Source organism: Pristiophorus japonicus, chromosome 17 (genome assembly GCF_044704955.1).
Source record: "Pristiophorus japonicus isolate sPriJap1 chromosome 17, sPriJap1.hap1, whole genome shotgun sequence".
Classification (NCBI taxonomy): Eukaryota; Metazoa; Chordata; class Chondrichthyes; family Pristiophoridae; genus Pristiophorus; species Pristiophorus japonicus.
Window position 1 is genome coordinate 23,112,899 of NC_091993.1, and position 137,539 is coordinate 23,250,437.

Genomic DNA, 137,539 nt, shown 5'->3' on the forward strand with positions numbered 1-137,539 from the left:
GTGAACGTGGTTGCGGATGCAGGGATTTCCCCTATCAGATCCGCAACCGCCGCTACTGTGGGGGCACAAGCTGGGATGTTTTTATTGAGCACCCTATAATCCACTGTAGCCCTCCAAGAATTGTCCGGTTTCCTAACCGGCCAAAGCGGGGAGTTGACATGGGTGGCTATGGGTCTCAAAACACCCTGCTCGACAAGCGAGCTTAAAGCTGTCTCCAAATCTGCTTCTGCCTCTCGGGGAAAGCCATACTGCTTTTGCGGGCGGGACATGGGATCCCCATCTATTCTAACCTCCACTCCTGTGACTCTCCCACAGTCGTGTTTATGGGTGGCAAATGCTGCAAGATTTGCTTGCACATAGGCCCGGTACTCGGCCGGGGTGTTACCGACCAGAACCTCCAGGTCGTAACCCCCTTTTGGCTTCATTGTACACAGAGTCCCTTTTCCCTGTTTCTTATCAATAACCATGACTTCTCCCTCTGCTCCCGTGCCCACTGTGCCCCATAGACAGTGATTCCTCAAGTCTACTAGGATCTGGCGAGCGATGATAAAATCAGCCCCCAAAATCCCTTTTCCCACCTGCTCCCAGTTCATTAGGACGCACTTCCATTGTGTTTGGAGTGCTCCTAAACGAACCGCAAGCGGGACTGAGAAAAACCCAGCCTTCTCATTACCTGTGAACCCAACTAGTTGATACGGCACCCCGTTTGATAGAGGTGAGGTTGTGGGGTCCTCCGAATGGACTATTGTGCTGGAAGCACCAGTGTCCCAATACACCCTCAACCTCCATCTTGACCCAGGGTCGTCCCCAGGGGTCATATTCTAGTGGGCACAGGTATGCAGGCTGGGTCTGGGCTAGTCATGGCCTCTGTACTGGCAAGGTTGCTGATGTTTCCCTGCCTGTTGCTGTGGCTACCTTCCCAGTCCCCTCCAGCGCTGTCCTCACTGCAGCTACTATCTGGTCAAGGGATGGTGAGGAGCTCGCTCCACTTCCCCCACTCTGGGCAGCTCCTGAAGGACTTCTCCCCCCATATCTCTTTACTGGGCTCCTGCAATCCCTTTTAAAATGCCCAGCTTTCCCGCACCCGTAGCACACTCCCTCCTTATCAGGCGAGCGGCCACCCTCCTGGTGCCATTCCCTTTTGGGAATCGGGTTGGGTTTTACTTAATTTACCCGACCTTTGGAGGTTTTATCCTCCTCCCCTCCTTCATTCCGTTGGACCAGTGCCAGTTGCCTGACCACTGCTTCCTCGGTGAGGTTGGGGTCCCGGGAATCGAACCACAGTTCTGCCCTGGCCTTGAGCCGGGGCAAGCAGTTTGCCACCAGCATCCTCAGCCAGCGGCCAGTCTGTACCGCGGAAAGATTCGCCCGGTCGAGGAGCTCCCCACAGGCTGCGTGGTATACCACCCACAGCCTGTCCGCAGGGTTTCCCCTGCGAGCTGCCTTGTCCTTTCAACCCGTTCGAAAGGACTGCCGTCATCGAAGCCCATAGCCTCAAGGATGGCCCTCTGGACCTCAGTAAATGTATGCTGTCCCCTCCGGCATTCTGCCGGTAGAGCTTGGTACAATTTGCTGTCCAGAGAGAAGAGCAGCAGCTTGGCTGTCTCTTCCTCGTCACACCCATTAATTTCCCCTGCCTGCATCACCTCCATGAAGTGGATAGACGGGTCCCCACTGCGAGTGAGTTTGGCCAAATGGGCCACCATGGCCCTGAGTGATTGAACTCCATGGGGAATAATAAAGTCGCTCTCCAGCGCTCCCCGACCTTGGCCACCTCCCTGTGGAGGACCGTACTTGCGCTGCCTGACCGGGCACATCCGCCCTGGTTCAGGATCTTTCTGCGCTGGTCCCTCTACCTCCAGCTGTCCCACCATACCCGGTGCAGCAGACAGTGCCTGGTCACCTGATCCAGCCCTTAACTGACCCTCGGCTGGAGCCTCACATCCCTGCTGCCAAATGGGACACATTGGTCCTGCCCCCAGCCCTGGGTATGCTACTACCTGCGTGCCCCGCCCCTCCTGGTACCCCACCGGACAAACCACCGGTGCCTCAGGAGGTGGTTGGGCATCTCTTGCCTTTGGATTCTCCTCTACCCCCCAATACTCTCCTTTGTCCCCTGTGGACCCTCCGGGTCCTATCAGGGCGACCATCCCCTTTGCCTGGGATAGAGCGTGGGTGAGAGTTTTAATCCTCTCCTGGCAGGGACCATGATCTGCAAACTCACTGCGACTGGCCACTTTATAGGCTGTCTGTACGTCTTTTAATTTATTCTCCAGTTCCCAAATTTTCTGGGTGTACCGAGAGTTCTGTTCCCGGAGGGACCCCTCACTACCCTTGGCCTCAGTGACCTGACACTGAAGATAGTCCCGGCTATTTCGGAAGGTCTCCTCCAACTGCCGGTTCCTTTGCTGCTCCCCAGCTAATTCGGCCAGCAGGTTGTCCCCAACCACAGCCTGGATAGCAGAGAGCTCCTCTGATTTCTGAAGACTCTGTTCCAAGTCCTTCACCCGCTGGTCGAGCTTTCGGACTTGGCGGGTGAAGCAGATAAGCCAGATGGCCTTTTCCACCCTGCGGTTGTGGTCCTTCCCTGCTGTCCACTGAGCAGCAGCATCCACTGGGCGCTCTGTCCGAGTGAGGGCTTGCACCCAAGGTTTGGTGAGGTTCACCTTGCCAAAAATGTATGAGGAAATTCTCTCCTCCATTTTAGTTTCCTCTCTTATCACCTCATCTGTTATATTAACATCTCCTGTTTGCTTAAGTCCCTTCGTGGTCGCCATGTTCTGTAAGGGGTTTTCACAGGGTTGTTGTTGTGCCTTGGGTGTCTCTCTCTGGGCTTCTACCCTCATAGCTTATGCCTGGCCTGTGAGGTACACTGAGTGCTGCAAGAGCACCCCTGGAGAGACTGTGTCCACAGCTTATGAAGGGGGTTTTGAGACTCGTGCGTCCCCACAGCTTATGCCTAGCCTGTGAGGCACCTGTGAGTGTCAAACACTCCTAACCCCTTCTTCCCTAGTTGAGCGTTTTCGAGGCGCTCCTAGCTTCCCTTACACGGTTCTGACATAAGACTCACGATCAGGAGATGTAATACAATAGAACTGAGACAAGGTGATTCCAAGAGGAACTTTAGGCTTCCAATTTATTTGACAAGGTGTAACTCAACAAACAGCAATACACCAACAAAACAATCCCCCTAAATCCCACTAAAACGGACCCAATGAAAATCTTTACACCAGTTTAGCAGTACAATGCCCAACCTCCCACCTTTCCTGGCTAACTGAGTTGGGAGTTCTGGTGACCGGAGGTTATACTCACTACTGTGCCTTCCGCAGTCTGGTGGTTTGTTTCTTCTATCTTCGGTATCTTCGGACACTGGTTTTCCTTCAGTGTCGAGAGGCTTGTGGTTGTGGTTGTTGAATCACGAGGGCAGGGAAAATCATTTCTTCTTTTTTTCACTACGTCAGAAACCCCTTTTTTATAGCCAGATTATCCAGTCCACCTCTCCTGCTGAAGTCGATTCTTCTCATTGGTGGACTTTTGATTTTGAAAAATGCAGCAGTTTGAGGTTTTTAGGTTTTTTTCCCACTGATCTTAACCTACTCAAGGTTTGAGTGGGTGTTGATTGCATTGGCCTCCTGTAGCCATTGTGCTAGTCTGGCCTGAGCCAGATATTTCTATGCCTGATGAAAAAGGTGTTGGAATATGTATGTAGCATTGTTTAAATGCTAATGTTTTCAAGGGGCAAGTTTCGAGGATATACAGTTCCCAGACAATTTGATTAGTTCCAATGTCCAAACTGGCCCTTTTGATATTGACTCCACCCCTTTTCTTGCAGATCTTTTAAAAAAATCCCAAATTCGATTAAAGTTCGTAGTTTCTTCCATGTGCACTTTAGGATTTCAAACTTTCTGGTAGATAGTTCCAAATTAAATTCCCTTTCCTATGTGTCCAAACACTGGGGGGGGGGTCTCCATTTGTGTCCCAAAGTTTTCCTTCCATCGGTTTCAATTCACAGCACAGACTGATCCCACAGCCCTTTTCCTTCTGGGTAAAATGAGGGGGTTTTCATCCTCCCCTACACTGGCCCGTGCTGCCCCTGGGCCCTCGGCTCTTCTGGGCCCCATACCCTCATTCACTGCACCTCCGCCACGATTTCTCGCCATTCAATAGGATCATGGCTGATCTTCTATCTCAACTCCATCTTCCCACACTATCCTCACATACCTTGCTTCACTTAGTATCCAAAAATCTATCAATCTCTATCTTGAATATTCTTAACGACTGAGCATCGAACGACTGAGCATCTATAGCCCTCTGGGGTACAGAATTCCAAAGATTCCCAAGCAGGACAAGTAGTAATGGAGTGAACACTTTGATAGACATTGAACAGTTCTATGGTTCATCTTTCTAGGTCATAGTATCACAAGGAGGGCAGGGGGAATGAAACAGTTGTCTCTGAGCCATCTCTTGCACAGCCCCTATTGGGCGCTTTCAGAGCCAATGGGCATGGAGCAGCAACAGGTCATGTGTTTGCTGACCTCTGTGCATGGCTGGTGGTGGGGAGCACACATGTACTTTCCCGTGACAGAAAACATACTGCCTGTCACGGGCAGGGGAGAGTCACCCCGCAGGGTCCTTCACACTGTATCCTCTTTTTCCCTTATTACTTCCACCTCATCCTACACACTCTGCATGACAAATTGCAGTTATAGAATAGAATAGAATCATACGGCACAGAAGGAGGCCATTCGGCCCAATGTGCCTGTGCCAGCTCTGTGAAAGAGCGATCCAATTAGTCCCACTCCGCTGTTTTTTCCCCATAGCCCTGCAAATGTATCTCCTTCAAGGATTTATCCAATTCTCTTTTGAAAGAATCTGCTTCCACCATCTTTTCCGGCAGTGCATTCCAGATCATAACAACCTACTGCGTAAAAAAAATCTCATCTTCCCTCTGGTTGGGGTTAATATAGTAGCAAGGATGAAGGATTGGTTAATGGACAGAAAATAGGTCTTTTTCAGGTTGGCAGGTTGTAACTGCTGGGGTGCCACAAGGATCGGTGCTGGGACCTCAGCTATTTACAATCTACATTAATGACCGAGATAAAGCGACCGACTGCAATGTATCCAAGTTTGCTGACGATACAAAGCTAGGTGGGACGGTAAGTTGTGAGAACATGTCACCAAAGGGATATAGATAGACAAAGTGAGTGGCTGTAAGTTGGCAGAATGTAGAGAAACGTGAGGTTATTCACTTTGGTAGGAAGAATAGAAAAACAGAATATCTTTTAAATGGAAGAAACTTTTAAATGTTGGTGTTCAGTGAGATTTGGATGCCCTCGTGCTGTTAGAGCCGCTACACGTGCTCCTATGCAAAGGTCATGATTGGGTCTGGGGGGACAGCCAGGAAAGGGCTTTTGATAGAGCACGCAATTTGTTATGCTTCAACAAACTGTTAACGTTATATGACCCGTGTAAGAAACTAGTTTTAACATGCGATGCGTCGTCCTATGGGGTCGGGTGTGTGTTGCAGCATGTGAATGCCAATGGTCAGTTACAGCCGGTAGCTTATGCCTCCAGAAGTCTGTCCCAGGCAGAAAGGGGTTACGGGAGGTAGAAAAGGAAGCGCTAGCATGTGTATATGCAGTAAAAAAAATGCATCAGTACCTGTTTGGCAAGAAATTTGAGCTGGAGACAGATCACAAACCCCTAATGTCCCTTTTGGCCGACAACAAGGCCATAATTACGAATGCATCGGCCCGCATACAGAGGTGGGCACTCACGTTAGCCGCCTAGGACTACACAATTCGGCACAGACGGGCACTGAAAACTGTGCCGATGCACTCAGCAGGCTCCCACTAGCCACCACTGAGGGGGCAACTGAGCATGATGCTGAGATGGTCATGGCTGTTGAAGCTTTCGAAAGCGAAGGCTCACCTGTGACAGCCCGTCAGATTAAAGTCTGGACAAATAAAGACCCACTACTGTCGTTAGTTAAAAATGTGTCCTGAATGGGGACTGGGCAGCCACGTACAGGGCATGCCCTGAGGAGTTTAAACTGTTTCATAGGCGCAAGGATGAACTTCGATTCAGGCCGATTGCCTCCTGTGGGAAACCGAGTAGTCATGCCCCAGAAGGGCAGAGAGGTGTTTATCAGAGAACTTCACAATGAGCACCCGGGCATTGTCATGATGAAGGCAATTGCCAGGTCACACGTTTGGTGGCCAGGGATAGATGCAGACCTGGAACTTTGTGTTCGCAGGTGCAACATGTGTGCTCAGCTGGGCAACGCACCCAGGGAAGCTCCCCTTAGCCCCTGGTCCTGGCCCACCAAGCCATGGTCACGCATCCATGTGGACTGCGCAGGTCCTTTTATGGGAAAAATGTTTTTGGTTGTAGTAGACGCCTACTCCAAATGGATTTGTGCGTGCCATTTTAAATTCAAGCACATCCTCTGCCACGGTAGAAAGTTTACGGGCAATGTTCGCCGCCCATGGTCTACCGGACGTCTTGGTCAGCGAGAATGGCCCGTGCTTCACAAGCACTGAATTCCAGGACTTCATGGCAGGCAATGGAATCAACCATGTCAGAACGGCACCGCTCAAGCCGGCCTCAAACGGCCAGGCGGAACGAGCAGTGCAGATAATCAAACAGGGGATGCTCAGAATCCAAGGGGGTTCCCTACAAAGCCACTTATCACGCCTCCTGTTGGCCAATAGATCCCGACCACACTCGCTCACAGGGGTTCCACCCGCAGAGCTGCTAATGAAAAGGACGCTCAAAACCAGGTTATCCCTTATACACCCTACTATGAAAGAAATTGTTGAGAACAGGCGTCAGTCACAATGTGACTACCATGACAGGAATGCAAGGGCGCGATGTATTGATGTCAATTACCCTGTTTTTGTCCTTAATTACGCTGCAGGACCCAAATGGCTTGCTGGCACTGTGATTGCCAAAGAGGGGAACAGGGTTTTGGTAGTTAAACTTACCAGTGGACAAATCTGCCGCAAACACGTGGATCAAACTAAAAGGAGCTTCAGCAACTCCATAGAAGAAGCAGAGGAAGAATACTACGTAGAGTTTATTCCACCACAGGTGACCGAACACCGGAACCAAGTGGAGAAAAGCCCAGTCACTGTGGGCACTCCGGACAGGCCTGAGGCAACGCAAACAGCAGACACGCAGGCCAGCGCCCAACAACTGGAGCCCCAACTCAGGCGCTCTGCAAGGGAGCGTGAACCACCAGAGAGACTTAACCTGTGATCCCAATAAGACTTTGGGGGGGGGGAGGTGATGTCATGTATTCAACTATCATTGTAACCCATGTATAAGCTGACCTAAGTTGTACACCTTGAGAACATTGACCACAAGGGGCGAACTTGTGGGAGACACTCCTAACCTGGACTTTCCGGTATAAAAGGGGAAGCTCCACCCACCTTCAGTCTCTTGAAGTCTTGGTAATAAAGGTAACTGGTCACAGAGTGACCTTCTCTCAAGTATGGGCCTTGTGTGCATTTATACTGTATAGTAAGGATATATCACAGACATTGAGTAAGGACTAACAAGGGAGAAGTTTATACAAGGAAAATACTGAGGAACAGAGCAGTAAATAATGAGGGCCTTGGGAGAAGAAGCAGAAGAATGGCAAAGAATGAGGAAATCACATGTGGAGAAAGTGCGGGCAAAGTACAGGAGAGTCCAAGGTTCAATCTCCAATTGTGCTGGGTTAGCTAATCTCAATGGTACAGGTATTACAATTGGTCAAGGTGAAAGTTCAGCCACTGCTTCAGCTCATCACTATGCAAAAACAGCTGCTGGAAAGGACATGTGTGCTGACATTTGATCGAGAACAGGAGCAGGCTTAACTTTGGTGCTTCCTAATCAGATGGTGCCCCTTTTAAACTCGCACATAAAGAATGGATGTTGGGGTGAGCTATGCCAAAGATTCAGAAGCTAGATAACCACATGAAGGGGGAAAGGAATAGGAAGTTTTGCTGATAGGGTTAGATGAAGAGGGGTGGGAGGAGGCTCGTGTGGAGCATAAACACCAGCATGGACCAGTAGGGCCGAATTGCCTGTTTCTGTGCTATACATTCTATGGGCTAAATTTTAATGGGGAAGACGGGTTAGGCGTGGGGGTGGCTCAGAGGCGGTCAGGAAACCTGGGCGATCGAGTTTCCCACAAGGCCCTGTCGAATTTAACAACAGCGCTGATCTGCAAGGGTAGCCTCTGTTTCCCACCCTCAGCCAGCCAGAGTGAGAGGTTGGCTGGCTCCAGGCAGGTAGGCCTGCGGCACTAGGCCGCACAGAGGAGGGAGGGAGGGAGGGAGGGATCGCATGGGGGCCGGGAGCGGCCGGAGGAGCATGCTGAGGGGCATGGGGAGGGGCGGGGGAACAACAATAGCGCAGGCCGGGGGCGGTGGGGAGAGTAAAGGCACTTACCTCCTGGATCCAGCAGTCCTCGCCGTGCATTAGCTGACGGGTTTCACAAGGCGTGCAAAGCCTGACCCGCTAAAATTCAATACAAAATGCAGGTTGAAGCAAAGGCTTCCATCCCCATTATAATATTTAAATAGAAGACCCGCCTCCTGGCAGCGGATTGGCTGCCCACTCCCCGTCCGGCCTCCATTAAAACCGGAAGTGGGTGGGCAGGAGGCCGGTTCAGCTCTTAATTCAGAATTTTAACACTTTAACTACCCCCACACCCCCAAACCACCTGTTTTTTAAAGTAAACATTTCCCCCTATGTAATTCTACCTAAATCAGGAGGGCGGGAGAAAATTGGAGGAGTGAGGGATTTGCGGCGGGGGGGCGGGGGGGGGGGGTGGAGCGGGTAGGGTGGGGAGAGTCAAAAATGGAAATGGCACACGGTTTTCTTCCCCAATGTACAAAGTAACCATTAGCAATATAGTTTTTCTATTAGCTGATTATCTACTATTTCTATTCGAAAGTGTGTCTGGTCAAAGTTTAGCCTGATAATCAACAAATTTAAATGTGTGGAGGGGGTCAATGAAAGTGCCTTTTTCAAATTAAAGCTATTTTTGAATTGAAGAACCATTGAGTCGGTGATGCAAGGAATCAACCTGAATTGAAACCCAGCATGAAACCGCACTGACGCAACAATGGGCCTCTAGTATTCTGCCTTTTTGCCATTCCCAGAAGCAAGTCCCCCAGACCACAATTGCGGAGCTGGGTACATCAGCCCAACCTGACCCTCTATCATCCACATACAAGCATTTTCCAGCAAGCTTCACTGGATAATGATCCAAAGTGGAAGCCTGGATGAATTTTACTCATCCCAGACCAAGGGACATACTGAAGACTATTACAACTGAGATCAGCGAGCTCATAGGAGCTTGCAAGGACAGGAAAAAGACCATTTAGTCCACTAAGCCTGCTCCTTTTGATTGGCCTTAACCCATCTCCCCACTATCTCTGGAGAAACACACATCACTCTTCAGATTGGAGACATTCCCAACAGTAATCTTTTTCATCTCTGCTGATGAGCCAGCGGATAAACGCACCAGCTGGTGTACTGAGCCACTGAGTCGGGAAATCCTCAGCTTTAAGACCCCAGTCCCAGCTTGTACTGAGTAAACTGAGTTTAGCCAGAGCAGCAGCTGCAGGCCTCAAGTGTTTCTAAGTCAGGGAGGAGAATGTCAGCCAGGGTTCTCGGTTGTGATTGTGACACAGTGGACCCTTGTGGCAGTGTTTGCATGTGCAGACATATCCGGAGATTAACTGATTAATGCTGTGATGATTCCTGTAGTCAAACAGCCAGCTAACATCCACTCTTTTGGCTAAGGAAACGTGGGCAAAGGAAACGTTTCAAGGACACCCTCAAAGCCTCCTTGATAAAATGCAACATCCCCTCCGACACCCCTGGGAGTCCCTGGCCAAAGACTGCCCTAAGTGGAGGAAGAGCATCTGGGAGGGCGCTGAGCACCTCGAGTCTCGTCGCCGCGAGCATGCAGAAAGCAAGCGCAGGCAGCGGAAGGAGCGTGCAGCAAACCAGACTTCCAACGACTGTCTGTCCCACCTGTGACGGAGACTGTAATTCCCAAATTGGACTGTTCAGTCACCTAAGAACTCACTTTTAGAGTGGAAGCAAATCGATTTCGAGGGACTGCCTATGATGATGATTTTGGCTAAGAGGTGAAAAATAGCCACCTGGAGAGTGGGGATTTTGGTGCTTGTGGACTGTACCCCAGCATGAATCAGCTTCAGGAAGGGAGGGAAGGAAAAGGGAGCTAATCAGGGTAAAAATATTAGTGCTTCAGCAGGAAAATATGCTCTCCCCTCCAAATTATTGTTCTCATTTGTCTGGGCACAAGACGACTCACACTAGCAGCGCCAGTAAAATTAAAGTTAATGGGAATCATGGGGAAAACTCTCCACTAGTAGGAATCATTACGTAGCTGCAATGTGTACCATCTACAAGATGCACTGCAGCAACTCGCCAAGGCTTCTTCGGTAGCACCTCCCAAACCCGCGACTTCTACCACCGAGAAGGACAAGGCCAGCAGGTGCAAGGGAGTACCATCACCTTCAAGTTATACACCATCCAGACTTGGAAATATATCGCCGTTCCTTCATCGTCGCTGGGTCAAAATCCTGGAACTCCCTCCCTAACAGCACTGTGGGAGGACCTTCGCCACACGGACTGCACCGGTTCTCGAGGGTAATTAGAGATGGGCAATAAATGCTGGCCTTGCCGGCGACGCTCACATCCGTGAACAAATTTTTAAAAATGCCACTAAGACGATGCCAACTATTGCATTCCGAACACAGATGAGGCTGCACACAGGGAGGTTAAAGTAACAGTGACCTCAGTCTTTATTAAGACACTCCCGAGTGAGGAACAGGCCTTAGGGGCCGGCTTATATACAGTGCTTCCAAGGAATGCTGGGATCCCTTGGTACTTCAGGGGATGCGCTCCCTGGTGGCGGAACATGGGAGTGCATGCTTTACAGATACACAACATCACTCCGCCGCCCCCCCCTCCAAAGTCAAAGTGAAAACTATTTACAAGGTGAGGCGGTCGGGAGCCTTTCTTTCCCTGGTGGACCGCCTCAGTACAAATGTCTGTTCTGGTGTGTTGGTTGTGCCCTCGCTGGGCTGGCGTGTTGTTGGCCCTGCAGGGCTGCTAGGTGAGTCTGGCCTTGCTGGGCTGTTGGGCGTGATGGGTTCGATTTCCTGGTCCGGGGTGGTGTCGTTGATCCTTTGGGTGTGTATTGTGGGCTCAAAAAAGGTGGTGTCTGCTGTGGGTTGTTCAGGGCAGTCTATGAACCACAGCCTCGTTTGGTCCAGGTGCTTTCTGCAAATTTGTCCATTGTCTAGTTTGACTACAAACACCCTACTCCCTTCTTTAGCTATCACCGTGCCCGCGATCCATAGCTTAGCACATACACAGGGTCATTCAAATCAATTTCCCGTGACACAGTGGCGCAAACATTGTTTACATTTTGTTGCTGCCGCCTGCTCTCTACCTGATCATGCAGCTTGGGGTGAACCAGCGAGAGTCTGGTTTTAAGTGTCCTTTTCATGAGTAGCTCAGCCGGGGGCACCCCTGTGAGTGAGTGGGGTCTCGTGCGGTAGCTGAGCAGTACTTGGGACAGGCGGGTTTGGAGCGAGCCTTCTGTGACTCGTTTTAGGCTCTATTCGATGGTTTGTACTGCCCGCTCTGCCTGCCCATTGGAGGCTGGTTTAAACGGGGCCGAGGTGACATATTTGATCCCATTGTGGGTCATGAATTCTTTAAATTCGGCACTGGTGAAACATGGCCCGTTGTCACTGACCACTGATAGCGCGAGTGCCCACCTTTGTATGCGGGCTGAGACATTAGTACTTATCCCCTTGTTTTCAGTGAACAGGGATGTGAGGGGCTTGTGATCGGTTTCCAGCTCAAATTTGAGGCCAAACAGGTACTGATGCATTTTCTTTACCCCGAAAACGCACGCCAATGCCTCTTTCTCAATCATGGTGTCGGCCCTCTCGGCCTTAGACAAGCTCCTGAAGGCATAGGCGACAGGTTGCAATTTCCCCGCAACGTTAGCGTGTTGTAATACACACCCGACTCCGTACGATGACGCGTCACATGCTAGCACAAGTCTTTTACACGGGTTATACAATGCAAGCAGCTTGTTGGAGCATAAAATGTTTCTGGCTTTCTCAAAAGCAATTACTTATTTTTTTCCCCATACCCAGTTCTCATCTTTACGCAATAACACACATAAGGGCTCTAAGAGGGTGCTTAACCCCGGTAGGAAGTTACCAAAATAGTTGAGGAGTCCCAGGAACGACCACAACTCCGTGACGTTCTGTGGCCTGAGTGTGTTCCTGATAGCCTCTGTCTTGGCATCTGTGGGTCGAATGCTGTCCGCCGTGATCTTTCTCTCCAAAAACTCCACTTCTGTTGCCATGAAGACGCATTTCGACCTCTTCAGCTGCAGCCCTACGCGATCCAGTCGCTGGAGGACCTCCTCTGGGTTTTGTAGGTGCTCAGCGGTGTTCCAACCCGTGACCAATATATCGTCCTGAAAAACCATCGTGTGTGGTACCGACTTAAGTCGGCTCTCCATGTTTCTCTGGAAGATCACTGCAGCCAACCGAATTTCAAACGGGCATCTGTTGTAGATGAACAATCCCTTGTGCGTGTTGATGCAGGTGAGGTCCTTCGAAGACTCCTCCAGCTCCTGCGTCATGTAGGCCGAAGTCAGGTCGAGCCTGGTGAACGTCTTGCCTCCTGCCAGCGTCGCAAATAGGTCGTCTGCTTTAGGTAGCGGATATTGGTCCTGTAGCGAAAAATGATTAATAGTTACTTTATAATCGCCGCAAATCCTGACCGTGCCATCACTTTTGAGTACTGGAACAATCGGGCTGGTCCACTCACTGAATTCCGTTGGGAAGATGATGCCCTCATGTTGCAGCCTGTCCAGCTCGATTTCCACTCTCTCCCTCATCATGTGAGTTACCGCTTGTGCCATGTGGTGAATAGGTCGTGCCTCTGGGACCAAGTGGATCCGCACCTTCGCCCCGGAAAAGTTTCCAATGCCTGGCTCAAAAAGGGAAGGAAATTTCGTTGTGTATCTGTAAAGCATGCACTCCCATGTTCCGCCACCAGGGAGCTCATCCCCTGAAGTACAAAGAGATAAAGAGATCCCAGCATCCCTTGGGAGCACTGTATATAAGCCGGCTCCTAAGGCCTGTTCCTCACTCTGGAGTGTCTTATTAAAGACTGAGGTCACTGTTACTTTAACCTCCCTGTGTGCAGCCTCATCTGTGTTAGGAAAACAATAAATTTGTTAAGAACCTGGATACATGAGGCCTCATCGACATGTGATAGCGCTCGGATGTCATCCCAGTTCCAGCGGATTTTGCCCAGTCAGCTCCTTCCAAGCAGTGTGGGGCCATCGCCCGGGACAATCCAGAGTGGCAGTTCATGCATCGTGCTCTCGTAGGTGACCTTGACCATGGCGCTGCCCAGGACAGTGATGAGCTCTTTCGTGTACGTTCTCAGTTTCGTGTGGATGGGGCTCAGGGCTGGTCTGAGTGCCTTGTTGCACCACAGTCTCTCAAACATCGTTTTACTCATGATGAATTGGCTAGCGCCAGTATCCAGTTCCATGTCTATGGGTAAGCCATTCAATTTTACATTTAGCATTATAGGTGGACATTTCGTCGAAAATGTGTGCACCCAGTGTACTTCAGCATCTGCCTCCTCTCTCTGAGGCTCAAAATTGCTTTGAGCCACCATGGACCGATCTTCCTCTGCCACGTGGTGGTTAGCATGTTTTGCAGAGCTTGCAGGTCATCTGCAAGCTCGTTGGAGGTGCTCCATTGTTCCACAGCTCTTGCAAACATACCCTTTGAAGCGGCATGAATAGGCTGAATGGAAGCCTCCACAACGACAACAAGGTGTGAATTGCCTTGCATTCATCCTTTGTTGTGGACTCTGAGTCACCTGAGGCCTGCTGGCAGTTGCAGACTCATGGTTTCTGCCCTGTACATTTCTGCTTGCAAACATAGTTCCAGTTAATTTATGAACATTGCTAGCACTTGTGTGCTGAGAGATTTGTTTGGTGTTATCATTGGTGGACATAAACGCCTGTGCTATTGCAATGGCCTTACCGAGGGTCGGTGTCTCTAAGTCAAAAGTTTTTGTAGGATGCTCTCGTGGCCAATGCCCGGTACAAAAAAGTTTCTGAGCATTTGCTCCAGGTAGCCATCAAACTCACATTGTCCTGCAAGTCGCCTTAGCTCGGCAATGTAGCACGCCACTTCCTTACCTTCAGATTGCTGGCAAGTGTGGAACTGATACCTCGCCATCAGCACGCTCTCTTTCAGGTTAAGGTGCTCCAGAACCAGTGTACACAGCTGCTCATACGACTTATCTGTGGGATTCACCAGAGCCAGAAGATTCTTCATTAGGTCGGTGCCCCGCAGACCGTGAGGAGGACCACTCTCCTTTTTGCAGCGCTTCCTTCTCCATCCAGCTTGTTGGCTACAAAGTACTGGTCTAGCCGTTTGACATAGGCTTCCCAGTTCTCACCCTCCAAGAACTTCTCCAGGATGCCCACAGTTTGCTGCATCTTTGCGTTGGATTCGTATACTCGTCGCCAGTTATTGTGTTCCTAACACAGATGAGACTGCACACAGGGAAGTTAAAGTAACAGTGACCTCAATCTTTATTAAGACACTCCAAAGTGAGGAACAGGCCTTGGGGGCCGGCTTATATACAGTGCTCCCAAGGGATGCTGGGATCCCTTGGGACTTCAGGGGATGCACTCCCTGGTGGCAGTACATGGGAGTGCATGCTTTACAGATACACAACACCAACAATGAGCTACAGTTGCTCTATTTACGTGGTGCTCCTCTTTACTGGAGGTTGGAGCTGAATGCTCCTTAACAATGCTCCCTCTTCGATCAATCACCAGCAGTAAATAGGGCAAAACATGACACACTGCTCTTGCAGTTGTTGCTGTGGCGATACACATTCAGCTGCACCTGTGGTCACAAATCCAACCTTTTCACTTCTACTGTTAATTAGCATGATTCTGAGAATCGGTATACAATACGTGCTGCCTTTCAATCTTCAGTCAAAAGGAAGTGTTTTTGTCCTCCTACCTAACAAGGTTAGAGTCCACCTGATAGACAAGTGCACAGCTTTAGAGTGTAATTTACATATACAAGGTCAAACTATTCAAAACCCCATGCCACCAGAGGGCTTCACATATAGCAAGTGACTTATCAGGGACTTAAGCTGAGGAGATGTAGCACTGACATTGGGCAACCTTCCAACCTCAGGGTTATTAATATTTTGGAGGCTGGCTCACCATGGAGTGACAGCACAGTTTATATGCTGAGATCCTGGGTCTGAACCCACAATCTCCTGATTTAGAGGCAAGAATATTACCAACTGAGCCAAGCTGACACTATGCTTACAAAAACTTGTAAAATTGCTGCTCATCACTAAATCTATCAGGTAACCATTTTTTATACTGGGCATTTTCTTCATTAACATTACATAGAAACATAGAAAATAGCAGTAGTAGGCCATTCGGCCCTTCGAGTCTGCACCGCCATTCAACATGATCATGGCTGATCCTCTATCTCAACACCATATTCCCGCTTTTTCCCCATACCCCTTGATGTCTTTTGTTTCTAAAAATCTATCTATCTCCCTCTTAAATATATTAAGTGCCTCTTAAATATTAATTCCCTCTTAAATATATTAAGCCTCCACAGCCTTCTGTGGTAAAGAATTCCACAGGTTCACCACCCTCTGAGTGAAACATTTCTCCTCATCAAAGGAACATGCAAAAACCTACCGGAAAGCATATAAACAAGCCTCAGACATATTTTAGCTGAAATTTTCTTCCTTTCCCATCTCCTCTGCTGAAGGCATTGACTCATTTCTGGGGTCCAGTTTCATGTGGACCGATTCTCCTCTTAGTAGCCAATGATTAAGTGTGATCCGTTCAGTATCTACATATGGACACTTTACAGCCGGGATCAGGAGTGAGAAAACTGGCCAAATCCAGGGTAACTGAAGCTAATCGTGGCATTGCCTTGGCTGTGATCAGCTGACTCACCAGCACAGGGATCCCATGTTTTTGGTTTGTATTGTTCAACGACCCGCTGGATAAACTTCCTCAGTTGCTATTAATTGTTTTTAAAGAGGAAAACAGGCACATTTACCTTGGCCATATCCTTTCCCACTGTTGCAAATTTCTAAATGGAGACTTATCCAAATGCAAAGGGGGTCAAAATTGCCCGTTCCCTTAATGCCTGTGGCCACACTGCGGAGTGCAATGGCCGCCGATTTTTAGTGTAATGGCCGCCATCTTGAAAATTCCGCTCCTGCGGTAACCCGGCGATGACCCGCTCCCCCCACTACCGCTCCGCTGCTGCCAATCTGTCCTAAGTGCATCATCAGAGCGCGCACCGCCTATGTTCCCCCCCACCCCCCCCTACACCCCCGATGACGAAATTTGGCGAACAAATCTTGCTCACGCCGTGCGGTGCCAAAAGCTGCTTTTTTCTGCCGGTGCAGCGAGGTTGTAGTCCTTCTAAAATGGCGGTGTGGCTCCCATTAAACTGCCGTAGCTGCCATGTTTTTTTCTTTGTCGGCTGACTGCTATGTCGGTCCGACAATTATGGCCCTAGATTCAGCTGTGCTGCCAACATGCACCCCCTCTTGGGTGCCAGGCTGCTGGCCCAGCCAAACCCCTTTTGCTGGCCCAGTGGACCTAACAAAGAATAGTGCAGGCTCTCCCCTTTAAGTGAAGGGGAGAGCTGTGGTGACCCGGCACTATGATGACATCATCAGCGCTACACTGATGAGTGACAGCGGCGGACACTCCGCCCAACCCCAACTTCCGCCTCTCTAGTGTGCGAACTTCCGCTTACCGCCCCATATCCACCCCCATTATGACCGACTTCCGGTCCGCTGGGAAAAAAGCCAAAGAGCGGAATTTCACTCAAGAGGCCACCGCGCCAGTAAAATCAACAGAAACAGGGTAGGTGCACCCCGTTTCCAGCGGCGGGCAATTTTGGCCCCAAGCTCTGCCAGTGACTTGCAATCACCTCTGGCAAAGCCAATTGCCAGGCAAACCTTTGATAAAAGCAGCAATATTCATACCCGTGCATTAGAAACTGCCCAGATTTGTATTACTATTAATGAATGCACTCGGACACGTTAGAATCAATTTATGGCACACTGGAGGTTTTAAAACAACTTTATTCAGTTTTAAAATGAGAGCTCCCCTGACAGACGACTAGGTAAAAGCATTAACTACAGGAGCATTGCGATAATGGTGGATTGTACTCCAGGCATGAGTCAATGCCAGGGGAGGAAAGTGTAACAGAATTTGGGCACTGAGGATCACAATTCATTAATCGGGGGGGGAGGAGTGCAAAGCTCAGCTGCCAATGCAGAACATCATTAGACAAGTGCACAGGTTAGAGATCGAGTTTGAGAATTTCCGACCCTCATTCGCTGCTAGCGGGGCTCAGTGTCAGCAGTGGAGCCTTTTTTAAACAAGTTTCCCTGTAGTGCAGTGGGTGGAGTGTTTTGAAGCAACAAGGGGGGCAGCACAGGATGAGCCACTCTGCAACCCCCTGCCCTCTCTGCAGCCTGCTTAGTTTCCAGTTTCAGTTGCCTTGGCTTAACGTTCCATCTGAATGAGAAAGAAGCTTAACGCTTTAGAGATGATGCAGGAAATCCTTCACCGTCATTCTCCGATCGGGTGATATATTTATAAGAGCTTCTTTTTAACGAAAAGACATGCCGTCTTTTTCTTATGCTCTCTCTCTTTATTGACTAAGATGGCATGGTGCTGAAGCTGATTCCAGCGCGCTGTCATTTCTTCATTTCTGCTCATCACTGACTTCAATCTTAAACGACAAAATGAAAAAACGCAGACAAGAGTAAATTCAGATGGCCGAAAGAACTTTGATAGGAAGTGTTTCCGAATTCCTCAAAATCTTGGTAAGTAAATGGGCTGGCCCGTATGGCACTAAACCTAACGGACTAGGATAGTCCCACATTCCATCCCTGGTCAGTGCGGAGTTAGCCAATCTCAATTAGGCCAGCAGGGGCATGCTAATTGGCTTCAGCGCCCATATGCTAGCTAAGGGAGGGAAAAAAAATGTCAGCCAGAGTTTGTTTGTCACCTAATCGCCATCCAGTAAGCCCTGCTTGAAACCGCATGCATGTAGATATTAAGCAGGGGCAGGGCTGGGCTTGTCTGTGAGGCCCTCTCCTCCCATTATCCCCATTCCCCCATAGTTGAATGACCTTCCAATACAAGGTTCAATCTCACACAAAAATAATGAGCATGTGGAACTATACCTGTAACGTATTTGCTTCATGCGTTCTTCGCTTAAGAATTCATAGCAACACATTTAGCAATAGGTTTACCAATCATACTACACATTAGCAGTTAATCCACCAGGCGCACAACCACCTGCCTCATCGTGGTTCCCCATAACCCAGCTGGCTGGGGTTTTATTGAGTCTTGTAAGCATCACATGACTGGCTAAGCTACTCACAACTCAACAATTATTTTAAGTTGAAACATTAATACAAGTGCCCCCTCATTAAAGGGGCACTAAAACCGACAAACTTAAACAAATTTAAACTTTAGACATTAAGGATCAAATTAAAATTTGATTGCCGGTGGTGATGATTCACTCCAGTCTCTCTGGCGCCCACCTCTCACAGAAGGCAGCGAGCGTTCCGGTGGACACCGCGTGCTCCATCTCCAGGGACACTCTGGCTCGGATGTAACTGCAGAAGAGAGGTAGGCAGTCGGGCTGAACGACCCCCTCGATCACCCGCTGCCCGGATCAGTTGATTGCCACCTTGGCCATGCCCAGGAGCAGTCCTAGGAGGAGACCTTCCGACCTGCCCGCTCCCCTCCGCACAGAGTGCCCAAAAATCAGGAGCGTGGGACTGAAGTGCAACCAGAATTTCAAATAATGGAAGAGGGGCTGCAACATCACACACTTAACATACACATAGAATACGGACTCTTCCAGACCGCAGAAATTACAGGCGGTTTGGGAGTCCGTGAACCGGCGTAAAAATCGATTGCACGGGACTGCTCCGTGCAACACCCTCCAGGCCAAGTCCACAATAAATAAAGGGAGGATCCCCGCGTAGAGAGCACTCCATTGGGGATTCCCGCCTCCCCCGGATGGCAAGATGGTGTGCGTGTCCGGATGGCAGACGAGGATGGCAATGTGGAGAGTGTGCAAGAGCAGCCCATACAGGAATTCTCTCCGCACAGAACTGAAAGGCACGGAGGGGATTTCCTGGAGGAGCCTCAAGTTGTGAGGCGCCGGCTCCCGAGGAAGGTTTTGGGGCTTGGCGCCGATGAGGAATTCCGTTCGAACGGGGGTCAGTTCGGACGGGATCACCCCACGTGCTTGAGCATCCTCGACACACCTAACGGAGTCAGGGCCCAGTGCTGGTTTTAGCGACTCGATGGCATTGGCCGCGTGCCAGACGTCGGCCCAGGATAGGCGCCGTGCCAGCTCCTCAGGCGCCATCCAGCCTGCTCCTCCGCCATCGACGCTGGTCACCTTACCAAACATCTGCCTGCCACCTAAAACCGCGCTCGTGGAGGTAAGGGTTCGTGAGCAGCGGCTCCCAAAGGACAGCCGCCACTCCAGACGGTGGAGAGCTGCGTTTGGTGGCGACTTTGTTCCAGACCCTGATGAGTTCCTGGTAAAAGACAGGCAGCCCCCGCATGGCGGTCCACACGCCTCCCAGGTTCACAAACAGGAGCTGCGTGTCATAATTGAGGCAGTGCTGCTGGCGGAAGAAATATGTCGCCAGCGTACACCATCTAGGAGGGTGCTTGATGTACAGGTATCTCTGCATGGTCTGAAGACGGAAAGTTCAACAGCTCAACAAGTCTGTGAGCATCCTCACAGGTGCATATATTACAATGCCCGAGCATGACCTTCAAACGAGGAGACAAGTGATTTAAATTTAATAAAATATACATGCTGACCTATTTCCTGAAGAGTTTTTCTTACTCCAAAAAAGGTACTGCAAAATTTACTCTTCAAAGAAACAGACTACATTCCTTTGGTCTATCTTTAGGAGCGGCCTTGTACTTAAAGTAATGAGCTCACCTTTCCTGCAAAAAACGTTCACATCTCTTTTCCCAAATATTCTGCGTGGGAGGCCGTGGGAGCTCTTTCTTCTTTGTACAAATGTCCAGTGGAAAGAGAAAGAGCAGGGAGAAGGCAAATAATGAGCTGCTGCTTTCCTTTCTGTCGAGGGCTTCTTCGCTCATCTTTTTATCTCCTGAAGGCAATAACAAAGCCCAGGGTGAAGACTGGTGGAGGAATTATAAACACCTATCAACTGGTAGGGGTGGAAATCAGGTTGACTGTGCACTTTGGAGCAGCTTTAGTTCTGCAGTCTCGTGTGTGCTGGGGCTGAGTTGAAACTGGTCCAGCTCAGTTCATTAGTGATTCTATAAGTAAAAGGTGAGGCTATAAGCACAGGATTCTACTCTTGGTGTGTCGACTTAAAAGGCCCTTATTGCCACAACTTGGTGTTTAATCCTCGGTCTCTGTCCAATCAATGGACTTTCCTTTGCAATCCACACGATAAATATAGTTCAACCAAAAAGGAACTATTTGCTCTCCCAAAAACAAAATCATACAGAAAGAAAGACTTGCATTTTATATAGCACCTTTAATGACCACCGGACGTCTCAAAGCGCTTTACAGCCAATTAAGTACTTTTGGAATACAGTCACTGTTGTAATGTGGGAAACACGGCAGCTAACTTGTGCACAGCAAGCTCCCACAATCAGCAATGTCGTGATGACCAGATAATCTGGTTTTTTAAAATATTCTGTTGATTGAGGGATAAATATTGGCCAGGACACCAGGGATAACTCCCCTGCTCTTCTTCGAAATAGTGCCATGGGATCTTTTACATCTACCTGAGAGAGCAGACAGCACCGCAACAGTGCAGCACTCCCTCAGCATTGCACTGGAGTGTCAGCCTAGATTTTTTTTTGTGCTCAAGTCCCTGGAATGGGACTTGAACCCACAACCTTCTGACTTTGAGACAAGAGTGCTACCCCCCACTGAGCCACCGTTGATACTGGTACAGATTAGGAAAATTCCAGGTTCAATTCCTAATCTGTGCTGGGTTAGCTAGTCTGAGCTGGGGCAGTGATAGGGGCATTATAACTAGCCTCAGTGCCTATGGTTTAAGGAAGACATGATTATTGCAGAATCCTTACTGGAAAGGTGTAATGTGCGTGGATATTGGATAAGGACGGGATCAGGCTCAGCTATGATATTCAATGAGGTCAAATAGCCTACTGACACTGTTTGGGCTCACACATGAAGTATTACCGGAAGGCCATCAGCACTTCTGCACCTGCAGGGAAGGAGGGATGAAGGAAGGAAAGAAGTACTACGGAAAGTAGTGACATATTGTTAGTACCATTTCAGACCTATTCATCAACTAGTCATGAGTATTATCAGAAAAGTTAATTAAATTCTGGCCTTTTGGGCTTCAGTCCTCTCCACTATTGCCTTCACCCTGCTCCCTGGAACTCACCCTGAAACCATCCTCCCTCTACTTTCCTATACACCTTTAAAAACCTTCTTCAAACCGGCGGTCAGAATCTCCTAACTCTCCTACTGTGGCTCAACTTCATTTCCCTTGTATTAAATTATTTTTCCCTCTGTAAAGTGCCTTGGGATGGTTTCCTATTTTAAAAGTGCTTAATGCATGCAAGTTGTTGAAACAGGAAAATACTTTTTATTACCAAAAAAGTGAATTTAAAAACAAATCTGGGTTTTATCTTAATGAGGTAAAACTCTGATGCATGTTCTGCTTGTACACTTGAGTGAAATAGTAATTAATAGATGTTGACAGTCAAGATATGTACTGAGGTAGAGATTAGTTTGGATACAGTAAGGTGCTGTAACACGTTGAAAAATTGTTACTTGAAACTGGAGGAGAAAAATAAGGAAAAATTAATTCAGTTTGTCTTAAGAAAAAACGTCGAATGAAATGTTATTAAAATGACACATGTAGATAGCAGTAAGCTTATAAAAGATTAAACCACACTCACCCTGACTCTTTGATGGGTGCCTTAATAGATGTGTAAACCACATCAAACACATGCTGTATCTTTAATTTAGTCCTGCATTTCTGTGCTAGGAAGTAACTGATTGCATACAGAATATCAGAAGATAAATACAGGTGTCACAGGCTCGAAGGGCTAAATGGCCTACTCCTGCGCCTATTTTCTATGCTTCTATCTTAGTTCATCTGCGAGGAAAGAGAAATCTACCGTCTCCCATCACTGCATCCATCTGGCTCTTGAACCATGTAAGGTTTTGTCTTCGCTATTCTATCCAGAAGTTTGTTCCAAAAGTGCAAAGAAATTTTAGTGACATCTGTCCTAGATTCACATCTCACCAGTTTCAACCTAGGTTGGTGAGACTACAGCTGGAGTACTGTGTACAGTTTTGGTTTCCTTATTTAAGAAGGAATATACCCTGTACTTACAGTGGAGACAGTTCAGAGATTGATTCCAGAGACTAAGAGGTTGTCTTATGAAGAACGTTGAGCAGGTTGTGCCTGTACTCATTGGAGTTTAGAAGAATGAGAGGTGATCTTATTGAAACATCTAAGATTCTGAGGGGGCTTGACAGGGTAGATGCAGAGAAGATGTTTCTCCTCATGGGGGAATCTAGAACTAGGGGCATAGTTTCAGAATAAGGGGCCGCCCATTTAAGATTGAGATGAGGAGGAATTTCTTCTCTCAGAGGGTTATGAATCTTTGGAATTCTCTACCCCAGAAAGCTGTGGAGGCTGGGTCATTGAATTTATTTAAGGTGGAGTTAGACAGATTTTTGAACTATAGGGGAGTCAAGGGATATGGGGAGCGGGCAGGGAAGTGGAGTTGAGGCCAAGATCAGATCAACCATGATCTTATTGAATGACGGAGCAGGCTCGAGGGGCCAAATGGCCGACTCCTGCTCCTATTTCTTACGTTCTTATGTCCCCTTGTGCTATGGTGGTTCACTTTTGTAGCAGTGCTCTGGAGTTACTTTCTCTATACCATTTAATATCTTAGATACTTCTATAAGGTCTTCTCACAGTTGCTTTCTTTCAAACGTAGGAGCCCCAGTTTTTCCCATATAAATCAGTTCTCTGATATTATCGATCAGCCTCAACGTAACCCCTTTTCACTTTACCAATTTGGCAATATATATTAAACTTGTTCTGCTCAAGCTGGAAGCTCTAAACCACAAAGGCACATGCTTAGTTTGGCTACGCAATACAATTCTGATTCTCAATAGCTCAACATTTACATGAGAGGAACCCAAAAAATAAAAATAATTGTGCATTTTTTTCTACCTTTGATAAAGAGGAAACTGCCATCTCTGTCAAAAGCAAAGACCGGCTCCCATGGTGACGCTATCACATGTGGGAAAGGGAAAATACAATGGCACAAAGTATCACCACGTGCTTTGTCCAACAAAGCTGTCGTGCCATTTGTAAAGATGAGCAGAAACTAGGTGGGAAGAAAAAGAAAATAAATGTAAAATTTCAGTCTGCTCAGCTCAAAATACAATTTCAATTTGTGTGTTTTTTTTCTGGGTTATGAGTCAGTGGCAGCCCCACTGCCATTGCCCCCACTGCCATTGCGCCCACTGCCATTGCGCCCACTGCCATTGCCAACAGCACCAGACAAAGGATGCAAACTCTGCACCTCAGATGGTGTCTCGGAGCTGAAGGTGTGTGAGCATAAAAATGGTCATTGTAGGCTGTGCAAAAAACAGCCTCTGTTAGTACTGGTGCTGCCCAGTAGGGACCGATGGAACAAGCAAAGGAAACACACTGGGTGCATCACTTTATTTGAAGTGTCATTCTTCCGGCATCCTAACCTACAATACAAACGGCTGCAGGACTTTTGCTCCTTAATGTGGCTTTGGAATTATTATTCCACTTATAAGGGTCTTGAAATTACACAGTGTGCTTGTCACATTTATATGAAATTCCCCAGAGCACTATTTTAACAGGACCATTAAACTGTTGAAATTGAATTGGGCTCAGCTATGAAGATCCCCTTGGCCAATCAGCCTTTCACCATCTACTTTTTAGATTCATTCATAAGGAATGACTGCTGGGCTGATATATTGGAGGGAAGCTGGCACCTGTGGAAATGTTATCCAGCAAGAATCAAGAGGAGAATTGGAGGGGGAGGGATAAACGATATAATGACACCCTGGTTCACTTTTCCACTTGCTCTACTTTCCCAGCGCCTTCCCATGCAAGCTCAGGAGATGCAACACCTGCTTACACACCACTATTCCGGACCCTAAACACTGTCAGCTGTGGCTCAGTGGGTAGCACTGAGTCTGAAGGTTGTGTGTTCATGTCCCACTTCAGAGACTTGAGCACAAAAAAATCTAGGCTGACAGCAATGTGATAATGACCAGATAATCTGTTTTTGTTATGTTGATTGAGGGATAAATATTGGCCAGGACACCGGAGATAACTCCCCTACTCTTCTTCAAAATAGTGCCATGTGATCCTTTACATCCCTTTTATGAGAGGGCAGACAGGACCTCAGTTTAACGTCTCATTTGAACAACGGCACCTCCAACAGTGCAGCACTCCCTCAGCACTGCACTGGAGTGTCTGCCTAGATTCATGTGCTCAAGTCCCTGGAATGGGACTTGAACCCACAATCTTCTGACTCAGAGGCGAGTGTGCTACCCACTGAGCCACAGCTGACACTACCAACAATCTAGGCCCTAATCCATGCAGGATCTTATCCGGTCATGTAAACCTGGTATATTTTGCGCTGGGGCCATTGACGGCAAAGTGGCAGGATTTCTAGCAGGTTATATTATGTCACCAGTCCCACCTCTTCTTTTGACATCAGCATTGACAGAAGTATCTGCCCCCAGAATTTTTCTATGTTAAAATAAAGGGATTGGGTTTCAACAGAACCGGGTCCCTCCCCAAATTCAAGCCTGTTTGCCCAGTGTCTTCTCAGTCCCATAAATTTAGGGACCGTAATGTATGTACCTGTGAGTATGCTCACAGATTTGTAGAGCTGTTGAGTTGTGAGTGGCTTAGCCAGTCATGTGATGTTCATAAGACTCAATAAAACCCCAGCCAGTTGGGTTCGGGGGATCCATGATGAGGCAGGTGCTTGTGAGCCTGGTGGGAGAACTGGTAATGTGTAATGCGATTGTTAAATCTTTGTTAATAAACCAACTAGTTCTTAATAGCAATGTGTGCTATGAATTCTTAAGCAAAGAACCCATGAAGCAAATACATTACAATTGGGAAAGTGAAGTTGAGATAGAAGATCAACCAAGATCTTATTCAATGGCGGAGCAGGCTCGATGGGCCGAATGACCTACTCCTGCTCTATTTTTTATGTTCTTGAGTTCCCAGTTCTCAGATCTCCGAAGAAATCGGCAAGCTGAGCCTGATCTTGCCCCACAGGGAGAGAGAAAAAATTCTGGATCTTTAGTCCTCCTCTCTCATACATTCTAGTCACTAGGCTCAGGTCAGAATTCGGAGCAGCTCACTCAAGAACGACCATCTCAGCTGCGGTATTGTACCTAAGATGGCAGCCAACAGAGCAAATTAAAAATAAAATGCATTGTCAAAAACATGGATATGCTTATTTGTACTGCAAAAATGGCCACCATGCTTCACCCTTTACATAGAAACATAGAAAATAGGTGCAGGAATAGGCCATTCGGCCCTTCGAGCCTGCACCACCATTCAATAAGATCATGGCTGATCATTCACCTCAGTACCCCTTTCCTGCTTTCCATCCATACCCCTTGATCCCTTTAGCCGTAAGGGCCATACCTAACTCCCTCTTGAATATATCCAATGAACTAGCATCAATAACTCTCTGCGGTAGGGAATTTCACAGATTAACAACTCTCTGAGTGAAGAAGTTTCTCCTCAGTCCTAAATCCTTATCCTTAGACTATGTCCCCTGGTTCTGGACTTCCCCAACATTGGGAACATTCTTCCTGCATCTAACCTGTCCAGTCCCATCAGAATTTTATATGTTTCTATGAGATCCCCTCTCATCCTTCAAAACTCCAGTGAATAAAGGCCCAGTTGATCCAGTCTTTCCTCATATGTCAGTCCTGCCATCACGGGAATTAGTCTGGTGAACCTTCGCTGCACACCCTCAACAGCAAGAGCGTCCTTCCTCAGATCAGGAGATCAAAACTGAACACACTATTCTATGTGAAGCCTCAGTAAGGCCCTGTATAATTGCAGTAAAATCTCCCTGCTCCTATATTCAAATCCCCTAGCTATGAAGACCAACATACCATTTGCCTTCTTCACTGCCTGCTGTACCTGCCTGCCAACTTTCAATGACTGATGTACCATTGCACCCAGGTCTCGTTGCACCTCCCCTTTTCCTAATCTGCCGCCATTCAGATAATATTCTGCCTTCGTGTTTTGCCATCAAAGTGGATAATCTCACATTTATCTACATTATACTGCATCTGCCACGCGTTTGCCCACTCACCTAACCTGTCCAAGTCACCCTGCAGCCTTTTAGCGACCCCCTCACAGCTCACACCGCCACCCAGCTTAGTATCATCTGCAAACTTGGAGATATTACACTCAATTCCCTCATCCAAATCAATAATGTATATTGTAAATAGCTGGGGTCCCAGCAATGAGCCCTGCGGCACCTCATTAGTCACTGCCTGCCATTCTGAAAAGGACCCGTTTATCCCGACTCTCTGCTTCCTATCTGCCAACCAGTTCTCTATCCACATCAGTACATTACCCCCAATACCATGTGCTTTAATTTTGCACACCAATCTCTTGTGTGGGACCTTGTCAAAAGCCTTTTGAAAGTCCAAATACACCACATCCACTGGTTCTCCCTTGTCCACTCTACCAGTTACATCCTCAAAAAATTCTAGAAGATTTGTTAAGCAGGATTGCCCTTTCATAAATCCATGCTGACTTTGACCAATCCCATCGCTGCTTTCCAAATGTGCTGCTATTTCATCTTTAATAATTGATTCCAACATTTTCCCCACTACTGGTGTCAGGCTAACCGGTCTATAATTACCCGTTTTCTCTCTCCCTCCTTTCTTAAAAAGTTGTGTTACATTAACTACCCTCCAGTCCATAGGAACCGATCCAGTCGATAGACTGTTGGAAAATGATCACCAATGCATCCACTATTTCTAGGGCCACTTCCTTAAGTACTCTGGGATGCAGACTATCAGGCCCCGGGGATTTATTGGCCTTCAATCCCATCAATTTCCCGAACACAATTTCCCGCCTAATAAGGATTTCCTTCAGTTCCTCCTTCTCACTAGACCCTCGGTCCCCTAGTATTTCCAGAAGGTTATTCGTGTCTTCCTTCGTGAAGACAGAAACAAAGTATTTGTTTAAGTGGTCCACCATTTCTTTGTTCCCCATTATAAATTCACCTGAATCTGACTGCAAAGGACCTACGTTTGTTTTCACTAATCTTCTTCTCTTCACATATGTATAGAAGCTTTTGCAGTCAGTTTTTATGTTGCCAGCAAGCTTCCTCTAATACTCTATTTTCCCCCTCCTAATTGAACGCTTTGTCCTCCTCTGCTGTATTACAAAATTCTCCCAGTCCTCAGGTTTGCTGCTTTTTCTGGCCAATTTATATGCCTCTTCCTTAGATTTAACACGATCCTTAATTTCCCTTGTTAGCCACAGTTGAGCCACCTTCCCCGTTTTATTTTTACTCCAGATAGTGATGTACAATTGTTGAAGTTCATCCATGTGATTTTTAAATGTTTGCCATTGCCTATCCACCGTCAACCCTTTAAGTATAATTCGCCAGTCTATTCTAGCCAATTCACGCCTCATACCGTCGAAGTTAGCTTTCCTTAAGTTCAGGACCCTAGTCTCTGAATTAACTGTGTCACTCTCCATCTTAATAAAGAATTCTACCATATTATGGTCACTCTTCCCCAAGGGGCCTCGCACAACAAGATTGTTAATTAGTCCTTTCTCATTACACATCACCCAGTCTAGGATGGCCAACCTTCTAGTTGGTTCCTCGACATATTGGTCGAGAAAACCATCCCTAATACACTCCAGGAAATCCTCCTCCACCGCAATACTACCAGTTTGGTTAGCCCAATCAATATGTAGATTAAAGTCACCCATGATAACCGCTTTATTGCACGCATCCCTAATTTCTTGTTTGATGCTGTCCCCAACCTCACTATTACTGTTTGGTGGTCTGTACACAACTCCCACTAGCGTTTTCTGCCCTTTGGTATTCCGTAGCTCCACCCATACTGATTCCACATCATCCAGGCTAATGTCCTTCCTTACTGTCGCATTAATTTCCTCTTTAACCAGCTATGCTACCCCACCTCCTTTTCCTTTCTGTCTGTCCTTCCTAAATGTTGAATATCCCTGTATGTTGAGTTGCCAGCCTTGGTCACCCTGGAGCCATGTCTCCGTGATGCCAATTACATCATATTCGTTAACTGCTATCCGTGTAGTTAATTCGTCCAACTTATTCCGAATACTCCTCACATTGAGGCACAGAACCGTCAGGCTTGTCTTATTAACATCCTTTGCCCCTTTAGAATTTTGCTGTAATGTGGCCCTTTGTCTATGATTGGTTCCCTTGGAGGATAAGCCACACCCTGAAGTTTCACAAGAATGTTTAACTGGAACCGCCCAGCACAAGGTCTCACTGACTTTGTAGCTCGATCCACTTTGACTTCCTAAAGTGACAGAGGACAGAGCTCCCCAGAAAACAACAAGGGTTAGCCAAAGTGCTTTACCCCAGTCCAAGTACATCCCTCCCCCAGCCAAAGTGCCTTACCCCAATCCAAGTACATCCCTCCCCCCAGCCAAAGTGCCTTACCCCAGCTATCCCCCCCCAACACACACACACAAAAATCGGGCAGGCATTGTGTAGATTGTTTATTTGGGTATGAAGTGAATAAGTGACAGTGTCGTGACTTCTGGATATCATCCACTCCAACGATGTCCCTTGTAGGGGGTTGGAAGAACGTGATCTATCTTCCCTGAGTTCGCTCTCTCCCCTCCCACCCGTGTCGCTCTCTCTCTCCCCCAGCCTCTATCGCTCTCTCTCTCCCCCAGCCTGTCTGTCTCCCCTCTAGCCTCTCTCTCTCTTTCTCTCCACCCCCCAGCCTCTCTCTCTTGCTCCCAAGCCTCTCTCTCTCTCTCTCTCCCCCAATCTCTCTTTCCCCCTCGGCCCCCTGCCACTCTCGGCCCCAGACCCGCTGCTCTCGGCCCCGGAGGGGGAGAGAGTTGGGTGGGGGTGTGGGGAGAGTCTCGGGGCCGGGGCCTGAGCCGGCGAAATGAGTCGAGGTCTCAGGTCCTGCTCTCGGCACCATGTGGAGGGAATGATTCGGAGCTGGGAGGGGGGAGACGGGGCTTGACAGCGTCGGGGCTTGATAGATGTCTGTTAAAAAAAGTTGAGTACAAATAGTTACACTGCAAAAAGATATATATTTTTAACGTTTCCATTTCTTTTGAAAATTGTTTGCTTAAAGCCTGCTTTTAATGTTGTTAAAATTGTAACTTTTGATAAAACTCTGGTAGTGCAGCCAGATGCATGACAGCACGTTTGAAGCCGGACAGAAATAATGCACCAGGGAGTCAAGTGAACATCAAAAGTTGTATTCTTATGATGAATCATCCATGCGGAAAAAACAAAAAAAACTGATCGTCACTACATGGATTGTGTTGAAGGTGAGCGAGAGAGAATTGTTGGAAATTTTCCAGAACAAAAGAATGAGACATTTGGGACAAGATTTTCCACTTCTGTGCTCGCCAGTTCGTGCTTTTTCTGCCATTAAAATGAATGGGCAGAAAAGCACAGTCTGAGAAGCACTGAATTCTAAAAAACCCAACCCAGTCATCTAGTAATGGAACTATTATTTAAGGTGATTTATACAGTCAAACTGCACTTTCATTGCGAGATTCCAGGGGGATGAAATTGCCCTTTGCCCCAAACGGGGTAGATAATTCGAATCAAATGAATATTCTCTGCCCAAATCCATGTGGCGGAGAATAGAGGGAAATTGGCCTCTTTAACTTTTTTAATTTGTTGGGGCAATGTTTGGGGCGGCTGAGGGGGTGGAAATGCTTTGGGAGCAGGGTGGAAGGCTTCAGTTAAAGAGGACGGCCTCTGTGAGCTCTGCAGCCACTTTAGTGGTACCCATTGGGCCACTAGGGAGGGCTACAGCCAAGAGGGGGTGCCGAACCTGTGGCCGCCATTGTCGGGCCGACTTCATAGTCGGGTGGTAAGGGGTCGGCGCGAACCCGATGGGGCGGGGACATGGGGCGCGGCGGAAACCGGTTTCTGCCGCTCCCGGCTCAGGGGCAATTTCGGATGGGTCGGCCCATCCGCCTGCTCCCGGTCCTGCTCCTCTTAGAGACGGTAATGGACCTTAAAGAGGGGGGCAATTTCGGCCCCCAGGACTTTTATTGGTGCCTTTGGTGTATTGGTGTCACATTCCACGATTCTGTCCATTGTCTCTTGAAAAGTATAACCCAGTGGCCTTGCTAATACATATTGCTAGACTGTTGAGATGTTGTTAAAACATAACATCTACCTGCCTTTGAAAGTTGTGGTACAAGCGCTACTGCACTAATGATATCTCCTGGCTCTTCACTCCTGCACAAAAGAAAATAGTGCTTGGTTAGGCTTTACTTCAACAAAGATCTCGGAGGTAAAACATTTCATTCAACAACTCATTGAGCAATGTGCTCACCTGAGAATCAACTTATTTGCCAAGCTCCTCTTAGGTTGGAACTAACAAGGGGCCACTTGCAGGCAACCTCTCCCTCACTCGCGGCCCTCTGCAAATGAATGTGTTGGAGCAGGAGCACACTGCGTAATGGAACGGTGGGGTGCAGGATTGCGGCTGTGAATTTTGGTAAGCTCACTTTCTGAGCTCAGTCGGCCTACTCTGGGGAAATGCTGAGCAGGTAATCCCTGCCAAATTCTCACTCTGTGGAAACACCCCAAATAGATATAAAGCCAGTGAATCGGCAGGGGGGGGGGGGGGGTGAAAAGAAGAAACAAATGGATGGAGAGTTTTCCTTGCTGCTAAAGCACCTCCTAGTAACAGGCATGGCTTTCCATGTGGCTTTTTTTTGGCAAAAAGAGCAGCACCCACTAACATAATTGTAACACAGAGGAATTTTCCCCTCAAGTATGTAAGAGATAAACTGGGTGAAACATTTTAGAATGCATTTTAATTGATGCAGATTTAATTAACCCCCTTTCTGACAGTAAACATTGAACAAGTCAATGGAAAGTGACACCACTGGAGCTGCGGGTGGAACACTCTGGAGCATGCATGATGCTGAGAATGACGTGAATAGCACGTTTAGCGAGTTGGTCTCACCGCCGGTAAAGGGTACACAGCTAGATAGTAAATGGGTGACCAACAGGAAGAGCAGTGCAAGGTAGCGCAGGGGTTCCCTGCGGCCATCCCCCTGCAAAATAGATACACCGCTTTGGGTACTGTTGAGGGGTCTGACTCATCAGGGGAGGGCAGCAGCAGCCAAGTTCATGGCACCATGGGTGGCTCTGCTGTACAGGAGGGCAGGAAAAAGAGCGGGAGAGCTGTAGTGATAGGAGATTCGATTGTAAGGGGAATAGATAGGCGTTTCTGCGGCAGCAACCGAGACTCCAGGATGGTATGTTGCCTCCCTGGTGCAAGGATCAAGGATGTCTCGGAGCGGGTGCAGGACATTCTGAAAAGGGAGGGTGAACAGCCAGTTGTCGTGGTGCACATAGGTACCAACGATATAGGTAAAAAAAATGGAATCAGGTTCTACGAGACGAATTTAGGGAGCGAGGAGCTACATTAAAAAGTAGGACCTAAAAAGTAGCAATCTCAGGATTGCTACCAGTGCCACTTGCTAGTCAGAGTAGGAATCGCAGGATAGCTCAGATGCATACATGGCTTGAGGAGTGGTGCAAAAGAGAGGGATTCAAATTCCTGGGACATTGGAACCGGTTCTGGGGGAAGTGGGACCAATACAAACCAGACGGTCTGCACCTGGGCAGGACCGGAACCAATGTCCTAGGGGAAGTGTTTGCTAGTGATGTTGGGGAGGAGTTAAACTAACATGGCAGGGAGATGGAAACATATGCAGGGAGACAGAGGGAAATAAAATGGAGGCAGAAGCAAAAGATAGAAAGGAGAATAGTAAAAGTAGAGGGCAGAGAAACCCAAGGCAAAAAACAAAAATGGCCACATTACAGCAAAATTCTAAAGAGGCAAAGTGTGTTCAAAAGACAAGCCTGAAGGCTCTCTGCCTCAGTGCGAGGAGTATTCGGAATAAGGTAGACGAATTAACTGCGCAGACAGCAGTTAACGGATATGATGCAATTGGCATCACGGAGACATGGCTCCAGGGTGACCAAGGCTGGGAACTCAACATCCAGGGGTATTCAACATTTAGGAAGGATAGGCAGAGAGGAAAAGGAGGCAGGGTAGCATTGCTGGTTAAAGAGGAAATTAATGCAATAGTAAGGAGGGACATTAGCCTGGATGATGTGGAATTGGTATGGGTGGAGCTGCGGAATACCAAAGGGCAGAAAACGCTAGTGGGAGTTGTGTACAGACCACCAAACAGTAGTAGTGAGGTTAGGGACAGCATCAAACAAGAAATAAGGGATGTGTGCAATAAAGGTACAGCAGTTATCATGGGCGACTTTAATCTACATATTGATTGGGCTAACCAAACTGGTAGTAATGCGGTGGAGGAGGATTTCCTGGAGTGTATTAGGGATGGTTTTCTCGACCAATATGTCGAGGAACCAACTAGAGAGCTGGCCATCCTCGACTGAGTGATGTGTAATGAGAAAGGACTAATTAACAATCTTGTTGTGCGAGGCCCCTTGGGGAAGAGTGACCATAATATTGTAGAATTCTTTATTAAGATGAAGAGTGATACAGTTAATTCAGAAACTAAGGTCCTGAACTTAAGGAAAGGTAACTTCGACGGTATGAGGCGTGAATTGGCTAGAATAGACTGGCAAAGGGTTGACGGTGGATAAGCAATGGCAAACATTTAAAGATAACATGGATGAACTTCATCAATTGTACATCACTGTCTGGAGTAAAAATAAAACGGGGAAGGTGGCTCAACCGTGGCTAACAAGAGAAATTAAGGATAGTGTTAAAACCAAGGAAGAGGCATATAAATTGGCTAGAAAAACTAACAAACCTGAGGACTGGGAGAAATTTAGAATTCAATAGAGGAGGACTAAGGGTTTAATTAAGAGGGGGAAAATAGAGTACGAGTGGAAGCTTGCAGGGAACATAAACACTGACTGCAAAAGTTTCTATAAATATGTGAAGAGAAAAAGATTAGTGAAGACAAATGTAGGTCCCTTGCTGTCGGATTCAGGTGAATTTATAATGGGGAACAAAGAAATGGCAGACCAATTGAACAAATACTTTGGTTCTGTCTTCACGAAGGAAGACACGAATAACCTTCCGAATGTACTAGGGGACAGTGGGTCTAGTGAGAAGAAGGAACTGAAGGATATCCTTATTAGGCGGGAAATTGTGTTTGGGAAATTGATGGGATTGAAGGCTGATAAATTCCCGGGGCCTGATAGTCTGCATCCCAGAGTACTTAAGGAAGTGGCCCTAGAAATAGTGGATGCATTGGTGATCATTTTCCAACAGTCTATCAACTTTGGATCAGTTCCTATGGATTGGAGGGTAGCTAATGTAACACCACTTTTTAAAAAAAGGAGGGAGAGAGAAAACTGGTAATTATAGCCTGGGTAGCCTGACATCAGTAGTGGGGAAAATGTTGGAATCAATCATTAAGGATGAAATAGCAGTGCATTTGAAAAGCAGTGACAAGATCGGTCCAAGTCAGCATGGATTTATGAAAGGGAAATCATGCTTGATGAATCTTCTGGAATTTTTTGAGGATGTAACTAGCAGAGTGGACAAGGGAGAACCAGTGGATGTGGTGCATTTGGACTTTCAAAAGGCTTTTGACAAGATCCCGCACAAGAGATTGGTGTGCAAAGTCAAAGCGCATGGTATTGGGGGTAATGTACTGACGTGGATAGAGAACTGGTTGGCAGACAGGAAGCAGAGAGTCGGGATAAATGGGTCCTTTTCAGAATGGCAGGCAGTGACTAGTGGAGTGCCGCAGGGCTCAGTGCTGGGACCCCAGCTCTTTACAATATACATTATTGATTTAGATGAAGGAATTGAGTGTAATATCTCCAAGTTTGCAGATGACACTAAACTGGGTGGCGGTGTGAGCTGTGAGGGGGACGCTAAGAGGCTGCAGGGTGACTTGGACAGGTTAGGTGAGTGGGCAAATGCATGGCAGATGCAGTATAATGTGGATAAATGTGAGGTTATCTATTTTGGGGGCAAAAACATTTTGGGAGGCAGAATATTATCTGAATGGCGGCAGATTAGGAAAAGGGGAGGTCCAACGAGACCTGGGTGTCATGGTTCATTAGTCATTGAAGGTTGGCATGCAGATACAACAGGCGGTGAAGAAGGCAAATGGTATGTTGGCCTTCATAGCTAGGGGATTTGAGTATAGGAGCAGGGAGGTCTTACTGTACAGGGCCTTAGTGAGGCCTCACCTGGAATATTGTGTTCAGTTTTGGTCTCCTAATCTGAGGAAGGATGTTCTTTCTATTGAGGGAGTGCAGCGAAGGTTCCCCAGACTGATTCCAGGGATGGCTGGACAGTCATATGAGGAGAGACTGGATCATCTAGGCCTTTATTCACTGGAGTTTAGACGGATGAGAGGGGATCTCAAAGAAACGTATAAGATTCTGACGGGACTGGACAGGTTAGATGCGGGATGAATGTTCCCGATGTTGGGGAAGTCCCGAACCAGGGGACATAGTCTTAGGATAAGGGGTAGGCCATTTAGAACTGAGATGAGGAGAAACTTCTTCACTCAGAGAGTTGTTAACCTGTGGAATTCCCTGCCGCAGAGAGTTGTTGATGCCAGTTCATTGGATATATTCAAGAGGGAGTTAGATATGGCCCTTACGGCTAAAGGGAATCAAGGGGTATGGAGAGAAAGCAGGAAAGGGGTACTGAGGGAATGATCAGCCATGATCTTATTGAATGGCGGTGCAGGCTCGAAGGGCCGAATGGCCTACTCCTACACCTATTTTCTATGTTTCATCTTCATCATATCAAAATAGGATTTTCTGCATTGGGGCTTTAACCACTGCTAGCATCACACCCCAGCTCACCTCTCTCTCAATGTGGAAATGCTGCTTGTGTGTTCAGTGGCTGTCGCCAGGTAAACTGCACCATTTTTGCAGGTTACCAACACCTGGGCTTTTGTATCTCCATCAGATGATCCAAAGGGAACACAAAAGCTGGATTCCAGAAAATGCAGACCCATGATGTGACTGTCCTCTGAAATGGATAAGACTGATACTGGGATGCCTGAAAAAAAAACATGAATTTGGATCTTAACGATTCAAAACTACTTTAATGAATTTGGAGAGACAATAATTAGACAACCTTAACCCACTTAAAAACTAAAATTAGTAAACAGTTAATGGCAGTTGAAAATTCATGCTCATAACCATTCAAATGCCCAAATAAAGAGGCAAATACCTACCTAAGTACAAGTCCCAGATTGCTATTGTCCCATCTGCAAAGGCAATCACCAGGAGAGATGCACAAATTTTCACAGCAGAACAGGTGATTGAGGAAGCATTGGGCCAGACAATATCAGCTTTTGGTTCCAGTTCTGGAGAGCAAAAGAACAGCAGAAATATCTTAATTATTCCAGTTTTTTTACATTTTAAAACGTAATCTTTTAAAAAAACAACTCAGAAGTTATATTCCCAATGGCATGCTATAAAGACAGTTATATATTTCTCACTGAGAGATCGAAAGGAAATGCAAGGCCCATTTAACGGGACACCTACAAGGTTGAAAGAGGGAGGACAGAAAACAAAATAAATCAAGAAGCTATGAGTTGGGTTTTAATGGCTTGTATTTTCTCGAAGGGAGAATCAAAGAAGGCAAATAGTCCTACAAAAACAATAATCAGAATGGGAGATGGTATGATCAGCCTGGATTGTAACAGTGTGGGCTGGATATTCGGGGCGGTAATGGCGGCGGGGCGGTAAAGTTAGCGCCTGGGAACAGTTTGCGCCTCAGTCAGCAAAATTCATCAGCTGGGCCCAGAGTGGGGGTGGAGCACTAAGGGAGGCGTTACACACCTTTTTTAGGGCGCTAGGCCGGCTGAGTAAGTGAAAATCTCGAGCTAAACAGCCGGCCTTGGAGCGCTCAGAGGCCTGAGGGGAAAAACAAAAATCTGAAAGAAACATAGAAACATAGAAAATAGGTGCAGGAGTAGGCCATTCGGCCTTTCGAGCCTGCAACGCCATTCAATAAGATCATGGCTGAACATTCCCTCAGTACCCCTTTCCTGCTTTCTCTCCATACCCCTTGATCCCCTTAGCCTAAGGGCCATATCTAACTCCCTCTTGAATATATCCAATGAACTGGCATCAACAACTCTCTGCGGCAGGGAATTCCATAGGTTAACAATTCTCTGAGTGAAGAAGTTTCTCCTCATCTCAGTCCTAAATGGCCTACCCCTTATCCTAAGGCTATGTCCACTGGTTCTGGACTTCCCCAACATCGGGAATATTCTTCCCGCATCTAACCTGTCCAGTCCCGTCAGAATCTTATACGTTTCTTTGAGATCCCCTCTCATCCTTCTAAACTCCAGTGAATAAAGTCCCAGTTGATCCAGTCTCTCCTTATATGACAATCCAGCCATCCCTGGAATCAGTCTGGTGAACCTTCGCTGCACTCCCTCAATAGCAAGAACGTCCTTCCTCAGATTAGGAGACCAAAACTGAACACAATATTCCAGGTGAGGCCTCACTGAGGCCCTGTAAAACACCAAAAACATTCCCAATAAATAATTCACCCCACCACAACATAAATCGCAAAAAAAAACCCACCTGAGGTCGACATTAATTACCTCACTGCGGCTGCTATAGCTCGGGCTGCCCGCTTCCACAGGCGGTCCCACCAGAGCGCTCTGTGGAGCACTACGGGTCGGGCGGCAGCCAAAAATCGAGTCGGCGTTGCAACCAGGGGCGTTGCACACTGGCCCGCATCTTCCGGGCAGTACTGCTCTGCGCCCCATCGAAACCAGCACCGAATTTCCCGGCAGGGTGCTGGAAACTGGCCCCCCGACCCGGAAGTGCTTACAGCCGCCATTACCGCCCCTCTGGTGGTAGAAGACCGAAAATCCAGCCCAGAATCTATTATGTTGGCTCAGTTGGTGGCATTTTCAACTCTCAATTTTTAAAATTGGTGAGTTCAAGCCGCAATCTAGGACGTCAGCATATAATCTCGGTTGATGTTTTAGTGCAGTACTGGGGGGAATGCTGCATCAGCAGAGATGCTGTGCTTTGGATGAGATACTAAATCAAGAAGCAATCTGCCTATTCGGGTGGATATTAAACATCCACAGCACCATTTCAAAGAAGATTCCAGAGTTCTCTGGTTGTCCTGGACAACAGTTCTCTCTCAGCAAACACCAAAGGCAGATTAATTAGCCATTCATCCTATTGCTATTGGTGGGATTTTGCTGTGAACCTAAAATAGCTGCTGCATCTGCTCACACAGCAACATTCACTATATTTCAAAGTAATTCATTGTACGTGAAGCTCTGAGAGCATGATAGGGGCTATTTAAATACAAGCCTTTTCTTTTACTCTGAACATTTAGCATTTCTGATGTTCACAGTCACAAAATGGAGGAAGAATTCCTTTGAACAGCATGTAAACTTATCACCTGACCTGATGTAACTTTTGAAGGGATGTATAGTCTGAGAAGATAACCTTATGGAGAGGAGAAAGAAGGGTAAGGCTAATTTTGATAAAGATGGTACACCTTTAAATCAGCGTAGAAGCTCCCAAGATGCAAACTTGACAGATTCTATCATTTTATCAGCATTTGGTTCGATCAATCTCAGGCAGAGAAGTAATTGTACTAATATTGGTTGATTGCATTGGTCTGAACTCCACCCAACGACTCTGTCCATTGCAAGTGAAGTTTTTCTACGCACACAGGGATTCCCGTTTGATCTGGGAATCCTATCAAGGATTAATTCACTCCTTCAGAGCCCACTGCCATTGTATAGAATGGTACTTATACCTATCTTTTCTTTCCCTGTTGAGATTTTCAGTACATATTGGAGGAGAACATGGCTGCCGCTCCACCACAAGCATAAGGCATTGGGAAGACCTAGAAGGGGAATCAGAAGATTCATTCATCAAGTCCACAGCAACATGCCCTACTTGCACAGTTTCTGTAATATGGACATCAATTTCCTTGCATTCCCAAGGCCATTATACAAACTTAAAATAACTTTACTTCTGAATAAATATTCTTTAAAAAAAACTCTTCTCTTGCTCTATACGGTTTTCCCATCGTCCTGTCTGTCAGCTTTTAAAACCAAAGCTCGATGTCACGTAACCGCTACTTTCTAATTAACTTCCCTTTTGCCCCGCATGGTGGTCTCCTTCACTACAGAACTTGCCCATTCACCTCAAAAACCAGATTTGCAGTCCTTAAAGGGACACTTGCTTCATGGAAAAATGCTTGGCAAACTTTATTTTCACGGAGGACAGTCTGACGAGCAATGCACATTGAGATAACATGTGCAATGTCATTATTTGACGCAATTTACTTGATTGCATCATGCATTTGCGGTAAAGGGGACTGGATGTCACAGTGGATAGACATTGACATAGATTCTTGAGACCTGGGTTCACAAATGCAGCCAGACGGATCAACTGCCTGCTAACTGTAAGGATTCTCTGTGAAATAAGTTTGGGAGATGCAATCCGGTTTCTGGTGGGCATGGATCCACAGCACAAAGCTTCCCCAAATTCACCAGTAACTGATAGTGAATTGGTGATCACATTCAGAAAAGCAGAGGATAGCAACTGTGGGAATAGGAATAACCTTTGGTGCAGTAGGGGAGTCCTTTCAATGCTGGGGCTGGGTGCATTACCGGGGATTGTAGAGGGAGGTTTACTCTGCATTTTCTGACCCCTGAGAGTGCTTGGTGCTGACACGTTTGAAATGCTGTTTTATACCGAGTACCAATATCCCTCACCTCGATGAGCACAACATTCAGACAAAAAGAATCCTACAAAAAGACTTTTCTCCTCTGTATGTTACTTAAAATGTTAAAAAGTTGCATTTAGTTATAAAATAATCGAGAGAGGACCAGCATGTGATAGAACACCGGTTGAATCTCCTGGCCATGGAGCTCCCAATCTCAGGTACATTGCCACTGGGAAGCTCTAGGCAGATGCCAGGCTGATGCAATCTGTTATGTATGCAACAAAAGGTTCAAACTGAGTACTGTTTAACTAAGCAAGGTACAACTTTGCTTGTGCTTTATTTAGTCCCAAAGTGACTCACTCACACCATGTGCGTGCTGCTCAGTGGTCTCCAACAATGACGCCATCTGGTGGCTACAAACAGCATGTACATACATGACACAATCTTAAGTGCATTTCGAGAGGGACATGCAAGATGAAGGATGGGTCACTGAGTATCCAACCTCAGTTGTATTGTTATGGTAAGGGGCCAGGTGGAGGTCAGGTACTTCTGTACTGTCAGATTTGAATTAAAAACTATTCCAGGCTATAGTCACACACCTTCCTGTGGATGGTTGAAAGCAACATTGCTGAAGGTATGGGAACGGGTCATCAGCCTTGCTTTGGATGGACTCTGGATGTCAAGGGTGATTGCAGAAAAGGGAGACACATAGAAGGGAATCTTACACTTCGGTAAAAGAGAAATATTTAAACAGAAATTATGGGCCCAAGTTTCCACATGATTTGCGCCTGATTTTTAGGAGCAACTGGTAGAGAACGGACTATCTTAGAAATCGCAATTCTCCACATTTTTTTTTCTGCAGTTCGAGTCAGGTAGAACAGTTCTACTTTGGAACAGAATTTTTTCTTCAAAAGGGGGCGTGTCCGGCCCGCCTGATTTCAAAGTTTCCACAGTGAAAACGTACTCCAAACTAAAGTAGAATGGAGCAAGTGAAGATTTTTGTAGAACTGAAAAAACCTGTTCTACACATTAAAAAATCAGGCGCAGGTTACAAATTAGGCGCCCAGAACGAGGTGGGGGGGGAAGGGAACTCATTAAATTCTACAATAAATCCTTATTTATACTTCTACAAATATTATACAAATAAATCCAACCTGAATAAACATTTATAAGCAAAGAAAAGATTAAATAAACCATCTTCCTACCTGTGTGAAAGTGCTTCAGGCACGGAGAATTCTGCAGTCAGCCTGAGGCGCCCGTTCTTCCCGCGAAGGGGGGGGGGGGGGGAGGGCGCCCATTCCGCCCACGCGGGGGGGGGAGGGGAGAGGAGACGCCCGTTCTTTCCCGCGGGGGAGGGGGGAGGCGCCCGTTCTGCCCGCGGGGAGGGGGGGGAGGGGAGAGGAGGCGCCTGTTCTTTCCCGCGGGGGGGGGGGGAGGCGCCCGTTCTGCCCACGGGGGGGGGGGAGGGGAGAGGAGGCGCCCGTTCTTTCTCGCGGAGGGGAGGGATGGGAAGGAGACAGCGGTTTGTTGCCGCGGAGGGGAGGGAGGGGAAGGAAACAGCGGTTTGCCGCCGCGGAGGGGAGGGAGGGGAAGGAGACAGAGATTTGTTGCTGCGGTGGGGAGGGAGGGGAAGGAAACAGCGGTTTGTTGCCGCGGAGGGGAGGGAGGGGAAGGAAACAGTGGTTTGCCGCCGCGAAGGGGAGGGAGGGGAAGGAGACAGCGGTTTGTTGCCGCGGAGAGGAGGAAGGGGAAGGAAACAGCGGTTTGTTGCCGTGGAGGGTCGGGAGGGGAAGGAGACAGCAGTTTGTTGCCGTGGAGGGTGGGGAGGGGAAGGAGACAGTGAGAAGGCTGCAAGTGCTGATGGCAATGTGCTTTTATTAAAAAAATGTTCAAAAATTAAACAGCTACAAAGAACTACAAAAATGGCCGAGTGCCAATGTTTTTTTCACACTGAGCACGCGCGAACGCTCCAACGCGCATGCGCAGTGTTGCCGGCAGGAAAAAAACTAATTTAAATAGTACCCGCCCCCTCCCACTTACAAAATCGGCGCGAGTGTAGGCTCCACTCCCCTGGGCGCAGCGCCAAACAGACAAGGAGCTGCAAAGCGCTCGAGAATAGCGTGTTTTTTTTCTGCCGCCGTTTTAGGCGCGAAAAACGGCCGCCCAGCTTGGGGGGGACGCCCGTTTTTTATCCTGTGGAAACTTGGGCCCATAATGTTAAAGTTTTTTTTTAAATTATGAAACAAAAAGAGAGTGTCTTACCAACTTGAGTTTTATTTTCCAGACCCACAGGAAGAAGTCGTCCGAGTGTATAAAAATGAAATGTTGCTTGACTGAAACAATTTTAAAAAGTTTATTTTGATATAGTTTCTTTTATAATGAAATGATTAATGCAAAAATGTGTATATATTTTGGTACAAAAAGCACTAATTGCTCAAATGAGCAAAAATGTGTTCATAGAATTTATCCATCTATCTATATAATGCATTAAAGGTTTAGTTTAGCAGACACTTCCTATTCTAGTCGTTCTCTATAGTATTACATTATTACTTTGGACCAGTGTGCATGATGCAAAGTTTATATGTTGCCTAGGTCTCAAGCTCTGGAATTCCCTGCCTTAGCCTCTCCGCCTCTCTTTCCTCCATCAAGACGCTCCTTAAAACCTACTTCTTTGACCAAGCTTTTGGTCACCTGCATTAATTTCTACTTGTGCGGCTCGGTGTCAAATTTTGTTATCTTATAATACTCCTGTGAAGCACCTTGGGACGTTTCACTAGGTTAAAGGCGCTATATAAATACACGTTGTTGGTATGGTTTTTGTAAAATTGCATAATCACAGAGTGTCTACTAGTCCCAGCTCATCAGCTGAATGGTGAAGCAGAGATTCACTTTTACTTTCACAATGTGTACGATGCAAAGTTTTACATGAAATTGAACTCCTTCAAAGTCCTTTGTTGACCACTGCTCATATAGCTGTAGCGCAAGAAACAAACTCTACTAATTATTTGCTAGGAGCTGCAGATGGAGGGAGTCCTGCATCAGACGATATATCTATTCCATCTGGACTGGTTGCTAGCACCTACGCAGTAACCAATTTAAAAAGTGGCACAAGCTTCCATACTAAAGAAATATAAAAAATAGAGACTTGACTTTCCCTTCGAATTACTGCCTGTTTTGGGGTGGATTTAGTGCGGTAAACTGAGTATAATGGGGCCGAAATTCAGGTGCACCAGAAAGCTGGCTTGTTGCTGTGAGTAGATCCATTTTCAGCAGGTCAAATTTTTTTCAAAGTCCTGCAGGAAATGGATCATAACGGGGCGGGCCTTAGAATGAAAGCCAAGCTGACTGGCTGAAAATGGATCGTTTGGACCGTCCGCTGTTGTCAATCAACGTGGTGACGTCATAGCGCGTGTGCGTCAACACGCTCTCTCTGTTAAAGGGAAGAGATTCCATCATTTTCTAAACTTTGGCCACTGGGCCACTAGGGAGGGTTTCGGCCGGGCCAGCGGCCTGGCACCCAAGAGGGGGTGCCAGGCTGCATGTTGGCAGCCCGGCCAAACCCGGGGGCAGTATTTTGCCAGCTGATCGGCAACCCGGCCGGCAAAAATTTTTCCATTGCGGCCGTGGCAGTGGGCCCTCCCCTTTAAAGGCTGTCGCGCTGCCAGGCCACACAGTCTTCAGACGGTGCACCAGCAGAAAATCCTGCCGGGGGCACCGCACAGCGGGGGATCACCGGATTAAGCTGAAAACGGATAGGTAAGTATTTATTTGATTTTAATTGGGTGGTGCATCTACCTGGGTGGGATGGGGTCCAGGCCAAAAAATCCTTGACCTGAATTTTGATTGGGACGGCCTGTTGACCCCAAAGCGGCAGCCATTCAATTTTTAGGAATGGCTGCTGCAAACGGGCATTAACGGATCTCTTTGAGACCCTGAATTCCTAGAGTTCCCCAACGAGTTCCTAGAGACTGCTGGCTCAAATCCACAGCAAAAGATCCGCACCTTAATTGCATTCTCAAAAAGCGCCAGTCACCTGGGTGTAATTTTATGTAATCATCCTTGACATCCAGGGTCCATCCATCATCATCACCATAGGTAGTCCCTCGAATCGAGGATGGCTTGCTTCCACGTCAAAAAGGTCACAGGTATTTCAATGAAGGACCTAAAATTCCAAGTCCGAACTAAATCTTGAAGGCTGGAAGCTGCCTGTGCGTGGAGTTTTTTAACATGTGGTGACCGTTGCACACCAGCTACCACGTGGGCTTGACAGAGCTAGGTCTTGGTCCAGTAGCGAGGATTAACCAGGACGAATCGCAGTGTGGGCTGGTGGCCCGTGCTGCCCTGGGCCCTCACCTCTGCTGGGCCTCGATCACGTCCCTCTACAATCTCTCGCCGCTCCTTCGCTCCGACCTTGCTGCTCCTGCTGTAACTGCCCACACTCCAATCACCGACCTGGTTCTTGGTGACATCCCTTTTCACTGCCGTTGCTCTCCTGCTCAGTCCGTGCTGCTCCCTGGAGTGGTATGCCGCCACACTGCTCCTTTCGCTCCCCGGCCTGCTCCGATGGTGCTCGCAGGCCGGGGGCCGCGCAGACTGCTGGGCTAAGCCGCCACGCTGCTCCTTCCACTCCCCGGCCTGCGAGCACCAACGAAGCAGGCACGAGCCCCTGGCCTGCAAGCATCATAGGAGCAGGCCGGGGAGCGGAAGGAGCAGTGTGGCAGCCTAGCCCAGCAGGGTCCATCCAAAGTGTAGCTGAATGTTTTGGGTGTGTGGCCCCTTTAAGGGACTGCGCAGCCCATTCACGGTTTTGCACATGCGTGAAGTTTAATGCTGTAAAAGCCGGACTCGGGCTGCATGGGACTGGCAGAGAGCTGCGCAGCCACGCTCAGAGGGAACGTTGACTGGGCGCCGGATCTACCTCTCATCTGCCATTAGTTAGATTTGCCCCTGCATCCTTCAGCTCAAAACATTTTTTGCCCACTAAGTTGCTGAAAATGTGAGCTGGTAATGGCGCAGCGAGGGAAACAGGGCTTCTGTGACCTGAGTGAATAGGGCAGCCAACAATGTATCTCCTTAACCAATCAGATTGAAGGATTGAGAAATAAACAACAAAAGGACGGAGAAGGAATTTTAAATTGGAGCAGGTTAATTCAATGTAAAATCAGGTACAGAAAGACAAATAAGAGAGGGAAAGAAAAATTTGATTAAGAGAGAGAAAAAAAGAGGCAGAAAGGAAAAGTAAAAAATATTTTTATTAATTTTAAATTTGACATTTTTAAAAGTCTCCAACAATTAATACCTGAAGGAATTATTCTCCACATTTGTAATAGTTAATTTTTAGTGTCAGAAGTTGATTGGCAGTAATTAACAATTATCATGTCGTTAAAAGGGTACTTACAATTGAAATGACAAGACTTAACTTTCTGTGGCGAGTTTAGTTTGTATCTACCATGTAAACACAGCAACTTCACTATATTCAATGCATTTCAATGGTGAGGCAAGCAGCAAAATGCCGTTTCCGCAGACAGCAACTTTTGGATATTGGTGTTTAACCGCACATCTGCTCCTCGCCTGATGTTGCGGTATTATTTATGCATAAATAACAGCAAGCGCCATAAGAACATAAGAAATAGGAGCAGGAGTAGGCCATTTGGCCCCTCGAGCCTGCTCCGTCATTCAATAAGATCATGGCTGATCTGATCTTGGTCTCAACTCCACTTCTCCGCCCGCTCCCTATAACCCTTGACTCCCTTACCATTCAAAAATCTGTCTATCTCCACCTTAAATATATTCAATGACTCAGCCTCCACAGCTCTCTGGGGTAGAGAATTCCATTAACCTCACTGTTATTTTGACAGCAAAATCTGGCTCATCATTTCCAAAGGAATCAGAAAAAGTGAGAGTTATGCAGTTCTACAGACTGGCAGGATCCTCACTGGGGCAAAGAGCAATTAACCCAAAGCATGTGGTACTTAAAGCCCCATTTAACAACTCCCTCAATTTAATGATTGGGAATGATTTTTATTCTATTAATGTCCAACTGGTGTATGATGCCAATGATCTTATCCTGCACATCAATGCCAGATACCCAGGAAGCTGCCATAATGCTTTCATCATGCGACAATCCACCATGCCAGCCCTCATGACTCAAAGCCATGTAACCAGATGGCTCGTTGGTCATCAGGTCTAACCCCTGCAGTTGTGGCTGATGACTCCAGTAAGACCTCGACAGACAGAGGAGGACAATAGAACTGCAAGGAGTGTCATAGAGAAGACTATAGGAATTCTCAAGTTCCATTATTAATGCCTGGACAAATCTAGAAGAGCACTGCGATACAGCCCAGCGAGAGCATCAAAAATCAATGCAGCCTCTGCACCACCTTCTTATGGTGCTTCCTGCCCTCAGTGCCCAATAATCTCATGCCTTTTGCTACAAGGAGCTCCAGAGATGTGACAAGAATCTGAGAGCCCTTCCAGCTGCTGATAACCTTGAGGTTGCTGAGGCTGCATTTTGTTGCAGTTACTGCATCGATAAATTATCAGTGGCGCATCTTGAAGAATTAGCAACATTTGTCAGAGTTTTGTTAAGTTTTTGTCTGGAAACAAATCTGATTGTTGGATAAAAATGATCTTACCCAGGGAGAAAAGATCTGCATTTAGCAAAATCAGGTATACAGACGGATTCTTAGTCATGTCAGGTATACAAGCCAATTCGCAGAGCCCTGTGAGGTGTCCAGGTTGATTCGCTAAGCTATGTGATGCATACAGGTTAATTCTTGTAACAACGTCAGAGACTCACAATCACGGTTATCCTGTGCCAAATCTGGCCTTACACTGTTCAATTCTGTGACGTGAGCACATTAAAGTGAAAATATTAATGATAAAATAAACCTTTGCTTTTCTTCAAATTCTTCTGTGGTGCCTTTAGAAAGATAGGTCTTGTACATTTCTTCAAATATTTTCTTTTCTTCAATCCATTGCTGAGCAATAATAACATGATTTTGGCCTGTACCAATAATGTTGGCATCATCAAGCTTCTGAAGGGCGTCAAATGGATTTTTCCAAAGGCAATCTATATTAAAAGCAAAACAAATTATGTCAAGTCAATGTAGATTTACTAATATTTTAATCAATTGAAATGCAAGAGGATAGAGATGCATTTAATTGCTCACATCCTCAGGGAAGAACATTATAAATACATCACTAATTGTCTAACCTTACCTCTGCAATTTTCTCAAGCTCTATATCCCAGCTTGTACACTCTACTCTTCTGATGCTGGTCTACTGCGAGTCCTCCCATCCCTCTACTCTACTGTCAGCAGCACAGCCTCGAGCCATAGTGCTCTTGCTCTGAAATTCCCTTCCCAACGCCTCTGCCTTGCTACATCTTTCCCCACCTTCAAAAACCTCCTCAGAGATCTACATCTTCAACCACATTGTGTGTCACCTTCCTGAATATTTCTCGTACTCCTTATGATTGAACAGCCTGGCAATGCTCACTATCTGGGACCAATCAGTGTGAGGCATTGGAGGCTCAGCAAGACTTTTCATCTTTAGGAGAGGAGGAACCAAAATAATCTCCTGCCCTGGAAAGCTTATTTTCAGTACACTGTATATTCAAAATGAAACATCAATGCTCAGTGCTAAATAAGGCAAGACTTCTCTCTGGCTGAAAAATTGTGACAAAAAAACAATAATGCAAGTGTTAAATTTATCAATTTTTTAAAAAAAGTCAGTGCACATGGATGGCACATTTTTGACTTCCTGTGTCAATCAATAATACCAAGCATTCCCAGGTCAGGTGTAGCATAGAATATAAACAGAAAGTGAAGGAAACATGGCAGATCAGGCAGCATCTGTTGAAAGGGGAAGGCAGGGTTAACGTTTTGGTCTCCGTATTTAAGGAAGGATATACTTGCATTGGAGGCTATTCAAAGAAGGTTCACTAGGTTGATTCCGGAGATGAGGGGGTTGACTTATGAAGATAGGTTGAGTAGGTTGGGCTACTCATTGGAGTTCAGAAGAATGAGAGGTGATCTTATCGAAACAGATTAGATAATGAGCGGCTCGACATGGTGGAAGCAGAAAGGATATTTCCACTCATAGGGGAAACTAAAACTAGGGGACATAGTCTCAGAATAAGGGGCCGCCCATTTAAAACTGAGATGAGGAGGAATTTCTTCTCTCAGAGGGTTGTAAATCGATGGAATTCTCTGCCCCAGAGAGCTGTGGAGGCTGGATCATTGAATATATTTAAGGTGGAGATAGACAGATTTTTCAGCGATAAGGGAGTAAAGGGTTATGGGGAGCGGGCAGAGAAGTGGAGCTGAGTTGATGATCAGATCAGCCATGATCTTATTGAATGGCAGAGCAGGCTCGATGGGCAAAATGGCCTACTCCTGCTCCTATTTCTTATGTTCTTATGTTTCAGGTTGATGACTGATCATCAGAAGTGAGAGATGTTACAGATTTATAGGGCTCAAGTTTCAGGCCGCGCCTAGAACGGCGCAGCCCCGACCTGAATGCCCGTTTTTCGCGCCACAAAGTGCGCCTAAAAAAAACTTACAGATTCTCCGGCTCCCTGCTGGTTCTCTGGAGCCGGATGCGGCGCAGCACGAGCTGTGGGGGGCGGAGCTAGATCCCTGCGCTGAAAACAGTGCCGGGACCTCTGCACATGCGTGCTACAGTGGGCGCGCATGTGCAGTAGCTCCAGGCGCCCAAAACTGTGTGGGAGGGGCCCAAAGGACGCAGCCCCTAGCCCTGGCCGAATGGCCTGACTGGGGCTGCGTGCATAAGGCTGCCTCCCACGCCCAGCTCCTGCTTCCTCCTGACCCGACTCGACTCCCGCTCCCCCCCCCCCACCCCCCCGGACCGGACCCGACCCCACTCCCGCTTCCCCCCACCCCCCACCCCCGCCCCCAGACCGGACCCGACCCGCGCTCCCCAACCCCCCCACCCCCACCCGACCTGACCTCCCTCTCCCTCCTTCCCCCCCCCCCCACCCGATCTGACCGCCCTCTCCCTCCCCCAACCCCCACCGGACCTGACCTCCCTCTCCCTCCCTCCCTCCCTTCCCCCCCCCGCGACCCGAACCGAACCGACCTACCTACTACCACCCCCCCGACCCGATCCGCGCTCCCGACCCCCACCCCCACCCGGACCGGACCCGACCCAACCTGACCACCTTCCCCCCACCCCCACCCCCGACCCCGGACCCGACCCGACCCAACGCCACCTACCTGTAAATCTGGTGCTGGGGACGGGCCCTGCCCGAAGTCTTCAGCCTGGCCAAGCCCGGCCCGTTCAGCCTCCCCCCCCCCCCACTTCTTCTTTCCCCCCCCCTTCTCCTTTCCCCCCTTCTCCTTTCCCCCTTCTCCTTCCCCCCCCTCTCCTTCCCCCCCTCTCCTTCCCCTTCACCCCTCCTTCTCTTTCCCCTGCTCCTCCCCCCTTCTCCTTTCCCCCCCTTCTCCTTCCCCTTCACCTCTCTTTCCCCTTCTCTTCTCCCCACCACTTTCCCCTTCTCCTCCCCCCCTTTCCCCTTCTCCTCCACCCCTTCCCCTTCTCCCCCATCCATCCCCCTACCCTCCCTCCTCCTCTGCCTCCCTCCCTCCCCTCCCCCTGCTGCCCCCCTCTCTCCCTCTACCCCCCTCCTCCCCCTCCCCTCGCTGTCAGAAACACAGACATGGACAGTCAGAGAGTGAGAGACAAACACAGACAGACAGACAGACAGAGAGATAGAGACACTGACAGAGACACACTGGGGGGGGGGCATCCCAGCATGCTGTTGGAGGGCTCCCGGTGCTGCAGTCGGTAAGTAGAAAATGTTTTATGTATTGATTTTTTTTTAAAATATTATTTCTTATTCATTTTTTTGGATTGATTTATTAGTTGATTTATTGATGTTCTTATCATTTATTATTGATGATGGATCTTTATTTGTAAAACTGAAGTGTTTAATGTTTGTAAACTTCCCTTTAAACCCCCCCCCCCCCATTCCCTACGCCTGATTTGTAACCTACGCCTGATTTTCTAAAGTGTAGACAAGGTTTTTTCGAGCGTACAAAAATCTTCACTTACTCCATTCTAAGTTAGTTTGGAGTAAGTTTTCACTGCCGAAACTTTGAAAACAGGCGTAAGTGGCCGGACACACCCCCTTTTGAAAAAAAAAATTCTGTTCCAAAGTGAAACTGTTCTAACTGACTAGAACTGGAGAAAACTAAATGCCGAGAATTTGAATTTCTAAGATACTCCGTTCTACACCAGTTGCTCCAAAAAATCAGGAGCAACTGAGGCCGAAACTTGGGCCCATAAGGAGAAACAGAGTCAGGAAAATAGGAGGTGGCAAGGAGGGAAACAAATAGTCTGTGATTAAGTGGAGGACAGAAGATGATTAAATGACAGAAGTAATAATGGTGTGACAAAAGGAGGCAATAAAGAGAGAAATTAAAGATGCTTCCAAAACTGAGAGGATGGGAAGAGAGAGAGGGAGGGAAGCAGGGGAAATCTGGAAAGGCGGTGAAGGTACCAGTGACCATGGAGTATGGTGGCACCAGGGTTGCAGACCACTCCATCGGCTATGTACCAATGGACGACCTCATCCCAAGAACTAGCCCGCAACCTCCCCCCATTCCTGGAAACATGGTGCACCCATCTTGCATTACCACCAGCTGCTGCCTGAAAGAAACTGGGAGCTGTGGTTAAGGCATCATGTTGTTAAAGTCAATGTTAAGGCCAGAGGACTGTGAAGTAGGAGATGCTGTTTATTGATTTTCCATGGTTCCTTCTCCCTCTGCTGTAACCACTTACACATCCTCCGAGTCTGAGATACCTCTTTTATTTCTCTAAATATCAGAAGTGATACTAGTGTGACAAAAGGAGGCAATAATGAGAGAAATTAATCATCTGCCCTCTACCTAATCACAGGCCATTTATTTTCTTCCTGCCTCCTTTTATAAGCTGTTCATCAGTAACGTTTCCCTGTTCTGACTGAAGATCATCGCCCTAAAACATTAACCCTATCTACCTCTCTCAACAGATGCTGCCTGACCAGCTGAGTGTTTTCAGCATTTTCTGTTTTTATTTCAGATTTCCAGCATCAACAGTATTTTGCTTCAGGTATAGCATCAGTTAGATGAAGGGTAAAACCTCACTACAGGGACACAGCAACATGACTTACAGGGTACCCTGCGGACTCAATGGCATCGAACACCCACATTTTCATGAGTCTTGTGGGCTGCCACGGTCAGATTTTAGCACCAAGTACACACTGGAGACCAGTGCATGTTGGTTACAGGTTTCAATTTGTGGATTGCTGTCCCATAAATACATCGTAACAGAAACTTTACATCTCGCTGGGATAGGAAACTTTTGTTTGAGTAGTATGGCATGGATTTAACAATCGTAAATTCATTCATGTCTCAATTACACTTCTTGCAATTATGTCAACGGTGGGGGGAAAGGATGATGTTTTAAGGATTTCTTGTATTGTTGGAGTTTGCAATAAATGAATGTTGGAAAGCGAAAAAAGTTAACCTCATAAAATAATTATTTTAGAAATGTCAATTCTAATTTACTGCAAGGACCATTGATTCACACAGTAACCCCAAACACAGTGACATAGCTTTTTGTTTGCACCACCTAATGGTCCAGTCAAAAAGTGCGGAATTTGCTCAGTGAAAGTAAATGTTCTTCGCTGTCAACCGAGTGGGATATTCAATGCAATGGTAAAATGATCAGTCTATATTTTGTGCATATTTTAAATGCATTCAACAGTGCAGTCATACACGCATGCATTCAACATATGCATGGAGCAGCGAGGTTGGGGTGAAGGAGCGGCGAGAGATTGCAGAGCGATGTGATCGGAGCCCAGGAGAGGCGTGAGTTCGGGGCCCAGAAGAGGCGAGGGCCCTAGGGCAGCATGGACCAGCCCACACTGCGATATGTGCACGCACTGGGTCCGTGCAGCAGAGCTGGTCCCCAGTCGTCTTGGTTAATCCTTGCCACTGGACCGAGACCAAGCTCTGTCAAGCCCGTGTGGTGGCTGGTGTGCAACGGCCACCACACATTAAAAAAATCCACGCACAGGCATCTTCCACCCAATGTGTAGTTCGGGATCTGGAACATCAAGTCCTTCATTGAAACAGCTGTGAGCTCATCCCTCTTTGGTGGAAGCAAGTCTTCCTCAATACGAGGAATCGTCTAAGATGAAGACATACACGCACAATGTAATCCCTTACAAGAATTGTTTTTTTGTCAATTGTCATCCTTGCTGAAGGTGGCGGCTCTTGCTGGGTTTCACAGGCACCCAGCTGCTATCTCACCCAACTTAGCATTTGGCATAAGCAAACCAGGAAACCGAGTGCCAGCAAGCCATTTTACAGTCTGCCCTTGCCTTACATTTACATGCATGCATTGTTCTGCAGGAGTGCGAACCCCAGCAGATATTCCCACTCCCTAGCCCACAGTACTACTCTTGCTGAGACCAGCTAACTCAGCACGGACTGAAAACCAATCCCTGTGCCATCTGGCTAAACTGTACGTGACTTTTACCAAAGGCACCATCAGGCAAGCTTTTTGTGACTGCAGTGCGCTGTCTTACATAAGCAGTCATTATAGGTGGTCCCTCGTATCGAGGATGACTTCCACACCAAAAAGTGATGAGTTCAGAGGTGTTTCAATGAAGGACCAAACATGCAGGTCCTGAACTACATCCTGAAGGTGGAAGACGCCTGTGCGTGGATTTTTTTTAATGTGTGGTGGCCGTTGCACACCAGCCACCACACGGGCTTGACAGAGCTTGGTCTCGGTCCAGTGGCAAGGATTAACCAAGATGACTGGAGACCAGCTCTGCTGCACGGACCTAGCGCGTACGACAATCGCAGTGTGGGCTGGCCCGTGCTGCCCCTGGGCCCACGTCTCTTTTGGCCCCGAACTCACAGTTCTCCGGGGCCCCGATCACGTTGCTCCATGATCTCTCGCTGCTCCTTTGCAATAAAGGCATTTCGATGATAAACTCTTAAGGGAAACAGCTGGAAGTACAGGCTCATGGACTCAACATCGAGTTCAACAATTTTAGACCATAACCTCTGCCCACATTTTGTTCCCTTTTTTTTACAAAAACTCTCCCTTGCCCTTTTTTATTTTAATTTTGTTTCTGTTTCCCTTGGCAGCTGGTAATTATTCTGCCATTCACACCCTATCTAGACTCATCTTTTGTTTCCTAACTTGTGCTATTGCCATCTCAATACGGCCCATCATCACTTTTGTCTCTCAAATCTCTTCGCCTTCCATCTTATCACAGACCTACCCTTTTGTTCTTTCCACCCTCCCCCACACCCCCCGCCCCACCCGCCTCCTTTCAGAGTCCCAGCATTTCCTTACAGATGCTGCCTGACCCGCTGAGATTTCCAGCATTTTCTGTTTTCATCTCATGGAAGTAATTCTAGCACATACCTGTGATCTGCTTGGGTCTTAGTTTCAATACTAGAACTGGAGGTGTCAGTTTAATATCTTGTAAACTTGGTGGATTTGTGTGCTAAAAAGGAAATATACACATCATGATTTCATTTTTTAAAACATTCTCCGCTTTAATAATAGATTAGACCGAGCAGATTACATTAATCTATCTATTTATATGACAGTGCCCCTATTTTGAGAGTGCCCATTATATTCCAGATGTTACAGCTTGTATAAAATGCCAACAAATCACAACTGACGAGTATAAAAAGAAGTATACAAAAAGAAAAAGAAACCCAGCTATTCTCTGCTGCTTTTCTGGCCAACCTGGAGAGGCTGTTGAGATAATAAAGAAAGGAGCCAAGTAGTTGGCAAGCTGGAGAGACTTGAAAACAACAATTGGCCTCAAATTGACTTCAGGAACACTTCCCCCAACAGTGTGACTGCGGAATGGCATAAAAGGATTACATAGAACATATGGCACAAAAAAACATGATCTAGTCATTATCACATTGCTGTTTGTGGAAGCTTGCTGTGTGCAAATTGGCTGACGAGTTTCCTACATTACAACACTAACTATATTTTAAAAGGTACTTCATTGGCTGTAAAGAGCTTTGGGATGTTTGGTGGTCGTGAAAGGTGCTTTATAAATGCAAGCAATGTTCCTGCTAAGCTGCACAACCCAGGACCCGCTTTTACATTGTGAAATTTTGCGCATAATCTTAACTTTGAAAGTTAAAGGGACCGTGCACCCAAATTTAAAATTAGGGGGAGCACTGAATGCAAGTCTTTATTTTTTTCCCTATGTTATGTGTCAGTTTGACTCCGTTGGAAGCAATCTTGATTCAGGGCTGTGAGACTGTGACTGAGCATCAATCCACAGCCCTCTGGGGTAGAGAATTCCAAGATTCACCACCCTCTGAATGAAGAAATCTCTCCTCATCTCAATCCTAAATGGCCGACCCCTTATTCTGATACTGTGACCACTGATTTTAGACTCCCCAGCCAGGAGAAACACCCTCCCAGCATCTACCCTGTCAAGCCCTGTAAGAATTTTGTATGTTTCAATGAGATCATCTCTCATTCTTCTAAACGCTAGACAATATAAAGCTAGTCTATTCAATCTCTCCTCATAGGACAATCCTCCCATCCCAGGAATCAAGTCTGGTGAGCCTTCTATTTTTCCTACCAAAGTGGATAACTTCACATTTCTCCACATTATATTCCATTTGCCGTGTTCTTGCCCACTCACTTAGCCTGTCTATATCCCCTTGAAGTCTCTTTGCATCCTCCTCACAACTTACATTCTCACTTAGCTTTGCATCATCAGCAAACTTTGATATATTACATTTGGTCCGCTCATTCAAATCATTGATAAGATTGTGAATAGCTGAGGCCCAAGCGCTGATCCCTGCAGTTCCCCATTCGCCACAGTCTGCCAACCCGAAAATGACGTGTTTATTCCTACTCTCTGTTTTCTGCCTGTTAACCAATCCTCAATCCATGCTAGTATATTACCCCCAATCCCATGAGCCCTAATTTTGTTTAATAACCTTTTGTGTGGCACCTTATCAAATACCTTCCAAAAATCCAAATATACCACATCCACTGGTTCCTCCTTATCTATTCTGCTAGTTACAATCTCAAACATGATTTCCGTTTCATAAATCCATGTTGACTCTGCTCAATCCTATTATTATTTTCTAAGTGCCCTGTTACCACATCCTTAATAATAGATTCTAATATTTTTCCTACTACTGACGTCAGGCTAACTGGTCTGTAGTTCCCCTTTTTCTCTCTCCTTCCTTTCTTTAATAGCAGGGTTATATTTGCTCCCTTCAAATCTGTGGGAACCTTTCTAGAATCTATGGAATTTTGGAAGAATGACAACCAATACATCCACTATCTCTGCAGTTCAAAACCGTAGGATGTAGGCCATCAGATCCAGGGGCTTTATCAGCTTTCAATCCCATTAATTTCTCCAGTACTATCTTTTTACTAATATTCATTTCTTTCAGTTCCTCATTCTCGCTAGACCTTTGATTTTCCACTATTTCCGGGAGGTTTTTTGCGTCTTCTTCTGTGAAGACAGATACAAAGTATTTGTTTAATTTCTCTGCCACTTCTTATACCCACATTTACTTTCGCTGATCTGTTCCTTTTTACATACCTATAGAAGCTTTTACAGTCTGTTTTTATGTATCTCGCTAGTTTACTCTCATATTCTATTTTCCCTTTATTAATTTCTTGGTCTTCCTTTGCTGAATTCTAAAATCCTCCCAATCCACAGACATACTGCTCTTTTTAATACTATCTTTAATTTCTCTTGGACCACTTTTCCAGTTAGGTTTTTGTGCCTTACAGGAATATATATTTGTTGTAAATTATGTATTAATTCTTTAAATGCTAGATTAAGAAAATTTCCTACCACATCAGAAATAAACTGAGGTATAGCGGGGAACAAAATCTAAAAGGGATTTTAATTTGGGGCTGATTATGTGGATCAAATCTAATCTACAATGCTGTGAACTACACACACTTTAAACTGGAAGGCGCAAAATAAACAAATCTGGGGTGCTTACACAGTGTATTTTAATGTGGAGTAGTTGTTAGCTAGGTACAAACCTAAATTATATAGACACAAAATCAAATTAACAGCTGCAGTGTGTGATGAGCTGACAAAACAGCCTCTCCAGCTAACATGGAATCAGCACCATTTGCAGCAACAAATAGAAGCACACGGTAATGAAAAAGGTTTAACCCCCCTCCTCCATCCTCACTCCAATAAGATCAAACATCTTAAAGCCCATTTCTGTTATGGAACTGCTTTCAATGTAAACAATTTGTAATTTTGTACGGCAGAATATTGCTTTAAGGAAGTGTTACATACTGTCCACTTGTTGCATCTGTAATCGACATGCTGGTTACACTGACATTTAAATTAAGGTCCCACTATTCTGGGGAGGGTAGCTTTCCTGCGCCTGGTCTGGTAAGTAAAAATGTTGGGGAGAGGGTGGCGGTGGGGGGGGTGGGGGGGGGGAGCGTGGAAGAGGAGGCAGGAACGCAAAGCAAATCCCTCCTCGCCATCATTAAGCCCCTTACCCCCACTGATTCCGCCAGAAGGGGAATAAAATCATCCCTTAAGTGTCACCAGCAATGAATGTTTGCCTTGGACTGGAGTCAGCAACACCCAGTGGTCAAAGCCACCCAGAAAACCTGCCTCCCCTATGATGTTTTGGTGCCACAAACAGAACTGTAATTTGGTTGTTTACTCTGATGGAATGACCCTGTAAATTAAATGGGTGTAATATCCCAACCCTCCAGAATGCTAAATTATACCTATTACAGAAATCAAGCGCAGGCAGTGGAAGGAGCGTGCGGCAAACCAGACTCCCCACCCACCCTTTCCTTCAACCACTGTCCCACCTGTGACAGAGACTGTAATTCCCGTATTGGACTGTACAGTCACCTGAGAACTCACTTTTAGCATGGAAGCAAGTCTTCCTCGATTTCGAGGGACTGCCCTATGATGATGTTAAACATATGCACACTAGTATACCGTGGTGTAATTTCAAGGTCTTTGAACTAAATTCTGTTTGATAGGAAGAAATTATGTTTAATAAGGCTATATATGCAACTGATAATTACCAAAAATATTTGTCCTTCCCCTCATTGTGAAATTCTCAGAATTGCAGCGCCAACGACTGTGAATAATGGCTGTGAATAATTGCTTGGCTATGAACTCTCATTATTCCTGTGTCACAGTGAATTTAGCTGATAGGCAGCCACCATTGTTCAACATTAATTGACATAGTGGGAGCCAAAGTGATAATAATAAGAAAGATACAGCTCTACATTGGTATTGGGTGTTGGTAAGACCCTTACATCGGGAGCACATAATCTTAACATGCACACAGCCTTGTACAATAATTAACTGTGCACTTCACAAACTCATTAAAATCATAATGATAAAACTCCCACTATCAGAATTCAGTTCCTATGAAAGGTCTCATCTGAAACATTGACTTGTCCTTCTCTTTCAGAAATGTTGATTGACATATATTTCCAGCATTATTGTTTTATTTCCAATCGGCAACATTTGTGATTTATCTTTGTACTAAGTATTTTCTGCATTTAATTCACATCATGCAAAATTATTCACTGCAAGGCGAAATAAGTAATTTTTTTTGAGGAATATAAAATCGATCTATTTTCCTACATTAGACTTATCTCTACAGACATACCTGTAGCTAAAAGCGTTCTATTTTCCTACATTACGCTTATCCCTACAGACTCACCTACAACCAGAGTTGGCATGGTCCGATGTCTAATTTCTCCGTAATCATGGTGTCTTGGTCAACCCTGAACTGGTTTTTCCCCCCACATCCATTGATACACCATGTCTGCATTTTTGTACCTCCAAGCAGTGCCCATTTGATCTACCACTGCTGCCAAAGTTCACCAACTCACCAGCTGATTCCTTGCCTGTCTCACATTCCCCATCCTTAGTTAATCCAGAACTCTGCAGTCAGTGTCCTCTCTTGCACATAGCCCTATTACAGCCATATGGCATAGGCTCCCTATTCTCTACACACAAACATCAAGATGCTAGTCTTCATTTAAAAATCTTTCCAGTCTTGTTCCACCTTATCTGCGTGATCGTTCCAGCCTTATGTCCCAACCACACCCTCCAGTCTCAAAACTCTGGATTACTACTTGTTGCCCACTCTACTCCATCACTACGGGCCCAATTCTGGCCATGACTTGCATCAATTTTTTTGGAGTAAGTTGTTTTCTCTGGCGTAAGTTTAAAAAATGTCATTTTTCCCCAAAAAATTTACTCCAGAGTAAGTCAGTTAGGTACAATTTTTTATAGGTCAGTTTTTTTTTTCCAAAAGGGGGCATTCCCAGACACTTACGCCAGTTTTGGCCATTTATGCCACTTTGGCCAGCAAAAACTTACTCCAAATTGACTTAGGTCAGCGTATGTGGCCAGCTCTGAAAAACCTTGCGGGCAGTGAAGAAAAAGCAGTGCACATTCGGCAGACATTAAGGCAGGGATAGGGGATGGAAGGGAACTGGAGAGGACCTCAACAACTAAGCACCAAACATTGCAAGGAAAAGCTCAGACAATTAAAATACTAATAAAAATGAAGTAAATCCTACCGGAGAAATGCGAGCTGCTGGCCGCGATGTCACGGGGGACGGAGGGGGAGTCGGTAGTCAGAGAGAGAGAAATGCTGGTATACAAAACACTCTTTTTCTCTCCCTCCCCCCCTCCCCCGCCCTAAAACACTCTTTCTCCCCCCCACCCCCCCAAAACTCTCCTCCGTCCCCCCATACACTCTTTCTCTCCCCTCCCTCAAAACTCTCCTCCTCCCCCCTCCAAAACTCTCCTCTTCCCTCCCCCACCCCCAGCCCGGCAAAACTCTCCTCCTCCCCCCACCACCCCCACCCCTCTCCCCCCCCCCCCCCCGCCAATCAAAAGTCTCAAGCACCGCCACTGTATAAAAAATAAAAGCAAAGTCCTACCTGCCCGAGAACTCAGCGGGCCGGCCGGCCGGTGCGGGAGGCCACTCGGCTGGGGATTGGGTGCGACAAGATCGGGCATCCCTTCGGCCTGGGATAGGGGCCGTGAGCATCAGGTCTACTCACAGCCCACATGACGCGCTGGGAGGGCAGGAGCATGCGCGCAGCCCTCACTGAGCATGCGCGCAGGTGCCGGCAGTGCTTTCTGCGCTGGCCTGTTGTTCCACGCCCCCCTTCAGTCTCCACGCCACGCCACGACTCTGGGGACTCCGAAGAGCGGCCAGGATGGGGCCCCTTTTTTCTGGCGCCCTTTCCAGTGCGTAAAGTCGGCGCGCTTCAGGTCAGTGCGCCGAAAAAACGGCTTGGGCAATGTTGGGCCCTACAGCCCGGCTCTTTGGAACTCTATCCCCAAATCACTCCATTTTGTTTCCACTCTTCACCACCCCCCCCACCCCACCACATTCAAAAGCCTTTTAAATGCCTATCTTTCCATCGGTTCTTTCAGGGTCCCAGTAAAATCACTAATCATCCCTCCATCTCCTATTTGGCATCCTCTTATCCCTCTTGCAAATCCTCTAAGCTGTTTTTATCTACACAAGGGATCCTATGCAAATGCAATTTGTGCAGTTGGTCAGCTGGAAAGTGCACAACAACAGTTCTTCCCTTTAACTTTCCCTCCCCTAATGGAGACAGGTGTGTTGGACTCTGAACATTCCCACACCAATATGGCTGAGAATGTGAATTTAGCAACATGTACAATCAAGCATGTGGCTTCCAGTGCCATGCGCCAACGTACTGGTACTTCTATCTGCACAACTTTAATAACGGATATATTCCATCTTGGAAACAATTTGTTCTAAATCTAATTTAATATAGAATCATAGAATGATACAGCACAGGAGGCCATTCAGCCCATTGTGCCTGTGCTGGCTATTTGGTAGAGCTATCCAATTAATTCCACTCCCCTGTTCTTTCCTCATAGCCTTGTAAATTTAGCCCATTCTCTTTTGAATGTTACCATTGAATCTGCTTCCTCCACCCTTTCAGGCAATGCATTCCACAACAACTCTATGTAAAAAAATATATTTCTTCATCTCGCCTCTGGTTCTTTTGCCAACCACCTTAAATCTATGTCCTCTGATTACTGACCCTTCTGCCACAGGAAACAGTTTCTCCTTATTTACTTTATCAAAACCGTTCATGATTTTGAACACCTCTATCAAATCTCCTCTCAACATTCTCTGCTCCAAGAAGATCAACCACAGCTTCTCCACAGAAGTCCTTCATCCCTGCTACCATTTTAGTAAATCTCTTCTGCACCCTCTCCAAGGCCTTGACATCATTCCTAAAGTGTGGTGCCCAGAATTGAACACAATACTCCAGCTTATGTGCTCAACTCCTTGAGTGGGACTTGAATGGTATCAGTTGTGGCTCAGTGGGAGCACACTTTCCTGAGTCAGAAGGTTGTGGGTACAAGTCCCACTCCAGAGACTTGAGCATAAAATCTAGGCTGAAATTTCAGCACAGTACTGAAGGAGCACTGTACCATCGAATGTGCCGTCTTTCAGATGTGGTGTTAAACCAACGCCCCGTATATCCTCTTAGGTGGATGTATAAGATCCTATGGCACTATTTTGAAGAAGAGCAGGGGTCCTCCCGGTGCTCTGGCTTGTATTTATCCCTTAACCAACATCACTAAAACAGATTATCTGGTCATTGTCAAATTGCTGTTTGTGGGACCTTGCTGTGCACAAATTGACAGCTGATTTTCCTACATTACAACAGTGACTGCATTTCAAAAAGTACATCATTGGCTGTAAAACATTTTGGGAGTCCTGAAGTCATGAAAGGTGCTACATAGTCTTTTTTTCTGACTCAAAGGTGATAGTGCTACCACTGAGTCATGGTTGGTACTTGCACTAAGTCACATGGACTAGAAGTTTATAGACTGAAATCTGTTAGCTGATTTCAACTAGGACAACAATGGAGACACTGGGGCCGAAATTCAGGGTCTCGGTAAGACCCGTTACTGCCCGTTTGCTATGGCCATGTGGCAGAATCCCGTGGCCGCCGCTTTGCGGTCAACTGGCCGCCCCGACCCAAATTCAGTTCGGGGATTTTTCGGCCCGTCGCCACTTCTGCCCCACTGCTGCTGACCGCTGCAAGCGCGTCATAAAAGTGCACACCATCGCTATCCCTCACCTCCATTTTATTCCGACCGAAATTCAGCTAAAAAAATCTACAAGCTGGACGGTGCCCCCCCCCGACAGCTTGTTCTGTTGGTGCACCTTGTCTCTCTCTCTCTCAGCCTTGATGTTGCGGCAGACATTAAAGGGGAGGGCTGAATGCCGCAGCCGCCATATAATTTTTTTTGCCGGTCGACTTCCATGTTGGTCGAACTATTGTGCCCCCGGGTTCAACCAGGCCGCCAACAGGCAGCCTGGCACCCTCTCTTGGGTGCCAGGCTGCTGGCCCGGCCAAAACCCTCCCTGGTGGCCCAATGGTCAAAGTTAAAAAAATTGCCCAATTCTCTCCCCTTTACCGGAGAGGAGAGAGCGTGGTGACACACACACACACACACACAGTGACGTCACCACCACTCCACACAAACTTCCGCCCCTCAGCCTGACTTATCGCTGTACTTCCGCCTTCTTTATGACCAACTTCCGGTCAAATGTAAAAAAATCTTCAAAGACCTGAAAATGGATTGGACTGCCGCCTCTACACTCCCGGCGGTAAAACCAGGTAGGCGCTCCTTAATTTTGGCCCCACTTGAAAGTAAATATACCCGAATGACTAAGAATCTTAGAGTAGAAAAGCATAGAGACTGCAGAATGCATGTACATAGGGCTGGAAATTGCCCTGTGTCCCGATTGGGGGCAGTAACCTTCTGGGGCTGAGACTTCCTGCCCCCGATGCGGAATTGGACCATGCACCCCTCAAAGAAAGCGGAGAGCTGTCTCCAGCACTCCACTTCCTTTGAGGGGCGCTCCGGGGAGACAGCGCGGCGCCCCTCCCTTTCACTTAAAGGGGAGGGATGCTGCACACTTTGCAAGCCCTTTGGTGGTCGCTACTGGGTGACCTGGGAGGCGATCAATCGGGCCAGCAGCCTGGCTCCCAAAGCAGAATGCCGCCATTGTCGGGTAAACGCATGAGTCGGCCGACAAATAGAAATGGTGGCCCAGGGTGCTAAAGGCCCCCCCACTTAAGGGGCGGCCGGCAGCGGATGTCCACCAGCCTCGCGGTCCGCGGGGCAATTTCCCCTGCGGGGCAAAAATGGGTCGGCGCGCACACCGATGACGTCATTGCCGGCTGCGCGCCGACCCGGGGTGCTAATCGCTGGGCGCGGCGCTGCTTGAACAGTGCCCCCCAAACCTCCAGGATAATTTCTCCGGAGGTGCTAGCCCCTTCCCCGGGAGAAAATGCCATTGTGCCCCATTTGCGCCCCCTGGAGGTGCTAATGGGGCTATAGAAAGGGGCAATTTTTCCCTCCCTAGATCTTTAAAGGTGGATGTGCAGGTAGATAATGCCATGAAAATGGCAAATTGGATGTTGAGTTTTATACTGGGGCATGACACATGAAGAACGCCCACTTGAGTGAGGTACTGGAAGGATCCTAGCTCCCGTGGAACTGTACGCCAGCAGTACTTTCAGGAGAGAGGAGGGGAAAGGACCACAAAATCCTGATATTGCTCAGATGTGAAAAGAGAACAAATATGTTAACTTTGAGTTCATCAGATGAAGAATCTGAACCTGAAATGTTAACCTTTCTTTTCTTTTCAGACGTTGATCAACATGCCATGTATTTCCAGCATTTATTTGTGGGCTAAATTAGATTTTCATTGGTGAGCAGCCTAAAAAGTAAACAATGGCATGTCTTTGCCATTTTATCACATACCCCAGATTGCTCATGAAGTGCCATTTGCTTTACAAACTGGTCCAGCTCGTGTGCCCAATTGTCTTTCACCAGTCGATACACCTCCAGCCAGGACTCGCCTTTACCTAAATGAAAAAACACAAATTTAAACTGAGAAATAAACCAGAAGGTAATAAGGTAAAACCAGCAAAGTAATTAAGTAAAACCACCCATGATAGTACAAAGGGACTGCTGCATTGTCAGAGGTGCAGTTTTTCCAGATAAGATGTTAAACCCAGATCCTGTTCAAGTGGATGTCAATGGTCCCAAGGCGCTACTCGAAGGGAATGTTCTAGGTATTAGGAAACAGTAAATATACTGTGCCTGTAGCCTAGCAGGAAAACTTAAGGGGAAGTACTTTTTATGGAATTGTCACATACCTTACAATCTGTGATAGTCATAACACCCCGTTATTGTTGTTTTGTATATAGAGCTTTCCAATAGGTCATTTGATAAAGGTAGTTATAACTGAACCATACAAAACAAAAAGTCCCTGGTTAGATTCCCATTCCGTGCTAAGTTGGTGTGGGAGTAACAGTGTTACAATTTGCCTCAGTGCAACTGGGCTGAGAAGGAAAAAATGAGAAAATACGCACGTGCCCCAGATGAGATTAGTTAACTCAGCGCACAGCAGGGATTGAACCAGAGACCCCCTGGCCTGTATGGGTCTGTTACACACAGACATTATCTACAGGCTAATTGGCTGTTCCAATGACTAACTGTTAAAACTTAACTATTCGATGGTCATGTATATATTAATAAAGCAGCCTTCATCAATAGATGCAGCTGCCCTTTGAAATAATCTTAAAACACAATCTTAAGTTAAAATTAATGTAAATTTGTTTTTCTTTATTACTTATGCACCAAAGGTGAATTTGTTATTGAATGTGAAGAAAAAGAAACATTGCATTGACGTAGCATCCTGTCGCATCTCTCAGCAACATCTCGGTACAGGCACGATGAGCCAAATGGCCTCCTTCTGTGCTGTATCATTCTATGACCTCAAAGCACTTTGTATACAATGAAATACTTTCTGAAGAGCAGTCATTGGACCAGAAATTGCAGCAATAGCAGGTTCCATGGCAAACACCGTTAATTGAATTTTTCTGCACACCACTGACATCATATCTGCACATCAATAGGATAACGGCTGAATGATGTCAATCTCACATCTGTGACCTCATGAAAGTCCACCCATGTGAACACCTTCTCCCTCCCCCCCTCTTTTTGGTGGTGTTGGCTGAGAAGAAAATATTGGCTAAGAGACCAGGAGAATTCTCTTTGAGTAGTGCCATGGAATCATTGACATTCACTTGAACAGGCAGACAAGACTCGAGTTTAAAATCCCATCTGAAAAAATGCACCTCTAACAATGCAGCACTCCCTCTGTACTGCCTAGGTTATGTGCTCAAATTTTGGAGTGGCTTTTGAACCCACAACTTTTCTGACTCAGGGACAAGTGCTATCAACTTAGCCAAGCTGACACTGTAGATACACTGATTTTTGTCACTTGTTGGTTGTGTATGGTGCCTGTATGGCTTGGCATCTGTCACAGGCACTGATACTGGCTCTTCATTCTTACTAATAGTGGAAAGAACAACAGAGGACTCGGGTATAAGAACATATTCAATGTAGGTGGAGGAATTCTCTGGAGCAGGAGTAACAATGCCACTAGCTGCTACCTCGACAGTTCAAATTCAGCTCAGACAAGAGGGATAAAGGTTTCAAGCTGCTGGTTCTAAAGGCCAATTTCAACTGAGTTCTTAGTGGGAGCAGTTCCACAACACAAGTAATTTCATAGCACTTGAAAAGTGAACTGACAGTCTCACTCAAAAAGCATGGGAAATGGAGGTGTCACACGGACGCAGTAGGAAGTGTGAGTTTGGGATTAAAGCACATTGTTGGAAAGGTGTAGAGGGAACTTTACTTTGCATTTGGCCTGAGCTGAGAGTGCTTGATTCTGGCACGCCAAAACTTCTGTAAAATTGTTTTATTCCCTGTACGCACTCCTCCCATTAAGCCAGAAACTGTGAGAAAGAAATGCATAAATAGGAAAAAAAAACCTTTGAAATCCTTTCACTCAGAATTGTTTTGTAAAAATACATTTAAGACACTGAGCATTTTCCTCCCACTTGGTTACTTTGGTCCCTATAATTTGGTGAGATTTGTACAGTCCAATTTATGTCAGCCCACACTCACATCAGAATGTAAAAAAGCAAATGGCTCCTGGTCCTTTCTCCTCCCCCTGCCTGTTTTCACATCTTGATGCAGTTGGCCCGTGTTGTAGCTGCGAGCGCTTAATGTGGGGAGCTGGATGCCAAAGGTGAAAAAGCATTCTATGCCCTATGTATGTTCTTTGCACCCCGTGGGGGTTAAATTCAGCTTTGACGGGGTCACAAAACAAACAGTAGTGGATCGACCTCCCGTTATACACCCTGCCTGATGCCCCCTTCCACTGAAGTCAATGAAATGGAAATCGATCAACCAGCACGCATTTTGCGCCCTCACTGAAGTTGAATTTCATACCCAACAGCTCTTAACTCTCTACGAAGCTTATCTCTGCTCAAGACTTGAATACTGCTCCCATACATAAGGATGCTCTGCTAAAACATCTCTTGCATTCGTGGCCCAGAAGCATCTAAAAACTTGTTATCTGACACTCGATCCAAATACCTCCCCATCTCTATTGCAACTGTACCCATCTTTTTCTATTTTAGCAGAACAATTGCTGTAACATGCATCATTCCAGGCCTCTCTTCTCACCGTCAGCTACAAAAGCATTAAAGTACAGATTAGTAGCCAATCCAGATCTGGTAAATCAAGAAGTAATGGCTGTGTAGTAAGGTGGGAAGCGGGTGGGATTATATTTTAAATTGGCTTGGCTGCTGATAAAAGTTCAAAAATCTTCATAACTTTCAGAATGAATGTTGCCGGCCCAGAGATGCATACAGTATCCAGTCACTTGTCCCAATCCACACCCTCAGCTCCTCCTTCAAAGATCAGTCATCTTGTCTCTACTCTTTGGAAGTCGATTCCTAAACCACTTTGCCTTCCTTCCTCCCTCTCTCCCTTCCTTCAAGAGCTTCTCAAAAATATCTCCTTGGCTGTGTCTTCAATTCTCCCACACCTTAATCCTTCCCAACTCTTCCTCAGTATCCTCCTTTCCCCCTTGTAAAGCACTCAGAGATGGAAAGGATGCTATATAAATGCAACTTGACTTCTACTTTAGAAACTTTGGCACTTTACAAATCATCAGACAGCCTGTTCAGAAACCAGACAGCTAATTCAGAAAGCAGACAGCCCTGTTCAGTGGCAGACAGTGAGCAACCCTACCAACATGCTTGCGATTATCTAATCATAAAGACATTGTTGTGAGAGTACAATTGAAGGGTCAACGCTGATGAATTAGTCCTCGAGATCAGTAATATAATCTCTCATTGGAAATCAACATGTAAAAGTTGAACGAAAGTTCAAGCTGAATAATTGGAGCCCATTTCAGTGCAATTATTCTGTTTATATAGCTTGCTGGCCTTGGTACTCAGAGGAATATGCTACACTTGTCAGAATTACCATTTCATTTCATGGTATAATTGACAAAAAGGTGATGAATGGAAAATACATTTTGCAGAACAATAAAGATATGCTCAGGATTTTCAATGTTCTATGACAGCAATAATATTGAAGAAATTATAGTTTCACTTTGATTGTCGACAGGCAGACAGGCGTGTGGATTTAATGATGGTATGCATCACTCGCCTTGATGTCACAATAGAATTCAATAACCAGGCTTTCAGTTCAGAGTTTATTTAAAAAATATAAACTAGAACTTTCAGAATAATTTTCCTGTATGTAAAATGTAATCTCAAAATGCAGTGCGGCATAGGAGGGATATTAGAGCCCTTGAGAAGGAACAGCAGCAAGATCAGGAATTTAAATCATTAAGAAAAGTTAAGGAATTTTGCCTTGCGTTCTTTGGAAAAGAGATTTTATGATAACCTATCTAAGTGACAGTTTCAAAATTATGAAGGGAATTCACAAAATGGAATCTGGGCAAATTATTCACGACAGGCTGGAAGGAGTCAGGTGGAGAGAAGAGGAAAAAGAATTATCCTAAATGTAAGGGAGAGGTGTAGGAGTAATGAGGAAAGGTTAGAACATTTCCATCTCTAACACTGGGGAGGAGGGGGGAAATAAATAAAATATTAAATAGGTTAGATAAGGTAAATCCTGAATAAATATTACTTTAAAATAAATCAGGATAATAAGATCAAATGTCATCACTATAAAATAATAACAACTTGTATTTAACTAGCACCTTTAATGTAGTGAAATGTCCTAAGGTGCTTCACAGGAGTATTATGAGACAAAAATTTGACACGAGCCACAAAGGATAAATATTAGGGCAAGTGAAAAGAGGTAGGTTTTAAGAAGTGTCTTGAAGGAGGAAAGAGAGGTGGAGAGGTTTAGGCAGAGAGTTCCAGGGCTTGGGGGCCTAGGCAACAGAAGGCACGGCCACCAATGGTTGAGAGATTATAATCAGGAATGCTCAAGAGGGCAGAATTAGAGGAGCGTAGACATCTCGGGGGGGGGTTGTGGGGCTGGAGGAGATTACAGAGATAGGGAGGGGTGAGGCCATGGAGGGATTTGAAAATAAGGATGAGAATTTTGAAATCGAGGCATTGCTTAACTGGAAGCCAATGTAGGTCAGCGAGCACAAACACTGAAAGAATAGAATGGATACCAGAAGGAACTTCTTTCCACAAAGAATGTTTGGAATAATCTACCAGGCTGAGGAGTAGAGACACAGACATTAAGGAAGCTCAAATCACAGTTGAATGGTAGTTAGGGAAAGCAGAGGACGGGCTTCAGTGATCGAATGGCCCATCCTTGTCCTTGATTTTTCTAATCTTCTTATATCTGTCTCAGTCATATTCAACTTCAGCCTGGAAGAAGGAAATCGTCCCCTCTTAACCCTTAGGAATGTGAAGAAACAGGCAACATAAGTATGTTACACAGAAACATAGGAACAGGAGTAGGCCATTCAGCCCCTGGAGCCTATTCCACCATTCAATCACATTTTGGCTGATCTGTACCTCAATTCCATTTATCTGCCTTTGATCCATATTCTTTGACACTTTTACCTAAAAAAAAAACTAGCGATCTCAGTCTTGAATATTTCAGTTGACCTAGCATTCATAGTCTTTTGGGGGAAGGGAGTTCTAGATTTCCACTATCCTTTGTGTGAAAACGTATTTCCTGATTTCACTGCTAAATGACCAAGCTCTAATTTTAAGATTGTGTCCCCTTGTTATTGTACGATGTACAAAGTACACTAAAAAAGAATGAATTTGCATTTATATAGCACATTATCATGTTTCTCCAGATACCTTAAACACATCAAATTAGTGAATTACTTTGATATGCAGTTAATATTCTTAAGTGTGCAGCAACAAAGAGCAATAAACTGAATAACCAGACAAAATAACGTAGGAACATTCAGGAAAATTAGAGAATTCTTCACCTTCAAGAGTTATACCAGCATAATCTCCACCTTCTGATAACTCAAATTTACTGCAGGAGTTTCTTTCGATTACATTGTCCTAAAAAAAGAAAAAATATATTTTGCTTTATGAAAACAGGTAACAATTTACCTTGTTCAGGTTTATTTGGTCATGTTATGTATTTCATTGCAGAAAAACATTTAAGTAATAATGAACTACCAGGGAACAGGGGATGTGCAGTTCACCTTAATAGTTAGATCTCAAGTCGTTCAACTAGCCTATCCTCAACTGTTTGATCCAATGCACACATAGTCCCATTATACTTTTCCTTTGCTGAAACTTTTGTGCCAGTACAGGCGTGATTACTCGGCACTGGGGAATGGAAGACTATTATTTTGGACAGGCCAAGGGAGGCCCTATCTTTCTTTGTAGAGCACGGAAGAGCCCACAAGCTTTACAATTATGTTGGAGGTAGGGTTGACAACTCTGGTTGATATTCTGGCAACGTTAAATCCTTGTGACAATTGGTCAATAATGGCGACTGCAATATCGACAATCTCCTAGATTACATGGTTTTACTGGTTGAAGCGTGCATGCACAAGGGAACATCATGGGCGTGTTGCCGCCTTGGTGCTTGTTATGAGTCCGGTTGGAGCAAAACAGGAGAAGACAATACCCCTATGGTTTTTCTCCCAGGTATCTCACAGTAATATCCAGAAAATTAATCTTTAATTCTAGAAGACTCCAGGACAATCTGGGAGGGTTGGTAACCTGACTTGCAGAGCCTCTTCTATTAGCTGACCAGCTGCAGCCTGACAGGAAAGTCATGGTCACTTCCCTGCTCAGGCCCCAGTTAAAATACAGTGTGCGGGTTCTTTTGATGTAGTAAAATCCCGATTTGCAAAAGTTGATGAATTTCCTACCTGCTTTAGGTGAGAGTCTTATCCTCTTGCAGAATGCTGCAGGTTAAGATCATAAATGGGGCAAAGTAACCTGCTCGATTTTAACTGCTCGCCTGCCCGGCTTCCACCAGGTGGGTAGAGTTACAAATCGACCCCAGATTAAAGCTCCCTCTATTCCACCCCAAAAATGTGACTTAACTACCCCCTCACACACGCGAGAACATCTCAAAATCATGGTTCTTTTTTCCCCAACAGCCTCCACACATGGCAATCCAAAGTAACACACAAGATAACGTGGTCAAAGCAATACTTACAGACATCGCTCATGCCCATTTGAGCAAAAGTGGCACCAAAATCAGCTCACAGCTGCATAACACCAATATTCGACATGCAATTATTTTCCTCCTTTAAACCACCACTTTTCATTCCGTTCTACTCCTCTCCTGAAGGTGTTGATTCCTTCCTGTGGTGCAGTTCCATAGGGGATAATTTTAACGTAGGTGAGCAGGTGGGTGGGTGTGAGTACGGATTTAAATGGGCAAAAATTCCAAGCGTGTCGGAAAACTGGCTCCAATCCATCTACCTCCGGGTTTTACTGCGGCGGGCATCCAACCCGCTCCCAGGTGACAGGATGGCATTTTAAATATGTTATTAAAGCTGGAAGCCTTGGATTTAACCTGCAGGTTTTACTGTGGCTGGTCAGATTTCCCGGGCCTCGGGAAAATCCGCAGCTGAAGTGAGGTGAGGACAGTCTCGTGGAGCACTCCTTGTGGGCCAGGAGGAGCAGGAGTGCTTCTTCCCAGCCCCGCAAGCTCTCCCACCATCAGACCCACCACTCCCCAACTGCCCATACAACCCCTCCTCCCCCCCCCCACCCTATTCCCTCCCTAGGACTGGACCTACAACTACCAGATCCTGCAGCTACCTCGGGAGTGCTCCCCACCCAACTGGGTGCCAAGCCTGTCAATCAGGCTGACTTCTGGGTGGGGAACCTGTTGGGGCCAAGAGTCGCGCACCTTGGAGTTAAATCTCCACAGTACGTGGGGAAGCAAAGACGTGTGGTTTCCCGCGCGTTAAGGGACCACCCCCACCCACCTCCCCGCCCCCCCCCCCCCACCCCACCCCCTCCAGCACATCAGGAAGCAAAATTCCTAATGTGATTTCTTGCCATTTTTCACCAGTGAGTCCTGAGTGAGGAAGGGCATCACAATTGGCCACACACACTCGTACACGTACACATACTTCCAGCAAGGGCCACAGGTCAGCACGTCTCTGATGTAAGGTTGCTGAAGCCAGTTGTCGTGGCCCCAGCTACTGCCTCAGCTGGATTCGGCTAACTCAGCACAGATCGGTGATCAAACCTGGGGCCTTCCTGAGCTGTATGGCTCATTAAAAAATACGTTTTGTTCACTCTAACCCCATAGTTCACATGACAGAAGACTTACAGCCGCATTGAAAACTTTCACCGTGGAAAAAATGTCACCGTATGAAAAAAGAAGACGTGCAATACCTAAAATACAAAAAGGAGGGAAAACAGGGATTAAGTCACAAAATACATCTGAACCCATTCTTGAAGAGACAAAGGTTTGTATGATAGATGTGAAGCGCTATAATAATGTATCACAAATGCACATGTAAAGGGCACAGAATAAAAAGAAAAATCGTGAATGCTGGAAATCTGCAATGAAAACAGAAAATGCTGGTAATGCAGATCAGTCGTATCTGATTAAAAATGGTAAGAAAATATTTGTCCGTTCAAAATATTACACCTCTATTACAATTATATCCTACTGGATGGGGTTTTTTAATTGTTATTTTAGCACCAAACTGGGGCCCCTTGAGTGAGGCCACTCCACGTGCTAGGTCACTCTATTTGTGGGGGTGCCCAAGAGCAACTCCGTAGCAAACAACAGGGAGGAAAGAACAACTTTGGGCTGCTCAGGAGCCACCAGACCTCGGGAAGCTATGTTATACATTGGGAATGCAACGATGGAGTCGCTCCATGATGCACAAGGATAATCTGTTGCAGCAAGCACTTCACGAATGGCACAATAATTCAAGGGGAGTAATCGGATGTCACTAGCAATGTCATTTTACAATTTAAGAGTGCAGGACTGATGGGAAAAGGTGAACAGATCGTCTGTCACATCCTGTATGAGTAACAAGGCCCAGGGGTTACCAATTAGGCATTCTTTTACCTCAAACTGTGCTGCACTCTCAACTTATGAACAGCCTTTGTGGAGCTTTGAAATAGACCCAAGCAAATAAGTGAATAAAGCTGCTGTTAACACAAAGCACATTTAGATAGATATATGTGGAGAAACATAATTTCTATCCGATTGATGGTCTGAGACACATAAAAAACTAACAAGCTTGCAGTTTTGACCTGGAGCTCCAGGTAAACTATGTTGCTGTGCTCCAAAACTGTGCTCATTCGAAAACTTGGTACAGAAGCAGATAGATTTTCTTTAAACCAGCAATTTATTTATATGCCATTTCAGTTTTGAAATCTGGGTGCAACTTTATACAGAACACAGCAGATCAAATTGACTATTCACATCTGGCACGGCATCATTCATGTTAGTCTCAGCGTTAACTGCCGTGGACATGGCCTGCAAACTACAGCACTTGAAGAATGTTCCTAGGTGCTATGTAGGTAGCAAGAACGGAAAACAGTGCTCCTCCTAAATTCTAACTAAATGACTACAGAATATTTCAGAGACCACATTACCACCACTCCGCACATTCTCAGTAGCATGGTGCAACAATGTGCCTTCCCTAATACGAAAGAAAGGAGGAAAAGTAAACAAGTCATACAATTGCACTCATACCCCAACTCATAGTCAGCAGACTATTGAAAGAACAGCAGCTTCCCCATGAAATTAACAAAATCCATGATTTACGATAAATACTGTCTATCCCTACAGACCAGGAGATTGAGGTATTAGTTAAAAACATCAGAATAAGGAGCAGGAGTAGTCCATTCAGCGCCTCGAGCCTGCTCCACTATTCAGTAAGATCATGGCTGATCTTCGACCTCAACTCCACTTTCCTGCACTATCCCCATATTCCTTGATTCCCTTAATATTCAGAAATCTAGCGATCTCGGTCTTGAATATACTCAACGACTGAGCCTCCAAAGCCCTCTGGGGTAGAGAATTCCAAAGATTCACCACCCTCTGAGTGAAGAAATTTCTCATCTCAGTCCTAAATGGCCGACCCCTTATTCTGAGACTGTGACCCCTGGTTCTAGACGCCCCAACCAGGGAAAACATCCTCCCTACATCTACCCTGTAAGAATTTTGTATGTTTCAATGAGATCACCTCTAGTTGGCCTCTATGCTCCTGGGGCTGGGATGGGAAAATCCAGCCATGATTCTCCTTCTAATAATGCACTGTAACTCCGGTTGGAAAGCACATTTGTGTGAATATCAGGTTCGGGGTTAGCTATAATACCGCTTTTCAAACAAGTAGTCTGCAGATATTCACTGATATTTAAGTGTCAGCTGTGGCTCAGTCAGTGGCACACTCACCTCTGAATCAGAAGATTGTGGGTTCATGTCCCATTCCTGAGACTTGAGTGCAAAAATCTAGGCGGGCACTTCAGTGCAGTACTGAAGGAGTGCTGCACTGTTGGAGGTGCCATCTTTCAGATGAGGCATTAAACCGAGGCCCTGTTTGCTCTTTCAGGCAGATGTAAAAGATCCCATGGCACTATTTTGAAGAAGAGCAGGGGAGTTATCCCGAGTGTCCTGGCCAATATTTATCCCTCAATCAACAACACTAAAACAGATTATCTGGTCATTATAACATTGCTGTTTGTGGGAGATGCTATGCGCAAAGTGGTTGCCTCGTTTCCTACATTACAACAGTGACTATACTCCAAACGGTACTTAATTGGCTGTAAAGCACTTTGGGACATTCAGTGGTTGTGAAAGGCGTTATATAAATGCAAGTCTTTCTTTCTTTTCATTGCATAAACTTGATCGTTAAGAATGATAAAGGAAACAGAGGCCAGCATGGAATCAGAGCCTTGCAAAGAGGGGGAGAAATTTTGGGGAAAAAAAGCTAACAATAAATATTTTTGGATAAATACCCATGTCATCCACAGCAGCAAGCAGATAAAGCTGGCCTCCAGCATGCGTTACTTGAAGTGCAACAATCTCAACATCTCCCGACGTCCAAACAGACGTAACAGTATGATCCTCCGTGTTCAGAACAGCCACTCCTTCAGACAGACCAGCAAAGATATAATTTGCATCCACGGTATTTGCAAGACAATTTAAATTGCCAGGAAGCTGTTCAAAAAAAAGAGATCGAGATCAGATCATCTAACAATGACCGAGACCAGTAATGAATCCTTGATTTCTGGCCAAAGATTTTTTCATTACTGGAAAGCTTACTCCTCGCATAAATCAGCAGCAAGCTCCACAGTTACAGTGTGAACTCTAACCTGCCCGACTCTCCAGCAATGACATCTCTTCACATTGACGAATCTAAAAAACAATTCACCAAAAAAATGTAAAAGGATTGTTTTTTTTAACAGCCAGGAACACATGAAAAAGGTCAGGAAAAGTCCAATTGGTCCATCAAGCCTCTCCCATACAATAATTGTGCAGCCCACCATGCACCTTCAACTCCCGCCCCCCACATCTTATTCACACAAGCCACGGTTCAATGGGTAGCACTCTCACATCTGAGTCAGAAGGTCATGGGTTCAAGTCCCACTACAGTGACTTGAGCACAAAAGTCTAGGCTGACACTTCCAGTGCAGTACTGAGGGAGTATGGCACCTTTGGAGGTGCCTTCTTTCAGATGAGGTGTTAAACCAAGTCTGCTCTCTCAGGTTAAAGATTCCATGGCACTATTTCTGATATGTCATTACTATACAGTATAAATGCACACAAGGCCCATACTTGAGAGAAGGTCACTCTGTTACCTTTATTACCAAGACCTCAAGTGATGAAGGTGGGTGGAGCTTCCCCTTTTATACCTGAAATTCCAGGTTCGGAGTGTCTCCCACAAGTTTGTCCCCTGTGGTCAATGTTCTCAAGGTGTACAACTTAAGTTAGCTTATACATGGGCTACAATGATAGTTGAATACATGACATCACCTCCCCTCCAAAGTCTTATTGGGATCATAGGTTAAGTCTCTCTGGTGGTTTACGTTCCCTTGTAGAGAGCCTGAGTTGGGGCTCCAGTTGTTGGGCGCTGGCCTGAGTGTCTGCTGTTTGCGGTGCCTCAGGCCTGTCCGGACTGCCCACAGTGACTGGGCTCTCCTCCACTTGGTTCCAGTGTTCGATCACCTGTGGTGGAGTAAACTCTACGTCGTGTTCTTCCCCTGCTTCTTCTATGGGGTTGCTGAACCTCCTTTTAGTTTGATCCACGTGTTTGCGGCAGATTTGTCCATTGGTAAGTTTAACTACCAAAAGCCTATTCCCCTCTTTGGCAATCACAGTGCCTGCAAGCCATTTGGGCCCTGAGCGTAATTAAGGACAAAAACAGGGTCATTGACATCAATACATCGCGCCCTCGCATTCCTGTCATGGTAGTCACATTGTGACTGACACCTGCTCTCAACAATTTCTTTCATAGTAGGGTGTATAAGGGACAACCTGGTTTTGAGCGTCCTTTTCATTAGCAGCTCTGCGGGTGGAACCCCTGTGAGCGAGTATGGTCGGGATCTATTGGCCAATAGGAGGTGTGATAAGTGGCTTTGTAGGGAACCCCCTTGGATTCTGAGCATTCCCTGTTTGATTATCTGCACTGCTCGTTCCGCCTGGCCATTTGAGGCCGGCTTGAGCGGTGCCGTTCTGACATGATTCCATTAAGTCCTGGAATTCAGTGCTTGTGAAGCAGGGGCCATTGTCGCTGACCAAGACATCCGGTAGACCATGGGTGGCGAACATTGTCCATAGACTTTCTACCATGGCAGAGGATGTGCTTGACTTTAAAATGGCACACTCAATCCATTTGGAGTAGGCGTCTACTACAATCAAAAACATTTTTCCCATAAAAGGACCTGCGTAGTCCACATGGATGCGTTACCATGGTTTGGCGGGCCAGGACCAGGGGCTAAGGGGGGCTTCCCTGGGTGCGTTGCCCAGCTGAGCACACGTATTGCACCTGTGAACACAAAGTTCCAGGTCTGCATCTATCCCTGGCCACCAAACGTGTGACCTGGCAATTGCCTTCATCATGACAATGCCCGGGTGCTCATTGTGAAGTTCTCTGATAAACACCTCTCTGCCCATCTGGGGCATGACTACTCAGTTTCCCCACAGTAGATAATCGGCCTGAATCAAGAGTTCATCCTTGCGCCTATGAAACGGTTTAAATTCCTCAGGGCATGCCCCGTACGTGGCTGCCCAGTCCCCATTCAGGACACATTTCTTAACTAAAGACAGTAGCAGGTTTTTATTTGTCCAGACTTTAATCTGACGGGCTGTCACAGGTGAGCCTTCGCTTTCGAAAGCTTCAACGGCCATGACCATCTCAGCATCATGCTCAGTTGCCCCCTCAGTGATGGCTAGTGGGAGCCTGCTGAGTGCATCGGCGCAGTTTTCAGTGCCCGGTCTGTGCCGAATTGTGTAGTCACAGGCGGCTAATGTAAGTGCCCACCTCTGTATGCGGGCCGATGCATTTGCATTTATGGCCTTGTTGTCGGCCAAAAGGGACGTTAGGGGTTTGTGATCTGTCTCCAGCTCAAATTTCCTGCCAAACAGGTACTGGTGCATTTTTTTTACTGCATATACACATGCTAGCGCTTCCTTTTCTACCATCCCGCAGCCCCTTTCTGCCTGGGACAGACTTCTGGAGGCATAAGCTACCGGCTGTAACTGACCATTGGCATTCACATGCTGCAACACACACCCGACCCCATAGGACGATGCATCACACGTTAAAACAAGTTTCTTACACAGGTCATATAACGTTAACAGTTTGTGGAGCATAACAAATTGCGTGCTCTATCAAAAACCCTTTCCTGGCTGTCCCCCCAGACCCAATCTGGAGGGGCACATGTAGCGGCTCTAACAGCGTGCTCAATTTGTGAAGAAAGTTACCAAAATAGTTCAGGAACCCCAGGAACGAACGCAGCTCGGTTGTGTTATGGGGTCTGGGTGCTCTCTGGATTGCTTCCGTTTTGGATGCAGTGGGTCTGATCCAGTCTGCTGCTACCCTCCTCCCCAGGAATTCTACCTCTGGAGCTAAGAAGACGCACTTCGCCTTTTTCAGTTGCAGCCCTACCCGGTCCAGTCTGCGCAGCACCTCCTCAGGTTGTGGAGGTGTTTTTCTTTGTATATGTCCGTAGCTATGCGTCAATCGTCAAAAATTTTGGCCTCCTGGCCTTGGACACCCATAACCTTTCAAACTGTTTGATACTCATCAGGGACTGGCTGGCCCCCGTGTCTAGCTCCATTAATACTGGGATGCCAATGAAGTGCACTTTCATCATTATCGGTGGCGTCCTGGTATATGAACTGTATATGTGCTCCACATGAACTCGCTGAACTTCAGTTTCCAGCGATTTCCCCCAGTATTCATTTGGCCTCGTAGGGCTTACATTGGGCCCGTCCTCCTCGTACATCAACCTGTTTGCAGGCTTCCTGCACATACGCACCAAGTGACCGCTGACGTTGCAGTTTCTGCAGGTATATTGCTGATACCTGCAAGCTCTGGCTGGGTGTTTGCCTCCACACCTCCAGCATGAGCTGGAGACCCCGTTATTGGAAACAAAAGGTCCATTACCAATCAATCGTCTCTGACTGTCTCTGTAACTGTCCTTAAGCGCACCATTAACAGGTGTTGATGGCCCCATTACTGGCTACATTGTCCATTGCATGGCATGAATCAACGTTCAGCTAGCCATTGTCTCTGTTGAATTCCCCCTCTGGGTTCGACTATATGCTGGGGCATGTCCGATTGCCCTTGTCTGCCTAGAGAACTGTGTGCCGCGTTAACAATGTTGACTCCCTGGTCGTTTGCCGCACTTGAGCCAAGATTTTTGTCATACATCATTCTGGTCTCTTCCTCCCCTGAGATAAATGTCTGGGCTATCAGAGCCGCCGTTTCCAAGGTCAAGTCTTTGGTCTCAATCAGTTTCCTGAAAACCCTAGCGTGCCTGATGCCCTCAATAAAAAAGTCTTGCAGCATCTTCGCTCTGCATACATCTGGGAACTTATATAGGCACGCCAGTCGCCGGAGATCTGCCACGAAGTCTGGAACACTTTGCCCTTCTCGCCACCGGTGCATGTAAAACCAATGTCTCGCCATGTGCATGCTGCTCGCTGGTTTAAGGTGTTCCCCGATCAACTTACTGAGCTCTTCGAACGTCTTGTCCACCGGCTTCTCTGGCGCTAGAAGGTCCTTCATCAGGGAGTACGTTCTGGATCCACAAACCGTCAGATGAACCCTGCGTTTGTCGGCCGAATCCTGTCCCAACCATTCCTTAGTGACAGAACTTTGCTGTAGTCTCTCAATAAAGTCGTCCCAATCATCACCAACACAGTACCTCTCTTCTGTGCTGCGAGTGGCCATGCTCGCGTGGTTTAAATCCCAGTTTCTCGTCGCCAATGATATGTCCTTACTATACAGTATAAATGCACACGAGGCCCATACTTGAGAGAAGGTTACCTTTATTAGCAGGACCTCAAGTGATGAAGGTGGGTGGAGCTTCCCCTTTTATACCTGAAAGTCCAGGTTAGGAGTGTCTCCCACAAGTGCACCCCTTGTGATCAATGTTCTCAAGGTGTACAACTTTGGTCATGGGTTACAATGATAGTTGAATACATGACATCTTCAATGAAGAGCAGGGAGTTATCCCTGGTGTCCTGGTCAATATTTAGCCCTCAATCAACATCACTAAAACAGATTATCTGGTCATCATTACATTGCTGCTTGTGGGAGCTTGTTGTGCGCAAATTGGCTGCCGCGTTTCCCACATTACAACAATGACTATACTTCAAAAGGTCCTTCATTGGTTGTTAAGTGCTTTGTGGTTGTGAAAGGTGCTATAGAAATGCAACTCTATCTATCCTGGATGAATCTAAAAGAAAAATCTTTGGCAAATTCCTCTTCCATCCAAAAGGCAATCATGTAAGTGCCAGGAGACAGAAATAAATCACATCAATGATTATAGTTAGTCCTTATCTACTTCACACATGACAAACAAACATTTGGGTGAGATACTGTAAGGCTGCTGATGCCCATGGAACCATATTCCAGCAACAGCCAGTGTCTTTAAGAAGGTGAGAAAACATATAAGAATGTGAGGGGAATTGACAGGATAGATGCTGAGAGATTGTTTCCCCAGGTAGATGAGGAGGAATTTCTTCATTCAGAGGGTGGTGAATCTTTGGAATTCTCTGCCTCAAAGGGCTGTGGATGCTCAGTCGTTGAGTATATTCAAGACTGAGGTAAATGGATTTTTGGACTCTAGGGGAATCAAGGGATTTAGGGATTTAGGGATTGGGCAGGAACGTGGAGTTGAGGTCGAAGATCAGCCATGATCTTATTAAATGGTGGAGCAGACTCGAGGGGCCTTATGGCCTACTCCTGCTCCTAATTCTTACGTAAACTGTAAAAAAGAAAAAGATGAATATTAGAGGTCATATGGGGAGCAAGCAGGAGAGTGTGATTAGGTGGCTCATGTGGAGAACAAAACTGAAGTAGAGGTGAAGATCCAAATGGTTTGTTTCTGTGTTGTAACATTCTAAAGGCTAGAATTTCCCCAGCCTAACGCACGTTTTAACGCGATTTATTAGTGTTAAAAGTGCTTTTTTGCCCTTAAAATGAATTGCACAAAATTCCCCAAATCTTAAGAATGGCATTTTGACATATCGACAAGAAGCAGATCGCCCTGGTGCAACGCAAAAAAAAACACACTACCTAAGTCAGGCCATTCGGCGAACCCGTTTTTGGGGAAAAAATACACGAGATAAGCAGGCGTTGCAGCCTCAGAAACATCGCTATGTAGGAAGACCTGCAAAAAATTTCAGTTAAAGTTTTTATTTTTTAATTCTTTTGCAGCAATTACTTAGGGTCTTGTAAATGTTTTGTGATTTTTTGTTTTTTGCAATTTTTTGGGGTGTTTTCTCCCCTCCCAGGGCCTGTATTTTTCACATTGATAGGCCTCAGGCTAAAGTTGGCGACATCGTGGTTTTTAATGCGAAATGTCGTACAACGTCGTTTTTTAAGGACAGGTGTATTTTGTGGCCAAATTTTCCCCCTTTAAAATATGGTGAAATTTTTATTCTTATTTATTCACTATTTTGTTGTTATTTATCAAACAGGCTGCGGAATTTCTAGCCCTAAAATTCTATGAACAGCATGCAGAATCAAACAGTGAAGCTTGCTGGATTACAGCACACACTCACCCACCTGAATTTCCTCTGATGATTCACACAAAGGTGGTTTTATCTTTAATCTTTTGGCTTCACGTTCTGCTTCCCTTCCTTCAATGCTTTCACAAGCATTCTCGATGATGCGGCCAATTAATTTATCAATCATCCTGAAAGGCTGGGGCAACTTATCAAGCCTCTGATCTGGATCCTTCAGATAATCGTCATTTTCATTATCATCACTCCAATTATGCTCTAGAGGATTTGAAACTACGGGATATTTCTTAATGTAACCTGGCATTCCTGGCATTCTCTTCAATGTCCACAGCCTCACAGTCCTTCAACACTCTGAAACATGACCAAAACCATTTTAGCAGTCTCCCCAGAGAATTTCAGTCCATCTTCTCTGGTTCCATCCAAGAATCAAATCCTACAGCTTTATTCACACTCCGTTGAATTCAGAACCCATTCCCACCATTTCAAACTCAAACTCATTTTTTTCCACAGGACCTCAAAATTGCAGAACTCCTTACCTCTTACAGTCTTCCCTCCCTTCTATAGTGAACAGGCTTCTCAAAAACAAGCTTTAGCCATTGAGATTCTCTGGGATCTGGGTTCAATCCAGCCTAGACAGATAGAATGAAAGTCTCTTCTGTCTGCTAGCTATAAGAATCCTCTGTGAAATGAGTTTGGACAGTCTCAATCAGATTCTAAGTGGTTATAGGTCCATAGCACAAACATGCTCCCAGTTTAGGTCAAATTAGCAATCACAGAGGCCACAAAATGGCTAGTGTGGTGTAATGTATGTACCTATGAGTATGCTCATAGGTTTGTAGAGCTGTTGAGTTGGGAGTGGCTTAGCCAGTCACGTGATGTTCACAAGACTCAATAAAACCCCAGCCAGTTGGGTTCGGGGGCTCCACGATGAGGCAGGTGGTTGTGAGCCTGGCGGATGAACTGGTAATGTGTAGTGTGATTGTTAAACCTTTGCTAATAAACCAACTAGTTCTTAATAGCAATGTGTTGCTATGAATTCTTAAGCAAAGAACCCATGAAGCAAATACATTACATATGGAAAGTGTAAAAATGTCACACTGATGATGTCGGGAGTGTACCTTTGAGGCTGGAATTGAGGCATATTGTTTGGCCAAGCTTTACTCTGCATCTAATTCGGTTGTATCTGACGTGGCAGTGCATGATACTGACACTGAATCTGTGCAATAGAAAGTGGGCTGTTCCTGAGAACGAGTGCCCATCACCTTGATGAGTACAAAATTCACAAGAAAAATATTTGCCCACTTGATTTACTTTTTCTCTCCGACGTTCTTCAACTGTGATGTTGCCTGGCGCTATGAGGCTAGACCCTTCACTTTGGCTTTTCAATACAAAAAGGACTTCTCGAGAGCAAACTGCATTTGGTCAGTTTCTGCTTCTCATATAAGTAAAAGTAATTTCATCTAAAATCCTATCAGTTGGTAACAGTCAGAAGGGAGCATTGAGACCCACATTATCCAATTGCAATTCCAGAAGAAAAACAATTGTTATTCACAGTGCTAACGGATAAGCAACATAGGATATGGAGTGAATCAACCTGCAGCAGTTTTCAATGTTACTGATACCTTTACCCTAGCCTTAAATCAAAAATAAACAACGAGCAATCATAATAAACACATTTATTTTGCCAAGATATGCAATGCTTGTGCCAAATTGCTGTCGGATTAGGATCAGATCACAGGAAAGACATTTGAAATGATGTGTATCAAACCCCATATGAATTGCTCACTCAGTAATTAATCTTAAAAAAAAGACACTCACACAAACAGAAGGTATTTTACCATACATGAGTAAACTATTAAAATACCCATTTCTCAGCAAAACTTAATAGTAAATGGACGATAGGGCTAGAAATTGGTATAGGTTGCACCCCTTTTTCAAGCATGTATGCCAGCTGTGGCTCAGTGGGTAGCACCTTTGCCTCTGAGTCAGAAGGTTGTGGGTTCAAGTCCCACTCCAGGGACTTGAGCACAAAGATCTAGGCTGACATTCTAATGCAGTGCTGAGGGAGTACTGCACTGTCAGAGGTGTCATCCTTTGGATGAGACATTAAGGCAAGACCCTGTCTGCTCTCTCAGGTGTATGTCAAGATCCCACTGTTTTGAAGAAGAGCAGGGGAGTTCTCCCCGGTGTCCTGGTCAATCTTTATCAATAAAACAGATGATCTGGTTGTTATCACATTGCTGTTTGTGGGAGCTTACTGTGCACAAATTGACTGCAACATTTTGTACATTACAACAATAACTACACTTCAAAAGTACTTCATTGGCTATAAAGTGCTTTGGGATGTCCAGTGGTTGTGAAAGGCACTATAGAAATGCAAATCTTTCTTTTTTCTTTTATAAAATGGAGGAATGCTGACAAATTTAGCAATGAGACAACCTGCACCCAATCTGCGCCTTTGTTTGTGCCGCTGCTAAATATGTCTGATACATTTTTTTTAGGCGTTGTATCCTTTGCATATGCTAATTAAGGGCCCAAAGTCTGTTTAAGGATCCCTCTGGGAAATTTGTTTCTGATGAGCCGAGCAGGTGCCAAGTCTGCCTTGCTCAGGATTCTAAAGTGGCTGCTGCCACAGCCAATGAAAGATATGTTTTTAAAAAAAATTTTAAAAATACTCTCTTGTGGAGCCAGGAGGAACAGGAATGCTCCCAGGACTCCACAGTTTCTGTGACAAGACCCAAGATTGAACCTGGAGTCTTCTTTGTCTGTATTGCTCATCATCCCCACATTAGATGCTGCAACTATCCATTGAACCATTTGGATAAGTTTAGGATAGTATCCTAGGCGCAGATTCAATGAGCCGAATGGGCTCCTTCTGTGCAGTACTGTTCTATGATTCTCGGTTATAGCAAGGGAAAGGATCTCAAGAATATATGTCAGCTCCTTCAACGATCTAAAATGTAAACTCGACATTAAGGGGCCAGGTTTCGGCCTGAGTTGCTCCTGTTTTTTTGGAGCAACTGGTTTAAAATGGAGTATCTTAGAAATTTGAATTCTCGGCATTTAGTTTGCTCCAGTTCTAGTCAGTTAGAACAGTTTCACTTTGGAACAGAATTTCTTTTTCAAAAGGGGGCGTGTCTGGCCACTTACGCCTGTTTAGGCAGTGAAAACTTACTCCAAACTAACTTAGAATGGATTAAGTGAAGATTTTTGTACGTTCGAAAAAACCTTGTCTACACTTTAGAAAATCAGGCGTAGGTACAAATTAGGTGTAGGGAATGGGGGGGGGCGGGAGTTTAAAGGGAAGTTTACAAACAATAAACACTTCAGTTTTACAAATAAAGAGCCATCATCAATAATAAATGATAAATACATCAATAAATCAACCAATAAATCAATCCAAAAAAATTAATAAAAAATATTTTTTTTTAAAATCAATAAATAAAACATTTTCTACTGACCGACTGCAGCACCGGGAGTCCTCCAACAGCGTGCTGGGACGGTCCCCCCAGTGTGTCTCTGTCAGTGTCTCTATCTCTCTGTCTGTCTGTGTGCGTGTCTCTCACTCTCTGTCTTCAGTGTCTGTGTTTCTGACAGCGAGGGGAGGGGGCGAAGGGGAGGGGGAGAAGGGGGGTGGGAGGGGGAGGGGGAGAAGGGGAGTGGGGGGGAGGAAGGAGGAGGGAGGTAGAGGGGGGTGGGGTGGGGATAGAGGGGGGGAGGATATGGGGAGGAGGTGGGAGGGGGAGGAGGAGGAGGTGGGAGGAGGAGGAGGGGTGGGGGTGTGGGAGGAGGAGAGGAGAGGCGAGGGGGAGAGGAGGGGAGAGGGGGAGAAGGGGGGAGAGGAGGGAGGAGGGGAGAGGGAGAAGGGGGGAGAGAGGAGGGAGGGAGGGAAGGAGAGAGGAGGGAGGGAAGGAGAGAAGAGGGAGGGAAGGAAGGAGGGAAGGAGACAGGAGGGAGAGAGGGAAGGAGAGAGGAGGGAGGGAAGGAGGAGGGAGGGAGGGAAGGAGAGAGGAGGGAGGGAGGGAAGGAGAAAGGAGGGAGGGAGGGAAGGAGAGAGGAGGGAGGGAGGGAAGGAGAGATGAGGGAGGGAGGGAGGGAAGGAGAGAGGAGGGAGGGAGGGAAGGAGAGAGGAGGGAGGGAGGGAAGGAGAGGGGCAAGGTGGGGGCAAGGGAGATAAGGAGGCTGAACGGCCGGGCCCCAAGACTTCGAGCTGGGTTTACAGGTAGGTGGCGTGGGGTCTCGGGGGGGGAGAGTCGCGGAGGTCGGGTCGCCGGGGGCGGCGGGGGGGGGGGGGGTGCGGTGGAGCGGAGCTCGGGTCGTGTCGGGTCAGGTGGGAGGAGCCTTATGCATGCAGCCCCAGTCAGGCCATTCGGGTGCCTGTGCAGAGGTCCCGGCACTGTTTTCAGCACAGGGACCTGGCTCCGACCCCTACAGCTCGTGCTGCGCCGCGCCCAGCTCCAGAGGACCTGCAGGGAGCCGGAGAATAGGTAAGTTTTTTTTAGGCGCACCTTCTAGCGCGAAAAACGGGTGTCCAGGTCCGGGCTGCGCCGTTTTAGGCGCGGCCCGAAACTTGGACCCTAAAAGTCTATTTTATTTTTTTAAAAACAGTAGCACTTGTATTCCCAAGGTTATCCTGGCATCACTCTTGGGGCAGTTGGCATATTGAAGATAACGAAGCTCACACTGATCTCCCAAGATTCCATACCAGAGCAACTGTAGATTTGGAAAGTGTCATATATGTATGCTTGGGGTTACTAGCCACCAGGTGGCGCGACTGTTGGAGGTCATTGGGCTGTATGCACGTGTGTGCAGTCCAGGTATAAAAGGCAAGCCATCTTGTAATGTAATCATTTTGGGCCCTAATAAAGCAGAGCCAGGTTTGTACCTGTGTTAGTTTACAGTATTCAGTCTATCGAGTTATTATATACATAACATTTGGCGACGAGGTAACTTAAGAACCTTCGCATGCAAAAATGAGCACAATTGGAATTCTGGACAGATTTGTGGAGATGGAGGACTGGACAGATGTTGTAGCTCGCCTGGACCAGTACTTCGTGGCCAACAAAATGGAGGAACCCACTGACGTAGTTAGGTGCAGGGCGGTCTTCCTCACGGTTTGCGGTCCGAAAATCTATCGACTCAAAGAATCTTCTCGTGCCTGCAAATCCAACAGACAAGGACTATGAGGAATTGTGTGCTCTAGTACGTGACCATCTCAAACCAGAAGAAGGCTTCATCATCTCACGATATCGATTCTACAAGCACGTTCGTTCTGAGGGCCAGGATGTGTCGGAATTCGTTGCCGACCTAAGATGTCTAGCTGGACCGTGTAAGTTCGAAAACGCGCTGGGAGACATGCTGCGGGACTTCTTTGTCATCGGCATCAACCACGAGGTGATCCTGCGTAAGCTACTGGCGACGGAAATGCTGGACTTCAGCAAAGCCATCACGATTGCCCAGGCATGCATGACGACGGACAAACACATAAAGCAGATATCATCGGAAAATCGGAACTCGGCAAGTACTGTAAACAAGATTGTATCGTCGTTTGGCAGAGCTGCATATGGCAGGGCCTATTCGACTGCGTATGCGAAACCTGTGGCTGCTCAAAGTCCGCCAACGGGAATGAATCCAATTTCACTGTGTTGGTGTTGTGGGAGCAATCATCGGCGTCATCAGTGTCAGTTTAAACAGTACATTTGTAAAGGCTGTTTGAGACATCTCCAGCGCATGTGTCCGCAACAGAGCAAGCGTGTTGCGACACACCACTTGGAGGGTGATGACCAGTATAGCGCGGATCCGGATATGTAATCCGAGATACCAGAGGAGGAAGTGTATGGACTGTATTCGTTCCTAACAAAGAGCCAACTGATAATGATTAATGTGAAACTTAACGGTGTGCCGGTACCAATGGAATTGGACACGGATGCGAGTCAATCAATAATGAGCCAGAGAACATTTGACTAAGACTGTGAGGCCTAAGCTGAGTCCAGTCAATGACAAGTTGCGTACGTACACTAAAGAGCTCATAACGGTGATTGGCAGTGCAGTAGTCAAGGTGTCGTATGATGGTACGGTTCATGATTTACCGTTATGGATTGTTCCAGGCAATGGTCCAATGCTGTTTGGCGGGAATTGGGTAGAAAAAATCAATTGGAATTGGAACGATATCAAAGCGTTGTCGTCGGAGGATGATACTCCATGTGCTCAAGTGCTGAGCAAGTTCCCCTCACAGTTTGAACCTCCCCTCACAGTTTGAACCAGGCATCAGCAATTTCACAGAGCCAAGGTGCAGATCCACGTGGACTCGGATGCAAGACCCATCCATCATAAAGCTCGGGCGGTTCCGTACATGATGAGGGAGAAGGTCGAAATCGAACTGGACTGACTCCAGCGTGAAGGGGTCATATCACCGGTCTAGTTTAACGAATGGGCCAGCCCCATTGTTCCTGTGTTGAAAAGTGATGGCACTGTCAGGATTTGTGGAAACTCCAACCAAGTTTCGAAACAGGATCAATACCCGTTATCGAAGGCTGATGACCTGTTTGCAACGCTAGCTGGGGGGAAGTCGTTCATGACACAGGAGCTTGTCGAGACGTCGAAGAAACTTAAGTGCATCAACACTCATAAAGGACTGTTTATCTACAACAGGTGTACCTTCGGAATTCGCTCGGCTGCAGTCATATTTCAGAGGAACATGGAGAGTCTACTGAAGTCTGTCCCTAGAACCGCTGTGTTCCAAGATGACATCCTGGTCACAGGTCGTGACACCACCGAACATCTGAACAACCTAGAAGAGGTTCTACATCGTCTGGACAAAGTGGGACTCAGACTGAAACATTCGAAGTGCGTCTTCATGGCACCGGAAGTCAAATTCTTGGGGAGGAAAATTGCTGCTGACGGCATCAGCACCATTGGAGCAGGCCAGGGAGCGGAAGGAGCAGCATGGAGGCCTACCACTCCAGGGAGCAGCACGTGCTGGAGCAGGAGAGCAAAGGCAGTGAAGAGTGATGTCATCAAGGTCCAGGTCGGTGATTGGAGCGTGGGCAGGTACAGCAGGAGCGGCGAGGTTGGGGCAAAGGAGCGGTGAGGTCGGGGCGAAGGATTGGCGAGAGATTGTAGAGGGACGTGATCGGAGCCCAGGAGAGGCGTGAGGTCGGGGCCCAGAAGAGGCCAGGGCCCAGGGACAGCACGGGCCAGCCCACACTGCAATATGTGTGCGCACTAGGTCCATGCAGCAGAACTGGTCTCCAGACGTCTTGGTTAACCCTTGCGAGTGGACCAAGACCTAGCTCTGTCAAGCCCGTGTGGTGGCTAGTGTGCAACGGTCACCACACATTAAAAAAAAATCCAAGCACAGGCATCTTCCACCCTTCAAGATTTAGTTCAGACCTGGAATTTTAGGTCAATTATTGAAACACCTGTGAACTTTTTGACGTGGAAGCAAGTCATCCTCGATTCGAGGGACTGCCTATGATGACAAACTCGAAAACCAAGGCCATCAAAAATGCACCCAAGCCTCAGAATGTGACGGAGCTGCGTTTGTTCCTGGGTCTACTCAACTACTTTGGTAATTTCCTACCCAGATTGAGCACTTTATTACAGCCACTGCACATGCTGCTAAGAAAAGGCGACAACGGGGTTGGGGTGTGTCTCAAGATAGAGCTTTTGAGAAAGCTACTAATCTGCTTTGCACTAACAAGCTGCTCGTGCATTATGATCCATGTAAGCGTCTAGTATTGGCTTGTGATGCTTCGTCATATAGAGTTGGTTGCGCGCTCCAACAAGCTAATGAGTCGGGTAAACTACAACCTGTTGTGTGTGTTTCTATAAGTTTGTCAAAGGCGGAAAGAGCCTACAACATGGTAGAAAAAGAAGCATTAGCCTGTGTGTATGGGGTTAAAAAGATGCATCAGTACCTGTTTGGTTTTCGGTTTGAACTGGAAACAGATCACAAGCCACTTATTTCATTGTTTTCGGAAAACAAAGGTATCAATACCAATGCATCATCCCGCATCCAGAGGTGGGCGCTGATATTATCTGCCAATGATGATATCATTCGCCATAGACCTAGCACTGAGTATTGTGCCGATGCACTGAGCCGTCTGCCTTTGCCCACACCAGAGGTGGAGACACCACAACCTGCAGACTTACTGTTAGTTATGGATGCTTTTGAAAATGAAGGAACCCCTGTCACAGCTCAATAAGTTAAGACCTGGAGCAGCCAGGACCCGATATTATCGGTTGTGAAACGTTGTGTCCTTAGTGGTGATTGATCTGCCATACCCAAGCAAATGGGTGATGAGACCAAACCTTACAACTGTCGCAAAGACAAACTATTCATTCAGTCAGATTGTTTACTGTGGGGTAATCGTGTTGTTATGCCCAAGAAAGGCAGAGAGAAATTTGTACAAGATCTACATAGCACTCATCTCGGTATTGTCATGATGAAAGCCATTGCCAGGTCTCATGTATGGTGGCCTGGAATTGACTCTGATCTGGAATCATGTGTGCATCAGTGCAATACTTGCATGCAGCTAAGTAAACATAGAAACATAGACATAGAAAATAGATGCAGGAGTAGGCCATTCAGCCCTTCTAGCCTGCACCGCCATTCAATGAGTTCATGGCTGAACATGCAACTTCAGTACCCCATTCCTGCTTTCTCGCCATACCCCTTGATCCCCCAAGCAGTAAGGACTTCATCTAACTCCCTTTTGAATATATTTAGTGAATTGGCCTCAACTACTTTCTGTGGTAGAGAATTCCACAGGTTCACCACTCTCTGGGTGAAGAAGTTTCTCCTCATCTCGGTCCTAAATGGCTTACCCCTTATCCTTAGACTGTGACCCCTGGTTCTGGACTTCCCCAACATTGGCAATATTCTTCCTGCATCTAACCTGTCTAAACCAGTCAGAATTTTAAACGTTTCTATGAGATCCCCTCTCATTCTTCTGAACTCCAATGAATACAAGCCCAGTTGATCCAGTCTTTCTTGATAGGTCAGTCCCACCATCCCGGGAATCAGTCTGGTGAATCTTCGCTGCACTCCCTCAATAGCAAGAATGTCCTTCCTCAAGTTAGGAGACCAAAACTGTACACAATACTCCAGGTGTGGCCTCACCAAGACCCTGTACAACTGTAGCAACACCTCCCTGCCCCTGTACTCAAATCTCCTCGCTATGAAGGCCAACATGCCATTTGCTTTCTTAACCGCCTGCAGTACCTGCATGCCAACCTTCTATGACTGATGTACCATGACACCCAGGTCTCGTTGCACCTCCCCTTTTCCTAATCTGTCACCATTCAGATAATTGTCTGTCTCTCTGTTTTTACCACCAAAGTGGATAACCTCACATTATACTTCATCTGCCATGCATTTGCCCACTCACCTAACCTATCCAAGTCACTCTGCAGCCTCATAGCATCCTCCTCGCAGCTCACACTGCCACCCAACTTAGTGTCATCCGCAAATTTGGAGATACTACATTTAATCCCCTCGTCTAAATCATTAATGTACAATGTAAACAGCTGGGGCCCCAGCACAGAACCTTGCGGTACCCCACTAGTCACTGCCTGCCATTCTGAAAAGTATCCATTTACTCCTACTCTTTGCTCCCTGTCTGACAACCAGTTCTCAATCCACGTCAGCACACTACCCCCAATCCCATGTGCTTTAACTTTGCACATTAATCTCTTGTGTGGGACCTTGTCGAAAGCCTTCTGAAAGTCCAAATATACCACATCAACTGGTTCTCCTTTGTCCACTTTACTGGAAACATCCTCAAAAAATTCCAGAAGATTTGTCAAGCATGATTTCCCTTTCACAAATCCATGCTGACTTGGACCTATCATATCACCATTTTCCAAATGCGCTGCTATGACATCCTTAATAATTGATTCCATCATTTTACCACTACTGAGGTCAGGCTGACCGGTCTATAATTCCCTGTTTTCTCTCTCCCTCCTTTTTTAAAAAGTGGGGTTACATTGGCTACCCTCCACTCGATAGGAACTGATCCAGAGTCAATGGAATGTTGGAAAATGACTGTCAATGCATCCGCTATTTCCAAAGCCACCTCCTTAAGTACTCTGGGATGCAGTCCATCAGGCCCTGGGGATTTATCGGCCTTCAATCCCATCAATTTCCCGAACACAATTTCCCGACTAATAAAGATTTCCCTCAGTTCCTCCTCCTGACTAGACCCTCTGACCCCTTTTATATCCGGAAGGTTGTTTGTGTCCTCCTTAGTGAATACCGAACCAAAGTACTTGTTCAATTGGTCTGCCATTTCTTTGTTCCCCGTTATGACTTCCCCTGATTCTGACTGCAGGGGACCTACATTTGTCTTTACTAACCTTTTTCTCTTTACATACCTATAGAAACTTTTGCAATCCGCCTTAATGTTCCCTGCAAGCTTCTTCTCGTACTCCATTTTCCCTGCCCTAATCAACCCTTTGTCCTCCTCTGCTGAGTTCTAAATTTCTCCCAGTCCCCGGGTTCGCTGCTATTTCTGGCCAATTTGTATGCCACTTCCTTGGCTTTAATACTATCCCTGATTTCCCTTGATAGCCACAGTTGAGCCACCTTCCCTTTTTTATTTTTACGCCAGACAGGAATGTACAATTGTTGTAGTTCATCCATGCGGTCTCTAAATGTCTGCCATTGCCCATCCACAGTCAACCCCTTAAGTATCATTCGCCAATCTATCCTAGCCAATTCATGCCTCATACCTTCAAAGTTACCCTTCTTTAAGTTCTGGACCATGGTCTCTGAATTAACTGTTTCATTCTCCATCCTAATGCAGAATTCCACCATATTATGGTCACTCTTCCCCAAGGGGCCTCGCACAATGAGATTAATCCTCTCTCATTACACAACACCCAGTCTAAGATGGCCTCCCCCCTAGTTGGTTCCTCGACATATTGGTCTAGAAAACCATCCCTTATGCACTCCAGGAAATCCTCCTCCACCGTATTGCTTCCAGGTTGGCTAGCCCAATCTATGTGCATATTAAAGTCACCCATTATAATTGCTGCACCTTTATTGCATGCACCCCTAATTTTCTGTTTGATGCCCTCCCCAACATCACTACTACTGTTTGGAGGTCTGTACACAACTCCCACTAAAGTTTTTTGCCCTTTGGTGTTCTGCAGCTCTACCCATATAGATTCCACATCATCCAAGCTAATGTCTCTCCACTGAGTCTGTGATAGTGGCCATCTAAATCATGGTCCAGGATCCACATCGACTTTGCAGGTCTCTTCCTGGGAAAGATGTTTTTAATTGTGGTGGATGCATATTCCAAGTGAATAGAGTGTATAATCATGTCATCCAGGACATCCACAGCTACCATTGAGAGCCTGCGTGTCATGTTTGCCACTCATGGTCTGCCTGACATCGTTGTAAGCGATAACGGATCTTGCTTCACTGTATGGAGTTTCAAAGAGTTCATGAAACTCAATGGTATCAAACATGTGAGGTCAGTTCCATTCAAACCTGCATCCAATGGACAAGCAGAGCGGGTGGTCCAAACCATCAAACAGAGTATGAAACGTGTAACTCAAGATTCACTGCAAACTCACTTGTCATGCATATTGCTTAGTTACAGGATAAGACCCCACATGCTTACCGGGGTCTCCCCTGCTGAACTATTGATGAAGAGAGGTCTCAAGACCAAGCTCTCTCTTGTCCACCATGACTTGAACGATTATGTTGAATACAGATGTCAAAGTCAGCAGTGGTATCATGATCGCGCTGCTGTGCCACGCGACATTTCTGTCAACGATCCTGTGTATGTACTAAATTATGGTCAAGGTCCCAAGTGGATCGCCGGTACTGTTACGGCCAAGGAGGGTAATAGAGTGTTTATCGTCAAGCTCAAGAATGGGCAAACATGCAGGAAACACGTTGATCAGATAAAGCTGCGGCACACGGATGAACCAGAACAGTCTGAGGAAGACACAATCAGTGACCAACCAACCCACCCATAGTCATCAGAGGACTCCGTTGTCATCAATGAATCTGGACTTTCAATCCCTGACATGGTCATTGCCACTCCCATCAGATCTGCTACCCAGCCCCCAGTCATAACAGACTCAGAACACTCGCCCAAGGCTGGAGTTGAACTGAGACGATCAACTCTGGAGCGGAAAGCCCCGGACCGTCTCAATTTGTAAAAAGACTGTTACTAATATCTTAAAGGGGGATATTGTCATGTATTGTCAGGTGGCGCAACTATCGGAGGTCATTGGGCTGTACGCACGTGTGTGCAGCCCAGGTATAAAAGGCAACCTATCTTGTAATGTAATCACTTTGTGCCCTAATAAAGCAGAGCCAGGTTTGTACCCATGTTAGTTTACAGTATTCAGTCTATCGAGTTATTACATACATAATAGAAACATTCTGGCTTTGCCATATCTCTAAGTCGCCTCATACATCATTAATAGAATATCTTCAGCTCGAGCTGCAGCAAAAGGTGACAATGGTACTCCTCCTGAATTATGTATAGGAGTGCCACCTCCTGTCAAGAACAAATGGTGCAGGAAAGGGATTGAGGCATTCATACCTTGACTTAAATTGTTTCTTTTGTTACTAATGAAAATTGGTTGTGAACCTTAATAACCAAGGAACAGAGTTTTAGTAGCCATATTTTTATCCATTTAAGGGGAAGCTAGATAGTTACATGAGGGAGAATGGAATTGAAGTATATGCTGATTGGGTGAGATGAAGTAGAGTGGGAGGAGGCTCGTGTGGAGCACAAACATAGACTAGTTAGGCAGAATGGCCTGTTTCTGTGATGTAAAATTTGATGTAAATCTATGTAATCTTAATGCCCACTAACCAAAGTGATGCGATTTCCCTGCTGTCAAATTCACCAACTATGCCAAAGTAGTCTGAATATACAAGCATCCATCTGCAAGGATCCAATAAGGAATTCGTGAGAAACTTCTTTACCCAGAAACAGAAAGTGGTAATAACGTGGAACTCGCTACTGCATGGAGTAGTTGAGGCGAATAGCATAGATGCATTTAAGGGGAATTTAGATAAGCACATGAGGGAGAAAAGAAAAAGAAAAAAATTAAGACTTACATTTATACAGCGCCTTTCACAACCACTTTTGGAATGTAGTCACTGTTGTAATGTGAGAAATGCAGCAGCCATTTTGCACATAGCAAGCTCCCACAAACAGCAATGTGATAATGACCAGATAATCTGGTTTGTTATGTTGATTGAAGGATAAATATTGGCCAGGACAGTGAAATAGTGTCATGGGATCTTTTATATCCACCTGAGAGAGCAGACAGGGCCTCGCTTTAACGTCTCATCTGAAAGACGGCACCTCCAACACTGCAGCACTCTCTTAGCACTGTCAGCCTAGATTTATGTGCTCAAGTCCCTGGAGTAGGACTGGAACCCACAACCTTCTGACCCAGAGGCGAGGGTGCTACCCACTGAATCACAGCTGACACTTAAAGGAATGTTGTTGGGGTTAGATGAAGAGAGGTGGGGGTACACTCACGGCCTTCCGCAAGAGGTCGGCGCCGGAGGGACTGGAGTGCATCATCACCCCCGGCAACCAAATTTTAATTTGATCATTTAATTTTAAAGTTTAATTTGCCGGTTTTATTCCCCCCTCCCCCACCTTTTTAGCCAGTGGGCACTTGTATAATTTCTGTTTTTAATGCCTTTAAAAAAAAAACCAAAAAGTGGCACTGGAATAAAATGTATTTTTGGAGTGTGACCCCCCTTGCAGGGGGCATTTGTTTAAAGTGTACAACTAAAATAGTTGAAGAGAGATGAGAGGAGGCTCCTGTGGGGCATAAACACTGGCAGGGATAAGGGGTAAGCCATTTAGGACCGAGATGAGGAGAAACTTCTTCACTCAGAGAGTTGTGAACCTGTGGAATTCCCTGCTGCAGAGAGTTGTTGAGGCCAGTTCATTGGATATATTCAAGAGGGAGTTAGATGTGGCCCTTATGGCTAAAGGGATCAAGGGGTATGGAGAGAAAGCAGGGAAGGGGTACTGAGGGAATGATCAGCCATGATCTTATTGAATGGTGGTGCAGGCTCGAAGGGCCGAGTGGCCTACTCCTGCACCTATTTTCTATGTTTCTATGCATGGACTTATTGGGCCGGGTGGCCTGTTTTGTGCTGCAAATTCTGTGTAATTCTATGTAATATGTTATCTCCAGACATCTTACTGCTAAACCAGAACTGGCATGGACAGTCACTGGCCGGTCTAGTGGATCAAACATGGTATCAATCAACATCCTGGGGGAGGGAGAAATACTTACACTTACTTTCCAAATCCACGCAGCCACAGATGCTGTCCTTTCATCTGTGAGACCTGTTGGTTTTGAAGTTAGCCCAGCTTCGCCCTCCCTGCCATCAGACGGAGAGGAAAAATATTTATTTTTAAAAAATGCTTGAGGCAAAGAGGGCGATTTTTTTTCTCTCTCTCTCAACAGAAAATAAACCAAAAAAAGATCAGAAAACAATGAAATGCCGGGCGCCTGATGCTCGGGTTGTGTCAGAGAGAAGGATTGCTTGGCCTCGGGTTGTGTCAGAGAGAAGGATTGCTTGGCCTCGGGTTGCAGGTTGCTAGGCGACCCGCACCGGAAGCGTCGTCCGTCCGTCCGCCCGCACAAACTGTCCGCGGGCTCCTCATTCTGGCTGTGGCGGAAGGGGAAAAGGTCGTGCAAAGAGGTTCATTCACATTTACTGTCTGTAACTATTATTAATATTTTAACCCTTTTGTGTGTGTGTGTAATTGGTGAAGAAAATCCCCTAATTCCCCTTCATCGATTTGACATTTGTGCAGGATCAGATTCCCCGTCGCCATGGAGACCTCAAGGGGGCCAAGGCTTTAGGAGTGAGGAGATTCCTCCCAGGCCTCAAACAGGGAAAAACAACAGGATTGTTTAAATTAAACTAGTTGTGTTTATTTTGGAACAAAAAACTAGATTTATGTGCGTGTAGCCCGAGGCAGCAATGCTGTAGAGTTTGAAATTGTTCTTGTATATTGGATGGTGACAGAGAGGAAGAGCACGCTTGTGTTTTGTCTTTTTAATTTCTCTTTTATTTTGCATTTTTTTTTGTTTCCTGCTGCTTTGCAGCTCGAGGCTCTAGCTGCCCCAGGGAAGTTAATTGAGTTTTGAGTCATTCCCTCTGGAATCCTAGGTTTTCTTTCACAAGCCAGGCTCCAGTGAACTCTGCTCTCCCATTCCTCTCCATGGATTCTTTTGTGAAACTCGCTTCCCTCAGCCAAGGAAGGGACAGAATCTTCAGGTAAGTTTGCTGCAAATAACACCGATTATCAACATAGAGCTGACGTAGAATTTATCTAATATTTTTGATATTGCAGACGTTGCATTTTCATTTATACTGGACTCTCTTTTTAAAAAAAAAATCAGTTGCATGTCTAGCTTTATTTTTTGACATGTTTGTAAGATCAAAATATTAAATCAAGAGATTCTCCACGTTGTAACCGAAAGAAAACATTACTTTCGCCTGTCTTGACTTGCAATGTGCAAATTGAGGCCTGTTGCCTAAAGTATTTAATTTTTCTGTTTAGTTTCATTATCTTAAAGGCTCTCGAATTAATGATTCCCCTTCCAATATTTTAATTGCTAACATGCATTTACTTAAATCACGTTTTCAGTTTAAAGTATCATGGTTTGCTGTTCCAAGACAGTTTCTTCGTACATTTATTGTTGGGGATGGGTTGGAGTTAAAATGTGTGCATAATGCTGCCAGGTGAGGCTTGTATATTTTCTGTATTGCATATGAATTGCATTGATCTAGGGTGATGCTAATGGAGGCCAGTGTCTGGATATTAATGATGCTTGTAAATTTAGAATCCAGTTTGATTTTGAGGGAAATTACAATATTAATATCTAGATGAGATGCTCGACATTTGTGTTTTCTGAATAGTTGGTGTTTGGGTCATTCTTGGTGCTTTTACACTGCCAGTCCATTGTCAATGCTAAGCGATTTATGGTTTGTACTGACCCTGAACTTGCATTGTAAACCCATCAGTCGGGGCCTGACTGGATTCGGGTTAAGTGGCGAGGGTAGTTTCACATTGCACGCAATGCCGAGCTTAATCCAGTGCAGTGTCAAGCTTAGTTTAAGAAGTGGTCCATTGGACTGTCCAGTATCTCTCTCAACTCGATTCCAATTTTAGCGAAGGGGGAACTGGGGACTCTCCTTCCTGCTTCCAAAACATTTACATTACTAGTTGTATCTAGGCATATACAGAGCTTTCTTCTAAATAGGACCATAAAAGTTCCAGATAGGTGGGAATCATGCAATGTCAATTTAGCCTAAGTGATATGTAGCATAAAGAATTGATGACATGGTCGGGGATAAAGGGGAAAAATGTTTTGTAGTACTCGGGAAGCAAATCACGTGAAACAAAATGGCCCCGTTAACTTGCCCTATCTTGCAAAGTGTAGAAATTCGTAGGGTTTGTCATGAGCTGCTACTGTCTGTAAACTGCATTTCCTAGGCATTATATTATGTGCAAGAAGCTGAATTGATAGGTTTGCATATCTTTACATTCTCACTGGTTGCTATGGAAGAGCCCCTCAATTTCTGCATTCAGTTATAGTACAGGCCTATGTTTGCACCCGAGGAGCAATTCAAATCTTCTAGTTCATTGGTTTGTTTTTGGGAGTGTCACCAGCATATAATTCCCAGTGTAACTGTATTGAATCCTTTTATTATACAACATCTGATTATCTATAATATATGACCATAGAACTGTGGGCCAACATGGCTACTTCTCTGTTGTAAATTCCTGTGTCTGCCTTTTTGCTAGAGCAACCCAAAAACTAAACCCACTACCCTGTTTTCCCTCATAGGCCTGTATCTTCCTCGGCTTCAATATCTAACCACTTTCTCCCCCGCCTGCCCCACTTTACAAGATACAGTGATGTCTGCTTCAGTTTCTCTGTCGCAAAGCTTCTGTGCTCCGAAAACATTTCTCCTAACCCCCCCCCCCCCCCCGCCTCTCTTTTTTAAATATTGTTTTAAATTGCGGATTTTGCAAAAGTAAAGAAATAACAAAACTTTCATTTATGATTTCTGCTGAACCCTAATTGATCTGTTTACATAGTTCATGCAAACCCGTCTCCATAGATCCTGCAACAACTGTGAAGATCGACCAGCTGCTTGCTGTTCTTTTATCTCTACACTTTGAATCCAGCCCAGCTGATTGGTGAAAATCCTTTGCTGCTGTAAGGATGCTCTGTGAAATCAATAGTATTCATCTGACGCATCTTTTATTATTTTAGAAGTCATATTTTTTTTTTGATCAACACATTTGTTACGGATCGTGCATTTGCCATAAACATTAGACTCTGTGTAATTGTTGCGTGTAGCAGGAAATAAGTTCTATTGTGCTTGCATTTTGTTTTCTTTCAGAACCACTCAGTATGCATGCACGTTACTTAATTATCTAATTCACAAGAATGGTAGCAACAAGGAGCTGGCTGCAAAGCTCAAACAGCTGGAGTCTAACATGAGTGCAGGACGCAAGTGTAAGTATACAACCAACTCTGGAGGGGAGGGAAAAAAGCAGCACTCCAAATCCCTACTTAGTTATCGATGGGGTGAAGTTGGTATCTGATATTTGTAAAAGCACATTACCATGTTCATGTAAAATTCCTCATTTTAATGTGTTAATTAACCTATCCAAAGTGAATGGATTGATTTGTTATAAATGCTGCTGAGAGCAATTTCACCCCATAGATTTCCTATATATCCGAATCAAAATTTGCAGATTTCTTGCAGTGTTGCTCCTGGGTAGCATTGAGACTGGAGTACAGAGGTTAGCAAGGCTATTAAAATAGCAAACCAAGCACTAGGGTTTATTTCTAGAGGTATAGAATTGAAAAGTAGGGAAGTTATGCTAAACCTGTATCGAACCTTGGTTAGACCACATGGAGTACTGTATACAGTTCTGGTCGCCATATTATAAAAAGGATATAGAGGCACTGGAGAGGGTACAGAGAAGATTTACAAGCATGATACCAGAAAGACGAGGGTATACATATCAGGAAAGGATGAACAGGCTGGGTCTCTTTTGTCTTGAAAAAAGGCTGAGGGGTGACCTAATAGAGGTCTTTTAAAATTGAAAGGTTTTGATAGAGTGGACAGAGAGAGAGAGTGTTTCCATTTGTGGGGAAGGGCATAACGAGAGGCCATCAATATAAGATGGTAACCAAGAAATCCAACAGGGAATTCAGAAGAAACTTCTTTATCCAGAGAGTGGTGAGAATGTGGAAATCACTACCACAGGGAGTGGTTGAAGCGAATAGTATCGAAGCATTTAAGGTGAGGCTGGACAAGCATATGAGGGAGAAGGGAATAGAGGGTTGTGCTGATAGATTTAGATGAGGAAAGACAGGAGGAGGCTTGAGTGGAGCATAAACACCAACATGGACTAGTTGGGCCGATTGGCCTGTTTCTGTGCCGTATATTCTACATAATGGTATGTACAATTATGATGTTTAGCTGCTAACCTAGGCTGTCTCTTTAAGAAGTAATTAACATTTATAGAACACTTTCCACATCCAAGGATGTCCCAAAGGGCTTTGCACCCAATGGATTACTTTTGACGTACAGTCCCTGTTAGATGGACAAATGTGGTAGCCAATTGGGGACAGCAAGATCCCAGAAACAGCAAATAAATATGAAATCATCTGTTTTTGATAGTGTTGGGTGAGGGAGTAATGTTGCCAGGAAAACTCCGTTCTTCAGATAGTGTCATGGGATCCTTTTACATCCACCTGAGAAGCAGTTTAATGTCACATCTGAAAGACAGACTCTCTGATAATGCAGCAGTACGGCACTGGAGTGTCAGCCTAGATGATGGGGTAGAGTTTCCGCTTTGGGTGTCATCAGGAAATGGCGCCTAAAATACACTTGAGATTGCACTGGTTAGCTTACGCTTCTAGTTTCCCCATAAATTCATTTGCATCATCACAAACTTAAAATCTTCAATGAACCAGTGCAATCGAGTAGCGTAATAGAACGTAATTGTTTTTTTCTTAAAGTGTATTTAAGAATGGTAACCTGGTGCAGTTTTATTAAACCCATTTTCAGCTGTATTATCACCAAAAATAATCATTTTTAATAAGGGTGTCCAGTCCTCCAGCTGATTTTAAAATCACTGAAAATGACATTCACTTATTAAATGGTTCAGTATTGTTTAATTGCTGTACACTAGTCAGTTTGATATGAAAATACTTTTATAACATGCCTACTAGTGCCTGTGTGCTTATGAAAATGAGCGCAATTTGAAGAGCATTCCCCAATCAGGGGAATCTTGCCATTTTGACTTGTGGGCAGAGCCTGATTCGGATGAATTGAGACTTGAACAAGCGGAAAACATAAGCGCGACTGGTTTTAAAACCAATGTTTTAACTTCCTCGATCTTTCGCGCTGGTTCGGTTGATTCCATCCAGATTGCGCTGGAATCTGGGTGTAAAACTAGTGGAAAAGATGGTGCCTCTGACTGCAGCTCTCCCTCAGTACTGCACTGGAGTGTCAGCCTGGGACTTGAACCTGCAATCTTCTGACTCTGGAGGTGAGAGTGCTACCAACCCACAGCTGCCACGAGGAGTCAGTCAGTGTGCAGGCTGAGGGAGGAAAGGAGGGCGGCTATCTTGGGGAGAAAGTCAAGGTGGACCTTGGGGTGAGGGAGTAGACAGTGAATGTTTTTTTTTAAAGAAAGACTTGAATTTGTATAGCATCTTTCATGACCACCGGACATCTCCAAGCATGTTACAGCCAATGAAGTACTTTTGGAGTGTAGTCACTGTTGTAATGTAGGAAACTCGGCAGCCAATTTGCGCACCAGCAAGCTCCCACAAACAGCAATGTGATGATGACCAAATAATCTGTGCTTTTTTTATGTTCTGTTGATTTGAGGGATAAATATTGGCCAGGACACCGGGGATAACTCCCCTGCTCTTCAAAATAGTGCCATGGGATCTTTTACATCCACCTGAGAGAGCAGACGGGGCCTCGGTTTAACGGCACGTCCGACAGTGCAGCACTCCCTCAGCACTGTGCTGGAGCGGCAGCCTAGATTTTTGTGCGGAGTGGCAAGAGGGGTGGCACAGGGTGAGGAGGCTCAAACGAATAGGGGGAGAAATCCAGATGTGACGCGGTTATAAGAGCCACATCACAGCAATTTGCGCAGGACAGAAAATGGAAATCATTGGCAGGCAGGGAGGCGACACTAAGTAGGGAAAGTGTCGCAGCCATGAGCCAGGTTTGAGTTTGAAGATGGGATGGTTTGGGTGGCTGCTGTTACGAGGTAGTGCCAGATGCCTTGATGGCTATTTGAAGAAAGCCAGGAGAGGCACGGAGGCTTGCTAAGTGAGATTCAAGCCTGGGCCAGTAGCAGCAATAAGTGTGCAGAGGCACAGTTATGGGTTGGAGTAGGGATTGTTCGGTTAAAAATACCTGAGGGGAGAAATGAAAGGTTGAATGGCTTGAGAGAAAAAAATAATATCTGTTCTCTTCACGTGTGGTGACTGGTTTTGCTGAGTGTTTCCAACATTGTTTGTTACAATTCAATATTCATTTATTCAATATTCACTTATACAACATCGCTGTGCAGTACAATCATTAGTGTCTACTTGTCTTTATCTTGCTGAAAAGTAAAATGAATTGTGAAGGGACTCTTATTGTGTGGCAGTCTGGGAGGAATAAATCGACACGGGGCAGAGCTCCAACGCAGCCTGTGGGACCCAGTGGGAACAGCGCTAAGGTGAAGTCTTATTGATGTCAATTCATTACAAGTGCCAGGGAACTACATCTGTTTATGTCTAATTTGTTTTTGTTTTCTCTGCTGCATGTACAAGCTTTATCTATTGATTGAGAAAAGAAAGAACCTGCATTTAAATAGCACCCAATCATGTCCTTTATACATTATAACCAGTGGATTACTATTTGAAGTGTGGTCACCGTGATTACATAGGGAGATGTGCAGACACCAAGGTCCCACAAATAGCAAGTGAATGAATGACTAATTTGTCCACCTGAACAAGCAGAAAGGACCTCATTTTAAATCTCAGCCAAAGTCAGCGCCTTTTTGATAATGAAGCACTTCCTCAGTAATGCACTTGAATATTGGCCTTTATGGCAAGGGGTGTGGAGTATAAAAGTAGGGAAGTCCTGCTACAGCTGTACAGGGTGTTGGTGAGGCCACACCTCAAGTACTGCATACAGTTTTGTTCTCCTTTTTATTTAAGGAGGGATATACTTGCTTTGGAGGCAGGTCAGAGAAGGTAAACTAGGTTGATTCCTGAGATGAAGGGGTTGCCATATGAAGAAAGATTGGGCCTATACTCATTGGAGTTTAGAAGACCTGAGGGGTGATCTTATTGAAACTTATAAGATTCTGAGGGGGCTTGACGGGGTCGAGGCAGAGAGGATGTCCTCGTGGGGGAATCCAGAACTAGGGGGCATAGTTTCAGAATAAGGGGTCACCCACTTAAAATGGAAATGAGGAAGAATTTCTTCTCTGAAGGTCGTGAATCTTTGGAAATCTCTACCCCCAGAGAGCAGTAGAGGCTGGGTTATTGAATATATTTAAGGCGGAGATAGACAAATTTTTGAATGATAAGGGAGTCGAGGGTTATGAGGACAGGGCAGGGAAGTGGAGTTGAGGCCAAAATCAGATCAGCCATGATCTTATTGAATGGCGGAGCAGGCTCGAGGGACCAGGTGGCCTACTCCTGCTCCTATTTCTTATGTCCTTGTATACTGGTCCGTAACGAGGTTTGAACCCACAGCTTTATGTTTTGAGGTGAAGTGCTACCAACTGAGCGAAGCTGACACATTTTGCGTGTATACAGGAGGGAAGCTTTAGCTTTTCACTAGCGAGAAGATTCTGTATTCAATTATTAGTTATATTGGGCCCAAGTTTCGGGCCACGCCTAGAACGTCGCAGCCCCGACCTGAACGCCCGTTTTTTTGCACCACAAAGGTTCTCCAGCTCCCTGCAGGCCCTCTGGAGCTGGGCGCAGCGCAGCACGAGCTGTGGGGGGCGGAGCCAGGTCCCTGCACTGAAAACGGTGCCGGGACCTCTGCACAGGTGCGCTACAGTGGGCCCGCATGTGCAGTAGCTCCAGGCGCCCAAAACTGTGGGAGAGGCCTGAAGCACGCATTCCCTAGCCCTGGTCGAATGGCCTCACTGGGGTTGCGTGGATAAGGCTGCCTCCCAAACCCAGCTCCTGCTTCCTCCTGACCCAACCCGACTTGACTCCCGCTCCCCCCGCCCCCGGACCAGACCCGACGCCCCCCCGCCCGACCCGACCTCTCTCTCTCTCTCTCTCTCTTCCCCCGACCCGCGCTCCGGACCCCGGACCCGACGCCACCTACCTGTCAATCCGGTAAATCCAAGCCCGAAGTCTTGGGCCCGTTCTTCCTCTTCCTCTTCCTCTTCCTCTTCATAGAGGCAAACACTGTTTTAACTGATTAGAACTGGAGCAAACTACATGCCGAGAATTGCAATTTCTAAAATACTCCATTCTAAACCAGTTGCTCCAAAAAAAATGGGAGCAACTCAAGCCGAAACTTAGCCCCAAAACATAAAGCCAGATTTTGTTCCATGGATTCTGTTGTCATTGTGAGATGTATAACCTTACAGCACTGTCATGCTCTCTCTTTATGGTCAAATGTTAAAACTGGTTAGTACATCGTTACTAATCTATAAACAGCCTCTATGGGCTCAATTTTCCCCAAAGCTGGTTTTTGCCAAACTTGAAGAGTTACGTCTGTTTTTGGGGACCCAAGTACACCAAAAAAAAATCATCCCCGCTTGAATTCATTATTTTGACGCCTCCTAACCTGTCGTTTAGTTTTGGAGCTGGAGCCCAAGATCTGTGCCAAAAAGATTGGGTTGACACGGTAACCAGGGACACAATGCGGGCTGAGGCTGGAAAGTGAAACATACAGCCAGCTCACAGCAACCTGCACAGGCACTTTACACATTGCAGCAACTTACCATCATTAAATTATTAAAGTGTAATGACACAAGTCTATTTTCTCCCCCCCCCCACCCCACTTCCCGGTGCCGGTCCTGATCCCCGCAACTATCTTGGGCCGAATGTCCTCCCGATCCCCTGCATCTATCTATCCCTGGCCGAATGGCCTCCCGGTCCCCTGCATCTATCTATCCCTGGCCAAATGGCCTCCCGGTCCCCTGCATCTACCTATTCCTGGCCGAATGGCCTCCCGGTCCCCTGCATCTATCTATCCCTGGCCGAATGGCCTCCCGGTCCCCTGCATCTATCTATCCCTGGCCAAATGGCCTCCCGGTCCCCTGCATCTATCTATCCCTGGCCGAATGGCCTCCCGGTCCCCTGCATCTATCTATCCCTGGCCGAATGTCCTCCTGGTCTTGGTCCCTGCACCTATCCCAGGCCGAAAGGCTTCTCCCCCTGACCCCCCCTCCACTTTCGCCACTCTGCTGCTGCTGTCCAGGCATTTGGTGCACTGATCTCCTTACCTGTGCCGATTTTCTTAACTCACCAAAAGGTTTTTCCCACAGAGGCCACATACGCCGACCTAAGAAGAATTGGCGTAAATCTGAGCTGGCCAAACTTGCTTAGCTGGCCAGAATTTGCGTGGGTGGTAGGTTACACCCACTATGACACAAAAAAACTAACCTAAAAAAAATCGTAACTGAGTTATGCTGCCGCACATTGATTGGGGAAACTTGTATTTTTTAACTTGGGCCAAAAAAAGTGCCGCAAATCACTGGGGAAAATTGAGCACTATATGATGAGAGGATAATGTATGGTACCCAAGATGGCAGAGATTTAGCTTCTGCAAGCTCAACCAGAGACAAAGCCTGCCTGTATTTAAATTGCTCACCCAGAATCATTTTATTTTTATGTTTCAGCCATTGACAACTGGTAAAAGCTAGTGCTATATTAAATCCCCCTCTCCTTTTTATTTTAGTATTCCGGTTAGGTAACACGGCAGATGCGATTCAGACAGCCAGAAGGAATGTTCAGCTCTCTGACCCAGTGCTTCGGTTTTGTCTCACAGTCGTTCCCCTCAGTCGGGCTCTGTACTTCATCTGTGATAATATTCTCTGGATGGGAGCGGTGGGACTTGGCAATGTCGACATGGAGAAATGGAACAAGCGGTCCAACCACTACTATTTCTTCTCATTGATTATCAACCTGAGCCGAGATGTCTATGAGATTGTCCAGCTGGTGAAAGAAGAAGCACTGGCCCAGAAGGGCTCACCGTGCAAATCCATAAACCACCTGGAAAACAATCACGTGCGGAGAGAGTTTGTCTGGACAGCGAGGGTCAAGACTGTAGCTTTCTTCAGGCTGCTTCTTCAAAGCCTTGAGAGCAGTCCTCCTGTACTAATCGACACTGTTAAAAACCTCTGTGACCTCGCCCTCCCATTAGACAAACTAGGCATTTGCAAAACTAATCCTGGAGTGGTGGGTCTCTGTGGCCTTGTTTCCTCCATTCTCTCCATTCTAACTTTGACGCACCCAGCACTGAAATTGAGACCGTGAACAAAACTCTGTTCTCTGAATAATACTCTCTGATAAATGTATTCGAGAACATATGGGAGTGGGAATACAAAGTGCTTTCAAAATGTAGCCTGCGGCTTTTGAAAGCAAGATATATATATGTGGTGTATTTTAACATTTTGCTCTTGACACAAGAACTGTCTCCTTCAATTATTTTCTTGCTGTAGCTTTGAGAGCAAAATGTATACACTTCCAACGTGTACTGTTGCTTCTGAACTTGGAACCCTTTTTTCAAAGAAAATTGAAATCTGCAATCCTACTGCAGTGTGCAAACAGATCAATTGTAATCTGATTGTTGTGCTGGGGTCAGGTTGGCAGCATGGCATTTGGATACTAAAGCAGACCAAAAACACACCGACTTGGGCTTGTGTCCTGACCAGGACACGGACATAATTCTTTCACAGTAAATATCTGCCTCTCTTGACTCTAGCTCCATAACACCAGCTGCTTTATCCATGTTGAACATGGATCCCCAGTATTTGTTTCTGTGTTTTCTTTTTAATACCCCATCTCGAGGGTAAATAATGAAAAGCTATTTGCATTGGCTGGATATTAGCTCACATGAATATAGATTCAGGATTATCACTTGAAGAGAAAATGGGGGCGGGGGGGGAAGAAATGATAGGATCTCTAGAATATGGAATGCTTTAGCACAAGTAGTTATTGAGGCTGAGACTGTAACATCATTTTAATGGGAATTGGTATAGGTATTTGAAATATAAAAGTACATGAGCTTCAGTTCAATCTGGCACTGGTGCAATGGGACATATGGACTCCTGTAAATTCCATGATTCAAACCATCTGAGTTCATCTTTATTCCAAACTGACATCTGCCCATAACTTTTACTCTTGCTGAAGAGTATTCTCCTAATATTTGTGCCTAAAATGCACTATTTGATGTTGTATTGATAGATTATGTATCGACCAGAAGATCCCATATTCACTCCCCCAGTTTCTGCTTGTGATCCCGTATACAGTCTATTCCTGTTAACTCTGCCATATTTTTTGCCCTAAAATTAGAATTAAGCAATAACATTTACCCTTTCATATCAAAAAATCTTAATTGATTAATTCGAGTTAAGCTACTTCGAATTAAAGTGGAGTACTCTGTCCTTTTGAGTACAGCTAGGAAATGCACCTTCGTAGACATTGGGTGAGGGTAGCTTTAGGTTCTTTTGTGATCCCTCCATGGTAAAATAGTCAGCTAAAACTTGGCTCACGTGTAAAAAATGGCCACTTGGGTGGCTGAAGTTGGTCTAGGAAAAAGAAATGTGGGTGAAAGTCTGAGCTTCACAAACTAATTCCCTATCAATTATATATTAGAAAGCATTAATTTAAAAATAATATTTGCTTTGGAGAATCTGGTGCTGTTTTGTGTGACTTACAAGTAATTTACTAGAGTGTGTGGTGTTTGTAAATTATTTTAATTTATGGGCCATTTCAGAACAAATGGAATAATTCAGGATAAAATTTACAAAATTAATTTTCCACCGCGTTTCATGTCTGACTCTGAATCCCGGAGGCAATTACTTTCTAGCTTTGTGCCACTCATGATTATTCTAAGCTATCTCCCTGGATTGTGCAGACAGGAGTTGAGAACCAAGATGAGACTTGCTCAAGGACAGTCTAAGAAGTGTTGCATGGATCCCAGAAGGAAAGTATCTGTACTTGGACTTGGGCAGTTTTATCAGATTTTGTCAGGCTGGTCCCACTAAAATTTTCTGAAACCAAAATTTAAGCCTACCCACAGCATTTTATTTTATTTCTAATCCTCCAACATGTTCATAGCAATAGCTGATTCCCCAAACTCATAATCAGGCTGCTGTAACTCTCGCAGATGAGCGAATGCTGGCTGCAGAATGTTGGACTTGCTCCTAATCCCTGTGTTGGCTGCAAGTAAAATTTTACTTTGTATGCTATCCTGTCCAGCAGACATTACATATTTACACGCTTTTTTTCGCCCTCAGTGTATTTTTTTTACTTTCTCTCGAAGTGGTGGTGTCCTTGTTCTCTGGCATTCCTCCTGTACCTTCCTCACTGCACTGACCCAAATGTTCAGATTTATGGAATGGATGGGGGTGCTGGGGACGCAGGCATCACAGCTGAACCGGTTTCTGACTTCACCGAACATCCACGCGTGCGCTTTTCCAGCAAGGGTCAATTGATAATGATCAGGAGCATGAACCTTGGCGGATTAGATTTTATCCTTTCATTCTTGACATGAGGTCACCAAACCCGGTTGCTATTTCCTCAATACTGCCCTGGTTGGGATCTGCTTATTCAGCACAGACTGAGAATTGAACTAGGGGGGGGGAGGAAGGAAGAAGAGAGAGAGAGAGAGGGGCGGGGGGGGGGGGTGGGGGGGAGAAGAGAGAGAGGGGGGGAAGGAAGGAGGGGTGGGGGGGAAGGGAGGGGGTAAGGGAGGGGGTGGGGGGGAAGGAGGGAGGGGTGGGGGGAAGGAGGGAGGGGTGGGGGCGAAGGGAGGGGTGGGGGGGAAGGAAGGAGGGGTGGGGGGGAAGGAAGGAGGGGTGGGGGGGAAGGAAGGAGGGGTGGGGGGGAAGGAAGGAGGGGTGGGGGGGAAGGGAGGGGTGGGGGGGAAGGGAGGGGTGGGGGGGAAGGGAGGAGGGGTGGGGAGGAAAGAAGGAGGGGGGGAGGGGTGGGGGGGGAAGGAGGGAGGGGTGGGGGGGAAGGAGGGGGGAGGGGGGGAAGGAGGGGTGGGTGGAAGGAAGGAGGGGGGTGGGGACGAAGGAAGGAAGGGGGACGAAGGAAGGAAGGGGGGAGGGAGGGGTGGGTGGAAGGAAGGAGGGGGTAGGGGGGAAGGAGGGGTGGGTGGAAGGAAGGTGGGGGGAGGGGTGGGGAGGAAGGAAGGAAGGGGGTGGGGACGAAGGAAGGAAGGGGGACGAAGGAAGGAAGGGTGTGGGGAGGGAGGAAGGAGGGGTGGGGAGGAAGGAGGGGTGGGGGGGGAGGAAGGAAGGAGGGGTGGGGGGGGAGGAAGGAAGGAGGGGTGGGGGGGAAGGAGGGGTGGGGGGGAAGGAAGGAGGGGTGGGGGGGGAAGGAAGGAAGGAGGGTGGGGAAGGAAGGGGTGGGGGGAGAAGGAAGGAGGGGGGAGGGGTAAGGAACTAGGGGGGAGGGGGGAAGGAAGTGGGGGGGAAGGGAGAGGTGGGGGGGAAGGAGGGGAGGGGGGGAGGGGAAGGAAGGATGGAGGGGGGGGAAAGGAAGGAAGGAGGAGGGGGATGGGTGGGGGGGAAGGAGGGAAGGAGGAGAGAGAAGGCCGGGGGGGAAAGGACGAGAGGGGGGATAAGGAAGGGGGGTGGGGCGGGGGAGGGAAGGAAGGAGGGCGGGGGCGGGGGTGTATGACTTTGTACCATATTGCAGAGTACACTTGCCCACTGAGCTATCTGGGAACAATTACTATACACTTTTCTCTCGGAGGGCGTGTATCTCCGGCAAATAAAATGTTATTTGCAGCCAGAGCTCCGCTCCGCGCTCCAGTCAGAATTCATTGACTCAGTCTCCACATTGTCAGTCCTAACGCGACACAAATAAATGCAGGGAAATGTCATGCTATACAACCTGTCTGCAATGTGAAAGATTTTTTTGTGAAATAATATAACTTCTGCAGTTAATTTAATATATTTGCATTTTTGACCTTCGTAAATGGCTGGATAATGAGTTGTATAATGTTTCTGAGCCTTCCTAATGACTTTCTATTATGAGAGGTAAAACCTTTATGAAAATACAAATATATTTGTGAGTTGAACAGGCTCTCTAATGAGAAGTGTTGCATCTGAATTTAGAATCTTCAGAAACCGTGTTTACTGAACAATCCTTGTTCACTGAAAAAAAAATCTATGCAAAATGTTTTTCACATTCGGTTAAAGACAAAGGAAATTTTGTAATGGGAAGGTCCTGGCATGGAATCTTGCTTGAAAGGACTGTGGCATTAAAACACTAGGACTAATTCTGCAACCCACTTTCTCATCAAGTGAGACTGAACATCAGGATTTTCCCTCCCAAATTTTTCTTACAAAGCAATATTTGAGAAATGAACTAATTCTGTATCCTAAATTAGGAAACTATTAATTCAGTGACTGCTGCAAACCACTGCTGCTGTGCTCAGAACCTGAATAATTCTAATGTGTTTGTGTGTGCTCTAATAAACAAATGTGTTCATGACAAAATTGTGGTGCTTTATTTTACACTTCTATTTGACATGCATTCGATCATGTTGCAGTTTCAGATATTTTCGAACACTGTCACTAGTTTACTCCTCGTTTTCTGTTTCCATTCCACCATTGGAGGCTGTTCTTTCAATCAATATGTCCCGTCTGCCAAAATCCCTCCTTTGCTTTCAAAGCCTTCTCACAATCTTTCTCATTGGCCCTGACACACTCAAAACTTTGTTTTCCTTTCTCTCCTTGGTCACTGGTATTCGTGTTCCTTCGAAAGTGCCCCAAGCCAAGTGTAACTTGTATCAAGAAAAGGCAAAAACCAAAGACGCCACAAATGCTGTAGTGTGTAGGAGTGAAGACAAAATTAGGTGTCAGCCGTGGCTCAGTGTGTAGCACACTTGCCTCTGAGTCCACTCCAGGGACTTGAGCACAAAAGTCTAAGCTTGCACTCTAGTGCAGTGCTGAGGGAGTGCTGCACTGTCAGAGGTGCCATCTTTTGGATGAGACGTTTAACCGAGGCCCCGCCTGCTTTACAGAAAAAGATCCCATGGCACTATTTTGAAGAAGAGTAGGGGAGTTATCCCGGTGTCCTTGCCAATATTTATCCCTCAATCAACATCACAAAAACAGATTATCTGATCATTATCACATTGCTGTTTGTGGGAGCTTGCTGAGCGCAAATTGGCTGCCGCGTTTCCCACATTACAACAGTGACTACGCTCCAAAAGTACTTCATTGGCTGTAAAGCACTTTGAGACGTCCGGTGGTCGTGAAAGGTGCTATATAAATCCAAGTCTTAATATAAATAAAGTGGTGGCTAGAAGATTCCAAGCTTGAATTTGAAAAGCCTGTTGGTTTAAGGAGGATGAGCAAACCAAGGGATTTAAGGATGTCCCTGTTTTTAAAGTTCTGTGCAAAAAGAAGTAGAGTAGGAGGCAGTGATAGATCTTGTTCTGAGCACGGTAAGGATGCATGGAGTAGGAAAGGCACGTAGGACAGTGGTAAGACTCTACTTTTTCAGCTGCGGTATTCAGAGCTTCGCACAACCCTGAATATGTGTGACAGTATTAACCATTGGAAAAATATTGAATATGTTTGAATCACAATTTTTTTGAATAGCACTTTTGTGATTAAAAATAAAAACTTGCACTTCTTGAGCACTTTATCACATTTCTTAAACTCTTCCAAAGTCTTTCTCATAAGTATTGAACTTGAAGTTAATTCATTATGTAAGCAAGCCTAGAAGCCATTTGTTATTATGTGGACAGCCAATTTAATTTGGATTGTTTTGTGATACTTCTCTACCTTTTATTCATGTTTGTTTCTGCCCTTGCCTCACCTCATCCACTGCTGAAGCCCTCATCCATGCCTTTGTTACCTTTAAACTTGACTATTCCACCTGCCCATCAAAACCAAAAATCAAATAAAAGACACAATGGCAGGGGATGGCTTGAAAACCCTCTTGAGTGGCAGGTTGGTCCCAGTTTCTGCTTCAAACACGATTTACTCATTCTGACACAATATGCACCTAGCAGGCTTTTGAAAAGCAAACATTTTGATGGTTCATCTATTAGGAACAGCGACAGCATCTTTCCCCATTAATCAAGCTTCTCTGAAGCTCTAAATCCTCATGCAATAAGAAGGTAAACGAGCTCAGAGTCAATTTTTATTGCCAGCTGCCTCAATGTGTTGTGATGTGCATAATCTGATATATTGTCAGATTCTAGTTCCGGGCTATGTAATGTAATGCAATACATGCTTTACTGGGTATAATTCTGCTTATCCTAGTCTTCCTGCCAATGAGTAGACAGCTCTTATATTTGATGATCAGCCCTTGATCATGACAAACATATGTCAACATCATTGGCAGATGAAGATGTCAATTCAGTTCATTTATAAGGACTTTGATGCTACATTTTGGCATTTAGTAGAGGACAGCCACATATGTCGAAAGAGTATGTTGACGAGGGTGAGTTGCTTTGCCCTAAGAGAATAAACATTCAAAATACATTTCAGCAGTGAGGATGAGGATTTCATCGCCCCCTCTCTACAGTATTTCTGATCTCAGCTGTTCTATGGCAGAAGCTTAGTAACAGGTAACCCTTTGAGCCACAGAGCCTAAGTGGACTTGAGAACCAAAAGAAAATAAAGAGATCTGGTGTTGTGCAGGTTCTTTTCTCTTTTTAGTGGGGTGAGATGATTCTGGCTATAGACACATTGAAAGGTGGAGACAGTACAATTTTGGGCCATGTACTTGGGTTGGGCAGGAGTAGTTCTATCTCTTTTTCCTGGCACACTCCACTGCTGGGAATCCAGGGATATGGGGATTGGGCGGGAAAGTGGAGCTGAGCTTGAAAATCAGCCATGACCTTACTGAATGGTGGGGCAGGCTCGAAGGGCCGTCGAGCCTTATGCCAGAGGCTTGAGCACATAATCTAAGCTGATACTATCGTGCAATACTGATGGAGTGCTGTACCTTGGAGGTGCTGTACTGCCGATGCCTCATTAAACTGGTGCCTTGTCTGCTCTCTCAGGAGAGTTCTCCTGATGTCCGGGTCAAAATTTATAGGAGCTTGTACTTTACACAATGGCACCAATGGTAAGCACAAGCATAAGAAGTACCAGGCACACACATACCCACTATAGTTTTTGATTAAAATCATGGTAGTACAAAAGTTGTGTGGGTGTATACATTGTTCTTAGCATGGTTTAGAAGCGACATTGATGAGTTGTCATAAATGAGAACTATGTGAGGTGATGCCCACAGGGAAGGTTCTGTAGAAGATACAATGTTAGTGATGGGAAAGGGGGAAGATGGACACAAGGCTGTTCATCCAGTGATCAGATATGGTGGTCAAGACAAGAGCTGCTAAGTCAGTTTGGCATTAATGCGCCTTGCAACCAGGAAAAGGAAATCCTTCATGTGGGAGCACAGTCCCGCATTTCTGCTTTGTTTCAGCACGCGGTCTGAAGTTTGGATTAAGAAAACAGGAAGATTAAAGTTTGGATTAAAAAACAAGAAGAGTGGAAGTTTGGATCGAAAAGAGACTGTTAGACAATGTGGTGCCTTCCAGCCATTGAAATGAGTATCTGGTCATTGTCTGGATGTTAAATATTTGAGTACCTTGTTGCTGTGGATTTAATGGAAATTCATGACTAAACGATTTGATGAAATCTGTATGTTAAGTATTTGAGTGTAACTTTGTTACTATTTAATGACATCTGTAGGTTAAACAAGCAATGTTGAGTATTTGAGTACCTTGTTACGGTGGGAATAATAGTCTGTATGTTAAACGATTCAGAAAACAGTTATGATTGGCTAAATGCAAAGAATAAGAGTTCAAAGGCTTTTTAGATATAAAAGATGGAACTGGCTTTTGTCACACAGACTCTTAAGGACTGTAGAGACACTTTGACTGTAAGAGACACTATAAATTCTCGAAAGGTGTGTAACTTCTTGAAGAGCTGCCTTTGCAAGCAGAGTTGTTGGCCTGTGAATGTCTAAATAAACATCCGGCCTTTACTACAACTGAGTGTGCGGGTAATTCGACGTTAAAAACAACGAAGCGAAAAAGAACGAGACAGCCGTACGTACAACACTTCACATCGTTTTCAAACTGCTGCTGCTTGTGCGAATGCAGTAGGAATGTCTCTGCCTGTGTCCTCTTGTGTGTGCATACTAGCAGACAGCTGCCGTGTATCTCCAAGTGAACCTTCCCAGCATCGCATCCCACTGTTCCTCCTCCATCTCCAGGGAGCAAAGGAAGAAAGCAGTCCCCAATGTGAAACCCATTTTGGGTCCTGTTTGAAGAAGGATGCAGATTGTAAACTAGTTGACGTGCAAAAAAACACACATTCCAAAGTGCATAAATGAGGATAACTATCTCCAAAGATAACTATCTGCGGTTGGCTCTTGTGTTCTGCCTCTCCGCCACCCCCGCCGCAATGCTTAGTAATCCTGAATGCTTCAATGAGTATGAAAGAGGTGGTAATAATGAGAAATGGAATGTATGACAGCACCATATCAATACCCTTATTTAAATATGCCCACCAGTTTTAATGCAGGTGGCTCTATCTCCACTGGAAATGCAAGGAGAAAATTGGACAGGTACTAAACTGGTGGCAATTCATGGTAAAGGGTCCCTGCGTCAATTTACAACACACCCACCCAAATACTACCCATAAATCAGGTGGTACGAAGGGGAAAAACCACCAACAACAACAACTTGTATTTATATTGTGCCTTTAACATAATAAAACGTCCCAAGGTGCTTCACAGAAGTGTTACAAGCTAAAACAAATACATTTGACACCGGGCCACGTAAGTAGAAATTACGGCAGATGACCAAAAGCTTGGTCAAAGACGTAGGTTTTAAGAAGCGTCTTAATGGAGGAAAGAGAGGTAGAGAGGCGGAGATATTTAGGCAGGGCTTAGTATTGTGTATCTGTAAAGCATGCACTCCCATGTTCCGCCACCAGGGAGTGCATCCCCTGAAGTCCCAAGGGATCCCAGCATCCCTTGGGAGCACTGTATATAAGCTGGCCCCTAAGGCCTGTTCCTCACTCTGGAGTGTCTTAATAAAGACTGAGGTCACTGTTACTTTAACCTCCCTGTATGCAGTCTCATCTGTGTTAGGAACACAATACTTAGGGCTCAGGCCGCCAATGGGTGAGCGATTATAATCAGTGATGCACACGTCGCAAGAATTTGAGGAGCGCAGACATCTCGGGGGTTGTGTTGCTAGAGGAGATTACAGAGGTAGTGAGGGGAGAGGCTATGGAGGGATTTGTAAACAAGGATGAGAATTTTGGAATCGAGGCTTTGCTTAACCGGGGGCCAATGTAGATCAGCCAGCACAGGGGTGAAGGGTGAGCACGACTTGCTGAGAGTTAGGACACGTTAGGACAAGAGTTTAAGTCTTTAGGGTTACAAACAGCAACGATGGATTTACATAAAATGACACAGAAATTAAAAGATAGAAACAGGCCATTTGGACTAACCGGTACATGTTAGTGTTTTTCTTCCACATGAACAGTAATCCTAATCCCATGTACTTGCTCTGTTGCTATCTCCCTTTATTCCCATTTCCTTCAACCACCTGGCTAACCTATTCTTAAATGTTGGCATCATCTGCTTCAATCATTAACTCTGGTAATACATCCCATAGCCTCACAATCCTCTGTGCAAAAAGGACAATTCTCCAACTCTTTATTCTAAATCTCTTCTGTTTTAATCTTATATCTACCTCTCTTCAATCACTTAAAACAATCCACTTCCATCTAATCTATTGTTATGTATTAATGCTTGGGGGTCACCAGACACCAGAGGGCGCCGCGGTCGGAGATCATCGGGCTGTATGCATGTGACATGTGTGCTTGGTCACCTGTATATAAGCTGGGTGTCTTTGTCATGCAGCCACTCTTGGGCTGGAATAAAGATGGATCAGGTTGCACCTGAGTGAGTTTACAGTAGCCAGACTCTTGAGTCATTATAATTGACAATGAGGTAATTTAAGAACCTTCACATGCACAATGGGCACGGTTGGAATCCTGGAGAGATTCGTGGAGGGCGAGGATTGGGCGGATTTTGCCGACCGCCTGGATCAGTATTTTGTGGGCAACGGCATGGAGGCAGAGGCCTATGCTTTTAAACGCTGGGCAGTTCTCAACGTTTGTGGTCCTAAAATTTATGGCCTCATGAAGAATGTTCTCTCGTCTGTACGTCCAGCGGAAAAAGGGTACGAGGAATTATGTACATTGGTGGGTAACCATCTGAAGCCACAAGAGGGGATCATCATATCTCGATACTGTTTCTACACGCATGTTCGTGCTGAGGGCCAGGTCGTGCCAGGATTTGTCGCCGACCTGCGATGTCTTGCTGAGCCGTGTAAGTTTGGGAACATGCTGGAAGACATGCTGCGTGATGTCTTCGTGATAGACATCAGCCATGATGCGATCCTCAGGAAGCTGTTGGCTGCAGAGACGCTGGATTTGAAAAAGGCCATTGCGACTGTCCAGGTATGCATGACAATGGATAATAATTTGAGGCAGATATCATCGACGAATTGGAGTTCCACGGCAAGTACTGTAAACAAGATGGTGTCGTTTTCGGGCAGAGCTGCTTACACGAAACCTGCCGCTGCTCAGAGCCTGCCAACTGGTTCGAACCAGATTTCGCCCTGTTGGCGTTGTGGGGACAATCATCACAGGATGTGTCTACAATGGAGCAAGCGTGGTGCGGCTCACCACGTGGTTAATGAGGACCAGTTCAGTGATGGCCCAGATACGCAACCCAAGGAGGAAGTGAATGGACTGTATTCGTTCCCAAGCAAGAGCCAGCTGATAGTCATTCATGTGAAGCTGAATGGCGTGCCTATATCAATGGAGCTGGACATGGGTGTGAGCCAGTCGATAATGAGCCAAAGTACATTCGACAAGCTGTGGGACACTAAAGCTGTGAAACCGAAGCTGAGTCCAGTCAATGCCAGGTTGCGTACTTACACTATGGAACTCATACCGGTGCTCGGCAGTGCAGCAATCGAGGTGTCATATGACGGTGTGGTTCATGAGCTACCATTATGGATCGTCCCAGGTAATGGTCCAATGCTGTTCGGCAGGAATTGGCTTGAGAAAATCAAGCTGAACTGTAAAGATGTCAAGATGTTGTCCTCGGTGGATGTGCTCAAGTATTGAAAAAGTTTCCTTCTTTGTTTGAACCGGGCATTGGTAATTTTACGGGAGCCAAGGTGTAGATTCACTTGGACTCCATTGTGAGGCCTGTCTATCACAAAGCTCGGTCTGTTCCGTACATGATGAGGGAGAAGGTTGAAATTGAACTTGACAGACTCCAGCGTGAAGGGATCATATCATCGGTCGAGTTTAACGAGTGGGCTAGTCCCATTGTTCCTGTGTTGCAGAGTGATGGCACTGTCAGAATTTGGAGAGACTACAAGGTTACGATTAACCGATTTTCGAAACAGGATCAGTATCCGTTACCAAGGGCTGATGACCTGTTCACCATGCTAGCTGGTGGAAAGTCGTTCACGAAACTGGATCTGACGTCGGTCTATATGACCCAGAAGCTTGTCAACACTTCGAAGAAACTCACCTGCATCAACACCAATAAAGGACTGTTCGTCTACAACAGGTGTCCTTTTGGGATTTGTTCGGCTGCAACCATATTTCAGAGGAATATGGAGAGTTTACTGAAGTCCGTTCCTAGAACTGTCATGTTTCAAGATGACATTCTGGTCACAAGTCGCAACACTGCTGAACATCTGAACAATCTTGAAGAAGTCCTACAGCGTCTGGACAAAGTGGGACTCATGCTGAAATGCTCAAAGTGTGTATTCATGGCACCTGAAGTTGAATTCCTGGGGAGGAAGATTGCTGCTGATGGCATCAGGCCCACTGATTCGAAAACCGAGGCCATCAAAAATGCACCCAGGCCTCAGAATATGACAGAGCTGTATTCGTTCCTTGGGCTAATCAACTACTTTGGTAATTTCTTACCCAGATTAAGCACTTTATTAGAGCCACTGCATGTGTTACTAAGAAAAGGCGACAACTGGGTCTGGGGTGCGTCTCAAGATAGAGCCTTTGAGAAAGCCAAGAATCTGCTATGTTGAACAAGCAACTGGTTTGATTATGATCCATGTAAGCATCTTGGGTTGGCTGCGTGCTTCAACAAGCAAATGAATCAGGCAAGCTACAACCTGTTGCGTATGCTTCGAGAAGTCTGTCTAAAGCAGAAAGAGCTTACAGTATGGTAGAGAAAAAAGCCTTGTGTGTGTATGGGGTTAAAAAAAATGCACCAGTACCTATTTGGTCTTCGTTTTGAACTAGAAACGGATGACAAGCCACTCATTTCATTGTTTGCAGAAAACAAAGGTATTAATACCAATGCATTGTCCCGCATTGTCTGCCTATGATTACGTCATCCGTCATAGACCTGGTACTGAGAATTGTGCCGATGCACTGAGTCGTCTGCCCTTGCCCACAACTGAGATGGAGACGCCTCAACCTCAACCATTACTATTAGTAATGGATGCTTTTGAGAGTGAAGGAACTCCTGTCACTGCTCAACAAGTTAGGATCTGGACCAGCCATGACCCTATTTTATCGGTTATGAAACGCTGTGTACTCAGTGGTGATTGGTCTGCCATACCTATGGAGATGCGTGAGGAGACTAAACCTTACAACCGTCACAAGGATGAGCTGTCCATTCAGTCAGACTGTTTATTGTGGGGTAATCGTATAATCATGCCGAAGAAAGGCCAAGAAAAATTTGTACGTGAACTTCATAGCACTCATCCTGGTATTGTCATGATGAAGTCCATTGCTAGATCTCATGTATGGTGGCCTGAAATTGACTGATCTGGAATCATGCGTGCATCAGTGCAATACTTGCATGCAGCTAAGTAAAGTACCAGCGGAATCTCCGCTGAGTCTTTGGACGTGGCCATCCAATCCATGGTCGAGGATCTACATTGATTTTGCGGTCCCGATCCTAGGAAAGATGTTTTTTGTCGTAGTAGATGCATATTCTAAGTGGATAGAGTATTATTATGTCATCCAGCACATCTACAGCTACCATTGAGAGCCTTCATATCATGTTTGCTACTCATGGTTTGCCTGACATTGTTGTTAGCGACAACGGATCTTGCTTCAAAAGTCTTGAGTTCCAGGAGTTCATGAAACTCAATGGCATCAGACATGTGAGATCAGCTCCATTCAAGCCTACTTCTAATGGTCAAGCAGAGCGTGCCATTCAAATGATCAAGCAAAGTATGAAACATGTAACTCAGGGCTCACTGCAGAGACGGTTGTCATGTATATTGCTCAGTTACAGGTCAAGACCTCATACACTTACTGGGGTTTCTCCTGCTGAACTGCTGATGAAGAGAAATCTCAAGACCAGGCTTTCTCTTGTTCATCCTGATTTGAATGATCGCGTTGAAAACAGACATCAAAGTCAGCAATGGTGTCATGATCGTGTTGCCGTGTCACGTGACATCTCGGTCAACGATCCGGTTTATGTACTGAACTATGGTCAAGGTCCAAAGTGGATCGCCGGTACAGTTACAGCCAAGGAGGGTAACAGAGTGTTTATTGTCGTGCTCAAAATGGGCAAACATACAGGAAACTCCTTGACCAGGTTAAACTGCGGCACACGGATGAACTGGAACCGAGTGAGGAAGATGCAGTCAGTGACCAACCAACCATTGTTCACTCATCAGAAGACTCTCTTGACATTACAGACTCTGAACCTTCAGTCTCTGATGTGGTCATGACCACTCCCATCAGATTGGCTACTCTGCCCTCAGTCTCAATGGACTCAGAACGCTCGCCCAGAGCCAAAGTTGAACTGAGACGATCAACTCATGAGAGGAAAGCCCCAGACTGTCTTAATTTGTAAAAAGACTGTTGTTAAGATATTAAAAGGGGGATGTTATTATGTATTAATGCTTGGGGGTCACCAGACACCAGAGGGCGCCGCGGTCGGAGGTCATCAGGCTGTGCGCATGTGGCATGTGTGCTTGGTCACCTGTATATAAGTTGGATGTCTTTGTCATGCAGGCACTCTCAGGCTGGATTAAAGATGGATCAGGTTGCACCTGAGTGAGTTTACAGTAACCAGACTCTTGAGTCATTACATCTGTCTCATTCCTTCATCATTTTAAACACCTCTATAAATCATCCCTTAATCTCCTCCATTTCAATGTAAACAGCTCCAATTTTTCAACAAAGACTTGCATTTATACAGCACCTTTAACATAGTAAAATGTCCCAAGGTGCTTCAAGGAGCGATTATCAAACAAAATTTGACACCAAGCCACATAGGGAGATTTTAGTGCAGATGAGCACAAGTTTGGTCAAAGAGGTAGGTTTTAAAGAGCATCTTAAAGGACGAAAGAGAGGAAGACGGGAGGAGATGTTTAGGGAAGGAGTTCCAGAGCTTAGGGCCTTGGTAGCTGAAGGCACAGCCACCGATGGGGGAGCGATTAAAATCATGGATGCACAAGAGGCCAGAATTGGAAGACTTTCTTTATATTTTCTTAGACAGCAGCCCAGTGAATCTGTGCTGTACCCTCTCCCTTGTATCAACATCCTTCCGATAGTTTGGAGTGCAAAATTGCACACAGTAATCGAATTGCGATCTTCGAAGGTTTGATATAATTCACCATTACATCTTGACTTTTATATTTTATATCTCTTGCATGAAACTCAACATTAACTCTCTACGACCTTATCCATTTGAAGTGCTGTGTTTAATGTCTTCTACATAAACCCCCAAATCCCTCTTCTCTCCCACATCATCCAGCCTTCTCCCATTCAGTGTATAATTATTATTTATCTTTACCAAACTGTACTGTCTCCCATTGGCTGATGTTGAATTCCAATTGTCATTTTGTGGCCATTCCACCATCTTATCTATATTCCCTTATAGTTTCCTCTAGTCCCCAAAATGATTTACTATGCTTCCTCTTTCAGTATTGTCCGAACATTTGGACACTCAGTGGTATTCAAGCCTGTATACAACCACACTCGCCCTTGCCCTATGTCCAAATTATACAAAGAAAGAAAGACTTGGATTTATATAGCGCCTTTCACAATCACTGGACTTCCCAAATCACTTTACAGCCAATGAAGTACTTTTTTTAAAATGTATTCGTTGTTGTAATGTAGGCAACGCAGCAGCCAACTTGTGCACGCTCCCACAAACAGCAGTGTGATAATGATTAGATAATTTGTTTTTGTTTTGATTGAGGGTTAAATATTGGCCAGGACAATGGGGATAACTCCCCTGCTCTTCGAAATAGTGCCATGGGTTTTTTTATGTCCACCTGAGAGAGCAGACGAGGCCTCGGTTTAATGTCTCATCTGAAAGACAGCACCTCCGACAGTGTAGCACTCCCACGGCACTGCACTGGAGTGTCAGCTTAGAAGTACACAATGAAGAGAAGTAGCCTAGAACAGATCAATGTGGAAGACTGCCATCTATTTCCAACTGCTCTGAAAACTGCCCTTAACTCCTATTGTCTGTTTCCACACTTCTAATCAGTTTTTAATCCATTTTACTACATTCCTCCTAGTTCCATACACCTCAATCGTCTCCAGTAGTCTCCTTTTTGGTATTCTCAAAGAATCTGAAAGTCCAGCTACACCACATCCACTGCAAATCACCCATCCACCTTTCACAAAAGCTTATATTTTCTTCATTAAAGTATATGTGTTTATCTGCTTGGTCATCATCATCATAGGCAGTCCCTCGGAATCGAAGAAGACTTGCTTCCAATCTTAACATGAGTTCTTTGGTGGCTGTACAGTCACTAAGTTGGGTGGCAGTGTGAGCTGCGAGGAGGATGCTATGAGGCTGCAGAGCGACTTGGATAGGTTAGGTGAGTGGGCAAATGCATGGCAGATGAAGTATAATGTGGATAAATGTGAGGTTATCCACTTTGGTGGTAAAAACAGAGAGACAGACTATTATCTGAATGGTGACAGATTAGGAAAAGGGGAGGTGCAAAGAGACCTGGGTGTCATGGTACATCAGTCATTGAAGGTTGGCATGCAGGTACAGCAGGCGGTTAAGAAAGCAAATGGCATGTTGGCCTTCATAGCGAGGGGATTTGAGTACAGGGGCAGGGAGGTGTTGCTACAATTGTACAGGGCCTTGGTGAGGCCACACCTGGAATATTGTGTACAGTTTTGGTCTCCTAACCTGAGGAAGGACATTCTTGCTATTGAGGGAGTGCAGCGAAGGTTCACCAGACTGATTCCCGGGATGGCGGGACTGACCTATCAAGAAAGACTGGATCAACTGGGCTTGTATTCACTGGAGTTCAGAAGAATGAGAGGGGACCTCATAGAAACGTTTTAAATTCTGACGGGGTTAGACAGGTTAGATGCAGGAAGAATGTTCCCAATGTTTGGGAAGTCCAGAACCAGGGGACACATCTAAGGATAAGGGGGAAGCCATTTAGGACCGAGATGAGGAGGAATTTCTTCACCCAGAGAGTGGTGAACCTGTGGAATTCTCTACCACAGAAAGTTGTTGAGGCCAATTCACTAAATATATTCAAAAAGGAGTTAGATGAAGTCCTTACTACTAGGGGAATCAAGGGGTATGGTGAGAAAGCAGGAATGGGGTACTGAAATTGCATGTTCAGCCATGAACTCATTGAATGGCGGTGCAGGCTAGAAGGGCCGAATGGCCTACTCCACCTATTTTCTATGTTTCTAACCACAGTCTCTGTCACAGGTGGGGCAGATAGTCGTTGAGGGTAAAGGAGGGTGGAACAGGTTTGTCGCACGCTCTTTCCGCTGCCTGTGCTTGATTTCTGCATGCTCTCAGCGACGAGATTCGAGGTGCTCAACGCCCCCCCCCCGGATGCACTTCCTCCACTTAGGGTGGTCTTTGGCCAGGGACTCTCAGGGACATTGCGCTTTATCAGGGAGGCTTTGAGGGTGTCCTTGTAACGTTTCTGCTGCCCACCTTGGGCTCGTTTGCCGTGAAGGAGTTCCGAGTAGAGCGCTTGCTTTGGGAGTCTCGTGTCTGGCATGCAAACTATGTGGTCTGCCCAGCGGAGCTGATCAAGTGTGGTCAGTGCTTCAATGTTGGGGATGTTGGCCTGGTCGAGAAGGCTAATGTTGGTGCGTCTGTCCTCCCAGGGGATTTGTAGGATCTTGCGGAGACATCATTGGTGGTATTTCTCCAGTGATTTGAGGTGTCTATTGTACATGGTCCATGTTTCTGAGCCATACAGGAGGGCGGGTATTACTACAGCCCTGTAGACCATGTGCTTAACAATTCTGTACAATGCCTACGTGTACCAGAGGTGAACTCATGCAAAGCACAGAGCCCTAATTTCCAAAAGTCAAATATTTAACGGAAAAATTAGATTTCTGTTTACAACTTGTAGTCCATCAATAAGTAAGTTCATTTAAGTTAAACATTACATCAATTCCCACGTGGAAACTTCCATGCTAACTGGCTCCTCTTGTTTTGATCGATGGCAGGTCATACTGCGGTGTCACAACTGAAGCAATTTCTGTTCCACAGTGTTTCCAATGACAATGGGGTCGGTAACCAAACGGCACAGATGGAAAAAGAACCAGATGAGGTTTTTTTTTAAATGCAGTGAGCTGTTGTGACCAGGAATTTGCTACCTGAAAGGGCAGTGGAAGAAAGACTTGGATTTATATAGCACCTTTCACGACCACCAGACATCTCAAAGCGCTTTACAGCCAATGAAGTACTTTAAGAGTGTAGTCACTGTTGAAATGTGTCAAACACAGCAATCAATTTGCGCACAGCAAGGTCCCACATACCATCATCATCATCATCATAGGCAGTCCCTCGAAGCGAGGATGACTTGCTTCCACGCCAAAAAGATATGAGATCACAGGTGTTTCAATGAAGGACCTAATATTCCAGATCCCGAACTACATCTTGAAGAATGGAAGATGCCTGTGCGTGGATTTTTTTAACGTGTGATGGCCGTTGCACACCAGCCACCACACGGGCTTGACAGAGCTAGGTCTTGGTCCAGTGGCAAGGATTACCCAAGACTAACTGGAGACCAGCTCTTCTGCACAGACCGAGCGCGCACACATATCGCAGTGTGAGCTGGCCTGTGCTACCCCTGGGCCCTCGCCTCTTTTGGGCCCCAGAATCACACCTCTCCTGGGCCCCGGTCACTTCCCTCTACGGACTCTTGCCGCTCTTTCGCCCCTCCTGCTTTGCCTGCCCGCACTGCAATCAGCGACCTGGCTTCTTAGTCGTCGCCCTCCTGCAGCAGCACGCGCTGCTCCCTCCAATGGCCCCGGCCTTCTGATGGTCTTGCAGGCTGGGACCGTGCCGCCACACATACGGCAATGTGATAATGACCGGATAATCTGTTTTTTTGTTATGTTGTTTGAGGGATAAAAATTGGCCAGGATACCAGGGATAACTCCCCTGCTCTTCTTCGAAGTAGTGCCATGGGATCTTTTACGTCCACTTGAGAGAACAGATAAGGCCTTGGTTTAACATCTCATCTGAACAATGCAGTGCTCCCTCAGCACTGCACTGGAGTATCAGCCTAGATTTCTTTTGTGCTCAAGTCCTTGAAGTCGGACTTGAACCCACAACCTTCTAACTCAGAGGCGAGTGTGCTTCTTACTGAGCCACAGCTGACACCAGAAGCTGATTCAATAATAACTTTTAAAAGGGAATTGAAGGGGAAAAATGTGCAGGGCTATGGGAAAAGAGCAGGGAAGTGGGACTAATTGGATCGCTCTTGCAAAGAGCTGGCACAGGCACGCTGGGTCAAATAGTCTCTATGTATCGTTCTATAATCCTTTAACAATTTGTAAACATTGGATCGCTTTTACCGATTTTGTTTTGTTTCAATGTTTTTAAGCAGCATAGTAACCAGTGTACAGCCAAAGGCAACATTCGCAAGGACAGAGGTCTGGCTCATGTCTGAGACTGTAGAAAGGCTCTTAAAAAAAGTTAACTTGGATTTCCCAATAGTCAAATGCATGTTCAACGTCCATAGTTGAGCAAGTGATCATTAACTCTGTCTCTGGAACTGCTATGGAAAATTGCTAAAGTTACAGGTCTGAGAGAGAATTCCACAGGCAGGAGAAGGCATGCCTCAAGCTGTGCCATTAGTATTTAGTGCAGATGTTTTCTATCAGTAATTGTAGTAGCAATATTATCGCTGAGTGTGAAGGTTGTGGTTCAAGCCCCACTCCAAGACCTGATGATACAATCTGGCTGACTGTCACCTTTCAGGAATAGGAACATAAGAACATAAGAAATAGGAGCAGGAGTAGGCCATACAGCCCCTTGAGCCTGCTCCGCCATTTAATACAATCATGGCAGATCCGATCATGGACTCAGGTCCACTTCCCTGCCCGCTCCCCATTACCCCTTATTCCCTTATCGGTTAAGAATCTGTCTTAAAGTTATTCAATGTCCCAGCTTCCACAGCTCTCTGAGGCAGCGAATTCCACAGATTTACAACCCTCAGAGACAAGAAATTCCTCCTCATCTCAGTTTTAAATGGACGGCCCCTTATTCTAAGATTCTGCCCCCTAGTTCTAGTCTCCCCCATCAGTGGAATCAGGAATTGTTTTCTATAGAAAAGATTGAAATAAAAAGACTACGTTTAATGTTTTTTATAAAGCAAAATGTGTTATCACAACTTTTAAGAAAGGTGCTGAGACGAAGGGCGGTTAATATACTTAATGGAAGGTATTTCCCACGGAGACTCAATATTAAGCGATTTGTTGGCTTTGCAAGTAATCAAAATAAAAATGCACCTCACCACCATTGTCTGCTTTTGAAGAGATTGAAGGAAGGAATACTTGGACAAAAGACACAAATATTCAGGTCATAAGGGGCATTATTGTTACCCCCCCTGCCCCAGGTTATGCTATTGCACAAGTAGATCGAGGGTTGAGTGAGTCAACTCCCGTTAAAAGTATTATGGGAGTGAGTGACATCATTGAGCCTGAGAAGGTACGTATGACAGACCTGAGTTTCTAATACTGGCACTCAGGTGCAATACTGATTGTGTTTTTACAGGCGCAAAAACAACCAGCATCTACCCCCGTGTGTGTCAACTTGCTATGTACAGTGTACCTGCTGTATTTTTCATATTAATATCGGTCACTCTGTTTCAAAGCACAGACTGAACCTCTCATATCCAACACCCTCAGCACCTGGCCTGTGCCGGATAAGGGCTTTTGCCGGATGAGGGGTGGTCACGTTAAATTAGATGGTGCAGGTACTGAGCAAGGGGATATCGGGGTTGGCTGGGTTGGGAGTGCGGCAGAGAGATCATGGAGGGGGGGGCAGGTGGTGGCGGTGGATCGCGGGAACAGGCCAGAGATTGCAGAAGTCGGCAGCGAGGAAGGCCTTCAATTTGTTCATGTCGGAGCGGCCGGGAATGGTACCGGACGAGGGGTGGTGCCGGATGAGGGAGTCCCGAATAAGAGAGGTTCAACCTGTAATTAATTGTACGTCAAGATGTTTCAGAAAGACTTGACCAGGTGCATGTCCTTCTTTCTGTAATCCATGTGGCAATAGCAGTATGTTTTTAACGACATTAACCATCATTAAAGAAGCCTGCTTCAACTTTTTCTGTAATCGCTGTAGAGGTACGATATCCCTATATTTACTCCCTGGTTGCTCTGGTCTCCCAACCTCACAAGCTATCCATGGCCTGAAGGTGCAGGCAGGAGACCTGCCCATGGGCCTCCGCCAATGACAAACACAGTGATCTGTGCAAATCTAATTTGTCTTCATCTTAGTGCAAAAACACCCAGTGCCAATTTGACTCATTTATGTGAAGACAAGCAGTCGTGGGATAGGCTCTCCTGTCCCGTGACTCACCTGCCAGCAGGGACAATGGCTAGAACTCATCCAATCCATTTTCTTGGCCTCCTCCATTACATAGAAGACTTCTAATGTTGAATCCATGGACAATCGGCAACTAATCGGCAGCCATTTGTCCCCATCATCTGACTTTCCTGGCCATGCATTCGAATTTAACCCAGTGGGAAAAGAGAGGGAAAGCTGGCTGCAACAATCACCCAGTGAATCCGACTGCACCTCAGTCTTGCTCCCCAATGATGCGTGCAAGTCAACGTCTTCTCTTTGGTGAATGAAAAGCAATCAATTTTCACATGATGCCCTGCGACCCGTTATCCATTTCTAATGTCACTTATATGGCAATAATAAAGTAAAATACCATACCCTTCATAGGATTTTACTATTATGCATCTTATTTGTATTTTCAAGCATGGTTAACAAGTTCAGTAGCCTTTTGAAATATGAAGCAGTTACAAAGAATTACTGTAAACTTTAATCTTTTTGTTTTGTTTGATTTCTGTCTGTTTTAACTTTTTTTGATTATTTATATTTAAACAGTGACATAATTGAGCAACTGACCTCAATTCATTATTTACTCTGAGTGTGAGCCAGTTGAACTAATGTCATCAAAGATATAATCATTAAAGCAGGATGCTTCAGTGATTGAGTCATTTGAATTGTGCACATTTACACAGTTGTGTCATGCTACTGGGCAGGTACATATTCAAGCCACCTTGAAGTGTCAGCCAGTAGTTCAGTTGGTAGCACCCTCACCTCTGAGCCAAAAGATTGAGTTTAAGTCCCAGCCAGAGACTTCAGCATAGAAATCTAGGCTGACACTGCAGTGCAGTATTGAGGGAATGCTGCACTGTCGGAGGTGCCGTCTTTCAGATCAGAACATAAGGAGCAGGAGTAGGCCATTTGGCCCCTCGAGCCTGCTCTGCCACTCAATAAGATTGTTATGTTTCAAATAAAGCAATGTGACTGAGTACCGTAGACTTGAGTAAGTGTGACCTTAGTCTTTTTATTCTGACTCCAGAGTGCCGGCACAGCATGGGAGGTCTGCTTATATGCAGTGCTTCCAAGGGATGCTGGGATCCCTTGGGACTCCAACAGATGCACCCTCTGGTGGTGGTCGAATGCTGGTTACAAAGTGTTGCATACATAACATCACTCCCCCCTCCCCCCCCCCCCCCCCAAAGTTAATAGTACACTTATTTACAGGGTGAGACGATCTGGGGCTTTCCGCTCCCGAGTCGATCGTCTTGGTACAAACACAGGTGCAGGTGAGTTGGTTGGGCCTTTGCTGGGGATGATGGGTTCAGCTTCGTGGTCAACCGTGATGTCGGTTGCTGCTTGTGTGTGCATCGGAGGGTCGAAGTTGGTGGTGTCATAGAAACATAGAAAATAGGTGCAGGCGTAGGCCATTCGGCCCTTCGAGCCTGCACCGCCATTCAATGAGTTCATGGCTGAACATGCAACTTCAGTACCCCATTCCTGCTTTCTCGCCATACCCCTTAATCCCCTAGCAGTAAGGACTACATCTAACTCCTTTTTGAATATATTTAGTGAATTGGCCTCAACAACTTTCTGTGGTAGAGAATTCCACAGGTTCACCACTCTCTGGGTGAAGAAGTTTCTCCTCATCTCGGTCCTAAATGTCTTACCCCTTATCCCTAGACTGTGTCCCCTGGTTCTGGACCTCCCCAACATTAATAAGAACATAAGAACATAAGAATTAGGAACAGGAGTAGGCCCTCGAGCCTGCTCCGCCATTCAACAAGATCATGGCTGATCTGGCCGTGGACACAGCTCCACTTACCCGCCCGCTCCCCATAACCCTTAATTCCCTTATTGGTTAAAAATCTATCTATCTGTTCATTCAATGAGCTAGCCTTAACTGCTTCCTTGGCAGAGAATTCCACAGATTCACAACCCTCTGGGAGAAGAAATTCCTTCTCAACTCGGTTTTAAATTGGCTCCCCCGTATTTTGAGGCTGTGCCCCCTAGTTCTAGTCTCCCCGACCAGTGGAAACAACCTCTCTGCCTCTATCCTATCTATCCCTTTCATCATTTTAAATGTTTCTATAAGATCACCCCTCATCCTTCTGAACTCCAACGAGTAAAGACCCAGTCTACTCAATCTATCATCATAAGGTAACCCCCTCATCTCCGGAATCAGCCTAGTGAATCGTCTCTGTACCCCTCCAAAGCTAGTATATCCTTCCTTAAGTAAGGTGACCAAATCTGCACGCAGTACTCCAGGTGCGACCTCACCAATACCCTGTACAGTTGCAGTAGGACCTCCCTGCTTTTGTACTCCATCCCTCTCGCAATGAAGGCCAACATTCCATTCGCCTTCCTGATTACCTGCTGCACCTGCAAACTAACTTTTTGGGATTCATGCACAAGGACCCCCAGGTCCCTCTGTACCGCAGCATGTTGTAATTTCTCCCCATTCAAATAATATTCCCTTTTACTGTTTTTTTTTTCCCCAAGGTGGATGACCTCACATTTTCTGACATTGTATTCCATCTGCCAAACCTTAGCCCATTCGCTTAACCTATCTAAACCTCTTTGCAGCCTCTCTGTGTCCTCTACACAACCTGCTTTGTGTCATCTGCAAATTTTGTTACACTACACTCTGTCCCCTCTTCCAGGTCATCTATGTATATTGTAAACAGTTCTGGTCCCAACACTGATCCCTGCGGCACACCACTAACCACCGATTTCCAACCCGAAAAGGACCCATTTATCCCGACTCTCTGCTTTCTGCCAGCCAGCCAATTCTCTATCCATGCTAATATATTTCCTCTGACTCCGCGTACCTTTATCTTCTGCAGTAACCTTTTGTGTGGCACCTTATCGAATGCCTTTTGGAAATCTAAATACACCACATCCATCGGTACACCTCTATCCACCATGCTCGTTATATCCTCAAAGAATTTCAGTAAATTAGTTACACATGATTTCTCCTTCATGAATCCATGTTGCGTCTGCTTGATTGCACTATTCCTATCTAGATGTCCCGCTATTTCTTCCTTAATGATAACTTCAAGCATTTTCCCCATTACAGATGTTAAACTAACTGGCCTATAGTTACCTGCCTTTTGTCTGCCCCCTTTTTTAAACAGAGGCATTACATTAGCTGCCTTCCAATCCGATGGTACCTCCCATGAGTCCAGAGAATTTTGGTAGATTATAACGAATGCATCTGCTATAACTTCTGCCATCTCTTTTAATACCCTGGGATGCATTTCATCAGGACCAGGGGATTTGTCTACCTTGAGTCCCATTAGCCTGTCCAGCACTACCTCCCTAGTGATAGTGATTGTCTCAAGGTCCACCCTTCCCACATTCCCGTGACCAGCAATTTTTGGCATAGTTTTTGTGTCTTCCACTGTGAAGACCGAAGCAAAATAATTGTTTATGGTCTCTGCCATTTCCACATTTCCCATTATTAAATCCCCCTTCTCATCTTCTAAGGGACCAACATTTACTTTAGTCACTCTTTTCCATTTTATATATCTGTAAAAGCTTTTACTATCTGTTTTTATGTTTTGCGCAAGTTTACCTTCGAAATCTATCTTTCCTTTCTTTAATGCTTTTTTAGTCATTCTTTGCTGTCGTTTAAAATTTTCCCAATCTTCTAGTTTCCCACTAACCTTGGCCACTTTATACGCATTGGTTTTTAATTTGATACTCTCCTTTATTTCCTTGGTTATCCACGGCTGGTTATCCCTTCTCTTACCGCCCTTGTTTTTCACTGGAATATATTTTTGTTAAGCACTATGAAAGAGCTCCTTAAAAGTCCTCCACTGTTCCTCAATTGTGCCACCGTTTAATCTGTGTTTCCAGTCTACTTTAGCCAATTCTTCCCTCATACCACTGTAGTCTCCTTTCTTTAAGCATAGTACGCTCGTTTGAGACACTACTTCCTCACCCTCAATCTGTATTACAAATTCATACTGTGATCACTCATTCCGAGAGGATCTTTTACTAGGAGATCGTTTATTATTCCTGTCTCATTACACAGGACCAGATCTAAGATAGTTTGCCCCCTTGTAGGTTCTGTGACATACTGTTCTAAGAAACAATCCCATATGCATTCTATGAATTTCTCCTCAAGGCTACCCCATGCGATTTGATTTGGCCAATCGATATGTAGGTTAAAATCCCCCATGATTACTGCCGTTCCTTTTTCACATGCCTCCATTATTCCCTTGATTATTGTCCGCCCCACCGTGAAGTTATTATGCGGGGGCCTATAAACTACGCCCACCAGTGACTTTTTCCCCTTACTATCTCTAATCTCCACCCACAATGATTCAACATTTTGTTCATTAGAGCCAATATCGTCTCTCACAACTGCCCTGATATCATCCTTCATTAACAGAGCTACCCCACCTCCCTTTCCCTCTTGTCTATCTTTCCGAATTGTCAGATACAAAAGTGTCCTCTTCAGATTGCTCGTGGATGTCTGTAAATCGCAGTTTGGTTTGGTCCAAATGCTTTCTGCAAATTAGTCCATTTGCAAGTTTGACCTCAAACACCTTACTCCCTTCTTTGGCTATGACGGTGCCAGCAAGCCATATGGGACCATGTCCATAGTTGAGTGCAAATACAGGGTCATTGACTTCAATATCACGTGACAAATTTGTGCGATCATGGTATTTGCTTTGTTGATGACATGATCATGGAGATCAGGATGGACTAGAGAAAGCCTTGTTTTGAGTGTCCTTTTCATGAGCAGTTCGGTAGGGGGAACCTCGGTGAGTGAGTGGGATCTTGTGAGCAGGACTCGGGACAAGCGGGTCTGCAGGGAGCCTTCCGACACGCATTTCAAGCTTTGCTTGATGGTTTGGATTGCCCGTTCTGCCTGCTCGTTAGATGCGGGCTTGAACAGGGCAGATGTGACGTGCTTGATCCCATTGCGAGTCATGAATTCCTTGAATTCAGCATGGCCCATTGTCACTGACAAGGACATCAGACAGGCCGAGTGTGGCAAACATGACTCATAGGCTTTCGATGATGGCAGTGGACGTGCTTACAGACATTATTACACACTCAATCCATTTTGAATAAGCATCCACAAAAACCAAAAACATTTTGCCTAGAAATGGGCCAGCGAAGTCAACGTGGATCCTAGACCACGGTTTGGAGGGCCATGACCACAAACTTAGCGGTGCCTCCCTGGGTGCTTTGCTCAGTTGAGAGCAAGTGTTGCATTGGTGCATGCAAGACTCCAAATCTGAGTCGATGCCGGGCCACCACACATGGGATCTGGCTCTAGCTTTCATCATTACTATGCCTGGGTGGGTACTGTGTAGGTCACGTATGAACGTTTCTCTGCCTTTCTTAGGCAAAACCAAGCAATTACCCCACAAAAGACAGTCCGCCTGCATGAACATTTCAACTTTGCGCCGCTGGAACGGCTTGATCTCTTCATGCATCTCCGCTGGGACGCTGGACTAGCTCCCATGGAGGACACAGTTTTTTACAAGGTACAGTAAAGGATCCTGGCTGGTCCAGGTCCTGATCTGGCGGGCAGTAATGGGTGACTTTTCGTTTTCAAATGCATCCATCACCAAGATCAGCAATGGTAGTGTGCAATGGTAGCCGACTGAGGGTGCCAACGCAGTTCTCTGTGCCTGGCCTGTTGCGAATTATATAGTTATATGCAGACAGCATGAGCACCCATCTTTGGATGCGAGCAGAGGTATTGGTATTAATACCTTTGCTCTCTGAGAATAGCAATATATGAGCGGCTTATGGTCAGTGTCTAACTCGAACTTTAAGCCCAAACAGATACTGGTGCATTTTTTTCACCCCGTAAACGCATGCCAGAGCTGCTTTTTCAATCATGCTGTAGGCCCTTTCGACCTTGGACAAACTCCTGGATACATAAGCGACTGGTTGCAATGTTCCCGATTTGTTTGCTTGTTGTAACACACACCTGACCCCGTACGAAGACTCATCGCAATTTAGCACTAAACGTTTTCATGGGTCGTACAGAACAAGCAGTTTGTTGGAACATAACAGATTTCTGGCTTTCTCAAAAGCAGTCCATTGTGATTTCCCCCATACCCAGTCATCTCCATTGCATAGCAACACATGTAGAGGTTCTAGCAAGGTGCTTAACCCGGGTAGAAAATTACCAAAATAATTGAGGAGTCCCAGGAACGACCGCAGCTCCGTCACGTTCTGTGGTCTCGGCGCGTTCTTGATGGCCCCCGTCTTGGCATCGGTGGGTCTGATGCCGTCTGCCGTGATTCTTCTCCCTAAGAACTCGACCTCTGGCGCCAGGAAGACACACTGCGAACATTTCAACCTGAGTCCCCCACGATCTAGCCGACTTAGAACCTCTTCCAGGTTCTACAAATGTTCGATGGTGTCCCGATCTGTGATCAGTATGTTGTCCTGAAAACCACGGTGTGCGGAACTGACTTTAGCAGACTCTCCATGTTCCTTTGAAAAATAGTCGCGGTCGATCAAATCCCATCGATTGTAGATGAACAGATCTTTGTGCGTGTTGATGCAGGTGAGGCCTTTCGAAGATTCCACCAGCTCCTGCGTCATGTAGGCAGAGGTCAGGTCCAACTTGGTGAATGTCTTCCCTCCTGCCAGCGTTGCAAATAGGTCGTCTGCCTTGGGTTGCGGGTACTGGTCCTGCAGTGAAAAACGGTTAATTGTTACTTTATAGTCCCCACAAATTCTGACCGTGCCATCGCCCTTGAGAACCGGAACAATCGGACTGGCCCACTCGTTGAACTCAACCAGCGCGATGATGCCCTCTCATTGCAGCCTGTCTAGCTCGATCTCCACTTTCTCTCGCATCATGTATGGCTCCGCACGTGTCTTGTGGTGGATGGATCTTGTACCGGGAATCAAGTGGATCTGCACCTTCGCCCCAGAGAAATTTCCGATGCCTGGCTCAAACCACAACAGGAACTTGCTCAAAACCTGGGCACATGAAGTGTCGTGGACAGACGAAATTGCTCGGATGTCGTCCCAGTTCCAGCAGATTTTTCTCAGCCAGCTTCTGCCGAACAGTGTGGGGCCATTTCCTGGTATAATCCATGGTGGTAGTTCGTGCAACGCTCCATCTTAGGAGACTTTTACTGCTGCACTGCCAATTACAGGGATCAGCTCTTTAGTGTAAGTTCTCAGCTTGGTATGAATAGGGCTCAGCTTAGGCCTTTGTGTCTTGTTGCACCACAGCCTCTCGAAGGCCTTTTTGTTAATGATAGACTGACTCGCACCCGTGTCCAATTCCATGGATACTGGAATTCCGTTCAGTTCAACTTTTAACATGATCGGTGGACATTTTGTGGTGAAGGTGTGTACCCCGTACACTTCTGCCTTATCGGTTCGAGTCTCTAGTTCAGTTTGATCTGCCATGGATCGGTCTTCCTCTGCAATGTGGTGGTTTGCAGGGTTTGCAGCTCATCTGCACATTCGCTGGAAGTGTCCCACTGTTCCACAGCCTTTGCACGCATAGTGTTTGAAGCGGCATTGATGGACTCGATGATCACCTCCGCAGCGCCAACAAGGTGTTAATTGCCTCACATTCACACTTGATGGCAGACTCTGAGTCATCTGAGGTCGTGCAGCTGCAGGCATGTACATTCTGCCATATGCATTCCTACCTGAAAACGAGATTACTTTGTGTACATTACTTGCTAATGCATCTTTGTGCTGCGAAATTTGTTTAGTGTTATCGCTGGTGGACATAAATGCCTGGGCTATCATTATGGCTTTGCTCAGGTTCGGTGTTTCAACAGTCAATAGTTTGCGCAGGATAACCTCATGGCCAATGCCAAGCACAAAAAAGTCTCTTAACATTTGTTCCAGGAATCCATCGAATTTGCGATGTCCTGCAAGGCGCCTTAGTTTGGCAATGTAGCTCACCACTTCCTGGCCTTCAAACCGTTGACATGTATAAAATCGATACCTTGCCATCAGAACACTCTCCTTCGAATTTAGGTGCTCCCGGACCAGTGTACACAGTTCTTCATACGATTTGGTTGGTTGTTTTGTTATGTATGTAAACCTGTAAATACCATGTCTAACCACCTGGACAATCCCTTGAGAGCACCTGTATATAAGGAGGCATCACAGGCTGGAGAGGTACTCTGAGATCTGTAATAAAGGACTACGGTCACACCTTACTTTGAGCTTGCAGTATCTGGTCTGACTCTTTATTCAAGACATAACAGGTTTCATCGGAGCAAAAAGATTCTTCATGAGGCCATAGGTTGTTGCCCCGCAGACGGTGATGAGGATCGCCCTTCGTTTGGCAGCGTTCTCATTCCCTTCCAGCTCATTGGCCATGAAGTATTGGTCGAGTCGCTCCACGAAGGCTTCCCAATCGTCACCTTCTGAGAATTTCTCCAGGATACCAACAGTTCCCTGCATTTTCGTGTGATGGTTCGTTATCTATTACTCATTGCCAGTTGTTATGTCTCAAATAAAGCAATGTGACTGAGTACATAGATTGAGTAAGTATGACCTTAGTCTCTTTATTCTGATATTCTGACTCCAGAGTGCCGGCACAGCATGGGAGGCTTGCTTATATGCAGTGCTCGCAAGGGATGCTGGGATCTCTTGGGACTCCAACAGATGCACCCTCTGGCAGTAGAATGCTGGTTATAAGGTGTTGTATACATAAAAAAGATCACGGCTGATCTGATATTCGTCTCAACTCCACTTTCCTGCCTGTTCCCCATAACTCTTGACTCCCCTGTAGTCCCCCTCCGCCTTGAATATATTTAACGACTCAGCCTCCACAGCTCTCTGGGGTAGAGAATTCCAAAGATGAGGTGTTATGCCCTCTCAGGTGGACATAAAAGATCCCATGGCACTATTTTGAAGAGGAGCAGGACATTTATCCCTGATGTCCTGGTCAATATTTATCGCTCAACCAACATCAATAAAACAGATTATCTGGGTCATTATCACATTGCTGTTTGTGGCATCTTGCTGTGCCCAAATTGGCTACCGCGTTTCTTACATTACAACAGTGACTACACTTCAAAAATATTTAATTGGCTGTAAAGTGCTTTGGGATGTTCGGTGGTCGTGAAAGGCGCTATATAAATGCAAGTCTTTCTTATTGACACAACCATCGATTCTCACAGTCTCTGAATGTGTAGTGACCATTATAGGATTTCCATGTGTCTGTAAATTCTCATGATTACATATATTTTATTACTAGATAGAATCATAGAATGGTTACAGCACGGAAGACGGCCATTTGGCCCGTCTAACCTGTGCCGGCTCTCTGCAGGAGCACTTCAGCTAACCCCACTCCCCTGCCCTTTCCCTGTAGGATTGATTGATGACCCAAATTGTTTTCCATATTGAGATATTAGTCCCAACATTTTGCTATAACCAATCACAACTTTTACATAACGATGACCAGTTAGGTGTCTGCTGCTCTTGCAAATATCAGGACACTCATATGGCTAAATGTGTAGGTGGAGACTCCAAACCCTCTGCCAATATTGCACTGAGCTAAATTGCTGAAATATGCACAAGAGGAGTGTTGTGTATCTGTAAAGCATGCACCCCCATGTTCCGCCACCAGGGAGCTCATCCACTGAAGTCCCAAGGAATCCCAGCATCCCTTGGGAGCACTGTATATAAGCCGGCCCTTAAGGCCTGTTCCTCTCTCTGGAGTGTCTTATTAAAGACAGGTCACTGTTACTTTAACCTCCCTGTATGCAGCCTCATCTGTGTTAGGAACACAATAACTGGCGACGAGAATATGAATCCAACGCAAAGATGCAGCAAACTGTGGGCATCCTGGAGAAGTTCTCGGAGGATGAGGACTGGGAAGCCTATGTCGAACGGCTAGACCAGTACTTTGTAGCCAACGAGCTGGATAGAGAAGGAAGCGCTGCAAAAAGGAGAGCGGTCCTCCTCACAGTCTGCGGGGCACCGACCTACAGCCACTTGAAGAATCTTCTGGCTCTGATGAAATCCACAGATAAGTCATATGAAGAGCTGTGTACAGTGGTTCGGGAGCATCTTAATCCGAGGGAGAGCGTGCTGATGGCGAGGTATCGATTCTACACGTGCCAGCGATCTGAAGGTCAGGAAGTGGCGAGCTACGTCGCCGAGCTAAGGCGACTTGCAGGACAATGTGAGTTTGATGGCTACCTGGAGCAAATGCTCAGAGACTTTTTTGTACTGGGTATTGGCCACGGGACCATCCTACGAAAACTTTTGACTGTAGAGATTCCGACCCTCAGTAAGGCCATTGCGGTAGCACAGGCGTTTATGTCGACCAGTGATAACACCAAACAAATCTCTCAGCACACAAGTGCTAGCAATGTTCATAAATTAACTGGAACTGTACGAGCAGAAATGTACAGGGCAGAACCCACGAGTCTGCAACTGCCAGCAGGCCTCAGGTGACCCAGATGACTGAGTCCCCAACAAAGGATGAATGCAAGCATTTCACACCTTGTTGGCGTTGTGGAGGCTTCCATTCAGCCTATTCATGCCGCTTCAAAGGGTATGTTTGCAAGAGCTGTGGAACAATGGGGCATCTCCAACGAGCTTGCAAACGAGCTGCAAGCTCTGCAAAACCTGCTAACCACCACGTGGCAGAGGAAGATCGCTCCATGGTGGATCAAAGCAATTTCGAGCCTCAGAGATAGGAGGCAAATGCTGAAGTACACGGGGTGCACACATTATCGATGAAATATCCACCTATAATGCTAAACGTAAAATTGAATGGCTTACCCATAGCCATGGAACTGGACACTGGCGCTAGCCAATCCATCATGAGTAAAAAGATGTTTGCGAGACTGTGGTGCAAAAAGGCATTCAGACCAGCCCTGAGCCCCATCCACATGAAACTGAGAACGTACACCAAAGAGCTTTTCACTGTCCTGGGCAGGGCCATGGTCAAGATCGCCTACGAGGGCATGGTGCATGAACTGCCACTCTGGATTGTCCCGGGCGATGGCCCCACACTGCTTGGAAGGAGCTGACTGGGCAAAATCCGCTGGAACTGGGATGACATCCGAGCGCTATCACATGTCGATGAGGCCTCATGTACCCAGGTTCTCAACAAATTTCCTTCCCTTTTTGAGCCAGGCATTGGAAATTTTTCCGGGGCGAAGATGCAGATCCACTTGGTCCCAGAGGCACGACCCATTCACCACAAGGTGCGAGCGGTACCTCACATGATGAGGGAGAGAGAGTGGAAATCGAGCTAGACAGGCTGCAATGTGAGGGCATCATCTCCCCAGTGGAATTCAGTGAGTGGGCCAGCCCGATTGTTCCAGTACTCAAAAGTGATGGCACAGTCAGGATTTGCGGCGATTATAAAGTAACTATTAATCGTTTCTCGCTACAGGACCATTACCCGCTACCTAAGGCAGACGACCTATTTGCGACACTGGCAGGAGGCAAGACGTTCACCAAGCTCGACCTGACTTCGGCCTACATGACGCAGGAGCTGGAGGAGTCTTCGAAGGGCCTCACCTGCATCAACACGCACAAAGGACTGTTCATCTACAACAGATGCCCTTTTGGAATTCGGTCGGCTGCAGCAATCTTCCAGAGAAACAGGGTGAGCCTACTCAAGTCGGTACCACACACGGTGGTCTTTCAGGACGACATACTGGTCACAGGTCGGGACACTGGCGAGCACTTACAAAACCTGGAGGAGGTCCTCCAGCGACTGGATCGCGTAGGGCTGCGGCTGAAGAGGTCAAAATGCATCTTCATGGCAACAGAAGTGGAGTTTTTGGGGAGAAAGATTGTGGTGGATGGCATTCGGCCCACAGACACCAAGACAGAGGCTATCAGGAATGCGCCCAGGCCACAGAACGTCACGGAGCTGCGGTCGTTCCTGGGACTCCTCAACTATTTTGGTAACTTCCTACCAGGGTTAAGCACCCTTTTAGAGCCCCTACATGTGTTATTGCGCAAAGGTGAGAACTGGGTATGGGGAAAAAAACCAAGTAATTGCTTTTGAGAAAGCCAGAAACATTTTATGCTCCAACAAGCTGCTTGTATTGTATAACCGTGTAAAAGACTTGTGCTAGCATGTGACATGTCGTCGTACGGAGTCGGGTGTGTATCACAACAAGCTAACGTTGCGGGGAAGTTGCAACCTGTCGCCTATGCCTCCAGGAGCTTGTCTAAGGCCGAGGGCTTACAGCATGATTGAGAAAGAGGCATTAGCGTGTGTGTTCGGGGTAAAGAAAATGCATCAGTACCTGTTTGGCCTCAAATTTGAGCTGGAAACCGAGCACAGGCCCCTCACATCCCTGTTCGCTGAAAACAAGGGGATAAATACTAATGCCTCAGCCCGCATACAAAGGTGGGCACTCACGCTATCAGCGTATAACTATACCATCCGCCACAGGCCAGGCACCGAGGACTGTGCGGATGCTCTCAGTCGGCTACCGTTGCCCACCACGGGGGTGGAAATGGCGCAGCGTGTAAACTTGTTGATGGTCATGGAAGCGTTTGAAAATGTTAAATCACCTGTTACGGCCCGCCACATTAGGACTTGGACCAGCTGTCCCTAGTAAAAAACTGTACTGCATGGGAGCTGGGCCAGCATCCCGTTGAAATGCAAGAGGCAATCAAACCGTTCCAGTGGCAAAAGGACGAGCTGTCCATTCAGGCAGACTGCCTGTTGTGGGGTAACCGCGTAGTGCTACCAAAAAAGGGCAGGGAGATGTTCATCTCGGATCTCCACAGCACACACCCAGGTATAGTAATGATGAAAGCGATGGCCAGATCCCACGTGTGGTGGCCCGGTATCGACTCTGACTTAGAGTCCTGTGTACAGCAATGCCGCGTATGTGCTCAGTTGAGCAACGCGCCCAGAGAGGCACCACTAAGTTTGAGGTCCTGGTTCGAGGATCCATGTCGACTATGCGGGCCCGTTTCTCGGTAAAATGTTCCTGGTGGTGGTGGATGCTTTTTCAAAATGGATTGAATGTGAAATAATGTCGGGAAGCACCGCCACCGCCACCATTGAAAGCCTGAGGGCCATGTTTGCCACCCACGGCCTGCCTGACATACTGGTCAGTGACAATGGGCCATGTTTCACCAGTGCCGAATTAAAAAAATTCATGACCCGCAATGGGATCAAACATGTCACCTCAGCCCCGTTTAAACCAGCCTCCAATGGGCAGGCAGAGCAGGCAGTACAAACCATCAAACAGAGCCTTAAACGAGTCACAGAAGGCTCACTCCAAACCCACCTGTCCCGAGTACTGCTCAGCTGCCGCATGAGACCCCACTCGCTCACAGGGGTGCCCCCGGCTGAGCTACTCATGAAAAGGACACTTAAAACCAGACTCTCGCTGGTTCACCCCAACCTGCATGATCAGGTAGAGAGCAGGCGGCAGCAACAAAATGTAAACGATGGTCGCGCCACTGTGTCACGGGAAATTGATCTGAATGACCGTGTCTATGTGCTAAACTATGGACATGGTCCCAAGTGGATCGCGGGCACGGTGATAGCTAAAGAAGGGAATAGGGTGTTTGTAGTCAAACTGGACAATGGATAAATTTGCAGAAAACACCTGGACCAAACGAGGCTGCGATTCACAGACTGCCCTGA

The 137,539-nt window shown here is 46.1% G+C and overlaps 2 protein-coding genes across 6 annotated transcripts; one reads left to right on the forward strand and one right to left on the reverse strand.

Annotated features, from left to right (window-relative positions):
• Positions 1 to 17,241: 17,241 nt before the first annotated feature.
• wdr93 (WD repeat domain 93) lies at positions 17,242 to 93,423 on the reverse strand. Of its 4 annotated transcripts, none has more exons than XM_070858477.1 (16): positions 93,118 to 93,423; positions 78,857 to 79,164; positions 72,573 to 72,774; positions 69,922 to 69,986; positions 67,595 to 67,673; positions 62,056 to 62,159; positions 52,626 to 52,707; positions 46,065 to 46,245; positions 41,436 to 41,506; positions 38,256 to 38,345; positions 35,689 to 35,820; positions 35,312 to 35,510; positions 30,658 to 30,715; positions 23,413 to 23,569; positions 20,145 to 20,319; positions 17,242 to 17,894 (listed from the first exon to the last, which is right to left on the reverse strand). In XM_070858477.1, exons 2-16 carry the CDS (start codon positions 79,124 to 79,126, stop codon positions 17,756 to 17,758), a joined length of 2,004 nt encoding a protein of 667 aa, XP_070714578.1. In that variant the 5' UTR covers positions 79,127 to 79,164; positions 93,118 to 93,423; the 3' UTR covers positions 17,242 to 17,755. The 4 variants fall into 4 exon arrangements, with proteins under 4 accessions (XP_070714578.1, XP_070714579.1, XP_070714577.1 ...); XM_070858478.1 differs by lacking the exon at positions 38,256 to 38,345 and adding an exon at positions 37,898 to 37,939 and having other exon boundaries at positions 93,112 to 93,423; XM_070858476.1 differs by having other exon boundaries at positions 93,112 to 93,423.
• Positions 93,424 to 93,454: 31 nt separating this feature from the next.
• pex11a (peroxisomal biogenesis factor 11 alpha) lies at positions 93,455 to 105,680 on the forward strand. 2 transcript variants are annotated; one of them, XM_070858481.1, is made up of 4 exons: positions 93,455 to 93,523; positions 93,934 to 94,105; positions 96,245 to 96,360; positions 102,803 to 105,680. In XM_070858481.1, exons 2-4 carry the CDS (start codon positions 94,050 to 94,052, stop codon positions 103,378 to 103,380), a joined length of 750 nt encoding a protein of 249 aa, XP_070714582.1. In that variant the 5' UTR covers positions 93,455 to 93,523; positions 93,934 to 94,049; the 3' UTR covers positions 103,381 to 105,680. The 2 variants fall into 2 exon arrangements, with proteins under 2 accessions (XP_070714582.1, XP_070714583.1); XM_070858482.1 differs by having other exon boundaries at positions 93,485 to 93,523; positions 93,998 to 94,105.
• Positions 105,681 to 137,539: the final 31,859 nt, after the last annotated feature.

What these genes read in the sequence shown, in the direction of transcription:
- wdr93 (XM_070858477.1), bottom strand. Translation starts at nt 79,126, where the DNA reads ATGCCAGGAATGCCAGGTTACATTAAGAAATATCCCGTAGTTTCAAAT. An exon ending in AATCATCAGAGGAAATTCAG is followed by an intron (nt 72,775 to 78,856) that starts GTGGGTGAGTGT and finishes TTTTTTGAACAG; the next exon opens with CTTCCTGGCAATTTAAATTG. An exon ending in GAACGTTTTTTGCAGGAAAG is followed by an intron (nt 17,895 to 20,144) that starts GTGAGCTCATTA and finishes TTGTCGTTTAAG; the next exon opens with ATTGAAGTCAGTGATGAGCA.
- pex11a (XM_070858481.1), top strand. Translation starts at nt 94,050, where the DNA reads ATGGATTCTTTTGTGAAACTCGCTTCCCTCAGCCAAGGAAGGGACAGA. An exon ending in GGAAGGGACAGAATCTTCAG is followed by an intron (nt 94,106 to 96,244) that starts GTAAGTTTGCTG and finishes GTTTTCTTTCAG; the next exon opens with AACCACTCAGTATGCATGCA. An exon ending in CATGAGTGCAGGACGCAAGT is followed by an intron (nt 96,361 to 102,802) that starts GTAAGTATACAA and finishes TTTTTATTTTAG; the next exon opens with TATTCCGGTTAGGTAACACG.